This window comes from Crassostrea angulata, chromosome 3 (genome assembly GCF_025612915.1).
Source record: "Crassostrea angulata isolate pt1a10 chromosome 3, ASM2561291v2, whole genome shotgun sequence".
Lineage (NCBI taxonomy): Eukaryota > Metazoa > Mollusca > Bivalvia > Ostreida > Ostreidae > Magallana > Magallana angulata.
Window position 1 is genome coordinate 55817037 of NC_069113.1, and position 120495 is coordinate 55937531.

The 120495-nt window shown below is 34.2% G+C and overlaps 8 protein-coding genes across 14 annotated transcripts; 2 read left to right on the top strand and 6 right to left on the bottom strand.

The window, feature by feature from the left end:
• Window positions 1-2282: 2282 nt before the first annotated feature.
• Window positions 2283-23873, bottom strand: LOC128176643 (uncharacterized). Of its 2 annotated transcripts, XM_052843110.1 has the most exons (12): window positions 23734-23873; window positions 23014-23591; window positions 12527-12645; window positions 9766-10008; window positions 8750-8970; window positions 7217-7660; window positions 6421-6621; window positions 6023-6127; window positions 4897-5040; window positions 4084-4245; window positions 3660-3797; window positions 2283-3517 (listed from the first exon to the last, which is right to left on the bottom strand). In XM_052843110.1, exons 2-12 carry the CDS (start codon window positions 23322-23324, stop codon window positions 3467-3469), a joined length of 2139 nt encoding a protein of 712 aa, XP_052699070.1. In that variant the 5' UTR covers window positions 23325-23591; window positions 23734-23873; the 3' UTR covers window positions 2283-3466. The 2 variants fall into 2 exon arrangements, with proteins under 2 accessions (XP_052699070.1, XP_052699069.1); XM_052843109.1 differs by lacking the exon at window positions 23734-23873 and having other exon boundaries at window positions 23014-23624.
• A 7576-nt stretch (window positions 23874-31449) lies between these two features.
• On the bottom strand, window positions 31450-35087 carry LOC128178431 (uncharacterized). 4 transcript variants are annotated; one of them, XM_052845587.1, is made up of 5 exons: window positions 34891-35087; window positions 34683-34709; window positions 33944-34022; window positions 32225-32561; window positions 31450-31940 (listed from the first exon to the last, which is right to left on the bottom strand). In XM_052845587.1, the coding sequence occupies exons 1-5, from the start codon at window positions 34903-34905 to the stop codon at window positions 31703-31705; spliced, it is 696 nt and encodes a 231-aa protein (XP_052701547.1). In that variant the 5' UTR covers window positions 34906-35087; the 3' UTR covers window positions 31450-31702. The 4 variants fall into 4 exon arrangements, with proteins under 4 accessions (XP_052701547.1, XP_052701548.1, XP_052701544.1 ...); XM_052845588.1 differs by lacking the exon at window positions 34683-34709 and having other exon boundaries at window positions 34891-35084; XM_052845584.1 differs by lacking the exons at window positions 34683-34709; window positions 34891-35087 and adding an exon at window positions 34299-34579.
• Window positions 35088-35519: 432 nt separating this feature from the next.
• Window positions 35520-40884, bottom strand: LOC128178430 (uncharacterized). Its single transcript, XM_052845583.1, has 4 exons — window positions 40461-40884; window positions 38122-38265; window positions 37782-37913; window positions 35520-36211 (listed from the first exon to the last, which is right to left on the bottom strand). The coding sequence occupies exons 1-4, from the start codon at window positions 40624-40626 to the stop codon at window positions 35784-35786; spliced, it is 870 nt and encodes a 289-aa protein (XP_052701543.1). The 5' UTR covers window positions 40627-40884; the 3' UTR covers window positions 35520-35783.
• Window positions 40885-43562: 2678 nt separating this feature from the next.
• On the top strand, window positions 43563-47276 carry LOC128176981 (uncharacterized protein K02A2.6-like). The gene has a single exon (XM_052843488.1). It carries the CDS (start codon window positions 43563-43565, stop codon window positions 47274-47276), a length of 3714 nt encoding a protein of 1237 aa, XP_052699448.1.
• A 1261-nt stretch (window positions 47277-48537) lies between these two features.
• On the bottom strand, window positions 48538-58527 carry LOC128177800 (voltage-gated hydrogen channel 1-like). Of its 2 annotated transcripts, XM_052844668.1 has the most exons (9): window positions 58431-58527; window positions 58023-58084; window positions 55628-55752; window positions 55147-55247; window positions 54981-55034; window positions 54729-54867; window positions 52146-52249; window positions 51143-51201; window positions 50798-50878 (listed from the first exon to the last, which is right to left on the bottom strand). In XM_052844668.1, exons 2-8 carry the CDS (start codon window positions 58061-58063, stop codon window positions 51196-51198), a joined length of 570 nt encoding a protein of 189 aa, XP_052700628.1. In that variant the 5' UTR covers window positions 58064-58084; window positions 58431-58527; the 3' UTR covers window positions 50798-50878; window positions 51143-51195. The 2 variants fall into 2 exon arrangements, with proteins under 2 accessions (XP_052700627.1, XP_052700628.1); XM_052844667.1 differs by lacking the exons at window positions 52146-52249; window positions 54729-54867; window positions 54981-55034; ... (2 more) ...; window positions 58023-58084; window positions 58431-58527 and adding an exon at window positions 51604-51731 and having other exon boundaries at window positions 48538-50878.
• A 6010-nt stretch (window positions 58528-64537) lies between these two features.
• Window positions 64538-68427, bottom strand: LOC128177188 (microfibril-associated glycoprotein 4-like). 2 transcript variants are annotated; one of them, XM_052843781.1, is made up of 6 exons: window positions 68342-68427; window positions 66962-67099; window positions 66513-66667; window positions 66112-66208; window positions 65232-65396; window positions 64538-64964 (listed from the first exon to the last, which is right to left on the bottom strand). In XM_052843781.1, exons 1-6 carry the CDS (start codon window positions 68415-68417, stop codon window positions 64696-64698), a joined length of 900 nt encoding a protein of 299 aa, XP_052699741.1. In that variant the 5' UTR covers window positions 68418-68427; the 3' UTR covers window positions 64538-64695. The 2 variants fall into 2 exon arrangements, with proteins under 2 accessions (XP_052699741.1, XP_052699742.1); XM_052843782.1 differs by lacking the exon at window positions 66962-67099 and having other exon boundaries at window positions 68342-68418.
• Window positions 68428-72890: 4463 nt separating this feature from the next.
• LOC128177187 (uncharacterized) lies at window positions 72891-75187 on the top strand. The gene is made up of 2 exons (XM_052843779.1): window positions 72891-73078; window positions 73144-75187. Exons 1-2 carry the CDS (start codon window positions 73053-73055, stop codon window positions 75155-75157), a joined length of 2040 nt encoding a protein of 679 aa, XP_052699739.1. The 5' UTR covers window positions 72891-73052; the 3' UTR covers window positions 75158-75187.
• A 7008-nt stretch (window positions 75188-82195) lies between these two features.
• LOC128177189 (fibrinogen-like protein 1) lies at window positions 82196-116174 on the bottom strand. Its single transcript, XM_052843783.1, has 6 exons — window positions 116080-116174; window positions 84697-84834; window positions 84249-84403; window positions 83848-83944; window positions 82990-83154; window positions 82196-82715 (listed from the first exon to the last, which is right to left on the bottom strand). The coding sequence occupies exons 2-6, from the start codon at window positions 84728-84730 to the stop codon at window positions 82447-82449; spliced, it is 720 nt and encodes a 239-aa protein (XP_052699743.1). The 5' UTR covers window positions 84731-84834; window positions 116080-116174; the 3' UTR covers window positions 82196-82446.
• Window positions 116175-120495: the final 4321 nt, after the last annotated feature.

The following is a 120495-nucleotide window of genomic DNA, read 5'->3' on the forward strand; positions in this document are numbered from 1 at the left end:
ATTTAATTACTGCTTAGTTAATATTTTTGAAAATTTCTCTCGGTAAATCTTTTTCTACTCTAAAATGCTTTTAATTAATATCAAAGTATTAAATACATGATTAATATTCAAGGTTGGAAAAATTAGGTCATATTATGGATCGGATACCTTAAGGATAAATGTGTATCTTTAAGGAATAAAGAAGTATTGAAAAACAGAAATGAATTCGATAAAAATCAAGTATTCAATTACCTTATCCTCTTCTTATACGTTTGTAATGTATGCAATACGGACGCAAATAACATTAATAAGATTTTTTTAAAAATTGTTTCAAATGCAGCAAAGGGCAGATCACTCTAACTGTGCAAAATATAGATAACGATCTTTAGCATCCAGTGAAAAGAGTTGTTAAACAAAAGTACAGATCATGCTTGATAACTGTATTCTCAATTAAACTGTTGTAGGTGGAAACAAGATGGTTTCCATCAGATTATAAACAAGAAGAGGCCCAGGGGCCACATCGCTCACCTGAGCAACAATTGCCCTAATTCTGATCAAATTAGGATTGCAGTATCAAAATATCTTGACAACTAAATACAGGAGATCTTGCTAACAAAAATTAAAAATCTGCCAATTTTTGTAAATACCAAGCCCCTTTTGTTGTTGTACCTGTAAGAAGATTTTTCTCTATTCATATATACCACCCCCCCCCCCCCCATTTCGTGGCCCCACTTTTCTCTAGGGAATCATGGTTTCATCAAACTTAAATCTGCATAACCTGTGCTTTCACACTTAGTACTGAGTTTTGAATCAAAAACTTTCCCAGAATATTTTTAAAGATTTTCTCTATATATATTCCTATGAAAAAATTCAAACTGCCATCACGGCCCCGCCCTATCACTAGGGACTGTGATTTTGCAAACTTGAATTTACATTACCCGAGGATGCCTCTTCACAAGTTTAAGCTTTTCTGGCCAAATAGTCTTTAAAAAGAAGATTTTTTAAGATTTTCTCTATATATTCCTATGTAAAAATTCATCCCACATTGTGGCCTCACCATACCCCTGGACTATTGTTTAAACTAACTTAAATCTATACGATCTGGGGATGCTTCCACTCAAATTTGGGCTTTCCTGGCCAAATAGTTTTGAGAAGAAGATTTTTAAAGATTTTCTTTATACATGTATATAAAAATTTATCCCCCATTGTGGCCCTGCCCTACCCCCAGGGACCATGATTTGAACAAACTTGAATCTACATTTGCTGAGAATGGTTACACGCAAATTTGAGCTTTCTTGGCCAAACAGTGTTTAAAAGAATTTTTTAAAAAGATTTCTCTATAATTCCTGTATAAAAATTTATCCCCTAATTGTGGCCCAACCCTACCTCCAGGACCATGATTTGAACAAACTTGAACCTACACTATCTGAAGATGCTTCCACTCAAGTTTGAGATTTCGTGGCCTAATAGTTTTTGAGAAGAAGATTTTCAAAGATTTTCTCTATATATTCCTATGTAAAAATTGATCCCCCCATTGTGGCCCCACCCTACCCCCGGTTACCATGATTTGAACAAACTTGAATTTACACTATCTGAGGATGTTTCCACTTAAAACTGAGCTTTCCTGGCCTAATAGTTTTTGAAAAGAAGATTTTTAAAGATTTTCTCTATATATTCCTATGTAAAACTTGATCCCCCTATTGTGGCCCCACCCTACCTACAGGGACCATGATTTAAACAAACTTGAATCTACACTACCTGAGGATGCTTCCATTTAAATTGGAGCTTTTCTGGCCTGATAGCTTTTGAGAAGAAGATTTTTAAAGATTTTCTCTGTATATTCCTATGTAAAACTTGATCCCCCTCCTGTGGCCCCTCCCTACCCCTGGGGACCATGATTTGAACAAATTTGAATCTTCACTACCTGAGGATGCCTCCACACAAGTTTAAGCTTTTCAGGCCGAATAGTTTTTGAGAAGAGGATTTTTGAAAAATACCAACAAATTTTCAATAATTCTCAATTATCTCCCCTTTAAAGAGGTCGTGGCCCTTCATTTGAACAAACTTGAATCCCCTTCACCTAGTGGTGCTTTGTGCCAAATTTAGTTGAAGTTTGCCCAGGGGTTCTTGAGAAGAAGATGAAAATGTGAAAAGTTTACAACGACGACGACGACAACGTCGACTACGACGACAATGACGACTACGCCGACAACGACGACAACGACAGACAACGGACAAATTGTGATCAGAAAAGCTCACTTGAGCCTTTGGCTCAGGTGATCTAAAAATAAAGCAACTCGGCATAGTCTGCAATATTTATTACTAAACAATACAACATACCAATACGTCATTTTGACAAATGGGCAAAATTTTATCTAATGCATTATACAGCACAAATTGCAAAAAACACATCTTTTATGATTAAAATGATGATAAATACACTTAACTGTTTTTGCCTATAAACATAAATCTTTTAAAAATATCAATATACATAGAACAGCAGATAGATATACACAATACGTCTTTGGAATGTGAACAATAAGTAACGACATAATCAAAACAAAAGTAACAAATAATTAAACTTAATGTCGCGTCAAATCAAATGCTGAGGTCTACTGTACACGTAACGTCCGCCAAAATGAAAGTAGACATAAACCGAAACTAAAACTACACACACTGCCGCCACCTGTTCAACAGATCCAGCTCCACTGTTTAAAGCATTGCTTTTAACTTGTTTTACATTTAGTCAGAGAAATTACAAAACTCTTGTAAGAATTCTTTACATAGAAAAAACTTTTTTCAATCATAATTACTACAACTAGATAGTAAATCTTAGTGTTTTCATTTTTTATTACTGATGCGACACAATAAAAAATTATAATTCACAAGACGCTGTCCATAAAATAGAATCATGCAAATAAAAGTAATAATAAAACTACATCAAATTCATTGTGGACATCGCTCATTAAACAAACTTAATAAAGTACTACAGAAATAACAATTCTCGTGCATATGAACACTAGGCGACGTGACCAAGTGAAATAACATCTTTTCCATCATGTTATTTTGAAATTCCAAGTTATTTTTCTACTTATCTCCCTTTGATGCTGCATAAATGAACAAATTTTCTGGCACATATTTATCGGCATTTTATTGTTTATAAGAATAGAAACAATCACGTGTCAGACTGATCTGTGTTATGAACACGCCGTGGACTACTTTTACCCTGCAATAACATAAACTAAAGTCAAAGGCGGAAAGGGACCAGAAACGGACGTCTACAAAACAGGTGCTAGCTGGAGAACCCACGTGATCGCCGGAAATGACGAGTCGACAGATGTCGGTCGCTTTGGCAACGCTTTCTATATATGTTGTATGTTATAATGTTAGGGCGGAAAATGCTATATGGAGAATGCGGTGGATTGAATAGAATGGATATGTACAAAGGAGAGTTTGCGTATCGTACTTCGAACGGGCTGGCGAGAAGTTAGACACCATACATCGATAAACCGTTCTGTTGTGTATTCTGGACCTTAATCTGCAAAAAAGTGGGACAAAGTCACAAGTTTGTTTTACCATTAATTAAATATCTGTTTATCAATTCTGTAGTTGATCAAATCATTCATGTTTCAAGACTTTTTGTGCGGTAGGATAGAAATTGAGTTTCAGTGCGTATTTACCTTTCCAAGGGAAACTTGTTCAATCAGTTTGACAATTTCGTCACACTTCTTGTCCATTGCCCGTTCCTTCAGTGACGTCATAGAATGCCCACATTCCATCATCGCGCACATGGGGTCGCTAGGATCACATTTTTGGTACTGTAACATAAACATGCCACTCTGATTTAGAAAGTTGAAAAAAGCTAAAGGGAAAGAAATAGTATCTTGGAGCTCATTTCAATTAAATTTTCTCGGTTTCAAGACCTAATTCAGAAGATTTCTTAAGAAATCTCACTGTAACTGAATTATTTCTTTGTTAAAAGAATTTAACACAGATATAAACATGTAGTTGAGAAACCATTATTGAGATGGCCAATATTTCCCGGTTTGTAACATTGACAGTCGACGTCAGACGCTTGTAACAAGTAAAGTTTTGTAAACTAACCTGCTTATAAATGTCCGTTTTGAAGCCGTTGGTGATGAGGTACTTGGCGATCTCTGTCTGTTTGTGGTCCACACAGTCAAACAGGGTGGAGCTGTACCGAGACACGTCACCGAACGCCTGGAGCCCGGATGTAAGACTCTTGACGGTCTCCACGTCCCCGTCCTGTCAAAAGAATGCAGTGTAAAGGTGAGAGAGAGAGAGAGAGAGAGAGAGAGAGAGAGAGAGAGAGACACACACACACAGACAGACAGACAGACTGACAAACGGAAAAACAGGGAGATAAACTAGTTAAGGAAAATAGAATTGTTCTGTTTCTTTCTTTTTTTGATAAAAATAATTAATGTAACATGTGAAAGTATCCTTATTCAACTGCTGTATGAAATAACGTACAGCATCTCAACCTATATCAGAAAACAGAAGTTTTGGTAGTTAATTTGCTATTAGCTGAAACATTAAAAGCTTTATGATTCAAAAGTTTGGAAGCCAGAGCTTCTTTATAACGGGAGTATCAAGTTTTTTTCACGTCTACCCTATAGTCCTTTCTGATACAATTTAATTAAAGAAAAAACAATCATACAACGACTATTTATTTTTATACTTGTTTTGTTAAAATAAATTATATCCAAAAGGACACTACCTTTTTGTATAGTCAATATTTTGTTGTTTTCCCTTTTTACTTGAAAATATTTTCATTTAAACTGGTGCTAATTACCTTCATCCATTACCTAACACAAACTACACGAGTTTACTTGGATACCCAGTAAACAGTAAGAGGGAAAAGTCATTGGGAGCAATCTAAATGTAATCACTTACTTGTATTGCCTTTTTAAATGTTTGTTCAAAATCGCTGTCACACAGGTAAATGTTGAGATCAAAATCTTCGATTTCTTTCTGGACCTTTCTGTGTTCCTGACTGCCACACTTCTCAACGGTCAGATCCTCCGCCAGCCTCCCGAACTGTCTCAACAAAACATGACGTAAGTATTAAGATAACTGTTATAGAAATCAACATGGTGTCAACAAAACATGACGTAAGTATTAAGATAACGTCAACAAAACATCAGCTTTACTATGTAATCAACTGTGATAGAAATCAACATGACATCAACAAAACCTCAGCTTTACTATGTAATCAAATGTGATAAAAATCAACATGGCGTCAACAAAACATCAGAAATACTAAGTAATCAACTGTTATAGGTAACAATAATGCGTCAACAAAACATCAACATTACTATGTAACTGTATAACTGTGTAAAAAACTGTTACAGACAAAAATGCGCCAACAAAACAAAAAAATAACTTTGTAACCGGCTATTATAGGTTATAACATTACGTCAATAAAATGTCAACATTACTGTGTAACTACTAGTATGTAACTGTATAACCAACTGTTTCAGACAATAATGCGTCAACAAAACATCAACACTACTGTTACAATATAACTGTGTAACCAACTGTTATAGACAGCATGGCGTCAACAAGGCGTCAACATTACTGTTTACCCAATTGTTATAGCATTGTGTGAAAAAACATCAACGTTACTCTATCAATAAATGTTTAAGCTTAGCTTACTAGTTCTAACATAGGACACAACATGCCATCAACAAAACAATAAAATCACCTATAGAAGTTCAAGTCTACATTTTGCTTTTCACATATAATAAATGTTTGCAAGCATATACCGGAAATTATTTATTTTTTCAATGATGTGTACTTTTAAATATCACTGACTACAATGGATTTATATATATATATATATATATATATATATATATATATATATATATATATATATATATATATATATATATATATATATATATATATATGAAATGGTGGAATATATATATATATAGCTCTGGAACTAGGGGAAGTTCGATTTAAAATGGTACACCTTGGATTTTTGGATTTGTTAGTTTTTCCTCGTTATACTCACAGCGTCTCTTCTCTTGACTAGAGCCCCTTTGTCAATCATCTTTTTGATGATGGCTTTCTCTTCCGGAATAAACAGGTATCCGTAGTGTAGAGGTGTTCGGTCCAACTAAAAAAAAGAACGGGTCTATGGTTTAACGGAGTGGTATCGTCATTTTTATTTAATATCCCTTGTAAGGGTATTATATTGACAGTGTATTACTGTATATTTCATATTGTATATTGCATATAATTATTACCTATCATCGGTGAATTTGCAGACATTGAAAATAAAAATTAAACATTTTTTTAATCGATTCGAAGTTACAACGTACTTATTCTTAAACTATTTTTACAAGCTTTTAATAAAATTAATACAAGTAAAAAAGAGCTGCAATCTTTTGAAGATCCACATGATCTTACCGTGTCTCCCAAAGTTACGTGACCTGCGCACTCATCCAGGAGGAAGCTGATAAGTGGCTTGTGTTTTTTGAGAATGGCCCGGTGTAGCAGGCTGCGGCCGCACCTGTCCCTCACGTTTGCGTACCGCTTACAACTGAGCAGCTTCTTCAGATCCTCTAGGGACCCATCATCCACTGCCTGGAACACCCTCTTCACGTACGCCTGAGCGGGGAGAAAAGGTCACGTGATTTATTTTTTTTTTGGCAGGAAAAAACTGTCATCACTTAAGAACAATGCACGTGTGCATTCTTTATCTCAACCAATATGTGAGATGTTAAAGGTTTAAAAAAACGGAAATTCATGACATCCGACACTATTTCCTTAATCATGTAGTATTATAGGATATTCAGGTAAAATATTTAACTTTTATGCTCAAAACATTAAATATATATGGAAAATTGGCAAACCTGATTCATAAAAAAAAACCCTTAATTCATCTCATCCACTCCTTAATCATTATAATATGTTATGTCACTTTGATTCAAACTTGAAGCATCTTCAAATTTCCCTTCAACGGTGTAAATAACCATATCAAAACTTTAGTCTCATGTTCGCTGATTTACGTTCTCAATACATGTATTTGTTTACATCAGTTAGATCAATATCGCCACCATTCCTAATGAACAAGTCGGAATCTACTCGGAAATTTATCTTGTAGCAAGCAAGCTTATATATCTGTATCCATGTGTGTGTGTGGAGAGAGGGTATGGGGTGGGTGGGGAGTGATGTAGGATGTGGATGGGGACAAGGTGTTTACCTGAATGGCCGCCGTTAGTTTGACCACCTCGTGGATCTGACGGGTGCCGTATTTCTTGGCTATGTCCACTAGGGTCCGATTCCCACTATCCGTGATGTCTAACAGATGGTCGTAGTTGTGTAATATAAGCTTCTCAATGTCCTCAAATTTACGGTCCTTGACTAGTTTGATTATGTACTCATCAATGCACTTGCAATAATGTTCCTTCTGAAGTTTCTTCGCGAGGTCACGTGGTGTGCGGCCATTACAGTCACGTGCTGATAGGTCGGCACCGTAAGACATGGCGACTCGGAGCGTGTTTTCTGCAGCGTTCTCTGGCCGATCGTGCAGGACGATCTTGTGGAGGATGGTGTGGCCTTCCCGGTCCCGTGCGGTCAAGTCCGCCCCCTTCAGGACTCGGTGGACTATCTTCTCATCCCGAGGCGCCGTCACACCGCAGATAATCTGAAAAAGCGTTTATCAGAAAGCTTTCATATAGATTCATATGCGAACATAGATAAACGATAAAAAACGTATATAAAAATGTTCTATTAAACAAAACACAGTTTAATTTATGCGGTATGTGGTCTCTTTGAGCACCAGGTATTTATCAAAATGGGAACCAATTTGTGACGTTTACTTGTCAAAGGTTAATGACAGAGACAGCCAATTTTACGCTTGGATTACCGCCCTTGAAGCTTCAATAAATAACACAGAAGTCGGCGACACGACAGAGGTGGGCGTGGCAATGAATAAACACTTCACAAAGCGACAGTCGCTTATCAGTCTGAACACAATACACAGAAAATAAAGAGGAAATTTGACGAAGACTGAAGGGCAAGATGTGCACATTCATGTCTTGTTTCATTTACAATATGTCGCCGCTGACTTCATGTCCAGAACATAGCGGCCGATCTCCTTAATGGATGTTATTATTGTGCAGATAATGGAGACATTGTTGAATCACTATTTAAAATTCACGTTTTGATCTGTAGGTTAGTTATGATTTTTAACAGTGTCTAAGAATCGATCTGGTTGGTCGAAACCAATTTGTCGCTGACGTAGGATAAAATTTAATAACATGTTAAATTGCTTTCTGACAAGTTCACTTTTCGTTACCAATGAAAACGTCTGAAGAAAAATGTGCACTTTTCAGGATTCGTAAGTAAATAAATGTTTAGCCCAAATATCTTGTAATCATTTCAAATCTGGCTTCTTTCTTTAACTGGCATTTATAAGAAGCTACCAAATATAATTTAGGAAATTAGCACAATAATATTTCATATGAGTTTCTCCGAAGAAAAAAAATGGTTCCCTAAAAACATGTCTATTTAAACACATATTAGTAGATTTCTTTGATTGACCTCATTATTGAAAAAAGGAGTTTTTTAAAACTTCTTTGGTCTAACAATAATTGGATTCCGTCAATTCTCGAGGTCTGAATTAAATTGTTAAAGGGATTTTGGCAGACTCTTTTATTGGGTGTGGGTGATTTTTGAAAGTCAGACCTACATGTATCTTGAAAAACATAGGTTCATACGAGTACTGACTTACTTGGAAAAACAGTGGTTTGGGCGGGTTCTTTGACTCGGCGTCGTCCGTCCACAGGACGCGGGTGTCGGGCTCCATCTCCAGGAGGACGTCCACCGCGTCATAATTGTTGGACTCCCACGCCGCCGCCAGGATAGGGCGAGGCACTTCCGGGAATTCTGGGTATTTGTGCTGGTAAGAGTAGTCCATCGCGTTCGAATCGACATCCTTCAAGAGTTCGATTCCTAGCAAAATATGAAAATTGCAATGTTAGAAAGTCTTCACGTATATGGTATGAATTAAGTGTTCAATTTAAGCAATATTTCTATTCCTTTTTCTATCATATCGTTTAAAAATGACTACCGGTGTTGTAATTAACAGGTCCTCTACCCGGGGATCATTCGGCTTGTGCTTAGAATTTTTGCCGTCAGGAATTGTTTGATACACTTTTTTGAGTTGTGTAGAAAGGGTCTTTTCGTATCAGACAAAAGTAAATCCACCCTCCTGTGACGTCATACATTTTACATAAACCATGAATTCATTAAAATTCTTGCGAGTAGATTTGTAATTTCCAAGTTATTATAGGTGCATATCAAAAACTCAAATCATTGTTTACTTGGAGATATTTAATAAGGGTTTTTCATCCTTATATTCGACATAATTCAATAATAACAAAGGGAAATAACTCTTTTTTTATTTTTCTCTAAGTGATATATCTAAATGCTATAATTTTTATAATGTAAACAATTTTTTCTTTTTTTTTTAATTAATTTTAGTTTTCTGACATAGTTAGCAATAAAATTTAAATAGATAAACAAGTATCCATCCACTTTTATTTAATTTTTAAACAAGAAAAAGAGCGATTTTCAGATGATTATTTCAGCTTTTGGTTTTTATTACCTTACATCTTAAATAATATGGATACATATATATTTTATTTATTTTTTGACGAAATTCAAATCCAATAAGTTAAAAAAAGTTAAGTTTTTTAACTTTGAACCCATATTTTTATAGGTACGGAGTTACCATATATTTATTACCTTGCTTCACCCAACTTTTTACAATGAATCCAAATCCAGCATTTAGAGCTAGACACATCTCGTTCTGATTTTCAAATTCTTCGATCATGCGCAGTAAGTCCACTTTGTGTATATCGTCCTTTACGAGGGATTTGATGTTGACAACTTTTCCATTTTTGACGCACGTCAGGCGACACCACTGTCTGAGCAGGCGCTGTACCACCTTCCGGTCTGGATTTTCTTCACTCAGTGCAGCCCATAAACCTTCAAAATAAAAAAAATTACCCTTACTGATTGGCTGCTTCGTTAATGAATGATTGATTATCATGGTAAACATTCAGAATGGCAAAAATTAGACTTGGTTCTTAAAACATAAGTTAATGATTTCCTAGGACAAAGTATCAATAACTGCATAATACATTTAATTATTTGATAAACGAGATAACATCAAGATATATTTTCGATTTGTTCTTCAACAGTCATCGCTATTCGAACTCACTTTTTAAAACATGCTTCCAAAACTGGAAACGACTTTATGCAAGAGTTGCATGTGTTGAAATGAAGTTTAATAGACTAAACTAGCATGATATAATTTTCCTAATTTGTTTGTGTAATCCCGTGTGGACCTAGAGCAGTGAAGTTACTGAACACGTGCTAAACGTGAGATTTCCTCAAGCACCGCCGATACTTTGATTACTGATCACGTGGTCAATGTTAGATTTCCTCAAACAGTGTCGACACTTTGATTACAGTCTAAAATTGAGGCTAATTTTCGCTTCATTTGGCAAAATGAAATGTGAGAGACTCGACCTAATTATACAGCAGTGTTGAATGAACGAAGGTCGATAATTTCTGGGTAGAAAGCGGAGCAGACACACGAGACTCTGTCACGCTCCGCGATCCAAGTACAGGCAGCGCGTCCCCGAATTTAAACCGGGGGTGGTAGAGTAGAGAGAGAGAGAGAGAGAGAGAGAGAGAGAGAGAGAGAGAGAGAGAGAGAGATTGTATTGCATATATTTTGTGATCTGTTAGTTAATAATACGCGAATACAAATGAAGTGTTCAATTTTTCTTGGGGTCGAGAGGTTGTCACGGCATACACTTTGGCATTCTGACTGCGCTCCGCTGAGAGTTGAAATCTCCATTTATTGCTGACAAAAACCTCCATCAGCTATCTCACCACAATGGAGGGTGCGTCGGTTTTCCATCGCGATAAAAGAAAACAATACTGTGCAACATTCCGAAAAATTACAAATTTAGGAATAAATTAAAGTTATCTTTCAAAGCATGGTCTATAAAAACTAATTGTATAAAAATGAAGTTACAAAGCCTTGTCTGTCGCCATAGGGTGATTTTCAGATAGTATCGCATCACCCGGATTAATGTGTTCTGATGAGGAGTGTGTCCGGCTGTCGATACTTGGTGGGTAAATAGAGTACACGCAAAATTCAAAACTGTGTATCGTAAAGTGTTGTCTGCATATAATTACATCACAATGAGCATATACATCACAATGAGCACATACATGTAGCGGGTGTGACCGTTCGGCAGGGGATGCTTACCCCCCCCCCCCCCCCCCAAACCACCTGATCCCACCTCTGTCTCTTAAGAGGTCCGTATTGCTCTGCTTTGAATTTGTATTTCGCTATATGGATTTTTTAGATGATTCACTGTGTCTTATTGTCATTTTTCATCATGAGTCTGTAAAGTACTTTAAATTGTGTTGTCTATATGTTATTATAGATGGTGTATGATTAGTATGATGAAAAGTTGTCATAACAGTTTCATGAATATTGTCTGTACAGTATTTCAAATGTCATGTGTTTGTTGTATGTATAATTAGATGTTTATACAACGCTTTGCTTTATCTGTCAGTGGGCTGTACATTATAGTAAATGTTGTATGTAAAGTTTTATAATAAGTTTTTTTATGCAGTCTAACAATAACTATTATGCACAGTATCTTAAACGCTTTATAAGTTGCCTGCACATATTTGACAATGTTGTCTGAGTGTATAAATTTATGATAATTTGTCAACACAATATAATTTCATAAATGGTGTCTGATTTGTAACCTATTATTACATGTTGTTTGTATATTTTTTGTGAAGTTGCCTTTTTAGCATCATATTGCATTTGGCTAGCTGTTTAAAAATAAGTTGTCTGCGCGTTTTCATATTTATGTTTAATATAGAATAACTTAGAATTTTATGAATTACTGTCGGTACAATATTATTTAATTTTCTATGCTGTATGATATTGAGTTGCCTGCATGATATTGTCGCAAGTTGTTTGCTTTGTTTTATCAACTTTATTTTAAGAGTATGGGACCAGGCCTCTGCCTGGGTATAAGTGAGCTCGGGACACACTGTAGTGCTCTGTACAAGCCTGGGTATAAGTGAGCCCGGGACAAACTGTAGTGCTCTATACACGCCTGGGTATAAGTGAGCTCGGGACACACTGTAGTGCTCTGTACACGCCTGGGTATAAGTGAGCCCGGGACACACTGTAGTGCTCTGTACACGCCTGGGTATAAGTGAGCCCGGGACACACTGTAGTGCTCTGTACACGCCTGGGTATAAGTGAGCCCGGGACACACTTAGTGCTCTGTACACGCCTGGGTATAAGTGAGCCCGTGACACACTGTAGTGCTCTGTACACGCCTGGGTATAAGTGAGCCCGGGACACACTGTAGTGCTCTGTACACGCCTGGGTATAAGTGAGCCCGGGACACACTGTAGTGCTCTGTACACGCCTGGGTATCTATCAACACGTGGATCTCACCTGGCTTAAACTTTTTATACCAGTGGTACATCTCCTCCCAGCCCTCGGGTTTCTCCGTTATAAGGATATCTTCTGCCGTTTTGCCGTCATTGTTAACAATCCTGGTGTCGGCACCGCATCTGCAAGATAGAACACTAACCAGTCAAATTTATATCAGTAATGGAAGATAACTGTAATGACTCATAAACAGAGTGATTCTTTTGCTTCATTTCTCAAAATGAATAAAAATACGTCGTTGAATATCATAACACTTAACCTAAATCTGAGTACATGTTTTCTTTATTAAGAAAAAAAAATTTGGTTTGCACACACAACTTGATTGAAAAATAACTTACTTAATTTGTAGATATGCAAAACGGAAGGAAATAATACAGCTGAATTAAATCTTTTAACAATTTAAAACCCATGTTACCATAAACAAGGCTAAAGATAGTCAACATTGTGATAACGTTAATGTTTGGTTGGTTTTGTATGAGATATATTATTTTTTATAAACATTAAATTTGAAAGAACACGTATCATTAAAAGAGCATAAATTTTCATCGGCATTTCACATTTATTAGAACAGACAAGCAGACTGACAATCAAGCCAGGTGCGTTCAAGAAACAGAGCAACCACAGCTAAGATAAAGGCCACCTGTGTACCTAACAAATAGTACACAAGTACTCAACATGATAATAATCAATATTGGAGTTATAAATAGATGTCGACGTTTTGTATATTTGTCGTAAACAAAAAATGTCAAATCAATTTTAAAGTGAACATGTTTCAGCCAGATATATCCTCCAGAAATTGACGGGACACCAGTTAAGTCTCATACATCGGCCGGCTTTTAATTTGTAGAGACGCGATATACGATGGACTGGAAGCGAGTTCAGAGTTCTATTTTGATGCGGATAACGTTTTATTATTTTTTTTCTTTAACCAGGGAATTTGTATCGGATTTCACGATTAATGTACTTGTACTTTATCGAGGTATTGTTCGCGGGAATTAAACACATCCCGCCTCAGTAAATTATCTTACTGTTTCATTGTTAGAACCCCAGCTGGGTGTCCTGTTACCGTCCCCTTAAATGTCCTATATATAGACCTGAACAACGTCCAGCGCCATCTTTCGGACACACACGCGGTCAAATAAGAGGACATCTTGACTATGCTATACTGTGAGGAAAGCAGTCATCCGGATATTTTCGACCCGTCCGTCCAGTTTCTGGTCAATTTGTGACGCTTCATCACGGATGTTAAAAATGTACTTTGTACTGCGTGGCATTCTTTCCTTTCACCAGGAACCCAGCGGTGACATAGCAAATCTTGCTCTAATGAATCTCGTTTGGTTGTGTACCAAATGCCGTCCTTTTTCACACGATATACTTGCGATCATTTGGGGAAGACCTTGACCATTGTCCATGTTATAGAACACTGGCAGAAGAAACATTTTTTCGTTTGTAGTCTTTACAGAACCGAGTATTCAGATAATTCTGTCCACTTTATTGTTTCACATTAAATCACTTATAGGAACTTGAAGTTTAATAAAACGATACGCCACAATTTGTTGAACTAGTAACTACATTTTGTTAAATTTCACGTACAGAGCTTGGTTTTACCTTATAACCCTTAAAAAAAATTATGGTAAAAAATTACTCATCTTCTTTAAATTTTAAAATGATTTTTCTATTTTATCATGAATCATTTTAAGTAAAGAACAAATCCATAAGTTTAATATTAGTCATTTGACATTTGTGCTATATCTATATGCAATGCTCTTTGTTTAAAAGGGATTCATGTGGTATAAAAATGACCAAGACAATTCTAACAGAGCTGCGTGCTGCAGCCTGATGAAGGTAAACAGGTGTTGAGAGACTCCAAATAAGGGTGGAATTATTGTTTTTAGCCAGGTAAAGAGTTTTGCGAAAAGGTGGACTATTTTTTCTTACAGATAAACATCTACAGTTTAAACGAGGTTGTAAAATTGTTCTTAATTCACGTTTCGATTCCTTCTCTAATAGCGATTTAATGTTTTCGGGACAGTTCTAACGTTACACTGATTGAAGCAAGAGGGACGACAACACAAAGACCGACGACAGAATTCCAAAAAACACTTTGTATTGGTTCACGGAGAGTCATTGTGCATGGCACATAGTATTTGTTTAACAGCCAACTAACTGCAGGCCGTGGTCACGTGGTCCATGGTTTTCGGGTGCATTTTTATTTTGATATGCGAAGGTTGCAAAGATCCCACTCTGCTGTTAGTCATACATAAACAAAAGAGAAGGTGCACATGCAACCCCTCAATCCACGCATCCCCAGCGTACTCTATACATCAAAGGTGTGCAATAAGCCAGCCAGTGTACTGGGCTCAAGTGACCGGCAGTATCTGTCACCCGATCGCCTGGTACCACGCTCTGCCTCGCCGTGCCGCCAGAATGCGTGCCGATAGTTTTCACACCTCACAGAAAGAGGCTTTGTTTGTTTTTATGAAATCTAGGTGTGACATGATTTTAAGTCACAACAAGGTGTTTCAGGTCCTCGCCTAGGTCTACCTTATTGTGATGGTACACGTCTAAATCAGAGAAGCTGAGTGGATGTCAGTTACCTGTCAGAATTGTATAAAGCTTTGTTTTGTAGCGGTCAGCAGCCCGTTTCCACAAAACAAGAAAACGATAAGCTGTTGACTTGATAACCAATGATTGTGTAATACAACACTCAGAGTCTATGGCACAGAGGCACCAGGTACATACAGATAGGTAACAACAGTTCTCCAGTGACTAAAAGTAGACTTAAGGTAATCTGAGACCAGGTGAGGATACAGGTACATACTGAGTGCACTTCATTTACCTGAGTGTCGTACTGATGTGTAACCTTAGACTGAGGTATCACTGAGAAATAACAGCTAATCAACAACAATATAAATGAACAAAATTAACAACTGATGAAACAATATAACAACTGATGGACAAAAATAACAGTTAATAAAAACCATTTCAATCGATGAACAAAAATAACAGCTGATGAATGAAAATAACAAAACAATGAACAAAAAACAACCCAAGTTTGTGAACAGATCGACAGCTGATGAACCAAAAAAAAAAACAACAACCCAAGTTTGTGAATAGACCGACAGTTAATGAACAAAATAAAACAACAACCCAAGTTTGTGAATAGATCGACAGGTGATGAACCAAAAAACAACAACCCAAGTTTGTGAATAGATCGACAGGTGATGAACAAAAAATAACAACCCAAGTTTGTGAATAGATCGACAGTTGATGAACAAAAAACAACCCAAGTTTGTAAATAGATCGACAGTTGATAAACCCAAAAAAAATCAGATGATGAATAAATATGACAATTGACGAACTTAAAAAAGATTTATGGAGAATAAAATGTTTGCATTTCACTGTTTGTTGTGTGTAACTCTAGTTACAGCCATATTTTGTATGATCATCATTGGTTCCTACAACCTATGAGCAGCTTCATTTTCCTTTTCCTATGAGATGGTAAATCTGCCAGTGCCGGGGAGACGATGGAGTTTATATTTTACCGGGACAAAGATGATGGAGATGACTTATGATCCCGTTTCATAGATTTGTATCTAAAAATAGTATGTGTCCGAGTATAAATCCCACACCGGAAGTCGCTCCGCCATAGTCCCTGATGCACAATATACATGTACCACACTCTTATTAATGGCATTGTCTTCATAAACCAAATCAATTGCATTGTTAATCATCAGATTGATCAATTAATATACTCTGAATTATTCATAGTTGTACATTATATTGTAACAATGAACGCCGGGAGATTCCGAACGACCTAGGTGTAGGTGGCCTCGGGCCTTTTTGTCAACGTTGGAGGATTACACTGGCGTTCAGGATCTAAATCTACAGAGACTCACATTTTGATTTTAAAGAATGTAATTCTATTCTTGTTAAACTTTCAACTCAGCAATTGAAATACACACTGTACAAAAAGGCTATTAGTTCAAACATCTGTACCCATTTTTTACTGGGGCGTTTGAACGATGCCTGATTAGAAATTGTGCGAAGAAGATATTTCACATTGTTTTGTATACTTTTCCCTTTAAATAAAAAGTATTTGAACTGTGAACAAACCAGTGCTTTATATCTGTAAATTCGAGAGTAAAGATATTTCAAAGTAGAACTTTGACATAATCATTTCGCCTCGGGCTGAACAAGAAGAATTTAAAGGGACACTGGTAAGAAACAAAACATGGAATCACACGCTAGATTGGGCATTATCAAAAGGAGCGAGGCCAAAACTGGGTCACGAAAGTTTTGCAGCTTATACAGAATGTATATTATTTTATTTTACCTTGTTCCAGATTTTACCTCGATAAAAACTCTATCAAGATATACAAAAAATAACATTGGCTTGTAATAGAAAATTCATGAAAGTTATTAAAAGCATTGTACAAACGCCCTGTGCTCGCTGTGACCTTGAAATGACAGGCTGGTTACGTGCCTGATTGATCAATTTCATCTTTTATTTTAATTAGCTTGAATATTGATTCTCTGTTTTGTATAAGTGATACACGCTTGGATTTTACTCCAACTACAAAAACTAATGTCACATATCCGTGGGTTTTCTCTGAAAAGAACGACTGAGAGTCACAAAAGATACGAAACACTGTTGTTTATTAATAGACTTTGCAAAAGGTTTAGCAAAGATTTAAAAAAATGCATGTAGAAACACAAATGGATGCATATAAATCTAGAAAATATGTCCATATAAAAAGTAACTTTGTAAAAAAAGCATGGGACAATGATAGATTGTCATTCAAAGATAGCCAAACAGGTAAAGAAGGGGTCGTAGAATATCTCTCTCTCTCTCTCTCTCTCTCTCTCTCTCTCTCTCTCTCTCTCTAAGAAAACTGCCCATTATCTCATTTGAAGAAGAAATATTAGATATCACAGATTAACAACAAATTGTGTAAACAAACAAAAAACCTTCTCATTCCATTTTTTTTGGCAATAAATACGAGTAAGAAAACTGATAGTGTAGTACATCCAAAAGTTGTATTTTAAACGTTCAATAATTCTGTTTATCATTCTGACTAGTAATATTACACAAAGAGAGAATAAAAGTGGACCAAGGCATGCCTGCCAGTTATCTTTTTTGAATGACGAAATTCTCTTTAAATTGTTAATATTAAACGCGTAGGAAATTGCTCATCTCTTCAGCCATTCAAATTAATTGTACAATACTCTTCACTTCAATCAATGAAAACTCTCTCTCTCTCTCTCTCTCTCTCTCTCTCTCTCTCTCTCTCTCTCTCTCTCTCTCTCTCTCTCACGCACACATATATGCGTTAGAATAGAAAACAGAACTATGAAACTGTGTCATTTAAAAGAACTCAAAACATTTGGAAAATTATAATCATAACCAAAATTGAATAAAAAAAATTCTGATATCACCGGCTTTTCATCAGAATTTTTCTTGAAAACAAGTTGTGGTTATTTATGTATGGATAAGGTTCATCTACAGAGGTTTTCGTTTTTATATTACACACCCTTCCAGACAGCGTTCAGTGTCGAGCCTTGCTTGACAAGCCTCACAGCCCCGCTTTCCTCTGATTCATAGGTTTTTAAATTAATAAAACAGGCGTATGCTGAATAAATTATGGAATTAATTGTGATTGATTTTTCGCAGAAGACAACTGACAACTTCCTATTTTTCTGCACTGGAACACGACATAAATAGGATTTATATTTCGATAAACAAGATATGATATGTAAAAGTTATTTAGATATCATTTTCTAGTTTCGAATCCTGGCATGGTAGCCAATGTTTACCCCCCCCCCCCCCCCCCCCACTCTAGTGTTTCCCATGTAAACAAAAATATAAAATAACCAAAATTATGTTCACTAAAACAAAATGTTGCATTCCCACAGGAGTATGTGAAAATAAAATCGATTGAATTAACAGGAGATGAAAAAGTACATATCCTGCTGAGTTTGTTTACCTCGAGTAAAGGTGGAACATTTCAACGTCGAATAAAAAGTACTAAAAATTAAACAATTTACATAACCATCTAAATAAAGGCATATATATTGTCTATATAGATTGTTTCCACATTCGATGATAAAATTATTCAATGAGCAAAAAGAATAAACGTCGGTTAAAGAGGTTTTCATTTCACAATATCTTGTGAAACAAGATTGTGTGAACATCTAATTTATGCAATATTGATTTTACACAATACGTGAACAGTATTTGTTGAACTTAATGTCTGAACATTTATCGGAAGAAGTATTCATTTATAATTAAGGAATGTGTAAATATTCTGTGGAAGAGTATCCATGGAACAGAGTGTGTGAACATGTAGTGAAAAAAGTATCCATTTGACAAAACGTGTGGACATATAGTGAATGAAGTATACATTTGACAAAACACATACATGTGGAATGAAAGAAGTATCTAACGAAATGTGTGGACATCTACTGTAAAAATAACTATTCAACCGAATATATGAGCACCTAGGGAAAGACGTATCCATCATATTGGGTGTGTGTGAACACGTGTAGTGAAATATGTATCCATTTAACGGAATATGTGCAAAATGTATGAATTTAACGGAATATGTGTTCTGATGAATGAAGTATCAATCGCAATATGTGTATTTACATTTAATAAAAGAGGTATCCTCAGTAAAGATTGTTCTCAGAGAGATGAATAATTGTATTAATGTTTGATAAAAGAATATCCCACTGACCAAAATACACCAACATCACTGGTTATAGAGCTGATAATAAAAGTAATCATTTAAGTATCCAATGAATAAAATTAGTCAAGTATCCAATGAATGTATCCATTGAAGTACCATATGAGTGTAATGTAAATTAAGTATCCGATAAACGTAATCCCTTAAGTATCCAATAAATGTAAATGTAACCATTAAAGTATCCAGTGAATGCAATCATATAAGTATCCAGTGAATATATTCATTAAAGTATCCAGTGAATCTAATCATTAAAGTATCCAGGTATCCAGTGAATGTAATCATTAAAGTATCCAGTGATTGTAATCATTAAAGTATCCAGTGAATGTATATATCTAAGTATCATATGAATATAATCATTTAAGAATCAAATAAATGTACATGTTATCATTAAAGTATCCAGTGAATGTAAATCATTTAAGTATCCAATGAATGTAATCATGAAAGTATCCAGTGAATGTAATCATTAAAGTATCCAGTGATTGTAATCATGAAAGTATCCAGTGAATGTAATCATTAAAGTATCCAGTGATTGTAATCATGAAAGTATCCAGTGAATGTAATCATTAAAGTATCCAGTGATTGTAATCATGAAAGTATCCAGTGAATATATTCATTAAAGTATCCAGTGATTATAATCATTAAAGTATCAAGTGAATATAATCATGAAAGTAATCGGTGATTGTAATCATGAAAGTATCCAGTGAATGTATATATCTAAGTATCATATGAATGTATTTATCAAAATATCACATGAATATAATCATTTAAGAATCAAATAAATGTACATGTAATAACATAAGTATCCAGTGAATGTAATCATATAAGTATCCAGTGAATGTAATTATTCAACGGACAGAATATGACAGCCGCTAGATACATTAGTATGTTCTCATGGAATCATAAGAAATGATGAACGAGGTATTCAAAACATACTGTGCCAACATTTTAGGCTAACATAATCAATTAAATTGAAAGAAATACGTTCATTGAATTGAATGTAGTGAAAGAGTTCCCAATGAACGGAATGTATCAATAAAAGAACCTAACAAAATAATAAAAAACACAAATGATCTATAATAAGTGATAAAAGTATCCAATTATCTCTGTTTAGTGATACAAGTATCAACTGAACATAATTATTCACGTATGATGGTTGACGTATCCAATGACAAAGTTTATCAACATAAAATGATGGGAATATCCAAAGAAAAGAATGTATCAACATCTAGTGCTAGAAATATTCAATGACAAAGTTTATCAACATATAATGATGGGAATATCCAAAGAAAAGAATGTATCAACATCTAGTGATGGAAATATTCAATGACAAAGTTTATCAACATACAATGATGGGAATATCCAAAGAAAAGAATGTATCAACATCTAGTGCTAGAAATATTCAATGACAAAGTTTATCAACATATAATGATGGGAATATCCAAAGAAAAGAATGTATCAACATATAATGATGGGAATATCCAAAGGAGAATCTTTATCAACATCTAGTGCTGGATATATTCAATGAACAAAGGTATCAACATCTAGTGATGGAATTATTCAATAAGATAACATTTATCACTATCTAGTAATAGAATTATCCAATAAAAATGTATCAACATCTGGAATTAGGAAATGAACAGAATTCATCAATATATAGTGATGGAATAAACCAATGAAAAGAATTCATCAACATATAGTGATGGAATAAACCAATCAGAAGAATGTGTCAGCGTCTAGTGATTGAATCAACCAATCAGAAGAATGTGTAAGCGTCTAGTGATTGAATCAACCAATGAAAAGAATGTATAATTGTTTAGAAAAAAATATCCAAGAAAAAGAATGTGTTAAAATCTGGTGATGAAATTATCAAATGAATAGAATCTATCAACATCTAGTGATGGAAGTACTTAATGGAAAAATGTGTCATATCTTGTGATAGATTTATCCAATAAATATAATCTATCAACATCTAGTGATGAAAGTACTCAATGAAAAAATGTATCAACATTTTGTGAAAGAATTATCCAATGAAAAGAAATATTCATAATAAAGTGATGGAGTAAACTAATGTAAAAAAAAATGTGTCAAAATCTTGTGATAGAATTATCCTATGAATAAAATCTATCAACATCTAGCGATGGAAGTATTCAATGAAAACAATGTATCAATATCTAGTGATAGAATTATCCAATGAAACGAAATGATCATTATCTTGTGATGGAGTTAACTAATGTAAAAGAATGTGTCTAGTGATAGAATCATTCAGTGAAAAGAATGTGTGTAAACATTAAGTGCTATAAGTATCCCATGAAAAAAAGTATCACAGTAACAGAATTTTCCAATGAATAGAATCTATTATCATCTAGTGATGGAAGTATTCAATAAAAAAACGTATCAACATCTAGTGGTAGAATTATCCAATAAAACGGGTGTGTCAACATCTTGTGATGGAGTCAACCAATGGGAAGAATTTATCAACATCTAGTGATGGAAGTATTCAATGAAAAAAACGTATCAACATTTAGTGAACATCTAGTGATAGAATTATCCCATGAATAAAATGAATAACAGAGATAGAATCATCCAAGGAATGGAATCAATCAACATCTAGTGATGGACTTACAATCTAGTGATGGACTTACAATCTAGTGATGGACTTACAATCTAGTGATGGACTTACAACCAATGAGGAATTTCCGATACCAGATGTTCCTAATGAACACACTTATCAACTCTCAGAACAGAAGTTTCCAATAAAAAATATGCATCGGTATATTGCAAACGGACTGTAAAAGAAATATAAGACTCCGGGGGACGGAGGTTGGAGTGGGGGGGGGGGGGCTAGGGGGACGAAAATAATCCTCAGATTCATGGAGTACAGTTTATATCCTTTTTCAGTTTTTGTTTTTGGTTTTCTTTTTCTTACAAAAAAATGTTTACCAACACATCATTGGATATTATATCAGTTTCCTATTGACAATCCTTTTTTTGTTTTAGGCCCCAAATCCTTGGTTGGTTTTCATCACGAACAACAGTAAAGCTCTTTATGAGAGACGACTGGAAATAGACCCCGGTGTGTTTTCATCAGTTAGCCTCCAAATAAAAGCCCCGTCAATAATTGGTGTTCTCTCAACTGGAAACGATGCATTATGTAGGCCAAAAGATGGGACATCGCTTTCACCTCCCCATGATGAGTCCAATTTCACAGTAATAACGGCTTTTTAAGATCTTATTGAAGGCCGCTTATGTTATCTCTAACAAGCCTTCCCAGTGAAGCATACAAACTAAATGTCTCAATTCCCTCATGTTTAATTAATTTCACTATTGAGACATTTGCCACCATGAAAAAGGTGACGCTTAATTAGGGTGACGACCCGGGGCTTAATTTACAGTTTATTAATAATCTGATATACTTTATTTTCTTACATCGGATAGTGACTAGCCAGGGGCTAGTTTACTCCAGTAACTACTGCTGTAACAGAAACCAATGGCGAGGGGATATTGTCTTCTTTTTCCGTTTCTACACACTGCTTTGAGTCATGCAGGAGTGTCGCGGTTTTTCATGAAACAAACGTTGTTTTGATCACCGTTATTAGAACCTTTGCGGACGATGACTGTATTCTGTGTGTGACCGCACACCTGAATCTACCTGTGTCCGTTTTACACTATGTCCGTTCTACAAACCTGAATCTACATGTACCTATGTCCGTTCTACACACCTGAATCTACCTGTGTCCGTCTTACCTGATCAGGGCCATCATGATGCGGTAGGTCCCCGGTTTCCTCATCACTTTATGGAGACCCGTTTCCCCGTCCTTGTCTTGGGCGTCAATTTCGATATCCTTACACACCAGCATATAAATGGCCTGGACCGTCTCGGGGTCCGCGAAATTCTCGCCGTGGTCCACTAACAGGTGAAGAAGGTTCCCTCCAGTCTCCTCATCCCTCAGGTTCACATCTTTACCTGTCTTCAGGTATTCCCACAGAGCCCCCATCACCTGTTTGGGGTTACCTGTGTTTATTGTCTTGAATAACTTCGTTTTTCGAAGATTCATCCTGACAATATTAATACCGATCTAAATGTAGGCCAAACTTTACTGTCTATTCCTCTGAACCTGGAAAATTGATCGTCACACTTTTGTTTTCAGCCAACTAGAACAATTTCGTCATTTTGTCGCTCGGGTAGATGTGTGTACGTTGTTTACATTAGCTTGTTGGTAGATACAGCTGAGGCCGATTGTAGCCAATATCGACCAGTCTCCGATGTAACAGTACTGCCGTTGTTCCGTCGTTCTCGCTCGACTGTCAAACACTACGTCTGCCTGGCGAACGAGAAAAAAAGGGAAGTCTCGTTCACTCAGGTGGAACAACAATGCTTAAATTCTCCCAGTAAAGCGAGAGCTATTTCGTCTGATGGAAAGAGAACGAGCTTTGGTGTTACACCTGAGTGCTTCTTTTATTTACCTGTAAGTTGCGGTAATACCTGGAACGATTTCCCCGCACACTCTACTAGCGCTCGCTGCCTGATTGACTGCCTGTCTATCTGTACACAATCCATTGATTTATCTGACCTTTCATTTGATTTGCCAAGAACGAGGTGTTAATGAACAAACGCGGACTCATTTACAAATGTACAATATACAATAAGAATTCAACTTTTCATTTTACATGGCTGTTGAATTAAAAATTCGTGCAACGTCCACCCACTAGTTCAATTCATTTCATCATTTGTAATGTTAGCGGTTTTTGTTGTTGAAATTGATATACAATACAATATTATGCACGAGTGAAATGTTCAGTTTCTGACAAATTCTAGCAATTTCCAATATATTTCTGTGATTTCGAAGAGCAAGAACCTGCTCGCTGGCCTGGTCAGTACTACCTTACCGGTGGGGGTGAGCCCTCGCGTGTTGGGTCCAATATACTCCCTGTAGTATCAGTCAGAGTTTCTGTGCATGTAAACCACAGATTTTTGGATTTATCTGAATATTCCTGAGAAATTCCGAGCCGGTGTTGCGTTTCTCTCTGTATAACTGGAGCATTACTTGAACAGAATATGGACTCTTTATTTGTTAAGACACTTAACAAAGAGCTTTAAAAGTCAAACATATGAGAGGATATGTAATCAATCAGTTTGCAAAACACACAAAATTATAGTCCATATCTTATAGGACAGGAAACGTTTTCTCTTTCTAAAGTTTATGTCTCAAACGATTGAATGTCGGATCTCTATCTAATGAGATGACCAGTGAAGTCAAACCCGTCAATTTATTGACCATTTAATTTTTTCTCACTGTTTAGATGTGCTGATTTTGCACTTTTTGCTGTATTTAGTGTTTTCGTGATCTGTGACAGTAGGTGAATTGGATGGAGTGAATTATAGATGACACGAGGGTTAGAGCGATGATTTGGGTACGTTCACGAGATCATAACACGGTACCAGGTACATAGAGGAGAAATCAGACGGCCATTGGAATGAATGAAACTGTCTCAATAGAAGCACAAACAGAATATTCTTCAATGAAATTGGTTACCATTCAAGCTGTTAATTTATTTTTATGACGAGTAATCAACGATCAATATTTTTCAATCTGTGAGTACACATGTAGTTGGTGTTATATATATGTATATTTATTTTAAATAAAAAATATATATATACATTTATATCCTACCTCAAAACACATATCTACATAATAATGTAGGGCCTGTATTTTTTATTATGAGAAAAATAAATAACTTCAGATTCTTGTGTTTTAATCTTATAACGTTAGTTTCTATTTTGTTTGGAGAATATTTCACTTGTGATATGACGTCACCATCGATGACGATATCACTTGGTGTTTGATTTTTTTATTATCAATATTTTTTTTACGCTTTATACATGTAGAAGTGAAAACTGATGACGATTTAGAAGATTAAAATTACTGTGATAATTCAAAATCTCGTTTAAATGACTCGTGAGCAGGCACGTGCATCTATAACAACACGTGGTTTTAAGTCCACATTTAATTTTTTTGACGCATACATGTACAAAACACACCCTCCTCCACAAGACCAGAAAATAGAGTGCACACGTACAGAATATATTAGTATCCCACCCACTCAATAAAGCTGTGAAGGACACACACACACACACTTTGTTATTTAGAATAAAATGACGTGAAATAGGATGCTTGAGTACATTTAAATTCTCTAATCTGGAAATGTTCTGTTCTTGTTGGAAAAATGTTCTTAAATGTAAAATTTTGGTGAATAAAAAAACACTCAGGCTTATAATGCAATCACAGGATTGTCAAACGGAAAATTAAGAGAGGGGTCAGACTTGCCTAGTGTATTTCAGAATCCTGTTATTTTCTTCTTTCAGTTTCCTCCATTCTTAGTTTATGTTCTAGTATATTGTATATATATATATATATATATATGTAGAAGTAGATAAACACCACAAATAATTAATTGTTCATTCTCTTTATATTTTTCAGTCACCGGTCTACCTTTACGGTTGATTGATCGGTCTACAGTTCATGTTTCATAACACTGCATGACAATGTCATCATGTCACGCTAAAAGTTTAAAGCACGTCTAACTTCCGGTTGAGTAACAAGGACGTGATTATGAAACTCTGAAGGTCATAACTGAATGATAACGCTCCAGTATATAAAGACAATCAAACGCACCAGTATATAAAGACAATCAAACGCACCAATATGTAAACACAATCAAACGCACCAGTATATCAAGACAATCAAACGCACTAATATGTAAACACAATCAAACGCACCAATATGTAAACACAATCAAACGCACCAGTATATCAAGACAATCAAACGCACCAGTATATCAAGACAATCAAACGCACCAGTATATCAAGACAATCAAACGCACCAGTATATAAAGACAATCAAACGCACCAGTATGTAAAATCAATCAAACGCACCAATATGTAAAGACAATCAAACGCACCAGTATATAAAGGCAATCAATCGCACCAGTATATAAAGGCAATCAATCGCACCAGTATGTGAAGACAATCAAACGCACCAGTATATCAAGACAATCAAACGCACCAGTATATAAAGACAATCAAACGTACAAGTATGTAAAGACAATCAAACGCACCAATATGTAAAGACAAGCAGATGCACCAGTATATAAAGGCAATCAATCGCACCAGTATGTGAAGAAAATCAAACGCACCAGTATGTGAAGACAATCAAACGCACCAATATGTAAAGACAATCATACGCATCAGTATATAAAGGCAATCAAACGCACCAGTATATAAAGACAATCAATCGCACCAGTTTGTGAAGAAAATCAAACGCACCAGTATGTGAAGACAATCAAACGCACCAGTATGTGAAGACAATCAAACGCACCAGTATATAAAGACAATCAAACGCAGCGTAAAGAAAGAAGCAGAAAAATAAAAAAAGATAGCCGCAAGCAACGGCAGGGATGCTTATTTAGTCCTTATGATTACACAAAGTCGTGTAAGCAATGAGTGTGATACAGAAGATCTGATTGGCTGTGGATGTCCCGGATAATTTAATTGGTTGTGAAGTGTTTTTGTATTGTTGAGAAGAGAAAACTTATTTGTCTCGTGTTCTCGTGACCGGTCTTCGAACTCAAAAAAATATTATTTTCTGACTAGAAAAACATCGGATAAAATGTAATCAATATGTACTAACTCTATTATGTAAAGCATCTCTGCAGCTATATATATTACAAAAATGTATGGTATCTCGAAGTTCTTACTCAGCACAGATAAGATTGTCGTTTAAAACCTGCAAATGCTGTGGGATATTAATTACGAGCAAGCAGTGTTCAAGGTGTAGGAAATTAAGAAACTATGAATGAATTCTTGCATTTCGACACTTTCTAATTGTGACACATTCATGTTTTATCGTTTTTCTTAACATTAATTATTTCAAATCCACCAATGAAATGCTTGCTTGCGAACCCGAAAATCTTTTGTTTTCGGAGGTATGAAGATGGAAATGAAGATTAATATGTTTTTATTGCCATTAAAGTCCCCCTCTCGAACCTTTCCGACAAACGGTAAAATAACTGTATGGCTCTGCCAGGAAGATCCCGAGTAGTTCACGACAGTTTTCACGGGAGCGCTCAGTACGCATGTGTGAAATTTACCATAGATTTCCAGCAATGGCCTTCTCATCAAGTAGCATATTCATATCTTCATATACTAGAACTATAACTGTAAAAAAAACCCATACTTTATGCGATAAAATCCACAATATTATGTGCGCATTAAAAGTATAAAAATGAACTTTTTATGTTCGCGTAAAAAATATTTGTTGTGATCTGTTTTTCCAAATCGACCTTGGCATCAGTGACGTACAACAATGTATTTGTTCATTAGTACAGCAGGTTTCCTGATCTGACCTTTCAACTGTGAAATATCAAATTGAAGATTACTTAAACGTTATGAATAAGGAACCAATCATGTTTACATAGCTGACAATTATGAGTCCATGTCGAAGCTCTCATTACCACGTAAAAAAATGATTAATGTAGATTTTTTTAGATGAAAAATAAGATATGACGACATACTTTCGAGAACATGTAAACAATTAAAATCTGAACTTCATATGTAATTTATTTATAAGAAGTGCAATCTTCATTGTTGGGGGTGGGTGGGGTGAAACTGCCTGGCATTCCATATACGCCCCAAAACCAGAAATATAAGGTACCATACATAATGCTTTAAGTAGCTAGGGGTATATTGTGTGATTGTGTTAATAACACTCACCCTGCAAATTCAAAATCCACAATATGAAAAAATGTCTACACCATGAAATGACATTTACTGAGTAGAACACGGTCGTCATCCCGTAGATTTACCTGTATCAACCGCAGCACTAACTATTTGGGAGGCTGAGTGATCCCGGAGATTTACCAGTAGCAACCGCGGCACTAACTATAAAGGAAGCTGAGTGATCCAGGAGATTAACCTGTATTAACCACAGCACTAACTATCTGGGAGGCTGAGATTTACCTGTATTAACCACAGCACTAACTATTTGGGAGGCTGAGATTTACCTGTATTAACCACATCACTAACTATTTGGGAGGCTGAGATTTACCTGTATTAACCACAGCACTAACTATTTGGGAGGCGGAGTGATCCCGGAGATTTACTTGTATTAACCAGCAGGTGGCTGGATAATCAGAAATTCTTCCATCATATATATATATATATATATATATATATATATATATATATATATATATATATACCTTCAATTTTTAAAATGTTTTGTTCTTTACTTAAATTATTTTTAAGTAAAGAAAAATTCCAAATATTTTTACTTTAGAATTAAAATTTGCTATTCTCTGTGGGTTTTTTTTAACACACCAAAGACAGAAATCCATTAAATTGCATTGCATGTATACATATATATTTTCATTTGATAAAAAAGTAGCAAGGGGATATATCGAAGTTTAGGCCTGGTGTAACTGCTATCATGTATATCATGGGGATTTAAGATGTGGCAAATCTTAGTTACCCGGTCTCTAAAATCATGTACATGTTGTCAGTCAGGTTGACATACATGTAGGTCAACCATCAAAGTTAAGACTAAAAAATTAATGTGTTTTAAAACGTATATTGTTGATTTTAAAATCATTGGAAACCTTGTGTAAGTAAATAAAGAATAAGGCGTTTATAAACAACGGTAGCCGCTATATTTTCTAGAAATGTGGTACAATATATTTTTGAAACTTGAATGGGTTACCATGGAATATTCTATATCAAAGTAAAAGCCATTACATACCATACATGACAATTCATTTATGTTGCTATACATACAAAGGTTAAGTATTCTTCTTTACTGTCTTTGTCAATAAAAGATCCTTTAAAAAAGATTAATTAGACAATAGGGGCAATCACGGTTACTAAGGCAATCACGGTTACTAGGCAATCACGGTTACTAGGGCAATCACGGTTACTAGGACAATCACGGTTACTAGGACAATCACGGTTACTAGGACAATCACGGTTACTAGGACAATCATGGTTACTAGTATTTGGACTGTTCGTTCCTTGTTACTTTTTTTTGCAAAACTATCTAGACTTTTATTCCCAATGATTGGAGTCTTTATTATACGTTGTAAAATACAATGAATACAAAAAAAAAAAAATCATTGAAGTCACTTATTTTAAAAACTCTATAGCAAGGCTAGAATCATTCTGTCGATTGATGATAAATATTTCTCAAAAGTTTTTTGCTTTGTTTCCAAAATATCAGTTTCTATGTTTTTGTTGGTTTCTTTTTTGTTTGTTTGTTTTGTTTTGTTTTGTTTTTGTTTTTGTTTTTGCTGCACAGCCATTAAAATAAATGAAAATAATTTCATGATGATTCAAAAAGAAATCAAGACATTTAAGAAAAAACCCTGACATTAATGTGATTAACAAACTTAGCTGAAATGCGTACAGTTTGTCCTAAAATTATCTAGAAATTGTCATTTTTCTGTCTTAAAACTGTATTAACACGGAGAAGGGGCAAAAGCGGCAAATTGGAAGAAAATCGTTGAGAATACTTACCAACGATTTTTTTATATACAGAGAGAAATGATTAAAATGTTGAACTATTTTCTTTGTTCTTACTCTCTAGCACTGAACCGTCATTTGTATAGAGTTACAAAGACAACTTTACCGAATTGTTTACGAGTAATATATAAGAAGTGTTTCAGAAAAGTTGTAAATTAATAGTGAATTTACAAGGAAGAGACATGAGACAAATGAATAGATGTAAATAAAAAAAAAGGGGAAGGGGTGTGGCTGTTATGTTAGCTTCCTGTCCTTTACGATAGACTTTATCCTATCGAATGAAATACATATAAATATGAACATGACTGTGTACGTCATGTGTATAATACATCTGATATAAAGTACACAACCAAGGACACTTCCCCCGTGTAGTCCTAATAACATTACCACAACATGTCGGATTAATGAGGCTCGGCAATTAAACATTTTTGTTTATGAACTACAGATCTCATTTCTAATTAATTATGCAAAACCACAGCCATTAATAATCCGCTTCCGCGTTACTTACAAAGACGGGTTCGGAATTTTACAACGACATTGACGCACTTTTTGCCGGGAATTTGTTTTATGCAGATTTATAATTTGTTTGATTACGTCAAATTGTCGTTTTTAATTAATGAAATTTGCAGGACCGGAGCATATGTCATCAGCAATGTTCCCGGTTTTTCTATTTTTGGTACAATACGACAAAACATTATCACCATATCCTTGAATATGTGTTTGTTTGTGCATTGTGAATCCCTTAATTAATATTTTAAGAAAGAATGTTTTACAATCTTACGTAATTCATCGTAAAAATAATGATAACAAATAATAAAAGATATGCGAAAATTGTTACAACTAAGCTATACAATGTACTTACCATAATTATCAGAAATTAATTTCAATTTATAAGAATAGTTAGAGAGTTTTGAGATTTCAACTTATCTATTTGATAAAATTATATTAATTATGTGAAACCAGCATAAGTATTTAGGTACATGTACCAATTGATTTAATTTCTATGAGAAATCATGTTGACTTCACACGGATGAAAGAGAACTTTGCATTTAAACGACAAGATAGTTAGCAATGTTAGGGAGATACTAGAAATCAATTATCAATTCAAAAGATTACGTAATGATATTCAAATGTTGTTTTCCGTAACATTGAATAATGTGAATTCAAAGCTTAGATTTTAAAAAAAACCCAACACAAAACATAATCGCCTATAGATTTGGTTAAAAAGCTGTTGCTTTCGAATACAATGAAATTTTCATCTTTGAAGTATAAACATACATGTAATGCATGCTGTACGCTATATGATGCACAGTCCTACATTTCTGGTTAGAACTGTAAGAACTTTCTATCAAACAGAACATGTCTAGGATATTTGTTTGTAATGTTTGACCAGAGACATATTTATGTCTCTGGTCTGTCAGCTGTAAGCGTCTACACTCCGAGACTGCTGACAACATTAATTAGTATGTTTTAAAAGGTTACGTCAAATCATTGTCAAGGAATTAAAAGATATCTTCGATTTAAGAAACTTCAAATTTCAGTGGATACATCGTTGATATGAACAACTTGAAGTCGCAGATGTAGCCTAAATTCTTGTTAAAATAAGTGAATTGCAACAGTTTCTTTTTTATTTAATTTTTGTTCAAAGCTAACATTATTGTAATCATGTACATATAATGGTATCCATTCTAGAAATCCCGAACTTTAGAAGTTGACTCATTTGAGAACCTTTAGTAAGGCATAAATAAATACAATGTGAAAGCACTTAAATCGTTCCATGCCATTTTTGAATATGTCCATGCACATTATAAAACTTGATAATAAAATCAGACAAAAATACTGTTTCTGTCCCGTCGGCCATAATCACGAGCACCAGCCATATCGCAGTGCGCATGTGCGATAGACTGGGGAGAATTCAGACACGGTCATTTTTTCGGAGATCCACTCCGGGTTGACTGTGAAGTCCTTGTGGAGCACGTACTTTGTGTTTGTGTAGAACATACCCCTGGGGGAGTAGATGTAATGGTCCCTGTCATCCCAGTCGGCAGGGGGCGCCACCCAGTCCGAGGAGAGCGCGAACGCGGGTCTCTGTGGAACGACCCTGAAAAAAATAATGATGCAGTTGCAATTTTAGTCCAAGCGAGACAACTCGCTCTACAGATCATTATTGAAATGAATGAATATTTAAAATATGCATATGGGCTTAAAAAGGATTTTTCCAGCCCCCTTATATATATACACATAATGATTTTTTTGATTTAACAAATAGAGGAAGATTACCGTCCTTTCTAAAAAGAACGAACTACTATAGTATATTTGACTTAGTAGAGGCGAATTTAAACGTCGAGCCGGGGCTAAATTTTAGAAATAAAAAAAGTTAAATACTTTTTGATTTCGTTTTTCCATCCCTGTATGCTCTTGGCCCTGTACGTTTTATTGGAGGGTTCCTTTGACCGCCGGTCAATAAAGTGAGGGATAGGCTCGGAGCTCCGGAGGAGGGCGTCTATCTTGATGGGGGAGCGGTTCACCCGCTGTATGACACACGGGTACTCGGGACTTCCGGCCCTTGACTTCAGGTGTGAGGGGCTCAATCCGTCTGAATTTGCTCCTATTTTGCCAGTGACATCTTTTTTGGAGGACAGCGGGGGTAGTGTTTTTGAGCGTCTGAATGTTAAATCTGAAGATGCGTTTTCTCTGAATGTTCTCCTAATCTGTTCCGTTTCTGTAACGAGATAATACGTATAATAAAAGAAAAAGTTGTACTCCATTTATCGAATTCTCTGTTGTATTAGAAACCAAGTCCCTATGAACACTGTTTTCTTGATTTTGACAGCACCACCCAAAAGCCTGATCTCCTGGTGGGTTTGAACCTGCGACCCAGGGATCAGTCTATTCTCGCATTATCACTGGTGTGAGATCGGTTTGTCCGGTGTGAGACAGCAGTGTGAGATTTTTCTGTCTTACACTGTGTATTACTCCGCCGTTTTAAAACGTAAACAAACGTTGTCTGCTGTAGGGAAATACAAAATGGTGCGTTGAGATTATCCATTAAGTAATTGTGTTGCTTAATTAATTACAATTTATCATATTTTTAATCAAAAAACTGTCGTATGCTCTCATTTTGACTTGCACTATTTGAAGCACGCGGAGGGATAAACCAAAAGTAATCTTTTGAACGTCATAACAGAAAGTTGTCAAACATCATTTTTTTAAGGTAATATAATGCGAGAAAAATAATCATTCATTATATACTCGTGTGGGATAGTGAAATTCCACCTCGGGGCCAAGATTCACGGTCTAGGACTCGGCAAAGCCTCGTCCTAGACCGTGAATCTTGTCCCCGAGGTGGAATTTCACTATCCCACACTCGTAATAATGAATGATTCTATTATTATTTACCGTTGGACTTGTGAGGGAGATGAAATATTTTAGTGCATGATCAATGCATGTGAACAATAGTGAAAACCATTGTAATAAATATAGTGAATATGCTGTTTGGATCGACGTTTAGCTTATTTGAGTTTAAATTCTTTGTTCTAAAGTCATATCGAATTATGTACACTTTATATAAAGATTTTATGTGCTCAATATACATTCAGCTAACACATTATTTTACTAAGCATAAAAGGCTATAGATCAGACAATAACAGATTTCGAGTGGATTTTCATTTTACCTGTTTTGATACGTGCGTGTTAAAATGTTCACATTAAATTCACTGTAAAATAGAACGAAACACCTAACATATTTACCAATGATATGTATGTGAAGGTCGTCTACATTATTTATATACATTTGTATAAGATCATCAGAAATATGTATGAACCATGTTCTTTAAAAATCGTATCAATTTTATCTCTATTGTCAATCAATTGACACATGCTGTTTATTCCAGTGGGACTCCAAAGATTATCAACGTTCAAAACATGATCTACCCATTCAACAGTACACTTATAGATTAAAGACCTTGAGTAAAGTTAAAATATTTAGTCTACTGAATATGAGCTAAAATATTAACATCGGTAATCTGAATATGTTTCACGTATTAAACATGAATTTCAAATCAAAATGAAACCCAAAATGACTGAAACAATGGTCATATTTACCTCGCCGTTTCACTTCCATTTTCTGTCGTTCGTCAGCGGAGCGTGAAGATTTCGGGGGGTAATCCAACACATCATTAGCCTTAAACACAAAGAAACCCTATATACTTATTTAATCATATTTTATATATCCCAAGTGAAAAATAAAATCCTTAATGTAAACTAAAATATTAAATCCCGGTGCATTTAAAATACTTATACACCGGCACACGAGCTATTGGTAGGTTTTCTATTGACAGGTCGGTAATGAGTGTAATGTATTTAATGCTGGACTCTATACAAAAGCCGCGGGAACAGACACGGGACTGACAGTTCGTCTGGCTGCGCGTCAGCCCATGTATTCGGGGTCGATGCTTACCCGGCTAGACGCTCTAACAGACAAGTACCCAGACAGTGTTAGCCTACTCACAGAATCTAGGCCGGCCTGTTCCGGACTTTTCAATCTTATCCATGGCGTTACGCTCATCGTAATGAAAATGGCCCGCGTTATAATTGATTTTTATGGGTAATGTTTCACCGTTAATGACTTGAATTGTAAGGATTTCTCTGCTGATCTGATCTACAATTCATAACGAATGACAGCAAAACCGGATTGTGGTCTTGATCTTCAATAGAACTCTTTTTTGGACTATTTAATAGTTGGCTGCCTAAATTCATACCCAATGAATTGATTCGATTTCTACCAATCACAGAAGGAGAATTATGACTGTTGACAATTTGTCATTTTGTAACCGTGACTTACCTGTTTAAGGAAACGACTGTGCAATATCTGTAGTAACATTAAGCGTAATAATTTTATTTTATTAACAATGCAAAAAATATTTGCTATTGAAGGCGATATCCATAATAGTGACAATAATAAAAGTCAAGCATGTTTATCTACAAGTACATGTAGCTATGACAGAAATTATAATTAAGATAAGAAAGTCGAGTAAACAAACAAAACTTACCCCGGTCTCCTCCATTGTATTTTATTTTGAAACTTAAATGCTCAACATAACATGGAAATAGACTGCATTACAATCGATGCCTTTGTTGAAATCTGGATTTACTTTAATAGGCTTATTAACAGGGAAACCTATACAGATCTACGGCTCACAGTAAAACGTCGTCATGAGAGGGACATTCAACAGAGCGGAGTCGTGTGAATTAGTCTTCCTTACTCTTCATTATTCTTTTCAACCTCTCTTTCTTGTTAAATGGATTGTAACTGATATTATATCTTTATTCCATAACTATACACTTCGACATCACACCCGATTCACCAATCTATGGATTGGAAATGTAATACATTACTCGCAGATTATATTCAATGTAATGGCAATCTATAAATTTTAAACGTATACACTTACATTCCATGATTAGTAATTGAATAGAAATGCAAAGACATTTAACTGTTAAAAGATCGATATCTTTGTTTGCAACTATTCCGTAATTTTACTCTTTAGAGACCTTAAATAAAATGTAAGAAGTATATGTACAGTATGTCCGATAACAATGCAATATATTTTCTCATGAACCATCGTCCCCAATCTCACTCCAGCACCACCTATGCAAACAAACACAATTCAAGTCTCGCTCTACTCAATTTTTATATAATTTATTGATATAATCAAATAAACCTTTATTATATGATTCTTTGAATTGTTATTCTGTATGAGAAGTTTACAGATCATCACCTTTCAAACAAAGACAAACAAAGTTCTTTTCATCTTCCATATCTAACTGCACATGTACATCACTTTACTTGCGTCAGGACTCGTGTGTCTATATGCTTGTCTTTTGTGCCCATCAAGTCAAAATTCTGATATTTTTTCTGGCTTGAAGACATAAACCAAGCGGACTAGGAATAGTCCCGCATAATTTTTACACTCCAGGAATCGGTGCCATATTTATTGGTAGCACTACACGTATAGGTCCTATTGTAGGTTTTGTCATCCCCGACCTGTATCCCCATCACTAACTCACGGGTCGACAGAATATTACCTACAGTACTGCCATGAAGTTCAGTTCGATAGCTGTCTCCTGACATTAAGAACTCCTTTGTCATTTCAGCTTTAGTCTTATTTTCCTCTAAATAGCCAATCACCATATCCTCCACTCCGTGACGTAATGGTTCATACCACGTGATATTCGACGGCGAGTCAGCATCGACTGAACACACAATCTCCCATTTTTTACCGCGCCTTTTCAGGAAAATTTCCAGAAGATCATCGTGGAGCTCAGTTTTAATATTTTCCTCTTCAGGATAAATGTAAACAGCAGGTGGGCCTGAAAATAGTACATTTGTGTGTTTAAAAAATAATGCTTATTATCCTTTGCAAAAATTCAACATCAAATAAAACTTATTATATTTCTACAGGTATGATGAAGTTTACTTTTATTTTCAAATTAAGGGTATAGAAACGAAGTTTTCTTTGATTAATGCAAAAGAAGCTATTGGTGTTGAAATGCATTCGAACATAGTACAATGACTATGAGTCGCTTACATGGAACCACGTCATCAATATTCGGTTATAAAATTTAAACAAAAATATCATATTTCATATTCAAGATCCAAATGTATTAAAAGTGATCGTGCTAGTTGAATTCAATCCTATCACACTTTTGATTTTTCAGATCCCTTTGGCGTACCATTTTTGCGGTGGCATAGTTCTGCAACCACTTGTCAGATAGTTATATTGACTTAACAGATCCTTTTGTTGCCTTGTCAGATAGTTATGTCGACCTGTCAGATGTAATTTTAACAAGCAGATGGCAGTGGCAAAACACGTCTTGACGACAAAATATTGAGTTCCTGCTCATAACTTTTATTGACATATTAGATATCTAAAATGTCGACACAAAAGTCTGTTCATTCAACTTAAGGACGGCGGACCCAATTAATTTTTACATAAGATTTTTTCCCAAAGTTTTATATAATGTAAATCAATTAATGGTAAGGGAAAATTAATAAAAAAAATTACATGATCATCGACTTCCTTATTTTACTGGGGGCGTTTCAAAATTCGGGTACGAAAATCCACAGTTATAATAGAAAGTAATGGACATTTTCTGGGGTGTGGTATAAAAACTGATATTTCAAAAATTCTGAAATAGATTTTTTACTCTTATCAAATTCTATTATCAAGACGTCAATTAGCTTACCGATAAACATAAAAAATATAGGTCATCGACCTAAATTTTTTTAGGGGTTGTGTCAAAGTTCACTGCTGTTTCATTTTTCTTCAGAATATCAATGAAAAAAGGGCATAATTAATTATTGCCTGACATTACTTTAACTGCTAAATATATAAATATCGTTAGGTTAAGGTATAAATTCAATATCCTCCAGATTATAAAACTATAAACTGCCTTTGGGCGTTTTAGGATTTATAAACCGTGGAAATATAACGGACTTGTCGCAAACAGAGGAAATTCGGACTTAGTTTTTTTTCTTAATTTTCTCCACTTGAAATATTTTGGCATCACAAATTATGTTTAGTAGTATAAAAAATTTATTATTTTCTTTTATTCTGATATACGTTATTACGACAGTCATATTCATAGCATATGCGCGGATTTCTACGCAGAGGTGCGATACGTATCGGAAAATTGGCGGCATAACAATGTCACCATCAAACAGACCGGTATTAATATCGTAATCAGGATCCTAGGTGTTGCTCAATTTGGTTAAGCATACCGTGATGTTTTGTAAATTATTGTGCTGAGGTACTTCAACACACATCAAAAAAATTCTGTCATTAAATTTAACACGGAACTTTACAATCAGTTCTCAAAATGATAAAAAATAATTAATTATCGTTCATAACAAGGAATGTTCTAGTGGAGACTGTCGTACTTAGGACGGTTGTGTTGAATGTCTGGTTGCACACCGAGCTCCCGGACACGAACACCTCGCAGCGGTAGAGTGCAGCCACACACGTCTTTGATACGTTCCTTATGGTGAGGGTGTCCCCGCTCACGTGTAGGTCTAAAATACAAAGCTTAATTACCAACATACTCATGAAATAGTTCATGATTTTGTACTTCCCTCTCTTAAATTGAAACTACACGTACATTCACACTGGATCAATAACTCCATCTTCTAAACATATTAAAAACACAATATTATCATTCATTAAAGGCGTGTCTACAGCAGTAAAACATTTGGATCTACAGTGAAATTAACAAATACTCACCTATGTTAGCCTGGTCTTGGTTTTCGGCAAACCACTTGATGGTGGTGTTTTGCCCCGCTGTCCTGGTTAGATTGCACTGTAGACTTTCAGTTTCTCCTTTCTTTAGGCCCACTGTTCTGGCCTGGCTTGTCCCACCACAAATGTCTGGAAATCAGTAACAAATACGCCAGATGTATTCATGATTCAAAGCCACTGATTTTCAAAATGAAATATATATCTGGTATGTGTTAAATTTTCTTAAAATTGCGTATCTAAACGATGATAGGTACTAGAATAAGTCAAGAGTTTAGAAGTGAAACAGTAAATGTGTCCAGTTTCAAATGACCTGTCACTAACAATATGTAAACGTTATGTTCAATAGTCACTAACAATCTGTAAACGTTATGTTTAATAGTCACTAACAATCTGTTTATGTTATTGTTGAATAGTCACTAACAATCTGTACACGTTATGTTTAATAGTTACTAACAATCTGTTATCGTTACGTTCAATAGTCACTAACAATCTGTTTCTGTTATGTTCAATAGTCACTTATAATCTGTTTACGTTATGTTTAATAGTCACCAATAATCCGTAAACGTTATGTTCAATAGTCACTAACAATCTGTTTACGTTATGTTCAATAGTCACTAACAATCTGTTTACGTTATGTTCAATAGTCACTAACAATCTGTTAACGTTATGTTCAATAGTCACTAACAATCTGTTTACGTTATTGTTGAATAGTCACTAACAATCTGTTTACGTTATGTTCAATAGTCACTAATAATCTGTTTACGTTATGTTCAATAGTCACTAACAATCTGTTAACGTTATCAATAGTCACTAACAATCTGTTTACGTTATTGTTGAATAGTCACTAACAATCTGTTTACGTTATGTTCAATAGTCACTAATAATCTGTTTACGTTATGTTCAATAGTCACTAACAATCTGTTAACGTTATGTTCAATAGTCACTAATAATCTGTTTACGTTATGTTCAATAGTCACTAACAATCTGTTAACGTTATGTTCAATAGTCAATAACAATCTATAAACGTTATGTTCAATACTTACTAGCAATCTGCAAACGTTATGTTTAATAGTCACTAACAATCTGTTATAATTATGTTCAATAGTCACTAACAATCTATAAACGTTATGTTTTATACTCACTAGCAATCTGCAAACGTTATGTTTAATAATCACTTACAATCCGTTAACGTTAATATCCAATAGTCACTAATAAACCATAAACGTTAAATTCAATAGTCACTTACAATCTGTAAACATTATGTTCAAAAGTCACTAACAATCTGTTAACGTTATGTTCGATAGTCACTAACGATCTGTAAACATTATGTTTAATAGTCACTAACAATATTTTATCGTTATGTTCAATACTCACTAACGATCTGTAAACGTTATGTTTAAAATTCACTAGCAATCTGCAAACGTTATGTTTAATAGTCACTTACAATCCGTTAACGTTATATCCAATAGTCACTAATAAATCATAAACGTTTAATTCAATAGTCACTTACAATCTGTAAACATTATGTTCAAAAGTCACTTACAATCTGTTATCGTTAGGTTGAATATTCACTAACAATCGGTAAACGTTATGTTCAAAAGTCACCGACAATCTGTTTACGTAATGTTCAATAGTAACTAACAATCTGTTTATGTTATGTTCAATAGTCACCAACAAACCGTAATCGTTATGTTCAATAGTCACTAACAATCTGTTTACGTTATGTTCAATAGTCACAAATAATCTGTTTACGTTATGTTCAATAGTCACTAACAATCTGTTAACGTTATGTTCAATAGTCACTAACAATCTGTTTACATTATGTTCAATAGTCAATAATAATCTGTTTACGTTATGTTCAATAGTCACTAACAATCTGTTAACGTTATGTTCAATAGTTACTAACAATCCGTAAACGTTATGTTCAATAGTCACTAACAATCTGTTAACGTGATGTTCAATAGTCACTAACAATCTGTTAACGTGATGTTCAATAGTCACTAACAATCTGTTTACTTTACGTTTGATAGTCCCTTATAATTACAATTTTAATTTACAGGCCATTTGTTTACGACCAGTAAAATTTCATTAGTTTTCACAATCCGTAAAGGACCTAACTAATTATCTCTACGATAAAAAAAAATCTGTGAAGATGAGAGTTAACGTTGTGCGGAGATTTTACAGTCCGCATTTGTTACAATAATTGTAAGTCACCATTTACACTTTTTGTCAACAGAATAGTTACTCTTATATTGAAAGCTCTAACAACAAACAACTAAACGGGTTTATTTTATACTCTAACAACAAACAACGAAAGTAGATACCTTGTCCACTCTCATCTTGACTCTTCGTCGTCGTTTGGTTCAGGCTGACTCGAACAAGGTAACAAACACACACAATAGAAAATGTCCGCCACATTGTTGTGCATTCTATCTTTTTATCTCTCGTAAATAGATGCACCGGAGTTCTCGTATGGAAAGGCCGATTCATGCATCCCCTGACACGGTACTTGAGAACTACTCGAGAAAGAGTGGCTGCTTCCTTACTACATATAGGCTTGGTGGTGATGTTCGAACATTGAGATTTAACACACCAGGAAAATGAATACACGCTATCGGATCATTTTTCACGATTGTTCCAACGCCTGGGACGTCCTTACTATGGTAGAAAAACTCCAAGGATGAGAACAACTCGTAGTGTGTGTATTAAGTTTGTGTGGTTTACTTGTTGTACAATGGAGGGTGTGACAATATATAGGACATGCGTGTGAATTAAAAACACCAGGAAGGGATCACAATCTGGGGACAAGGACAAAAAACAAGAGGCCCATGGTGCCACATCGCTCACCTGAGCAACAATGGGCGTTCAAAAGATATTGTGCCATATGGTCCCTCGGTAGAATAACAAAAAATAAATATTGTCAAGTATTTGAATTTTACACTTATTTTTGCATACACGTAATCTTTGACATTGTACCTTCATGAAATACTATTTTTTTTTTTTACCAGAATAAGAAAATCCTACGCAAGATATAAAACTAAACATTTGGTAGGGGTACACTGTTAAGTTGTTAACTTCCAATTCCCTATATTTTCGTTCTGCCCCCCCCCCCCCCAACTTTGTAAAGCGATCAAAATATATGAGCATATAGGTACATTTTTTTCATCAATAACTTACTAATTATTGTATTTTAAAAAAAAAAATATAATATTTATTGTTTTTTATTTAAAAAATCCTACTTGTATAGATGTGAAGAAGAAAATCGTACCTCAATGTGCTCAATTCCTCAAATTAAAAACATTCAAAAATTTTATTTGTCTTCCCCATTATAACTAAATGACTGTTATTTACTTCGCGTACAAACCAGGATAAATTTCCGCTGTGATATTTTCTTAGGAATAGCGATAATTACTTTATTCCCGCAACAGAAATGTGTCATAACTATGGAAACTGTTTTAAAGATGTCGTTTTTATTTACTCGTGTCTGAAAAATTATCAAAATTGATGTAGATTTCACATTATTTATTGTATAAAGAGGTGGCCCCAGAGAGTAGGTATATACAGAATATCATTCTTTTATTTTGTTTGTACAAGTATTTAACATACTCTAATTCATATAGAATTTCTAATGTTCAACCAAAATTTCAGCATCAATCGTAGAATTATAAGCAAGGTACAGAGCTCACAGTTCGCCTAAGTTTGAGTCATATTTTGTTCACATGAGTTTATTACATTCAGCTTAAGATTTTTAACTTGGTATTTCCTATTCAGCATTTAAAATGGAAAAAAGAATGGCCTAATATTTTCAATTATTTTATTCACTCAAGAGGTTCAAAAACAGAGGTTCAAAATCAGTTTATACAAATGTACACAAACACAGTCAAGGATCACATGTACAGTAGGAGTAATAATGACGAAAAAAGGTTAAGTTTACAATACAATAAGTACAATGGTTTCTGGAAGAACAGACTTTGAAAATTTTATTAATAAATATTGACATTTTTTTTTACTTTTTTAATCTTTAGTTTTTAAGATCTGTGTACAAACATAGAATTGTGAGCAAATCTCTGTATCTTGCTTATAATTCGAAGCTTAACACTTAAATATGGTTAGAAATTGTAAACAATTAAACAAAAGAAACATGCACTATAACAAATAAAGAACACAATTTATTTTTTCGAAATGAATCATATATATATATATATATATATATATATATATATATATATATATATATTTCCGTCAGCGATATCAAACTCTATTTAAACTGAATAAACTCGAGAAAATGCCGAGCATTTCAACAAAACCTATTGCATTAATCTACCATTACGCAAAAGATAATGCCGAATTACCGATAGAATGAATTGTATTTCAGTACTTTTTTAATACATCAGATTTTGCTTAATTTGCGCAGGTAAACAGTTAACTGTTTGATTTACCGAAGTCTCTGTTTGATTTGATACGTAAAAATCACGAAATACAGACGATAGTTCCCAGATTACAAAGCATAAATAATGAAAACGAAACGAAAATCAGAACAAGCTAACACCAACGTTGTTAGATAATGTATTTAGTGCCACCCTGTATATTGTGCACAAGTAGTGCTTACGTCATTAGTTGTTGAGTTTTGAATAAACACATAAAACCTAACATGGTGTCAGAAGCTGGCGTATTCGAAGCCACAATTTCCACAAACAGAAGCAAGACAACACCAATCGAGTGATTATTTCGTCGAAAGAGCTTCATATCTACCCCAGGCTCAAGTGGTAACGTTGCATATTTACCCAACGACACTGAAATTTCGCTTTAAAGTTTGTCACGCTGGTGAGCACGTTTTCTACGGCGGCCATTTGCAATCAGATTTGAACTTATTTATTTATCAGAGAAGTCTGAGAGTTTGACAACATTTTATGTTAGTGTGCATCAGAAATACAATATCAACTGCATAATAGTGTATTGATAGCAGTATTTGCATTTTTATACCGAACGATCGATTCTGGGAAAAAACTACGGTGTGCAGTTGGTGAATTTCAACATGTCTGTAGTGCGAAGTGAATTACCGATTCCTTTACCTATGAATGTGAAGGGAGACCTCAAAGGGAACTGGAAATTCTTTAAATCACAATGGATGAATTATGAAATAGCCACAGGCCTGGACAAGAAACATGATGCAATCAGGATAGCAACATTATTAACGGTCATTGGCAAAGATTGTTATCATATTTATGAGAACTTAAACCTCACGGAAGAAGAGAGATAGGATATAGCAGCAGTTATAGAAGCACTTCAAAAACACTTTACACCAAAGACAAATGTTATCTATGAAAGATATATCTTCAATACAAGTGATCAACTGCCTAATGAAACACTAAATGACTACATCTGCAGGCTGAGAGAACTCGCGGAAGTCGTGCGAATTTCGAAACATGACTGATGATATGATACGTGATCGTCTAGTGTTAGGGACCAAAGACACAGCATCAAGAGGCAGAATGTTAAGAGAAGCCGACTTAACACTGGACAAAGCTATAACAATGTGTTTGACAAGCGAAAGAACTTCATCACAGCTGCAGAAGTTAGAACACAACACCAGTCATACAGCCAATTCAGAACAAGCAGAAGTGAAATACGTCAGTTCAAAAGGAGACAAAGCCTATAAACCCAGAGGAAAACATCCATTCAAAGGTCAAGGGAAGAAACAGCAGAAGACTGTACAGCCAAAGAACAGTGCAATGGTTATTAAGTGCAAGTACTGTGGAGGCACACATCCACGAGACAGAGACAAATGCCCAGCTTTCGGACATACATGCTGGAAATGTAAGAAGAAGAATCACTTTCCAAAAGTTTGTAAACAGACTACTGTGAACAGTATCCAAGATGAAGACACAAGTGACTCAGACTCTGATTCTCTATATGCTGTGAATTCTTCGTCTGGAAAACAGTGGTTCGTAAAAATCCACATGAGTGCTAGTGGAAACAGTTCTAATGTTACCTGTCAATTGGATAGTGGGTCTACCTGCAACGTAATAAACTTTAGGCAGTACGCTCAAATCATGCAAACAGGCGACCCCCCACTGAAACCTACCGAGAAGACACTAAAGCTCTACGGAGGGAAATCGAAACTCATTCCACTTGGCATTGCAACCTTGAAATGCCGGGTGATCCAGTCTGGAAAAACAGAAAATCTTGACTTTTATGTAGTCGAGATGGACCAGACACCTATCCTCTCAGCAGAAGCTTGTGAAAAACTTGGATTACTGACTGTCAATGTAGTTCACAAGCTGACAGCTACGTCATCACAATTTAAGCCAATGTCCAAGGAACAAATCCTTGATGAGTTCAAGGATGTATTTGAAGGACTTGGTGAGTTTGAAGGCGAGTACCACATTGAACTTGACCCAACAGTGAAGCCAGTACAGAGACAGCCAAGAAGGGTACCACAAGCTCTTAAGGGAGAAATTAAGGCAAAAATTGAATCTCTAGTCAAAAGAGGTGTTCTCAAGAAAGTGTCATCACCCACAGATTGGATTAGTAACATGGTTGCTGTCAAAAAGCCTGGTAAACTGAGACTGTGCATCGACCCCAAAGACTTAAACTCTGCTATTAAAAGACCACATTACCAAATGCCAACTGTAGATGATATTCTACCTAAGATATCAAAGGCCAAAGTGTTCACTGTGATGGATGCAAAAGAAGGTTTCTGGCACGTGAAGCTGGACAAGGAATCCAGTCTACTCACCACATTCTGGACTCCATTTGGAAGATACCGCTGGACACGTTTACCATTTGGACTCTCATCAGCACCAGAGGAGTTCCAACGAAAGCAGCATGAAGTATTAGAGGGCCTTCAACATACAGAGGTCATTATGGATGATATCTTGGTCTATGGATCTGGTGAGACTATGGAAGATGCAATTAGGGATCATGGTTTTCACCTACAAGCGCTTCTTCAAAGAGCACGTGAAGTAGGTCTGAAACTCAACAAGGAGAAGTTAAAGCTGCGACTCACTTCTGTCAAGTATATGGGTCAGATACTTACCTCTGAAGGAATGTGCCCTGATCCAGATAAGGTGAAAGCTGTTGTCGAGATGCCACGACCCAAGAATGTTAAAGATGTTCAGAGACTTATTGGACTTGTGACTTACCTATCCAAATACTTACCACACTTATCTGAAACTTGTGAACCTCTACGCAGACTTACCGTTAAAGATACCTTATGGCACTGGGAGTCACAACAAGAAAATGCATTTAAAGCAATAAAGCAACTAGTCAGCACTGAACCAGTGTTAAAGTACTATGACGTGAATGAGGAAGTGACTATTCAATGTGATGCATCTGAAGTTGGTTTAGGTGCAACTCTAATGCAGCAAGGGCAACCAGTTGCGTATGCGTCCAAAGCGTTATCTCAGACAGAACAACGCTATGCCCAAATTGAGAAAGAATGTTTGGCAATAGTGTTTGCATGTGAGCATTTCGATCAGTACATCTATGGCAGAGACCTTGTGACAGTCCAGTCTGATCACAAGCCCTTGGAGACAATTTTCAAGAAATCCTTATTAGCAGCTCCAAAACGTCTTCAAAGGATGCTACTTCGTCTCCAGAAGTACAATCTACGAGTAACATACACCAAGGGAAGCGAACTTTACATAGCAGACACTCTGTCAAGAGCCTTTGTGACGGATACCGAATACATTTTCAACGCATTTTCGCAAGAAATCTCACAGATTAATCAAAGTGAATGGATTCCAAAGATCAGCCATTCAAGATTTCAGCAGATCAGAGAGATGACTAACAGTGATCCAGTACTACAAACACTCAAGACTGTCATACTTACCGGCTGGAATGACCGTCAAGAAGATGTCCCAGTAGCAGTCAGAGACTATTGGAACATACGTGACGAGTTAACGGCTCAGGATGGATTGATCTATAAGAGCAACAGAGTCGTGATACCAAAAGTTCTTCGCCCTGAGATGCTCAGTAGAATTCATTCAAGTCACCTTGGAACTGAATCATGTTTAAGGAAGGCAAGAGATGCAGTTTTTTGGCCTAATATGTCAGCTGAACTACGCGACTTCATATCAAAGTGCAGCACTTGCAACAAAATGCAGGACAAACAATCAAAGCAGCCTCTTATCACACATGATGTACCAAAAATACCATGGACAAAGTTAGGAGTTGATATCTTCACTTACCAAAACCAAGACTATCTAGTTACTGTGGACTATTTTAGTGATTTCTTTGAGCTAGATATCCTAACAGACACATCAGCAATGACCGTAATAGATTGTCTCAAGCAACAGTTTGCTCGCCATGGGATTCCGGATACCGTTATTTCTGATAATGGACCTCAGTTTAAATCTGCAGACTTTCACACCTTTGCTTGTGATTGGGAATTTGAACATTCTACTTCATCACCATATCACAGCCAATCTAATGGTAAGGCAGAATCAGCTGTGAAAATTGCAAAGAAATTAGTGAAGAAGTGTATTTCTAGCAAGACTGATATCTGGAAAGCAATTCTAGATTGGCGAAACACTCCTACAAAGGATATGAATTGTAGTCCCGCCCAAAGACTGATGTCTAGGAGGACAAGACATTCCTTACCAACAGCCGCTGCTCTTCTTGAACCAACTATCAGCACAAATACCCATGAAAAGATCATGCGTAAGAGACAACTTTCAAAACAGCAGTATGACAAACATACTAAGGACCTTCCAGAACTACAGATTGGACAAAACGTTCGAATGAAGAAACACCCGAATGATAAATACTGGCAGTTTGGAACATGTACCCAGTCTCTCGGGAACAGGTCATACCTCATCGACTTAGATGGAAAGTCATACCGCAGAAACAGAAGAGAGATGCGCCCAACCAAGGAGGCTCATGATGCAGAAAGAACAGATCCTTTACCCTACAAGCCGGAGGATGATCCACTCATGATTACAAATGAACGTCCCCAGTACGAGAGTGTGAAGCAGCCTATTGCTCCAGAACCACAAACCGCATTTGGATCTTCAAGAGAGACTATCACATCTCCCGCAAGTGACAATAATTGTGCAGTGAATGCTTCAACTAAATTGCGTGGCAGCTCAAGAATTGCCAGATTACCATCAAAGTTCAAGGACTTCATTATGAATTAAGATACATACAAACAGTATGAACTTTTAATTGAAATGTGCATTTTTTTTTCTTTCGTTTTAAAGAAAGGGGGATGTTAGATAATGTATTTAGTGCCACCCTGTATATTGTGCACAAGTAGTGCTTACGTCATTAGTTGTTGAGTTTTGAATAAACACATAAAACCTAACAAACGTCATGTGTGAAAACTGTCAACGCATTGAAATATTTAGCCTCAATTTACTTCACAAAATCGGCACCAATATATTTTGCATGTTTCAAAAATTTCCCTTCATACGCGAACTGTTGCACAACAAGCAAATTCATCATAGTCAGATCGACCCTATTTCGTATAATGTCATGGCTGCTTTAAGCAAAGAACCTCGTTTTAGAAGTATGAAATACGAGTCTTGGTAAAATGGGTATGCAAACCCGGGCCGTGGCAAAATAAAAGCCGGGGCAGATCGGCAATCGTCAATTCCAAATACGCATTATTTTGCAGCAATATTTACAGCGAATACAAATATACTGGTCCATCAAATATCCTGAAATTTTTATGAGATTGGCAGATTAATAACTGCCAATCTTTTGTTTTGCCCAGGTCAAGTCTTGCCTACCCATTTTACCGGATGCCGAACCCGAAGCTATTAAACTGATTCAAACACGCCTTTCCTTTATTATTATTTCCGTAATAACTCAGATTTGAAGAATAAGCTCTTAATTTTTGCAATTTATATTTTCTTTCCCATAAGGATAATTTATGTTAAACTACGTTGAATTGGACTCTTCTTGAGAAGAAGATGTTTAAAAATGCACCCCCCTTTTTCTACAGTTTCAAGGGTTTCTCCGCTTTGAATACAGATCGAACTTTTAGTTCTGCAATTTATATTCGCCCTCCCATAAGGATGCTATGTGCCAAATTTGGTTGAAATTGGATAAGCAGTTTTAGAGAAGAAGTTCAAAATGTAATAAGTTTACAGACGGACAGACGGACGACGGACGGACGACGGACAAAATGTGATTAGAATAGCTCACTTGAGCTTTCAGCTCAGGTGAGCTAAAAAGTAACGATATTATCTCAAAGCTGTACAGACTGCAGGAAATAACCCCCGCTGACTGGCACAGCGTTCAAGGAAAAATTCCAGCAACCATGGTACAGTGTATTATCTCCGGAACCTATGGTATAATTTATTTTGAATAATTAAAAAAAGTAGGATGTATTCCTGAAAAGTTTGAGTGAACCATAGTTGAGCAGGAAACAATGAAATAATTACTTTACAACACTGAAGATGAAATCATTTATTTTAGTATGATGTAATGAACATTGCATGAAATGCTTTCCGGACCAGCCGTTTTAGCCTTTGGATATAAGAGTTCAACTCCTTAAAATTCATACAAAGCAAATCTATTAAACTGTATATTGCCAGTGTGCATTCTGAATTTTCAACGTTATCATCATTAATTAATAATTCAGAATATTACTATAATTACTAATCAAAACAAATAAGAATAAATATTTCATTGAATTTTTTTTTCGACATTAATTTTCTAATCACCAATATTTATCTTAGTACAAGACGTTAAAAGAACGTCTTACTTATGTACGTACACTAATCAGTGAATGTATACAAGGATACAGTGTAAGAAATAGAACATTCTAAAACACCAATGACCGGGGAATTAGATCGGTTGTTAGTCAAGTGTTATTTCGCCGTGCGATCATTACTAGGTATTATATATGGTTGACGGGTCTAAAAGTTTCTCCCCCTGACTTCTTATCCCTTTGATCAAAGTCTTGTAAGACGATGTCCATCTTGGCACTCATGTCAGTGGTTTCAATGCGGGAATGCTCATCCACGACTTCCCAGGATTTCCCTCCCTTTCTATACCGCCTATTGACGTAGAAGTAAACGACAGCGATAATGGCCACGCATGCAACGATCGAACACGCGGCGGCAATGGCGCCAATGGAACGTTTACTTAGGGACGAGCTTTGCTGTGATTGGTTAGTAAGCGTACTTTGGGTTGTCGGCAGGCTGTGTGTGTCTGGTACAGTAACGGTATGTTCCTGGCTTGTCAAATCGTGTGAAGACGATTGCATGTGATTTACCGTGGAACTACCAGTTTGTTGTGATGTTTCTTTGCTAGTGGTACTGGTTATCAATGGCTCTTTGGATCCATTGGAGAAGGTTTGTGGCCCCAGTTTTGACGTAACAGTCGAGGAAGACGTTTGGGTGCTTGCTGATGTAGATGATCTACCTGTAGAAACGGTTGTCGACTCGGTTAAAAGAGTTAACCTTGTTGTTGCAGATTCAGATGTTGAAGACAAACCCGTGGTCAATGACGGAGGCAATGTAGTTCGTGTTGTCAAAACTGTGGGTTCCATTGTTGAAGTAGATTGAGTGGTTGATGATTTTTCAGTCTGCTTTGCTGGCATTGATTCCATCTTGGTAGTTCGAATATTTAACGTTGAGGATGTCTGTTTAGCTGATGCTGTTGTAGATAGTAACGTAAACAATGTACGGCTAGATTTCACTGGCGGAGTATGTTTTGTTGTCGATGTTTTGGACTCCTGGTTTGGCGTTACCGTAGGTTTTGTTGTAGTTTTCGTTGTCACCACTTGTTTCTGAGTCGTAAATTTTGTGGGCTGTGTGTGTTTGGTTGTTGTTGTTTTAGGCGGCTGCTGCGTTGAAGTTGTAATTTGTACAGTTGCTGATGTTGAATATGCCTGTTTGCTTGTTAGTCTAGGTTTTAGAGACGTAGTTTCAGGGTTCTCAGTTTTAGATGTTGTTGTCTTCGTGGTCGGTGTCATTGTTGTTATCACTGTCGATGATGTCTGAATTGGTTTATCAGTAGTGGGTTTTACATAAACGGATGTTACACTTGACAGTGGGATTTTTGTCTGCTTTGAAGATGCCGTCTGCTTCTGTAGTGGCGTCTGCTTTGATGTTGTCGTCTGCTTCGGTAATGGCGTCTGCTTTGGTGTTGTAATCTTGTTTGGTGCTGTAGTTTGCCTTGACGGTGGAACTGAACTTGTAAGAATACTAGGGTTTGTTTTACCGTTCGGCGTCGTTTTTCCAATGGCAGTTGTCAAAGGCGTAAGTGCAGAATGTGTATTCCCGGGGCTTGTCATTTCGGTTTGTGGATGAGACATGGTTATCGCAGTGTTTGACTTTAACAACATCGTGCTTGTCTTTGTGACAGAATCAGTTTTACTGCTAGCTGTGGAAAAGAGAGGCGACGACGTTTTTGACGAAATAGAGCTGCCCGGAGTTGACATTAAAGGTGTTGATTTAGTTGACATGGCTGTCGTTGATATGGTAGTCGATGATGTCAAGGAAGAAAGGGGTGAGGACGATGATGTCATAGAGGCTGGTAACGAAGAGACTAATGTTGTTGATGATGTATGAACTGACGAGGAAGACTTTAGTAATAAAAACGATGACGATCTGGTGATAGGTGCTTTGGATGTTGATAGCGACGAATGATTCGATGATTGGATGGGCGAGGTCGGGGTCCCGTGCGATAAACTTTTGTCGGATGGCGGTGATGAAGTGGATGACAACTTTTTATCGGTGTTCCCTCTCAAGTGATTATCAAAGTTTGAACGACTTTTAAATCTTATCTGTAACATAACGAAGATACGTATACAGTACGTATACAGTAATGATTTATTAAAGGATATGCATAAGTATAAGTATAAGATATCACTGCTGTATCTTTTATATGTGATATATATAACTTAACAGTCGTTTGAAATCTTTAAAAAATGATTACGTTTGATAAACCCCTGGAGAGAGGCATTTCTGTTGATGTAAATAAAATGCGATCGATTACTTTTATTCATGAATGTTTTAACGTAAAGGTCTTCGATTTGGAATAATCGTACCTGCGTATTTTGTAAGTGAAGTTGTCCAGTAAGCTGCTCCGCTCCACCGAATGTCACACCTGTAATAAATGTGAATTACAAATCAATTATCATTATTTTGTTTCTATGTTTACTTAAAATTGTTAGCTACAATATAATTAGACTCACGGAGTAAATTGATCAAAATCACATGTAATATTTCCGAATGTTAGATATTCTGTTTTAAAAATTACATCACTTTTATAACAAAAATGCTTAAGTAAAACGATGTGGAATTGCATTCTAACTTTATATATTTTGTAATTTATTTTGAATAGAATAATTTTTTATACGCTGATATATTTTTGTATTTTTAAGAAACAAAGTACCGCCAGGTAAGATCTTTATCCCCATTGTTCAAGATTTATGTAACAGTGTAATTATTACTGGTTAATATTCCTCACGTGCATATTTAATCGGCTGAAAAAAATAAAAATATTTACCCAAAAGAGCAATCCAAATCCCCAGAAATATCATTGTGAGTTGTGAAGAGTGAACAGATTCAGAATGAAATGAGAATCTGTGGTGTGTGTTACGATTTTCTATAGTAGTGTAAGTACGTAATATAATATTGTTATCGGTCATATCACAGCTGGCATTCCACAGGGAGGATCCCTGTATCCTATCTTATTTACATTAAACTACCCCGGTATTGTCTTTATTTATATGTCATTACTCAATGTGACCTATTGACACGTTAATCTTTTGTTTGATTCTATCAGATCATTCATACATCTAGATTCACCCTAGTTTACTACCAAATAAGATCATTCATATAAACAGTATTCATGAGTTATATATGAGTGTTATATATGCTGCTTTATGCTTAATATGTAACACAAAAGAAATGTTCATTTGTGTTTGTAAACAATGAATGAAAGTGGTTCCAGTAAAAAGTAAGCATTTTTTTAGGGGACGGTAAATATAATTCAATATGCTCACAGGACACTTGATTTAGTGTTCATAAAAGAACGGAAGCACGCACTTTTGTATGTCCCTGTCTCCTCGCCAACCAATCAGCTTTCTCTTGCGCCAGTTTCTCTTTGTCTATGGCTTCCGGGACTTCTCTTCGGACGCAGTATTGGATTTCTGTGGGCAAAAAGAGACGAATAGAATAAAATGATTGTTTTTTTTTTCTAATTATACATTAACCAATAAAACTCAACCGCCGGAAAACGCAAAGCATAAAAATCTGCAACATGGATAATCATATGTTTGCAAACCCTCAAACTAACTGCATGGAACATAATGCCGGGTCTTTTTTTTTCGAATAAAGAAAACCACATTTTCAGTAATCAAGAAATAATTTGACAACTTCATTTTTAAAAATAAAACTTTTCTATTTACTGACTTAAAAAGACAAAGAACAAACATTGTAATAATAGCAGCACTTTAGTTTCATACTTAAATGATTATTTAAGAAATGAACAGCAAGTTATAAAGTTCAACGGGATATATGAACTGGATCAAATCCTGTGAAGCTCGAAGGGTTTAAAGGTGAATACTATAATAGTACTTCAAGGTATCTAAATCATCGTATTGATAAAAAAAGCTGCTGCAATTATTGTTTAATTAAATGATAAGGACGAATTGATACACCTACATGTAGATAATCTATAAGCGAGTTACAGAGCTTACAATTCCTTGCGATGTTAACAAAGCTTTTGTTTACATTTTGAATGTTGAAGTGAAAATTCCAATTTTAGACTTAAAATAAATGTTAAATGTTAGAAACTGTCTATATGTGCTTAAAAAGAATAGGAAAATCGACAAATCGGTTTGAAAAAGATTTTTTTACTAGTACATGTATATTGAAACTATGTAAACAAAAAACAGGGTACAATCCTTGTTTACATGACAAAGAATTATCAGCCCTTCTTGCTTATAACTCTACGACTCTACGAATGACTCTCAAATTCATTAAATCACTAGAAATGCATTTCTAAAGCAATGTAAATTATAAAAACAGAACAAAAAATTAATATCGTTTTCGAATTAAGAGGTTGGAACATGTATTTAGAATGTTTAAATTCCAAATGTTTGTGAAACATAGTAAGTAAATTTCAGATAACTAGAAATAATTTTAGGTCCTACATGTACACTTAATACAAAGTTAACTTTTATTTCGAACACCTTTACAGAAAGAATGGCAGTAAATGCTGTAAATCCCTAATTAAACGCGAGGAATACATATAACTTTAACATCTCGCATTTACTCTTTGGATATATGTAAACTATAATGAAATAATCAGTATTTGCGATTTTATGCTTTTGCAATTTGATGGAAAACGTTTCAATCGCAGAATCATTGGAATTAAGAACAAACTCGGGTATAATACCGAGCGCAGCGAGAGGCGGGCGAAGCCCGCCTCGCGAAGCGAGGATTAATGGTAACACGTATATATAAGAAAATCAGTGAAAAATGAATGTTGAATCAGGGGTACTAAGGCCAAAAAAAATTTCTTCCAGCCCTGGGCGCCGCCATATTGGCAGCCATTTTGTTTTTAAAAAGTTAGTTCGATCATTGATTAACTGGTACTTATCGATGTTTATTGCCCCTAAACTCGATTGAATAAGTTCCTGTGTTTCAATGGAAGTTAATTTGAATTAAAAGAAATTAAAAAGGAAACCAGATAAGTTTTAGTAGTGCTTCAATCAAGAAACACGACTTGTTCTATGTATGTTTTATCAAATTATCAGATGGAAAATAAAAACATTAACGTCAAGGAACTGTTCTTTTAGATACTGAACAAAGTATGCAATTTTATTACAGCGGCATTTATATGAATTAAATTGATGAACAATAAAAGAAGAAATAAAAAAATTCGGAATCACGTAACTCTTTTCGGCTATTTCCGAAGACAAAACTTGAACGTTTTACGTCTGAAATATGACGTCATAATGTAGACTTAGCACGCGACGTTAAGTTTAACTTTGACGAATGGTATGAGTAGGCAGGCGGATCATACTGTGTGCGTTTTATCATACAAAAATCAAACTACATTATGTTAAATCTGCGCTCGGTCCGACGGTCACACCGTTTACATATTAAGGAATCTAAAGTATCTTTGCGTCATGCATTGGTCATCGTGGCAGTGAATTAACCCCACAACCCCACCGTTGCAATCTGTATATTGCAATCTTAGATTGGTGGTGGTTTAGTAATAAATGTATAATCCGGAAGTTAAACATAACCACATCCACGGTGAACGTATGCATAATGTATGGGACTTAGATTTTTTCTTACTGTTGATGATATCCGCTCACAAACTAAGCAGCACAATGTATCTTATTTTAATAGACATCTAATTTTTTTTCCAAAAGCGTAAAACCTGTTTTTAAACACAAAGCTGTATCTTGAAGAAACAACGAAAACAGCGAAGAAAAAAGTTATTATTTTATCTAAGTTGGCCATTTAATTTTTCGTATTTCACTTTTATTCATCATTTATTTATCATTAAAGCCTGGTACTGTGTATTAGTAGCTTTGTCTATTTTTCTTTAAACTTCAGTGACCAACTAATTATATTACATGTATTTCTTTTTAAGTCGTTTCTTGTACCTCTCACCTGTCATAATTTTGACGACCCGCCACAATCTGAGGAATACCAGCAGTGCCACACTGTCCCGGACGGCACTGCTGACGGGACTAAAGGCTAAGGCCAGGTCAAGGCCAAAGGTCACAAAAATAACGATAGCGTCAAACACCTTGATGAAAAAATATCACAACAATGATTTTATTTTTAGGTGTAATAAAAGAAACTAATGATTACAGGAAAGTGCTATACAGATAAAACGTATATATCTGAAAAACGTATTACCTCCCATTTATCCGAGAAAAAATGTTTTCCTTCTATATAAATCTTTATAACCACCTGAAAAATACAACGAGTTAGAGGTACTGATGTATATTTTGTTGAACGTTAAAAGGCGATCAGAGTTTATGAACGGTTTAATCATTGTGTGACAGGAAGAGTAAACGTATACCTCGACGACAAAGAGTGAAATGATGGTGAGGGCGGCGTAGTGAAGTCCGTCCTCCAACTCCTCCCTCAGGTGCTCCTCATCTTCCTCCGTCTCAGCCCGGACTGTAACACAGAAGTAGTATGATATTCCCAAAAAAAAGTCTTCCCAAAAATGTCGGTAAGTTTAAGTAACATTGGATTTAGTTTTTCAATAAATATTTGTGGAAAAACAAAATGGCTGTCATAGACTAGATTTGTGTTTCGATTGGCTGTCTGAGTATTTGTAGTGTTGTGAATGGCTGTATTGTTTTTATACAGTTTTTGAATGACTGTCAATGACGGGATATGTGTTTTGATTGGCTGTCAAAAACTAGATCTGTGATTTGATTGGCTGTCAACGACTAGCTCTTTGTTTTGATTGGGTGTCAACGACTAGCTCTGTGTTTCCATTGGCTATCAGTGACTTGCTCTGTTGTTTTATTGGCTGCACATACAAGGCTTACCCTGAATCACGTTGATGTCAACCAGAAGAACCACGAGGAGAATAGCGATATCAAGGACGATGAAAGCGATGATGATGAGGTGGGTTATGGGATTGTGGAACACCTTTCTCATCTTGGCTTTACAACTGGAGAATACCGTCAGATCATTAAAAAGCCAGTCAATGGTAATTGAAAAGTTAACTCCATATTATAAAGCCAGTCATTAGGACGACTTAAGCAGGTACTATACGTCAGCCCTTGCGATAGTTTAGTTCCCTTGACTATGTATTATAATTAAGTTTATTTCAAAAGGATAATGATATATTCTGACTCAATTCACTCAACTTTACAAGTGTAGTATTCATAATTCATATCACTTGTTAACAAAGTATTATACAGAAAATTGTTGTTGATATAGGCAATGTAGGGCACATGTAACAAGGTGTAAAAATTAGATTTTCACTAGTTATCTTTATGAACCGGACACATCGCATCGGAGGGGAGTGGGGGTGGGGGCTGGGGGCTGCCCATCCCTTTTTTTGCAGCATACATTTTTTTGTAAATTAGCAGACAAAAAGTGAATTATCATAGAGCCCCCCCCCCCCCCCCCCGCCTGCCACCACACTGTTAGGGTAGTGTGTAAAAAAAATGAAGTGAAATAAGGAAATTACACAGTTAAATTGAAGTGATATGTAACTACGCTACTTCTACCTCCGTTTCCCTTGCATTTTTGTCAATAATGATTTGGAAGAGTCCTCCCACCACCGCTTTTAAAAACGATGCTACGTGCCTGTGAATTAGAACCATTTTAACGAGACCTTAATTAAGGTGATATGGGACATCTGTCGAAGTTAATGTGGATTAAAGTACATTATGATTGAAATACTTTCACCGGTTTAGAATTTTTAGATTTTACAATATAAACCAAAAAATAGCTTTTAAATACTTGGAGAAATAAAATTGAAAAACTCCATGCGGGATTCAAACTCATCACTTACAGTTTTGCAGTAAACCCTTTAATCCACTGCGCTAGACTGATAGGTGAAAAAATTGGGAAAGAAATTAGTTATATAATTACACTCAATTTTATTGTTTATTTCGATAAACAATACGTCACAACAAGTTGCTGTCCTTTAAAAAAGGACTACAATACGTGGACCATTCGCATGTGTTTCCAACGAAAACGTGAAAGCCTTAAAATCATCACAGATTCCACCGACTCTAGCCCCCTGCTTTTAACCAGTCCACTAAATTTGTACTTTGTATTATGTACACTGTATATGTATAGTTGACTTTTAATCTCAGAATTTTTAAAAGGGTTCATACTTCTAAAATAATAAATATTATGATCTATATTAATGAAGATTGCATGTATAGTATCAGGCATTCGGCGAATTCTACTATTTGCGCACACATTACGCTTCGCACTACTTTGTTAATTATGCAGTGACAGCTTTGTGATTTTGATGAATTTTTCTGGAGATTTAAACTTTTATACAACCATTATATTATATACAGTCACATAATTATTCAATCATACTTAAATACTTATATAAATTTTTATCGGGAAGTACTCGATCTAGCCTCGCCTTCTATAAAAGTAAAATTCAGCTACAAATTATGCTATTTGATGCATGCTGTAGTTTCGGCATAACATGACCTTATTTCATAATACTGACAGTTTATATCACATGTCGATCATTTCTTTAAAAGGAATACTTTGTTTCTGTAATGTTTACCGACAACTTTACAATTACAGCGCCTTTGAACTTACATGTGCATATGGCATGGAATCCCGATCCCGATTCAGATAAACCCGTGCTAGCCTGGTTCCCTGAGCTACTCATTACGCACAGGAACCAGGCTAGCTCATGCGCAGACTGAATTTTCCCCATAGCATCCAGTTTAACCTCGCTTATATTTTTTGTCCCACAACACCTTAAACTTTCGGTAGGACGTAACTATTTTTTTCTTGCATCAACACAAGTTAAAAAGGACTCTGGTTTCAAGTGAAATTTACATAGCTGCGTAGTCTTAGCTTCAAAAACCAGACAAATGCTGTTAATTTCAAAGAGCCATACTGAAAGAAAAAATTAAATAGACGGGCCTTTGTCACAATGCTGTTTGACCCAACTAAGCTCCTATAAAAATGGTTCTATGTTTTACCGAGATCAATATGTTTCAAATAATTGATTTTTAGATACTTTATGAAATAATTCTCCGAGCCAACTCTGAGCCTTCACTGAATTACTCCTGACTCTGGACATCTTTTCAATAGTACATATCTAATGTATCTGGTAAAAATGATAACGTTAGTTTTAGTATCATGCCATATATTCGGACATAAATATTAATAACAAAATAATGGTTGAAAATTCCACTACAATAATCCGGTGAATGTAACAACTAATCATACCCATTTTCTGTTCCCTCCCGGAACTCCTCGTTGTTTTCCATGTCTGTCAATGTACCAGTTTTCTGTCATAAAATTATTAGCATTGAGTATTTAACACCTCGTGCTGTAGTAAAAGTGACTTACTTGCTCAAAAATCAATTTTGCAAGAGAGAAAAATAAATTATAAAGAATCTGACGAAGACGTTAGAATTTGATTAGATTCCCAATGGCCAGTTTTCAAAACAATCCAATCCTATTGATCAGAATGATTTGCATATTAATATAAATTTCTGCGACCAATAGGGTATTTGTCATTTTTTCAAACTTTTCCCGTGCATGCACACTTCAAGAAAAGAGTAAAGAGACAATATCCCCCCCCCCCCCCCCCCACCAAGGCAGAATTCACCCAGGGTACGGACAGAAACTTACATGTTAAACTCAAACGTTCTTCTCAGCCGGTATCCTCTAGATATCCTATCATCTTTTACAAAACCGATGACAGTTAGTTCCGGTAAATCCGCGTAGTCATTTCCTGTCGCCCTTAATTACTTACCTCCGCTGCATGAATCCTCTTAGGATAATTCGGAACATGCTAGTGAAATACTCATGTTTATCCTTGTAATTTTTTTTTTATACTTTGACTAATCTTAAACAGAAATTTCCTTTTGTAATCATGAGCGATCTCCATCTAATTTTGTAAATGACGAATGAATTAGTCTATATATGAATATATGTTTAACTTGTATGCGAAAAAATCAACAAGGCCTAAAATTGTTCGCAAGTTTAAAACTCGACATGGACCTTTTTCTGACTTACTTTAACGGTTCTCTGATTAAATGGGACTATTTATCAACATCTAGCGATACATTTGTAACTCATTTAGAATGATTCAAAATTCAATATGTCTCTTTATACATTGGATACCTTAAATCCCGAAAAACTATTTTATTTTCATTTGTGGGGTTTTTTTTTCACCATCGAAGGAGAAATGCTCTTATTACCGCATATCAATTAAAACCCACCTTGTCCGCTTGTTTTTGTGTGTAAAAATATTGGTTAAACTTGTAATCTACACCTATTTACTGGCTATGAGGACGATAGCAAGTGTATTGTCCCCCCAAGAAAGCAACTAATGTACGAGGCGAAGCCGAGGATATACATGTGACGTGGCTGTCGAAAGGACAATAAACTTCCTATCGTCGGAATAGTCTGTATATAGGTATTTTATTATACCGAAGAAAACTCTATTTTGCGACGATGCAGAATTTCTTGATGATAAAATGTTATCGGACTTTGAATTTAATGTAGTGATCGGATAACGTCATATTCAATGACTATTCACCATGAGCAGATAGCACGGAACCAGGCTGAAGCTAGCAGCCACTAACAGCAGCCACTAAGCCCGTAGAAGCTAGCAGCCAATAAGGAAATTCATCAAAATACTGAGAGTACTCGAACAGAAAAATTATATTTCACTTAATTATCGACATATTTTAATTAATATCAAAATGATTAATGCTCAATAATTTTTACGAGCATTGACGACTTCCAAAGCAGTAAAGCTCGCCTGGATAAGAGTTATAAATGCTTCTATGTTGGATAGAAATGAAATACGTCAATACGGGTCATAAGTTATGAAAATAATGTTATCCTAAGTGTAGACTTATTGATACAAATAAAAAAAACTATATGCATCGTATAAAGTGATATGCAAGCGTATTATGATATAAAAAAAAAGATAAATTAAAGTAAATTAAAAGCATAAAACGATACAAATACAATAAAAACCCAAAGCCAACTCAGTGTGGCAAGATGACTTGTGTACATCGAAGTAGAACATGTGCGTGTTTAAAAATTTATCCTCCGGCCTTTTTACTCCCCCGGAAACATTATCCGAAAATTAAAAGACATCGTATTATTACGAATATGAGACAGTAGAACACCCAGCATTGTGATTTTATTCTCATAAGAAAATTGTTATATTTCGCAGTCAAAAACAGCGAAAATCATCAGGTAAAATTGGGATTATTTTGTCTCGGCCATGTTTTGACGTGAACCTTCGAATACAACAATGACAATGAAAAGGGTCGGGTTAGCTCACCCGAACTTTGTCATATTTTAGCATTTCACATTGATATGGGGGTTAAAAGTGGTCCATTATCTTCCTTATCTTTGAAGTGTGCATCCAACGGATAACAGGGTAGTGTATGGGGCATATGGGGCTATTATTTCCCGGTCTCAGATTTGGGCTGTAGGGGTACCACCAAGTGGCTCCCAGGGGTTCTGGCTCATTTCAGGGATTTATATCTCACTTGAGATTGACCGCAAGAACTTGCAAACACTTGTATGAAGTAGAGGACCTCAAGAGGTATTCATAATAAGTGTTAGAGGGCACCTATGACCCCTACAAGGGTTCGGTTAGCTCACCCGAACTTTGTCATATTTTAGCATTTCACATTGATATGGGGGTTAAAAGTGGTCCATTATCTTCCTCATCTTTGAAGTGTGCATCAAACGAATAACAGGGTAGTGTAGGGGGCATATGGGGCTATTATTTCCCGGTCTCAGATTTGGGCTGTAGGGGTACCACCAAGTGGCTCCCAGGGGAGGATAAGGAAGATAATGGACCACTTTTAACCCCCATATCAATGTGAAATGCTAAAATATGACGTGCATGCACACTTCAAGAAAAGAGTAAAGAGACAATATCCCCCCCCCCCCACCAAGGCAGAATTCACCCAGGGTACGGACAGAAACTTACATGTTAAACTCAAACGTTCTTCTCAGCCGGTATCCTCTAGATATCCTATCATCTTTTACAAAACCGATGACAGTTAGTTCCGGTAAATCCGCGTAGTCATTTCCTGTCGCCCTTAATTACTTACCTCCGCTGCATGAATCCTCTTAGGATAATTCGGAACATGCTAGTGAAATACTCATGTTTATCCTTGTAATTTTAAGATTTCAATGACTATTCACCATGAGCAGATAGCACGGAACCAGGCTGAAGCTAGCAGCCACTAACAGCAGCCACTAAGCCCGTAGAAGCTAGCAGCCAATAAGGAAATTCATCAAAATACTGAGAGTACTCGAACAGAAAAATTATATTTCACTTAATTATCGACATATTTTAATTAATATCAAAATTAAGATTTGGGCTGTAGGGGTACCACCAAGTGGCTCCCAGGGGAGGATAAGGAAGATAATGGACCACTTTTAACCCCCATATCAATGTGAAATGCTAAAATATGACAAAGTTCGAGTGAGCTAACCGAACCCTTGTAGGGGTCATAGGTGCCCTCTAACACTTATTATGAATACCTCCTGAGGTCCTCTACCTCAGCCAAGTGTTTGCAAGTTCTTGTGGTTAATCTCAAGTGAGATATAAACCCCTGAAATGAGCCAGAACCCCTGGGAGCCACTTGGTGGTACCCCTACAGCCCAAAATTGAGACCGGAAAATAATAGCCCCATAGGTCCCCTACACTACCCTGTTATCCGTTTGATGCACACTTCAAAGATAAAAGAGATAATGGCCCGCCTTTCACCCCTATATCATTGTGAAATGCTAAAATATAACAAAGTTCGGGTGAGCTAACTGAACCCTTGTAGGGGTCATAGGTGCCCTCTAACACTTATTATGAATACCTCCTGAGGTCCTCTACCTCAGCCAAGTGTTTGCAAGTTCTTGTGGTTAATCTCAAGTGAGATATAACCCCCTGAAATGAGCCAGAACCCCTGGGAGCCACTTGGTGGTACCCCTACAGCCCAAAATTGAGACCGGAAAATAATAGCCCTATATGCCCCCTACACTATCCTGTTGTTCGTTTGATGCACACTTCAAAGATAAGGAAAATAATGGACCACTTTTAACCCCTATATCATTGTGAAATGCTAAAATAAGACAAAGTTCGGGTGAGCTAACTGAACCCTTGTAGGGGTCATAGGTGCCCTCTAACACTTATTATGAATACCTCCTGAGGTCCCTTACCTTAGCCAAGTGTTTGCAAGTTCTTGTGGTTAATCTCAAGTGAGATATAAACCCCTGAAATGAGCCAGAACCCCTGGGAGCCACTTGGTGGTACCCCTACAGCCCAAAATTGAGACCGGAAAATAATAGCCCTATAGGTCCCCTACACTACCCTGTTATCCGTTGGATGCACACTTCAAAGATAAAAGAGATAATGGCCCACCTTTCACCCCTATATCATTGTGAAATGCTAAAATATGACAAAGTTCGGGTGAGCTAAACCGACCCTTTTCATTGTTATTGTTGTATTTTTCGAAGGTTCACGTCAAAACATGGCTGAGACAAATTAATCCCAATTAAACCTGATGATTTTTGCTTTTTTTGACTGCGACATATGATAGTTTTTGTATGATAATAATATCACTATGCTGGGTGTTCTATTGTCTCATATTCGGAATAATACGATGCCTTTTTTAATTTTCGATTGATGTTGTTTCGGGAGGAGTGAAAAGGCCAGAAGATAAATTTTTTAAACACGCACATGTTCAGCTTCGATGTAAAGAAATTATCTTGCCACACTGGATTGACTTGGGGTTTTATTGTATTTGTATCGTTTTATGCCTTTTAATTTACTTTAATTTATCATGTCTTTTATTACATAATACGTTTGCATATCACTTTATACAATGCATATAATTTTTCTATTTGTATCAATAAGACTACACTTAGGATAACATTATTTTCTTAACTTATGACCCGTATAGACGTATTTCATTTCTATCCAACAAAGACGCTTTTATAACTCTTATCCAGGCGAGCTTTACTGCTTCGGAAGTCGTCAATGCTCGTACAAATTATTGAGTATTAATCATTTTGATATTAATTAAAATATGTCGATAATTAAGTAAAATATAATTTTCTGTTCGAGTACTCGCAGTACTTTGATGAATTTCCTTATTGGCTGCTAGCTTCTACGGGCTTAGTGGCTGCTGTTAGTGGCTGCTAGCTTCAGCCTGGTTAGCACGGAAACTATTTCACGGTTAGATAAAATAGCTTGTCTATTCGTTGTAAAACATAGAAAATATTAACAGAGGTATAATAAAAGTTCTTATTCATGACTGGTCGAAAGTAGAACTCTCTAAATCAATAACAAAATGTTCTTGCATTCCATCATTGACAAGAGATCAGACCTTTAATATGCATTTAAGTACTGAATTTCTTCCTTTAACCGTTTGAACTATCGGTAACATATTGCAATAGAATGGAAGCCACGTAATTAACAGTTGGTTGGAAAATGCCAAATTGGAACTGTTTATATGAAGCTGTATTACAGTGTGAAGATTGTAGAACGTCAGTGTGAGTCTGCATCAACAAATAGAGATAACTGTTTTCGAATCAAATAGAGACTACAGAAGTGCAGTTCTGAATCTATTCTATCTTCTTGGTTATGAAATCCGATATTCATAGAAGAAAAGATGTCTTAATGAAAAACATGCAATTCATGAATTACTTATACATATTAAAAGACATATACAAAATCTAAACTTTATTCATGTAGCTATCCAAAATTGCAGACGATGATTTCTATATGATCGAGACGGGAAACTTGGATTTTTCTTCTTAATAGACTTGACGGAACAATGGCAGACTCTGATTATTAAAAAGAGTATATTAAGCTTTGAATACCATTTTCCAACCGTTGACGCTTCATGTTCAACACAATTACCCCCCCCCCCCTCTCTCTCTCAATGAATGATTTTGTTTTTAAGTAAGTATGAATAAAGCTGTTGTAATTACTTTATTGTATTATTGTATAAAAATGCATTTGATTGTTCGATTCTACAATTAAAAAAAAAGAATATTTTAATTTCTGAATGTTAAGATTTACAGAAAAATCCCTAAGACTCAACCCGGGTCCCTAAAATCACGCCCAAACAACCAATTATTGCCTCTAAAATTATCAGTAAAGTAATGCACGTTCAGTACCATTTATAATCGAGTAGTGATTATGTAATGTACATGTATATTATGTAATTTATATCCTGATGAGTTGTACAACTCAATATAATAAATTGAATCAAAGTTTAAATGGATGGATTTTATAAGCAAAATACGTTTTATAAGATATACATTTGACTGTCAAGTGAAAAAATATTCAATACATTTATCGGCCTCTCAAATGTTGGAGCGCCATCTACGGGCTGATAGGGAGATCTTACCGGTGACGCTTTTTCTGTTGGTTTTTTTTTTTTTTTACATCACAACTGATTCGTTTCTTCGTTAAAGTCAGCTTCAAAAAAGTTTCATTCTGGGAAATCCTCTCAATATCTGCACTTGATATTGATATCAATGTAGATGATACGTCACCATTTTTTTTTGCAATTTGCAAGTAGTTTTCAATTACTAGTACATGATACATTTGACAGCTGCAGGAAATGACGATTAAGATACATCTGTGACTTACACATTATACATCATTATTTGTACAAAAAATGCACTTGTTTCTGCAATAAAGTGCACCATATAAGGAAAACAAAATCCTTTTAGATAAATTTTTTACAGCTGTTATACTGGTCGTTATAGCTGTTCAACAGCTGTGTAAATTTCAATTCAATCAATTACAAATGACATTTCGAGCATTGTTTGCACATGCTCGTAAAAAATTTATTTCAGATTTCAGTAAATTTACTTCAAAGAAAACGAAAACATAAAGATAAAACTCTATTTAGTTGCTCCTTTTCATTTGATGTTTTCTTAGCATCATTGTAGCAGATTTGAGTGAGTAGTATATTCCTTTCCACGAGAACCACGTGACGCCTTTAAACTTGGGTACATTTGACGTGTTTTTGTAGTAAACGCCCGTTAGGAGAGCATTGAAACAAGCGTTATGCCACCAACCGCCTTTACCACTCATGGCACAGTTGGCAGACGAAGAATCCTGATCTTTGTCATATGTGGAAAATTTCTGGCCTCTAGCAGTATCTAGCGAATCACCTGCACATATAAGCATGGCATGAGTAAAGTGTACATATCAATATACATATGAAAGATCTTTTACTATGTGTTTAACCGGCATTTCATTTCAAACTATTTAATCGGCATTTCATTTCATAGTGAGTCTGCATGTGAATATATGTATACCAACCTTTGATATATATTTAATATCATATTGTTCATTTAATAACACTATCTTGATTGCAAAAATATACATTAAAGTTATTAAATAATATCGCTGTAAAGGTGGAGTAAATTTTGATTTACCTGCGTTCCCTGTGTAACCAGACAAAGTCAGACGATATCCGTCAGCCTCGTTTCCAATTCGGAAGTGGCTGTACTTAGCAAATCTCTTGTTGCCGGCGAAATCTTCCAGGTTGACTCTTAATTCGTACAGCCTGTGGACGGTTATTTCGTGTAATATCTGGTTCCCTTGAACCGAATACGTAGAAATTAATATCATCATGTTATCAAAATTAGCTCGCAGAAATTATCATTTAAGATGACAATTTCGGTCCCTCTTAGGTCTTGTTAACGTTAAACTTTAATTTTCATAGCTGTAAAATATCAATTTTCTATAAATGTAGCATAAATATGAAATTGCCAGATTATTTTCATCATCATAAACAATTGCCATTGATCATTGGACACATGTATATGTGCGTATTTATAAAGATGAATTTAAGGTTAAACATAGTTTCAGCACCGACGAATTATTTCATGATTGCCTAAAACATGAGTATTAAAAAAATAAATTAAAAGAAAAAAATCCATTAAAAACAAACAAACAAACAAAACAAAACAACAAATACAAAACAAACAAATAAAACAAACTCAAAGCATGTATATAACTTAGTGTATGGAAAAATTAAGTTAATAGGAACTAAGAACTTAATAATAAATCCACACCATACCTAATTAAAGCTGACAATTTTCTATTTACTATTGTACATGTCTTGGTTTTCATATAACAATATAAACACAATTCGAAATAATTATTCAATTATGAATATAAGGTAATTTCACTATCGAAAGTTATACTTTATTTTACCGCGTTACATTTTTTGTTCCAAAGCAGAATGATAGATATAAACATGCTTTAACATGAAGTATATCATATGTCAAAAATCCATGAACTGATACAGACCTAGCCAATGTTCGGCTGAGACATTCCCAAATCCTCTTTGATACTCCTCCCACTTTCTATTAAACTTTTCAGAACCGTCCATTCTTCTTAGAAATACCTTAAAATGTAGACAATAATATGTACTGCAGAGTTTTTAACAAATGCATGAGACATTATAAGTGTATTGCTAAAGAAACTATCCTTTTTTTATTGTATTGAAGGACACGATTAAACCCAAAATATGGCGTATGGTTCTTTTTATGTTTTGATTTTAAAGCTAAAATTGTTTTATTTTTTAAAATGCTCAATAATAGAATACGGCCAAAAGCCTCATATTAAAAATGTAACGTAAATCTAATAGGTAATTAATCGGTTGATTTTTCACTCTCCTTTAATTAAAAGAAATTAGTTTGCTTGTATACCGTCCATCCTCCCCCGTCCAAGGTCATGTCACAATATACACTGTGACCTTGACCTCCTCCCGGATATATACGGTATACGCCACTGGGAGCCCTCGGCCAGACCCTGTGAACATCACTACAGTCCACGGGAACCAGGCCAGACTGAACCAGTTTATCTGTTGAAAAATAAACCCAGCTTCTTATTGATGTTTTTTTTTACAAGACTGACCAATGAATGTATTTTTGATTTATGCTTGAGTCTAATGAAAACGAAATGTATGCCAAATCTTAGATTTAAAAATTAATTAAAAATGACGAAAATGCATGTATTATCAATTATCGAAATTAATAGAAGAGACAATATTACCAGCTTTTATTATGACTGCGTAAACTATCTTGTTTAAGGTTATACTTTAAAATAAAAGTAAACCAAAACCTGGTTTGCATTTGTAAACATTTAATAAACTTACAGTTATCTGGTGTTGGTTGCTTATCAAGTGTCATACTGCTAGGAAACCGATAAGATGTTGTCAAAATGGTGGATCCATCGGCAGCCTTAGAGAGCTTCTGGGACCAATACTTACTGGACAAAGCTAAGTGGCTTAATACTACAAACATACAAGTTATTCATCAAGTACATGATTGTATGTAATATCCAACGTTGATATATCGTCTTCCATTCCAGAATTTTATTCTATCTTCCTTTATTAAGGCCAGATGCGACTTATCTTCCATTTGTTATATTTTTCCTATCTCCACAATGTGAAAATTTCCACTTGTAATAGTAATTTTATAATTCTATTTTTGTGTTATATGATTCTTTTTTATTTAGATATTAATTGTTTAATTGAAAATGTATAGTATGGCTTTATTTATAAGGATTTAAATGCATTTTGCATGCTATCTTAAGGAAAATTCAAAATATTCTAGCTTCAAAAAAGCTTTGTAAAATACCCTTAATTTTTGGGAATTAACTTGTTTAAGTGTTTATGAATAAGGAACAAAATGATGATCATGAAAAACCATCTATTGTGCGTGATAGACCTTCCATGGTTGTGTTATTTTTTACTTTCAAAAAATGAGTCAATGATCTACTTTTTGAGTTAGTTTTGCGCCATTGAATATTTTTTTGAAAATTGAAGAAAAATCCCTTAAACGTTTACATTATGATTGAAATTTTCTTAACTTGGATGATACAAATTGCTAAACTCTTTTAAAAATGAAATACAGTTTATAAATGGCATTGACACTAAATAGATACAACGCGTTAAGTTTCCATTCACAGTTTTTATAAATATAATATTCCAGTCCGAATTTCCTCTATCAGTTTTCAAATCCCGACCAATGTTTGATTAAATATAACAAAAAATGAATGAAGATTACACTAAAACATTTATATTATTAAACATAGTGTATTGACCTTACTCTGTTGGCGTAAAATTTATATGAGGGCAATGATCAACATTTTGAGATATGGTGTCTTTTATCGTTTGTACTCATTTTTCAATATTTTTGTATAGTGTATATTATCGAAATGCAAAGGTGTAATAAAACAAACAGAAATATGCAAAACAATGTTAGATAATAAATAAAATCTTAACTATACATATTATAGCAATACCAAACATATTTCAGTAAATACAAAATCTAAAAATTTAGTCCAAATTTCATCTGTTTTAATTTGCTAAAAGTCTAACTTTGTTTGAGCCAAATTCCATAATATAGTAAAAATATCAAATGTTATATCAATAATAATTCATTTTATAAATACATTTTAAGTTTAGAACAAATTTTACTTTGAGAACTCAAACCTTGAGTAAACAACTTCCTGAAATATTAGATTCTATTACCTGGATTTATTTCTTTCCCAGCAAACCCCTGGGAAAATATAGTTAGGAGAAAACAGACTTGCATATACAGATCCATTATATCTATAAGAGATACAAGAACTATAATTAATTCCATACTATATACAAAAGCTAAACACTTAATACAAAGATAAAAAACCAAACACTGTGAATTTGGGTCTGAATATTAAAAATGATATTTTTACTTGAAAAACAAAGACATAAAATATATTTATCGCTTGAAATTAAATTCAATCTGAAAGAATGGCAATGATGTCTGACCGCAAGGCTTACCTTTCGCTCGGGGACTGAAACTTGTCGAGGTTTATTATATCATAAATTTTTTATCAGACATATGTTACTAAAACCAATCGAATAAACACTATTGACAATCAAGTGTTTGATATATTGTGGCAACCGAAGATTAAGCATATTTTCACCACATCAAAATCAAAATCCACACTATTTTCAGCTGTTGCAGTAGTGAGTACATTTGAAATAAAATTCATACTAGATTGCGTAACAAATCAAAGTACTGAAGTACTGACGGGAGTTGATTTTATCGATTATCATTTATTTTAAAATCAACTTATCTTGCATGGCAATTAGTTTCTAGTCTGTATTTGAATTACGCACCTTTTTATTATATGAATTTTAGACTTTTCCGATAAGAATTTCGAGAAACGCCATATGAATCATGTTGTGTAATATTTAAAGATATATTTCAAACTATGTATAAGTAATCGAAGCAATTCTAAAAAATTTATGGATCCAAGCACTATTGATATCGAATCTAGTCTCGTTCAACCAGACGCTCGGCTGTCTCCGTTAATATCCGAAGCAAGAGAGCCTTTCTGCTTGTCGGAGATTAACGGAGACAGCCTAGCGTTTGGTTGAACGAGGCTTTATAAAACTCTAGCGTAAAGATACATGAGACTATAAAAATATCTAAGTTGTTCGTATTATATAAAATCTGACTATTTTCAAAGTGTTTATTGATAAGTTTCCTTGAAAAAGAATGCTTCAGCATTCATTACTTTGAATTTTTCTATTATTTTCAAGAACTAAGTCTTGTCAGCGGTGATGATTTGTGATTAGATCCAAACACTGTTTCACTTTCGGTTTGCCAGAGTAACTGCATAAGAGAGTTGATTAAAATCAATTCACAACAATCACAATTATGAATCTAAAAGACATAATCCTCGAAAACCGACGCTTCACAATGGTTTTCTCCGTGGTGTCAATTTTAAACTGTTAGCCTCCCAAACAGGCACCATTTATATATTGTAAAGGTTTTTAAATGTGAGATGGTATTAACATTTTATATCCTAGTTTGTAAAAAAAAATATCAATAAAGTCATATCGGACACTGACTTGAGCAGAGAGAAACAGGCCATATGATAAATAGATACAACTTAACTTAGGAAACATTACTACGTTTTATGGATCGACTGACTCTGAAAATATGTAGGCAGCAACAATATAGAAAAGCAATCTTAAATTCAAATTCAAACTTTATTAGCATATGATTGGTAATATACAGCTGCGTTTTTACCTGTTTACTTTTTGCACCCTGACGGATGTATGTTTATATTATAAATTTTAACTTGAGTAAATGATTTTCAGATTTGTTTAAGTCTAATTACAAATGTCTGTTATTAGTATATATTTATATTCATCGAGTATTTCCAACTCTATTTCAAAAGAAAAAAAACCCGATTGTAATTTATACATCTATAAAGACCGACACGGCTGAAACCTACAGAAGCCAGTTGTGACCAGTATATCGATTGGTCGAAACCATTACCAACCTAAGAAATTTCACGGACTGCATGAAATAATCTTGATGACTTCAGACTCAAATTCCCATAGAATACGATTATTCTATTTCTTATATCTTACTGATGTACTGTTAACAATAATTTCCTTAATTTGTTAAAAGTAAGGAGACCGATGTAAAAACACATGTATAAACTATAAATGACATAACCTGCGTAATTTTTTTTCTGGCAATGCGGTTTTCTTCATAACCGCATGAATCACACAAAGAAAGCATTTTATTGTTTAATTATTTCACTTTACTGGTATACAAGGGTTGTTAGAAAAGTTCGCGGACAAGTTCGATCGTGAGCGGACTATTCAAATGATCTCAGCAAATCTTTTCAGATTTAATTTTGACGTATTTTCTAAGATATGTCTTAAGATTTGTTTGTCTTAAATGCACCATAAAAATATACAGTTTAATTATTTTAATAAGATATGATTCACGGAACATGTCAGGTTTTTATTTTTTTTTATTTTGTCACCATTTTTCTTTCTTAAGAAAGCGTACCGTTTAAGTGAATAAAAATAATTATGTTTCATATGACATCAAATTGAAGAATTTCTGACCGTTTTATCGCCGAAATCAAATTAGTCTAAAACCTTGACGTTTTTGGACATCTTGGAGCACCGGGCCTTCATTTATTTTGTGTGCACACAGGACAATCTCCGATCAAGACCAAAAGGTTCTTAGATGCTGCTATTTTTATAGGACAAAGGTTCAATCAGAATTACAGAGGTTTAAAGATTGAAGAACTGATTTTTCTTAGCACTTGTAGCACCCCCCCCCCCCCCACTACAGCCCGGATCTTGCATCTATGGATTTCGCTTTTTTTCCTTGTCTAAAGTCGAAACTGCGTGGACAGAGGTTTTTGGACCGAAATAATTTACGATATGCCAAAAAAGACATCTTACAAAAACTTGACAAATAGTGGTATATATAAACGTGCATTTTATAAATCGGTTAAATGACGAGAAAAGTGTGCGGAACTGAAAGGTGTGTACTTTGGAAAAAAATAACATGTTTGACTTTCATTTGTTTGACGTCACCTCATCTCGTGGAAACATGGAATGGTGCTCCGTAAATCTGACTCAAGCAAAGTAAAAATCGCTGTATCTTTTGACAAAAATTTCTAATTCATATGATTTTTTGCATACTTATTTTCAATTGGTAGTCATTTAGTACGCCGCAGTCATGTATTAACTTAATGATGTATTAAGCCCTTGCTTTTCAATTAACATACTTGAAGCGCTCTGTAAAATGATATTAGTATGAAAAAAAACTTGAATTAAGGAGCTACGATTTATAAATTTTTTAATAGATTAAAGCATTTAGCTTTATAAATACAATCTTAATACATGTATAAAAGATAGACCAGGTGAGTAATTTGTTTACCATCTAGTCTCCATTTTTAATACATATCATGATTAATACATATTACAACTGTACATATATTACAGTTTCCTGATACGGAGATATCCTAAATGAGACATCAATGGCATTAACATGCATTTATGATTTTTCAATAATTATCTAATCAAATATTTTATGACATGTATGGAATTTGGAAAGAAACAAAGGAATGTGCATTGAGCTTTTTACTAGCACAATGTTTACAAATCCAAAATCCTTGAAGGGGCATGGTCACGATTTTGGTCAAAAATTATTTATTCGATTTATATATATACAATGCTTCAATAAGGCATTCTTAATAAGCAACCAAAATTTCAGTGTCATTTGTTGAGTTATAAGCGAGTTACAGAGCTTACAATTCTTCGCTATATAAACAAAGTGTTTGTTTACATTTTGAATGTTGAAGTGAAAATTCCAGTTTTAGACCTCAAATGAATGTGTTAATCGTTAAGAACTGTTTATTTATGCCTAAAATGAAAAAAAGGTAGACAAATCAGCTTGAAAAAGATTTTTTAATGGTATATTGAACCTATGTAAACAAAAACGGGGCACGAGCCTTGTTTACATAACGAAGAATTGTGAGCCCTGTATCTTGCTTAAACCTCATCAACTGGCACCCAAATTTCATTTGATCATTAGAAATGCATTCCTAAAGCATTGTAAATAATAAAAACAGAAAAATAAAATTTGACCAAAATCGTGACCATGCCCCTTTAAAAGAGAGGACTGTTCGGAGGATACCTGTAACAATCTTTAAATATTTTGAAATATCAAGCTATAAGATTTTATTACGAAAACTTATTTTTTAAAAATAAAACTTGGTGATATAAGTAAAAGTTAAATATGATAGATAAATGTTCAGACTTGTTTCAACTGTATTGTATCAGTGTACATTCTTATATTATACATGTCTCGTTATCGTACTATTATACATTTATACGTTTTTCAATGGTGATGTGATCTATAACATCGTATTCGATTTATTCGAAATCAAATCGAAGCCTTTAAAGATTAATTAGATTAATTTTGAATTAATCGAAAGTCAGATTGTTTCCAATTAATTTTGCCTGTTTATCCATGTAACATATTGCATTCCTAAATTCATTTTGTTAAAACAAACTTAATTAGATATAAAATTTGTATCCCTCTCTCAAATACAAGCACAATTATAATGATTACGTGCGTGATGACACTTGATGAAATCATAATTATTTCGTGATTGAGGAAAAAAAATCAATTACAATTGTAATCAATTACAAAAATATTATTTTATGAACATATAATATTGTGCATTTAAACAAGTGTTGCCTACAAATATTACCGTGTTCAGTCGATTGCTTGATAATATAATTCATGAATTTACTCGTTAGATCTTCATTTCTAAGCGCTTACTTCAAAGCCATTTTAAGCAGGTAAATTGAAATTAGAACGGCTGGGAATTCCAAAGTCTATTTAAATCTCCGTACTACGTCGTGAAAAATGGACACCAATAGAACACCAAAAGCGTAAGTGCATTTGTATTTCTTTTCTATGGTTAAAACGTTCATTTTATTCAACAGTTTTTTTGCAGTGAAGAAGCCATGAAGAATATGTCCAGGGCATTGTATGCGGGAATGTGTCTCAAAATAGGTACAGCTCAACAGATTGGATTTAGAAGAGAAATAGCAGACACTGACGAGTTGTTGACAAACCAAGCAGATAGGAGTACTGCAATGAAAAAGGTGGAGAGTGGAAGTCACAAAGAAGGCTTCAGACTAGATGAATCAGACATAGACTTTATGATCTTGCTAACTGAACACAGGGTGGTATGGCACTCGTCTCAGTTTCACTTTTCCGACACGCTCGATCTGGCACTCATTCTCTGTGACAGTTCTGGGAGTCCGCCGGGATATACTCTACTTCGGTTACCATTTGAAGTAGCAAGCGATGTTGTGTTGTCGGCATGTATAAGGGTAAATGGACACCTTTACATATCAAGTTCCAAATGCAGAGAGGCAATGCGACCTTTATCCTTACTAGGTTCAACAATTCATGGGCCTTGTAGCAATGGAATATTGGCTGGTTTAGAGTACGATCAAGCCTTTTGTTTTGTCAGTGATTTTTGGCCTCCTTTCGCTTCTTCATGGAAAGACAGGTGTCATTCATGGCCATGTCCTAATGTTGTCAATGACATCATTAGAAATGGATGCCACTTTGCAGCAATTGGACACAAACTAGGAAATCTTGCAGACCATGAATGGAGAATTTCTTTCTCTCAAGCGGAACACAAACTTGTATATTCAATGAATCATGCTCAATTCATAACTTATGGAATGTTGAAACTGCTTCTTAACGAAATCATAAACAATGAACTAGATGAAGAAGATCAACAATTGTGTTCTTACCATATGAAAACAGCCGTTTTCTGGGCCATTCAACAAAACACACTTCTTCATTGGTGTCCAGAAAATCTCCTTGCTGGTTTTTGGGTTTGTTTTAAACTCCTCCTCAAGTGGGTATATGAAGGGGTCTGTCCTAACTTTTTTATTCCACAGAACAACTTGTTTTTTGGCAAAGTATGTGGACAGCCACAGAAGAATTTATTTGTTTTCTTATACAAAATGTATGAACATGGCATTGATTTTCTGATACAAAGTCCCTCCATCGGTTCTTACATTATTGACGTCCTTTGTAATCCCAGACTGTGCATTACTACAGACGAACACAGTCTGATGTCTGAGGCTAAAGTTGATGATGATTTTTTTAGTGAAATGTTTAAGAATGATACACTTTATATGTCAAACTTACACGATTGTATCAAATTTTTGGTCATGGTAGAAAAGTTGGTAGAATTTCCACTGACAGACTGCCAAGTTGTCATGTTACAGAAACATACAGCCTCTGTTCTACAGAAAACTGCTTCCATATTACCAACCTATTCCGATAGTATACTTTCCAACAAAGAAATGTATGTTGCTGAGAAGTTATCGGGCCGTCTGTTGAAATTAGCCGCCCAGTTTGGTTTTGTTTCTGACATACTGTACATTGCCTTGTTTTATTACAAATCACGTAGATATAGGAACGCTTCACATGTGTTAGAATTGGCAAAGGTCAAGTTAGTACAACCATATCTGATGTATAATGAACAAGTAGACGGGGAGATGTATACCGAGGCTGTAGGGGGACAACCCTGGTCTATTAAGATGAGGAAAGCTGTAGCACGGGATATAATTCTCTACAATGATATATGTTATGTTAAGGAATTAGAACCAGAACACCAGTTTTTAAGCCACAGCCTTAGAGATGCAATGTTTGTCCCGCCCTTTATAGTATTTCATATGTTAGAGTTTTTATGCTGTCGACAAACTGACACAATGAAGGCACAAACTGCACTAGAAGACCTACAATTCCTAGTCCACCATGATGAGAATGAGTTCATACCTATCCCTCTTAGAGACATCTCCTGGGAGATCCTGGGGATCTGTCAACAGATGGCAGGGAACCTCCAGGCAGCTCGATACTCATACCAAGAGTCACTCGGACAAGATCCACTCCATGAAATACAGACTGTTACTCGACAGAGAATCCAAGAATTACACATGTAAAGATCATATGGTTGGTAAATCTCGCGAATAATATCAAACATTTGTGACAATTTTTGTTTCTGTAAATATTAATCCGTCAACGATTTTTTCTGCTTTGATTTTTAGACTATCAAACATATCGTCCAGTGGAACTTTTTCTGCTCTTTTAAACTCTTATCATGTTTCCTTTTGATCTATGAAACCATGTTGTAACAAGTTAAGTGTCTTTGCATCAAAAAAATATTCTGGTTTGATGTGAAATTATCGATATCTTTTCTTCATTTTTGATCATTGCATATGCGAGAAAGAACGACAAATCTTCATTGATATCATAGATTAATGAGTGAGGAGGGTGGGGTTTTTTTTTGCGTATTATTAAAGTATTTTGTGTCGAAATATTGCATATTTTAATACCAAAATGAATGTCTGCAAAATAATGAATTAATTATAGTTTATTTAGCTCATATATACATTTTTTTTCAAATGATAATATCAATGAATTAAAATCCAAACGAATTGTTTTTTGTTAAATTATTTGTTGTGGACAAATAAAGAAAAAAAACTGTTGCTTATTTTCTCAAATTATGAAAACATTTATCCTTGTTTACACATGAAGTTCTAAAGAGGAATGTATTTGTAATGAACACACATCTGCTTTTTACAGGAAAGTGTACCGTGCTTAATGGGATATATCACAGGTTCTTTTTTACTATATTTCATATCCGTGAATTGGGGAAAAAATTCAAACAAGTGTTTCATCCAGGAAGTTATTTTTATAACACTGTTTACTTTTGAAATGTGTGAAGTTATTTGAACCACAATGTGTAAAATCCCTTTGAGGATAAAGTAATTTGCATGTTAAACATTATTTTTATATTGTAATTTGTGTATGCAATTTATATCTAAAAATCTATAGTCTCTTGTATGGGGACTCCAAAATCAAAATAGACAAGATATATTCCTCTCAAAGGAGAAATAACAGTATAAAATCACAAAAAGGTAAAACAGTATTGGGATGTCTTTAAATATTTAATGAATTTAATGCCATTATGCTACAATTATTTTTTTTAATGACTTACATTGTAAGAACACATATTTAGTAAATTCCTTTTATTTAAACTCGTTAATTGAATAGCTAAAAAGTGATATGAAACGTTTGACAAAACTAATTGACTAATTCGTCGATCATTTGATGGATTCAAAATGATGACGGTTCTTACCAAATATATTTTTTCGAACATTCCACATAACATGTCTGGAATTCGGGTGATAGATTGATGATGGGCCTTAGCAAAAGTAATCACAACAAAGTAAAAGAACCCCCAGTCTAAACAAAAACTGCTTCAATGTATGATCAAGGAACAACATTTTAAGTAATAAAATGTATTGAAATTCCAGAAATAAAACTTTCTACATGAAATTTCTATTTGGGTCAATGGGTTTCATAATGTGATTAACACTAGTGATTATGGTTTCATAACTACTATTAACTTATGATATTTGGCTTTGCATTCTTTTTAAGCGTTTTTTTTTTTTTTTTTTTTTTTGCAAAGAGCTGCTTCTGTTAAAACAAATTCATTGGTAAATGTCATTCATATCTGTATTAGAATAGGCACATTCAGAAAACTTCTAATTCAAATCCACTCTAACTTGTTGCAAAAATTATTTTACGCCAAATATCATGGACGGTAAATTAAGACACGTTTTCAATATTATCTCTGCAGTTATCTCAGTTTTGTAGCACTATATGAGAAACATATGTTATTTTGCAGAATTATTGTTATATATATATAAGGCGAAACACAAACTTTTATGAAACGGAATGGTCATAGATGGACATTATAAATTATCTTAATCACCAACATTGAAAAGAAAATTTTGACTTTGGACATACAGCGCTACCAAACATCCATTGCTTTTTGTTGATACAACACAGTATTTATACTAACAGTTTTGTGATGGTAAATTTCACCAATATTTGAAAACAGACAAAACGATCTGTAGTTTCAAAGTTTCCGATCATTACAATAAATCTAAAAAAAATTGAAATTACTGTTTTCTGGACACAAACTCACATGGACGGAAAAACGCGGACTGTTTGGAAGAAAATGACGGTTACAACTTACAATTTAAGTGCGACAAAATATATATATATATATATATATATATATATATATATATATATATATATATATATATATATATATATATATATATATATATATATATATATATATATATGTGTGTGTGTGTGTGTGTGTGTGTGTGTGTGTGTGTGTGTGTGTGTGTGTGTGTTTGAATCAGTGTTCTTTTAAATATGACATAGGTAATAGTCAGAAGTAGTATTCATTCAATCATCTGTTTGTTTTTACATGGTATGTACATCCATTTCTGTATCTTACACGTAGCATAAGAATTCATATGCAAAAATCCGATGATTAACATAAATAGAACAAAACATATAAACATGTATATGTTTTGTTTAGTGATACACACATGCGAGAGTAGAAACGTCCCACTCTTTTGGAGACCAAAGAAAACTAGAGAAATAACTGAGCGTCCCTCTCTTTTTTGCTTTACGGTATTTTTCAATATGTAGCAAACCGTAGCATGTACTAAGTCTCACAAGAGGTCATTCAAATTTTCAGATCAATATACAGTAAAACACGCTTATAACGAAGTCCCAGGTACGGCAATTTAACTTCGTTATAAGCGAAATTCGTCATATCCGTCAAGTTTACAACATGAAATAGAGACTTGGGGAATGAAATTCACTTCGCTGTAAGCGTCAATTCATTATAAGCGTGTTCGCTATAACCGTGTTTTACTGCAGGTAAACTAAAAAGACATTCTGGGATCATTTACTAGATCTTGACCTTAACAGGAGTATATTATTCTAGTTTAGTTTCCATAAACTGTATAATAGTCGTTTTTGCATGGCTTAGTATTATGTTTTACAATTTTTGAGAAAAGCGTTGGTAATTCATTTTCTTTGCTAAGTCTTGTTCACTTATAAATACTCTATACCACTTTTAAAAAGTAAACGATCAAGTCTTTATTTCAATCAAAGAAGTAGCATTTACTAGGTAAAATATTTATTCAAAAGTGATTTCGTGGTGTCAGTGAATGTGTTTTTCGTTATTTTGTAATTATTCTATTCGGGATCGAATGAAATTGAATTGAAATTACTTTATATTTGAAAATTTTAAATACATGTGTTTCGTTCATGTCTTATTTTGCAACCTCATTGCCAAAAGCACCTTATCACCTTGATACTTTAAAAAAATAATAATTGTAACTTTTTAAAATAGTGTAAAAGCGCTATCAATGCGATTAAAGTTTTTATTTCAAATTTATTTCAATTTGTACTTTTGGCTTGAAATATTTTTATTTCAAAATAATGGCTCTTATTGGGATGGCCTCAACGTAGCAATAGTTGTGCAACGTTATACAACTTATACCGGCTAACAATCCCATAAATAGATTCGAGAAAAAAATTTAAATCATGTATTTAAATCATGAAACTAATTGATAAGGCTACATTATCAAATTCTTTTTCCATTTTGTTAGAAATTGTTTTTGTTTTATGTTTTCTTTGAAATTTTTCAATTAAAAAAACTCATTTTATTCAAAATAAAGATTGAAATTATTAAATAAAATCTTCAATAATGCCATTCAATTTCCATTTGTTTCCATTTTGGTCCATTTGGGTTCATTTGGTCCATTAGGGTCATTTTACGTTCCATTTGGGTCCATTTTGGTAAATCGACGCACCGTAGTTTTCGTAAATGTTGAAGAATAACCTTTCAGGTCGATAAATGTTGTTTTAAAATATAAAAGCCGAAGCGTTAGTCGAGGCTTTTATATTTCAAACAACATTTCGAGACCGAGGAGGTTATCCTGCAACATTCACGATAACAAGAACTTTATTTCTATTCTACTAATATCCCAGTATTTCTACAGATCGTTTCTCCTATAGAATGACGATCTATGTCATTTTGATGGCTGTTCCGTGTAACCCCAACGGTTTTGTAAGTAATGTTTACATGTGTATCGATCAAAGGAATCGCATGCAGACGACATAATTTTTTTTTTTGATTTTTAATACTCATCACTTATTTATAAAATATCTTTGAATCATATTCCTAATATTTTAAGGGCAATTTAATACGATTATACCACTACATTATATATATTTTATGTAAAATCACGAAGTGAAAATGTGCTAGTGAGGTCCTAGGAACAGCTGCATAGATCTTTTAAAAAAATAAACACTTGAGGCAATACACGTCGTTTTGACTGGAACTGACACGTGAAATTTTCATTGGCAGTATTTATCAACGAAATTAAGGTATTCATAAAAATATAGTTGATACGTAATACATTTTAGAGATTACGATATGACAAAATTAAATCTCAACGAAATTAATTTGGTTCAAAAACAACAAAATTTTAACCAAACGAATACTTGTATATGTGCTTCTTCAGAATTACACGTGCGTATATAATGCGCGTATGGATTGGATGGCCGTAGAATTAAGACATTCAGTATTATAAAATAAATAGTACCTGTTTGGGAGGGTAACAGTTAAACAAAGATAGGCACAGTCAATGAGCTATGCCATTGCCGACGCAAAGCTCACTCTAAATTCACAATTCTAAATTGAGACCATGCTCCAGCACAATTCCAGTTTTCCTATTGATTATTATAATTGATTAAGAAAATTAAATCAATGTTTAGAAATCTGCTTTTAAAAGATAAGCTGGTCTACAGTAGTACAGTATTCCCAGAATCCAACGGCTCATTTTGGGGTCCTTATATTACACACGCGCAGTGTAGTGTAACGCCCATTCTCAGCTTCAACCTGGAAAATATTCAATCCCTACCCCTCCCACCCTATCTTGAAAGGTTTTTATATTCCATATTCATCGTGTTTCTGTCTCCTTTTTGTGTATTTTAAATTCGTAATTCCTAGTAGTACACTGTACTTTCATCACATCCATAGATTAGCGTCATGGCTTTACAACGACACAAGTGGCGTGCAGCTGTCATCAATCTAACGGATTTTGCTTAAGCCTGCCCGGACTCTGTTTACTTCCAGGTTCTTGGTCAACTTTTAATTGACACTTTGTTTTATTTAGACATTGATTGACATGAGTCATTGAATACACCGAGTAATTGAACAATTCTATTGATACATTGCAGTTGGTTAATCGTCATAACTGAATACATTGAGTAATCAATGATATTGATACATGTACATTGATTGTTATACTGACACATTCACTAAAGCAAAACATTGATTATATTTTATTGATTTGTATATTATTTGATTGAATTATTGACTGAGTGATTGAATTGATTGATTGATTTATCTTGGTTGAATGATTCTTTTTTCATTGAAGATCTAACATCGTAACTACCCAAAAGTCGATGTTGATCATTTAACGTACTTTATTGCTATATTTCCATACAGTCGAATAGTTTATGAATGTACTGATGGATTAAAATAAAGCCTAGACAGAGACTACCAACACGCTGTTGTTGAACTATTATATTTAAATAACAGGCAATCGCAACTTCTCAGGCCTTTCCGGCAGTCTCGGAAAAATACCTCGAATGTATTAACATTACCGGATGTTAGAATTTTATACAAAATGGAGTCGCTTTCCAAAAAGTAAGTAACGGCTAGACGGTCTTGAATGTCGCTTCTGGGGTATATTTTAGTGAATATCATTGACTTTAATGAAGTCTGACATCTTTACAGATCGTAAAATGTGTAGTATTTATATCAAGTTTTATAAAATGGGGGTGTCATGGACGCCTATATACTGTAGAAGCAGAAATATTCGTTGAGGATTTAATTTTGTTATTTTCGTTGGCAATATAAATCAACGAAATTAAATCCATGACGAATTTTTAACCCTGGTATTAATGAATACAAAAATATTACGATATGACGAAATTAAATGCCAACGAAATCTTGTTTGGTTAAAAAACAACGAAATTTTGACCCAACGAAAATATATGTAGGTATTACATTTGAGGTGTTTCTCCGAGCTTGCCGGAAAGCCCCGAGAAGTTGCGGTTGGGATACAATGATATCCGAAAATCTAGCAAACAAATCATATTGCAACATGAGTTATTTGCTGAAAATCATATAACTTTCAGTAAATTGATTAAAAAATGTTTGTTAAAATGAATTTCTGGTCATTAATGCGTAACGATCACGTTAAGTACACAATAAATACATACTCTGATATTCTTTATCATTGTGTTATTTCTGAGGGTGTACCAAAATGAAAATAATCTACCAAATTTAAGGAAATTTCAAATTTTTTATCATTTAAAATAGTTTTCATTTTTGTCTAAATAATTTTAGAATAATAAATAATTTTAGGTTGAAGTGTATGGTCAATGCAATTTTTATTAAGAAACTTCAAACAAATCTCCTGGTGAATATATACACTAACTCTCTTCATAAAAATATGAAATACAACGAATCATTTACTTCAGATACCTTTTTTTTAATTTCTTTTTTCCGTCAATTTAGGGTGCAAAACGAATGGTATCATATTTTATGATATATATATATATATATATATATATATATATATATATATATATATATATATATATATATATATATATATATATATATATATATATATATATATATATAATATGTATTATGTATGTAATCAACTATTTGACTGACTATTTGCTTGATTTCAGTTTTATTATTTTTAACTGATTTAGAATGATTCAAAGTTGTTCAATATCTTTATTTACCCATTAAAAACCTTAAAAAAGAGAAGCATACATCCCGGAACTCTATTTAAATATGAAAAAGGTGTTGTCCCTGACCATGTTGGAACGCCATCTACTTATCCGTGAAACTATTTCTTATATTAAAAAAATTCAACTGATTTGTTTATTGGTTAGAGCCAGTTTCATGAACATTTTATTTTTGAAATCCTCTGTGATTAACATGTACATGATACGCTAACATTTTTATACAATTGCAAGTAGATTTCAATTATATGAAATGACTTATAGCTGCAGGAAATATCAATAAGGATACATCTGTGACTTTAATATGCATCCAATATCCTTTTTAGATAGATTTATTACTGTTGTTATACTGGTCGTCATATTTAGCTGTTAAACAGCTGTGAAAATTTCAATTCAATAAATTCCAAATCTGATAACATTTCAAGCATTGTTTATACAATGCTCGTTTTAAAGTTTTTTTTTCAGTACAAATTTTCTTCGAAGTAAGAGAACACATAAAAATAAATCTCTCTGTTTAGTTATTTCTTTTCATTTGATGCTTTCTCAGCATCATTGTAGCAGATTTGAGTGAGTAGTATATTCCTTTCCACGTGGGCCACAAAATTCCCTTCCACCTGGGTACATTTGACGTGTTTTTGTAGTAAACGCCCGTTAGGAGAGCATTGTAACAAGCCTTATACCACCAACCGCCTCTACCAGTCACAGCACAGTTTCCAGATGCAGAATCCAGATCTCTGTCATAAGTGGAAAATTTCTGGCCTCTAGCAGTATCTAGCGAATCACCTGCACATATAAGCATGGCATGAGTAAAGTGTACATATCAATGTACATATCAAAGATCTTTTACAATGTATTGAACCGGCATTTCACATTTCATTTAAAACTATTTAATCCGCATTTCATTTCATAGTAAGTCTGCATGTTAATATATACCAACCTTTGATATCTATTCAATATCATATAGTTCATTCAATAACAATATCTATCTTGATTGCGAAAATATACATTAAAATTGTTAAATGAAATTGTTGTAAAGGTGGAGTAAATTTTGATTTACCTGCGTTCCCTATATAGCCAGACAAAGTTAGACGATATCCGTCAGCCTCGTTTCCAATCCGGAAGTGGCTATACTTAGCAAATCTCTTGTTGCCGGCGAAATCCTCCAAGTTGACTCTTAATTCATACAGCCCGTGGACGATTATTTCATGTAATATCTGGTTTCCTTGAACCGAAAACGTAGAAATTAAAATCATCATATTATCAAAATTAGCTCGCAGAAATTATCATTTAAGATGACAATTTCGGTCCCTCTTAGGTCTTGTTAACGTTAAACTTTAATTTTCATAGCTGTAAAATATCAATATTCTATAAATGTAGCATTAATATGAAATGGCCAGATTATTTTCATCATCATTACCAACTGCCATTTATAAAGATGAATTTAAGGTTAAACACAGTTTCAACACCGACGAATTATTTCATGATTGCCTAAAACATGAGTATTAAAAAAATAAATTGAAAGAAAAAAATCCATTAAAAACAAACAAACAAACAAAACAAAACAACAAATACAAAACAAACAAATAAAACAAACTCAAAGCACGTATATAACTTAGTCAGTTAGTGTATGGAAAAATTAAGTTAATAGGAACTAAGAACTTAATAATAAATCCACACCATACCTAATTAAAGCTGACAATTTTCTATTTACTATTGTACATGTCTTGGTTTTCATATAACAATATAAACACAATTCGAAATAATTATTCAATTATGAATATAAGGTAATTTCACTATCGAAAGTTATACTTTATTTTACCGCGTTACATTTTTTGTTCCAAAGCAGAATGATAGATATAAACATGCTTTAACATGAAGTATATCATATGTCAAAAATCCATGAACTGATACAGACCTAGCCAATGTTCGGCTGAGACATTCCCAAATCCTCTTTGATACTCCTCCCACTTTCTATTAAACTTTTCAGAACCGTCCATTCTTCTTAGAAATACCTTAAAATGTAGACAATAATATGTACTGCAGAGTTTTTAACAAATGCATGAGACATTATAAGTGTATTGCTAAAGAAACTATCCTTTTTTTATTGTATTGAAGGACACGATTAAACCCAAAATATGGCGTATGGTTCTTTTTATATTTTGATTTTAAAGCTAAAGTTGTTTTATTTTTTAAAATGCTCAATAATAGAATACGGCCAAAAGCCTCATATTAAAAATGTAACGTAAATCTAATAGGTAATTAATCGGTTGATTTTTCACTCTCCTTTAATTAAAAGAAATTAGTTTGCTTGTATACCGTCCATCCTCCCCCGTCCAAGGTCATGTCACAATATACACTGTGACCTTGACCTCCTCCCGGATATATACGGTATACGCCACTGGGAGCCCTCGGCCAGACCCTGTGAACATCACTACAGTCCACGGGAACCAGGCCAGACTGAACCAGTTTATCTGTTGAAAAATAAACCCAGCTTCTTATTGATGTTTTTTTTTACAAGACTGACCAATGAATGTATTTTTGATTTATGCTTGAGTTTAATGAAAACGAAATCGATGCCAAATCTTAGATTTAAAAATTAATTAAAATGACGAAAATGCATGTATTATCAATTATCGAAATTAATAGACGAGACAATATTACCAGCTTTTATTATGACTGCGTAAACTATCTTGTTTAAGGTTATACTTTAAAATAAAAGTAAACCAAAACCTGGTTTGCATTTGTAAACATTTAATAAACCTACAGTTATCTGGTGTTGGTTGCTTATCAAGTGTCATACTGCTAGGAAACCGATAAGATGTTGTCAAAATGGTGGATCCATCGGCAGCCTTAGAGAGCTTCTGAGACCAATACTTACTGGACAAAGCTAAGTGGCTTTATACTACAAACATACAAGTTATTCATCAAGTACATGATTGTATGTAATATCTAACGTTGATATATCGTCTTTCATTCCAGAATTTTATTCTATCTTCCTTTATTAAGGTCAGATGCGACCTATCTTCCATTTGTTATATTTTTCCTATCTCCACAATGTGAAAATTTCCACTTCTAATAGTAATTTTATAATTCTATTTTTGTGTTATATTCTTTTTTATTTAGATATCAATTGTTCAATTGAAAATGTATAGTATGGCTTTATTTATAAGGATTCAAATGCATTTTGCATTCTATCTTAAGGAAAATTCGAAATATTCTAGCTCCAAAAAAGCTTTGTAAAATACGCTTAATTTTTGGGAATTAACGTGTTTAAGTGTTTATAAATAAGGAACAAAATGATGATCATGAAAAACCATTTATTGTGCGTGATAGACCTTCCATGGTTGTGTTATTTTTCACTTTCAAAAAATGAATCAATGATCTACTTTTTGAGTTAGTTTTGCGCCATTGAATAATTTTTGAAAATTGAAGAAAAATTCCTAAAAAGTTTACATTATGATTGAAATTTTCTTAACTTGGATGATACAAATTGCTAAACTCTTTTAAAAAGGAAATACAGTTTATGAATGGCATTGAAACGCATTAAGTTTCCATTCACAGTTTTTATAAATATAATATTCCAGTCCGAATTTCCTCTATCACTTTTCAAATCCCGACCAATGTTTGATTAAATATAACAAAAAACTAGAGCAAAGCTCGTTGCAAAGCAACGAGTGGGTCTTCCTTTAATGTCGGAAGTAAAGCTGGAAGTTCCTGTAAGAAGCAGAGCTCTTAAACCAATAACAAGAGAAACTTTAAAAAAGTTTTAAAAAATCGAATTGTTCCTGGTACGACTTAACAAAATACAAATGATTTTAAGTACAACTTAACAAAAACCTTACCGATTTCAATAACGACTTAACATAAAAAAATCCGAATGTGTTATAGTATGACTTAACAATTATTTTTGGTACGAGTATATGTTACTTTGAACATTACGCTATTTTTTAAACCAAGGACGCGGAATTAAAATTTCCGGAAATATCAATTTTTAAACCCAAATAACTCTGTAATGCATCCTCCGATTTTCAAACGGATTTCAGTGTTAGTATCAGATTGTTAAGCTCTACAAAATACGAATACATTTTTTATTTCATCAAATAATTAATTTTTCGAAAAATTTGAATTACTTCCGGTTTCGACCGGAAGTGACGGATTTTCATTTCCGGCCTTATTACAGAGGTAAAATGACAAATGTATAATCGTTAAAATTTCAAGCCCGTATCTTAAAGCAATTTTGAGAGAAGTCCCGGACAAAATGACTGTATTAAAATTTTAAAATGACGTAACGTCTAAACAGAGGTGACCTTGTCTCGAAAACTTTAACATCTTTGAGGGCCGCTAACGTGCCAAAATCTCTGAAAGTTTCATAAAAATCGGTTAATAACCTTTTCAGTTATGAAGCAAAATAGGAGTCAGAAGAAAAGATAAATAAACGTCCCTTGATGCATTTTAGAAATTTGATTCAGAGATTAAAATTATGTATTTCAAACCGTGGTTAATACTTTTAAGCAATGTTACGGTATTTTCACTATTTGAGTAGAAAGCTTTTGAGCTGTTGATCAATACACATTACGTATCGAACTATTTTGGCAGAAGACTGTCGAGACATTTGGATTTTGATTTGATGGTCCATGCATGGACCATAGTTTATAAAAGAGACTGAAGGGAACATCTTTAAAACCGACTTGGAAAAAAATTGATCGGGTTCGATATTTTGCACGACCGAGCATAAACTTTCGGAAAATTGCAAATTTCTTCATTAAATCTATTTACTTCATTTAAATTAAAAATTATTTATGATCCATAAATATATACATTGCAACGTGTTGCAATATTTCACTTTCTTCACTACAACTGTCTCTGTATTTACTATGAACAAAACACATGTAGGGCTCGCGAAGTTTCTCCTGGACATGTTTGTTTATTAAAATTGAGTTTTTCTACTTTTTCTTGGGGATAATTGTTCAAAGTTTTTGAAATAACCAGAATTTTTATTTTGTAAATACGTATATTGCGTGTTCATATGTAGATTTTATCACAAATCCGGTTTCTTCGATTTTCCGATTTCCGAAGGGCCATAATCATATTATTTAGGCATATGGAAGGCATTTTTACGTTCTACATCTGTCATAATCAACGTCACTTTTAATTTCTATTGATACATTCTTATTAGTAAAACTGTAGAAAATACACGTACTGTCGTCTCTTCATAGTATTCAATGGGATATTGAACAATTTAGAATCATTTTAAACTAGATAAATTTGTATTGCTAGATAACTATGAAATGAACCAAATTCACATGACAGACAACATATAAGGAGCTGGTCATTTTGCACCTGAAGATTTTTCAATGAATTATATCCGCTTGATGAAAAAAATTTTTAATTTCGTCAAAATATCTGCGGTAATTGATTAATTTTATTTCATATTTTAATATGAAAGATTATATTAAAGAGACAGTTTATGAATGTATTAACCTAAAGAGTTTTTTCAAATGATGTTACCTTTACAATATCTTTATATAACATATGTTGCCCATAAACTTCAATGCAATATTCAAGCTGTAATTAGTTGGACCATAATCAACATTTTGAAAATTCCTTCAGTGGATTATCTTATTTTGATAACACCTTCAAAATGATATCATGATTCAGAATATCGGACTGTTCATTTATTAGGCACAAAATGTAGTCATTATACATCGAATACCTTAATTATCAAAATGTTGTAAATCAGTATATATTGTGTTTATCAAGTGTTTAGAAATTTAAAACCCTTTGTCTATGAGATGTGGACGATATCAATGTTAGGAACCGATCCTTTATCTCTTTACAGGGAAGATAAGCATAAAATACCTTCTAGAAGGCGTATTTGAAACATTATTATAATAAGATAATGATCTCGTCTTCATGGCTTTGCTATATGAATTAAATATGCTGCAGCTTTAGTAAATAACTGCATTTTGCTTGTGACGGTTTCCTAATCGCAGAGAATAAAGCAACGTAAATTTATTTGAATTTTTTTATGATAGAGTTCTATCTTTTCTTATAAAATTGCAGATGTGTATAAATTACGGTGAAATGATTTCAGTTACTTTAGTTAGAGGGTAGAAATTGCGGGATCGCTAGGCAAGTGCCAGATAACACGAATGAAAGCCTCATTGTTATTTGCGTAAATCGATGTCTAATCATACCTGGGCTACTGGTATTTGTAATGATATATGATATTTTTGATCTTTGTTTATACTCTGAAAGTTATTTTGCAATTGTTCCCAATTCTAAAATTAAATGGTGTCTTTGTCCAAATTATTCACTGTTAAGGGTTACAACGTGTATACCTTTCGCCTTTTTACTTCACAAGATTGAACAGTTGTTAATTGTTTTTTTTACTATGACTTTAAAACTGTAAAATTTGAATCGCCTTACTTTTATATATTTTCCTAGGTTCTGATTAGCAGAAAAAATTACGCTGAAAAAGCCTGATATATGACATTATCCAAATACCTTGGAGGCTATTTAGTCCCAATTGGAAGGGCTAACCAATTCTTCTTTAAACAACATTTCTAATGAGAGTATTTGTGAGATATAAAGTAAAGTTGGTGGATTTTGAAGTTCATGCAACAGACCGTGAAATCACAAAGAGTCACAGTGATTCAAGCACACGAGACAGCGTGCATACATCTTTAAATGTTCTGAAGAGATAAAAAATAATAGAAATAAGTTATTTGATAATTGATATTTCATTTCAGCTTTGAAATATGTCTATGGGTGACATTCTATTATATATTGCTGGTTTTATATAAACTAAAACAACTTGAAACGACATTTTTGATCATTGACAAAAGTTTTCAAGGTGTACCGATTTTATCGGGATGTAATATATTATTGAAGAGAGGAGAAATTATCGTAAATATACATTAACTCTCTCTGGAAGTTTTTTTACATTCAGATCTTGAAAATGATTTTGTAACACGAAACAATGACTATTTCTTGAAAATGATTTTGTATCGCGAAACAATTTTCTTTATTGGATTTAAAATTCACCTATTTCATAGGCTTTAAAATAAAAATATTCTACGTTTCTTCCGAAGTCTTCAATGCAGTTTTACTGCACTTGAATATAAGAAAGGTATAACACGTGCGATTTTCATATTAAGCTAGACATAAAATGATAACATTTTTATGTATTTGGGGAAACTTTCGAATTCATGATTTATTAAATCTAATATTGAAATTAAAGTCACTTTTTACAGCATTAATGATATATATAATATACAGTATACCTTCAGTTCAACAAAGTAACTTCATCATGACATTGATTGGATATATTTTAAGTGTTTGTTTGAATTTTCATTTTAAATTACTGACTAATTTTTTTTTCCAGCAATGTATCCACCTGTAATCATGACACCCCCTTTGTTTTAAGCATCAGAACACCTTTATGTTCTCAAAAAAAGAGAACTACAGCTTCATGATAACTGTAAAAAGTGGACATTCTTCTAGTATGTGCTTGAATTGAGTTTGATATATAAACATGATCTAAAGTGGTTCCACCTTCTGTAGTGAAAAAATTTACTATTTGGTTAAACCCGTTGTTTTCCATAAAAGCTTGTATTGGTCCTTTAGTTTTGGTATCTTCGTTGAAATCTCCTAAGAAGATGCAGTTATCGCCCTGTAATTTTAATGTGTCTACGAGCGATTTCAGAGATTGCAAAAAAGTGGTTACGTTTAAAGTAGGCGGTCGATACACATTGACCAGTACTATGTTTTTTTTCAAAAACTTGACAGCAATGCTTTCTATGTTTTGGATTGAATGATGAATAATTTGTTTTTCATCATCGTTTTCTTTGAGATAAAAAGCGACGCCGCCTCCTTTTGAATTGCGCAACGATCTCATGTGTTCATCGTTGTTGCTATACGCCTGTATCCTTGCAAGATGGTGAAACTTAAAGCCATTTAGGTTAAGCCGAGTAATTTCTTGATCAAGTTTCAACCATGTCTCTGTTAGGCAAATAACGTCAGCCTTTGTAAATCGTCTGTCGTCCTTCATGTGGTTCAAGTGTTTGTTCAGACTTTGAATGTTATGAAGTACAACTATTGTTTTGTTGGAGTGGATTTCAAAGGGTCTGTCAAGTTCAAGCTTTTGCATGTCTTCCATTGCTGATTTGACATCTGGATCGGCATACAACTTGTTCATTAACTTTGTTTTGTCGTTTGTTTCGATGAATAAACCATTTTTTGATGTCACTCTTGTTAACGCCACATAAGCTTGACCGGGAGCAAATGTTTTGTCAAGGTTTACAACAACTTCTTCCACAGTCATACCTTGTACTTTGTGAGCAGTACAGGCCCATGAGAGCTTTAATGGAAATTGTTGTCTTACTATTGCGACCGATTTCCTAATAACTATATCTTCTTGGATTCTTTCAATTAAAACCATGTTTCCATTTTTGGTTCGTTTTCCAGTTTGTTTTCCAACATTTTTACTGTCAAAGATAACAGCTATACCTCTAACATTTGATTTTTCTGCATCTCCGTGTTCAAAGTGTGAAATGTATCCCATAACACCATTTACTAAAGCCATCTTTGACATCGCAATTTCTTGTTAGCATGACGCGAGCATTAACTGCAAACAGTAGAGAGCTTGATAAACTGTCATTTTTCGTTTGGCATGGTTTATCTCGAAGACAAAGTTTCCCTGAGGTTTTATCTTTTTGATAATCTTTTGCATCGATCTGTTTGAAATCTTTGCATTTCTTTTTCAACATATTCAAATTGTGCGTGTTCACCTCATCATTGGTAGAGAATACATGGAGGACATCTTCGGGACCATCTCTGAGACATTCATTCACTGTGTTCAATGTTTCAATTGCTTGAGGTTCTTCTAAAGTTCTTGTTCGCAGTAGATTTAAAGCTATTGCGAAAGGGACATCATCGCGTTGACGCATAATTTCAGTCAATTCAACTTCGTGGAACAAATCTCGCCATAAGTCAACGGGATATGATGCATTATCTTTGTATAGTCTCTCGTCTTTTCTTTGTTTTACAGGTGGGAGTTGGAAAAAGTCACCAACGGCAAGCACACTAACTCCTCCAAATGGATCTTTGCATTTCTTGATTTGCACCAGTCTCTCATGAATGTAGAATAAAAGCCTTTTGTATACCATCGATACCTCATCGATAACAAGAATTTGCAAGTCTGCGAGTTTCATTCTGATTTCACTTAAAGTTTGCTCTTTTAATGGTTCGTATGGCAGTGGCAAAAACTTTGTCAAAGAGAAAACGCTATGAATGGTACTGCCACCAATGTTGAATGCAGCTGTGCCGGTAAACGCTGTCAGCAAAACTGATAAAGCTTCTGGTGATGACAAACTTCTAGAGAAAAGGCGTGATGCTTCAAAATTGATAGCTTTTACAATTTGGCTTTTTCCTGTACCTGCCCCACCAGTCAAAAATATATGAAATGGAGCTGGATTTTCATTTACAAGTTTTCTTATACACCAGTCTCGCACATAGTAAAACACTCTCTGTTGGGTTTCATTCAAGCTTTGCACTATGTTCAACATTTCTTCATTTGAGACACTGAATTGCTGTACGTGATATAATTCATTAGGTTTGTTCACGTCATTTTGTATATCTGGAATTGTTTCGACATCATCATTGGAATTGTTCAGTAGAGACTTAATTGTAACACATTCATCTCTATCACGCTCTGTTTCGGGACAAAGATTTGCCCATGCGTTTTCCGGTTCTCCGATGTTTTCATACTTTTCCTGTGCTTCATCTATAACATTTTCATTTTCAGCATATCGAGCATGATTTGATTCCACGATAAGTTTGACCGATTTTACACATTTTGTGCCATGCAATTTCACAAATCCCTTTTCATAAAATGTCTCGTACAAATCGAACGATTCTGGTTTTAACTGTGATTCATTCCGATATGGAAGGAAAAGCTGTAGACGAGATTGATAAAATTTCTCTGGTGTTTTTTCTGCACTAAATCTAGGATATCTCACAACTGCCTGTTTTGTTCGCGTTCTTTTCTGAACAAATCCCTTAGAATTTTGAAGTTCGAAGACGTTTTCGTTAGCTCCTTTAGGAACTTGGGATTTGGCAAGTACGCGAAATTCAGAACAGAATTCAGCCAGACACATGTTATGAAACGTCCTGCTGTTTGGTCGGTTTTCATACCTTTCAACAATGTTTGTCATGAAAATTTCGTAATCGTCATGTTCATCTTCCTGGTCACTTTCTGGTACTTGGCGTTTTGGTTTCATTTGAGAAAGAGGTTTTGTCATCCGTGTAGGGTTTTCTCCAACTGGTATAAAGATGACTTTTCTTGACGCTTCTTTCATTCTCAAATTGCAAACTCTGTACACAGCTTCTTGTGCAGAAACTTCTCTGTGTGTCATGTATGCGGATCCTATCTTCTTCAATGTTTGTTTGGCATCAAGATTTCCTTCTTGGGCTTCAAGTTTTGTTTGTTTCAATAGCATCCCCATTTCTCTTTCAGACTTCGATATGTAGGAGACAATATAAACAATGCAACTAAAGGGGTCCAAAACGTATTGTATGTCCATATTTGCATCCCAGCATTTAAGAAGACATGGATTGTATTGATTGGTCCACAATTCATTTGGATGCCTTTTGAGAACAACTGTTAATTTCCTTGACAAAACATTTAGCGCTTTTTCGTACATATCTTGCGTCAGACAAAGGTCATCAAACACATCATCTGTTGTTTCAAATTCATTGGAATCACTTTGGATCTTATTCCACACACTCAATAAAATTTCTTTTGCTTGAGACTTGTTGAGATGTTGATTACAATCATTTTGGTGCACATCTGGAGTTTCCACAGTTTCATCAGTATCATCTTCGTCATCATGCATTTCTGTAATAAATGTACGCTGTGATGGTGGCCTAGGAAAGTTAAATCTACATTCTGTTCCATTTTTCTTGCAGGACTTCGAGTGAGTCTTACTGTGTTGTTGTACATCCAGTACAATTTTTCTCAGTTCGGAATCTTCATTTTCATCTGGTACTGCGCATGTCACATATTTGTCGATAAAGTCAGCCACAGCTTGTTTGCCATTTACATCTATTTTTGGAGCATTTTCAACCCAAAACAAACAGTGCATGTGTGGTGAACCTCTTTGTTGAAATTCAACCCTTTGAAAGAAATCTACTATCTTCCCAATAGGTTCTGATGGTGAATGAATTACGTCTCGCTGAAATATACGAAATCTGTGTTCGAACATTCTAGCCACAGTAACTGGATTACTACGTAATATCTCATTTTTTTCTGTCCAGTCTAGCAAATCGGGATTTCTTTCATCACATTGTTGTTTTAGCAAAGAACTGATGGCATCATTCCATCTATATTCTGCAGATGAAAACGAGCAAAACCATGTTTGAATTCCAAGCTGTCTTAGCATTGCAAATAGATCTTTCTGTATCGCTGACCAGTATGCTGGAGTACCTCTAATCGGTTGCATAAATCGTATTGCTTCATCGTTCCTCAACAATTTTGAGAGAATTTCTGGATCTCGTAGCATGTCAGAATTGAATGCTTTCCCTTTTTCATTTTTTGTGAGAGTCTTTCGAATCGAAATTTGAGTTTTCTCAATAACTTGATTTAGTTCAGACAAATACTGGCTGAAAAAAATGTAGTTTGTATCCTTTGCAAATCTATTATCTGCATTCATAAGTCTATTATTGAAGTATCGAGCAAGTGTCAGTCTTTTGTCTCTTTGCTGATCAAATGAGAATTTCCCTGACGGAAAATGATATGGAAAAGTTTTTGCTTCATTTCCAAAATTTTGAAGCATCCGTACCGGATTATTTCCTTCTGCCGGAGCAATATTGAAGACATCATCAAAATAATGATCTAGAACTTCTTGCGCAATATCAACTGGTTGAAGACAGGTATCAACTGCTATCTGAACTTGTTCATTCTCTTCCGCTGATGTTTGAACTTCAGCTTGATCAACACCTTCATTTGTTGCTTGAACTTCAGCTTGATCAACATCTTCGTTAGCTTTTGAACTGTCGATTTCTCTGTTGATGGATATTCTTGAATACCATTCGTTGTTTTCTTTCAAGTAATCTAGCGCAGTGACAACATGTGTTGGGTTTATGAACTGATATTCATAATAACCTTTGTAGCTCAATTTCCTCTTTAGTTTAACTCGAAGCAAAAGGTTTTCGTCATTGTTCAAAGGTAAAGAAGTTGTTTTTTTCAAATTAGATGGTACACAGACAACTGGTCCATGAATATTTCTCTGTCCCCCTTTTGGAAGAGCCATGACCTTCATGAAAGGAATATGTAGGGAAATCAAATGCTGTTCCAAACTGTTTAAGCGGGAAAGTTCTTCAGGGACAGGCTCAAGATACAGGTTGTTTGCTGCTGCTTCAGGTGGAATTTCACCACTGATGATTTTTCGGTGACACGTATAGCAAATCCATAGTGAAGACTTAGTACAATCTTTGGAACACGATGATTTACATTGATGCCAGTAAGTATCTTTAATGCATGCACCAGCTACTTCTGCCGATTTTTCAGTTTTCGTATACACGTCTCTGTTACACATTTGTACTTGATTTTGAAACATTAATCTATGACAGCTGCAGCACGCAAAATCGGGCCCTCTAGCAGTGTTTCTTTTGAATAGGTGAATTACTTCCTCCACATCTTCAAGTTTCATTTTCTTATTCAACCTATTTCGCTGAGACTTTTCCATTTTCTTTTTCTGAACAAGGGGACTGGAGTAGTAATAATGCTTACTGTTCTCTTTAGACTTTGATCTGAAATTTTCATCGGTTTTGTATTTCAATGAACTAGTACGAAGGACTTTTTCTCTGAAATTCTCATTACTGTTATATTTCTGAACACTTGCTCTTTTTACCTTTTCTCTATGGATATCATCAGTGCGATATTTTGTTATGCTTCTTTCTTTCACATTTTCTCTGTGCTTTTCATTCAGTTCGTACTTTTTTGAGCTTCTCATTTTCACGTCTTGTCTATGTACATCATCGGTTTTGTACTTCTGTGTACTTCTTAATTTGATATTTTGTCTATGGACGTTATCCATTTTGTACTTTTTGGTGCTTTTTTCCCGACAATTTGTTCGATGTACACTGTCTGTTTTGTACTTTATGATACTCTTCTGCTTGATATTCTCTCTGTGTTTAGCATCAGTTTGATACAGAAAATTTGCTTTTCTCAACACGTTTTCTCTGTAATCTTTTTGAGCGTACTGTGCTTGACTTCTAATCACACTTTTGAATCTGGTCTTGTCCTGAAATGCTTGATCATTTTGATATCTTTTTTTATTATTTTCTTTCAAAGATATTCTGAATTCGTCATCGTCTTTGTACCTCTGTGAAGCATTTCTTAGCTTTTGCTTTTTGAAGTCCAAATTTTCGTTGTATTTCTTCCTATACTTTTCTCTTTTGTATTGACGTTTCTTTTCGTCTTTATCAATACCTGATTCTACATTCATTAAGTCCATTTGTTTGCCATTTTCATCATTAACAAATAATTGACCAACATCGAGGACAACGCGTCATAATGATTTTCATTTTTGTGATTTAAATATAACCCATCGTGTTCTGATTGGAGAGATGTAGAGATATTTTGTCCCGAGAACTTCTGCCAAATACCGTTTGAAAATGTGAAAATATTGACAGACAGCATGTGAGCTAATGCTAAAATTTCTAACTCTGTTGCCCAATGCCCTTCTTTTCCCATTAATGACACATGTTTTTCGACAGAATCTTCGTTAGATCTCAAAAACGACTGAAAAATATCTCCATTTTTCAAAATATGATGGCATATTGAACGTCGAACAGCAGAATGGTGTTCTTCTGAATGTGTGAGACAATATGAAATTGCTCTGAAAAAACAGTTTCCATCTCCCGTGATCTCCTTGCTTAAAGAAGGTATTCCCAATTCTTGAGTTCGTCTTTCGAAGGTCCTATTTTCTAACTGAGCATAAGGTATTCCAAATGCAATGCACGACTCTTGTTTTGAAGCTTGTGACATAGGACAAAATCGATACCTATTTTGCTCACTATGAACAAAGACTATTTCATCATTTTCAATATCATTAGCAATAATGTTGTCATTTAGGTTTTCACAAGGAGTCTCTCTAGTCTGTTCCGCAGCTGTATGCATCATACATGCATTAACTTCACTTTCCATTTTCTTTGCATGGCATTTCGTCCCCGTTATATTACACTCAACAACGTTTGAAAACCCCATGGAAATAGCAAGTTTCTGAATGTGCTCTAGTAATCCCTCTACATTTTTAAATAGAAGCCTAGTACTTTTCCCACTGCAACAGAATAGGCCTTGGGCTGATCTTGCATGCGAATCAAATGTGAAATACTGTCCATTTGTTTTTCCAATGAGAAATGTATTTCCTCCAAAGCATACAAAGCATCCATTTGATTCCATCAAAGCAATTTGTAATGCCTCATTAAGGGGGTACGCATTGAAGTCTGCATAACATGGTTCATTACCCGACAAACTAATGATACTTGATAATGTTGAATTTATTGTAAATTCAAATGTTCTATTGAAACACTCAAAGAACTGTGGTAACTCATCTACCAGCAAGTATCTACTGTGCATTGAAGAACTTCTTTGCAAAAATGTATACAATTCATCACCTGTTGCTAGTATTTTGTTCAAATCTTGTGTTGTCCAGTGTATACTGCTTTTAAATTGTTCAAATGCTAGCCCAGCTAAACTATTGGCAACACATTGAGTACCTGCATTATCACCGAACATGGGGTGTGCCTGATGAAATGAACCTTGAACAGATGTCTGAAAAGTTGTGTTGTTTACATTACTGTCAATGCCGTGTTTACATTCACTATTCTGGACAAAGAACTTTTCAATATTTTCAAACGAAGTTTCATGTTCATGATTCATCTTGCTATCATTCAAGTACGTATTGTCATTCTCATTTTCTACTTTTTGTTTCTTTATGTATTTCTGGTGAATATCATCGACCAACATTTCATGTTCAATTTCTTCAACATTTTTTTTCATGTAACTATGTTTCCTTTGCTCACAAGACACTAAGTTTTCTGTGACCAAGTCAGTACTGTTTTTACGCTCAGAAACCGTTTTGGATACTGTCTTTATTTCCTCATCTTTTGATATACTGCTGGACCCTCTTAGCACAGAGGAGTCCAGCTGCGCCTGACCTGCTGGGCTAGGCTCAGAGCCTTCATCATGCCCAGGTACCCTCACAGGAGTACAAACCCACGCTGGGGAGTCAGTGGACAGTGCCTTTGTCACGTTTTTGACAAACAGACGACTTCCCTGAGGAGATGGCAACCTCGGGGCAGGTGGATGCATTTTCACACAAGGCGAGGCCTGCATCCTGGCCAGGGGTTTTTCCTCTTTAGGTGGAAACCCCATCGAACCAAACCCTGGAAGATTACCAGGAGGAGCTAGGTAAGCCCCGTCCATTGACCCGCTAGGGACAATAGACTCTGTGGTCTCATCTTGTGATGCATTAGAAGAACAAGCCTGCTGTCGTTTAAGTCTCTTTCTGATCTTGTCATTATGGCGTTTACTCCTACTATCGACCTTAGACCTCTTCGGCATCTACAAATAAAAATAAATTTAAGAAATTGTAAAAATTATCATGATATGGTTTGAATTTTTGTCATATCATACCTGATTGGTTTCATTATAATATTTAAAGGGGGGAGAGCACAAAGAACCATCCCTAGGACTCACGACCAACATACCATTAAATGGTCCTTGACACAAGGAACAAGAAATGCAAAACGACAAAAAAGGAGCACTACAAATTTTACCGCCTTTGGCGTTACATCCCGTGAGGGCAAAAATTAAGAGTGCACCAACAATAACCCATATATACATTGATTTTCACATATTTCAAAACTTCAGTCCGTTTAATTACGCTTTAACATATATCAGACGGTTGATTCTGTGTGTATTCTCACTCACACAGTTAACAGTGTAACTGGATAATTGAGTAAGTGTTGTTCAGTCAAAACCATGTATTAATTTTTGCTTAGTAGTAACTATCATAATGACGTTTAAAACTGGTTTTAAATTTTGCACTTACGTAATAGCACTTGCATTTGCCATAAACTTCATTTGCGTCTATTTTCTTAGATTTAAAGTTTACGGTTTTGAGTGTTGGCTTAAGATTTTTTAAAGAAAATTGGTCAATGCCTATTTTAGGAATACAGGGGAGTCGGGACTATCTCTGGTGGTCATAAACTCCAAAGCATTCCATGCACATTCAGACTCCACATGCCTTTGAGCCCCCCCCCCCCAAATGTGGTGTGCTAATCTCAAATGAAAATTAAGTCAATTTGAACAATTAGTTATACAGGCCTATCATATCATAGAGTTTAATATAATTCAAGTTGATTGTCCTCGAGAAATGTTATTTACAATTTCACGCTTAACAAAGAAAGAGGACTTAAAGAACTGGAAAAACAATATATCTTCAAACTCGATGATGTTCGATCAAATCTCATTATTCTTTATATCAAATCTTTTGTTGCAAATTCTATATTGTGTTGGTTAAAAAATTGCACTTTAATAGGTATTATTAATAATAAAAATGTCTCTGCTTAAAAATCATTCGATCCTTAACAAGAGGCCCATTGGGCACATCGTTCACCTGAGGAACAATAGGTATGATAAAATCAGCTTAATGGAGTCATAATACAAACAATCTGGACAAAGTACAATAATACATGCAGATCCTGTGTAAATAAAATCCATTTTGCCCCCTGGATATTCTTATGTTTATAATCATTAGTCCCTTTTCTAACAGGATGGTTTTATAGTCATATCACATGTTGAGTATTGCAGTTCTCAAAAAGATCCTTAACAATTGTTTTTATATAGGATATAAAGCTACATCAAACTCTGAACCTTTTTGTGAGGCCGAAGAATTGTCCTGGAGCCAAAGTCTTAACAATTATAAAGAGTCATCTGGCTGATTAGTTTCTGAGAAGAAGATTTTTAAAGATTTACTCTATATATTCCTATGTAAAACTTTAACACCCTCCCCCCCCCCCCAATGTGGCCTCACCCTACCCCAAGGGATCATGATTTTCACAACTTTGAATCTACACTATCTGGGGATACTTCCACACACGTTTCAGCTTTCCTGGCTGATTAGTTTCTGAGAAGAAGATTTTTTAAAGATTTACTCTACATATTCCTATGTAAACTTCGACCCTCCATTGTGCCCCACCCTACCCCCACAGATCAGAATTTTCTCAACTTTGAATCTACACTACCTGAGGATGCTTCCACACAAGTTTCAGCTTTCCTGGCTGATTAGTTTCTGAGAAGAAGATTTTTAAAGATTTACTCTATGTATTCCTATGTAAAACTTCGACCCTCCATTGTGGTCCCACCCTACCCTCGGGAGTCATGGTTTTTGCAACTTTGAATCTACACTACCTGAGGATGCTTCCACACAAGTTTCAGCTTTCCTGGCTAATTATTTTCTGGGAAGAAGATTTTTAAAGATTTACTCTATACATGTATATTCCTATGTAAAACTTTAACACCCCCCCCCCCAATGTGGCCTTACCCTACCCCCAGGGATCATGATTTTCACAACTTGGAATCTACACTACCTGAGGATACTTCCACACAAGTTTCAGCTTTACTGGCTGATTAGTTTCTGAGAGGAGGATTTTTAAAGATTTACTCAATATTCCTATGTAAAACTTCGACCCCCCCCCCCATTGTGGCCCCATCCTACCCTCGGGAGTCATGGTTTTTACAACTTTGAATCTACACTACCTGAGGATGCTTCCACACAAGTTTCAGCTTTCCTGGCTGATTAGTTTCTGAGAAGAAGATTTTTAAAGATTTACTCTATATATTCCTATGTAAAACTTCGACCCCACATTGTGGCCCCACTCTACCCCCGGGGTCATGAATTTCACAACTTTGAATCTACACTACCTGAGGATGCTTCCACACAAGTTTCAGCTTGTTTCTGGAAAAAAAATTTTAAAGATTTATTCTATATATTCCTATGTAAAACTTCGACCCCCAATTGTGGCCCCACCCTACATCCAGGGGTAATAATTTTCACAACTTTGAATCTACACTACCTGAGGATGCTTCCACACAAATTTCAGCTTTCCTGGCTGATTAGTTTCTGAGAAGAAGATTTTTAAAGATTTACTCTATATATTCCTATGTAAAATTGCGACCCCCCATTGTGGCCCCACTCTACCCCCGGGGGTCATGAATTTCACAACTTTGAATCTACACTACCTGAGGATGCTTCCACACAAGTTTCAGCTTTCCTGGCTGATTAGTTTCTGGAAAAAGATTTTTAAAGATTTACTCTATATATTGCTATGTAAAATTGCGACCCACCATTGTGGACCCACCCTACCCCCCGGGGGTCATGCATTTCACAACTTTGAATCTACACTACCTGAGGATGCTTCCACACAAGTTTCAGCTTTCCTGGCTTTCTGGTTCTTTAGAAGAAGATTTTTGAAATTTTCGAGAAATTTTTCATTAATTTCTTATTATCTCCCCTTGAATACGGTTGTCGCCCTTAATTTTCACAACTTTGAATCCCCTTTGCCTAAGGATGATTTGTGCCAAGTTTGGTTAAAAATGGCCAAGTAGTTCTTAAGAAGATGTTGAAAATGTGAAAAGTTTACGGACAGACGGACGACAGACAAAATGTGATCAGAATAGCTCACTTGAGCTTTCAGCTCAGGTGAGCTAAAACCCATACTAAGCATATCTTTTGATAAAAATTATTTTATGTATAATAATGTTTGAAAGTTGTAAACATATAACTGTCAAAATGAACATTAATAACCAAATACATGTATTCTGATAAATCAGTTCTCCTAATGCATATGTGGTTATGTATGTTTCTAATAAGCTAGCAGAAAAAGCCACACTCTAATTCTACATTAGAGGTTTCTCCAATTTAATGAAAATTTTCACCTAACATTTTACATATTGTTGAAACTCATCTAAAATTACACATGTAAAAGAAAAATACACAAATAACAACTGTGAGAGATGCTTTGAAATAGAATTGGAATTTGATGTTGACATCTGTATTCTGAAATATGCACTAATACACACAAACACAAACGACTTATTAACAAATTTGCAAATAATATTAGTTCCTGAAGACACCAAGTATTGCTGAAAGGCCACTTGCATTATTTACATTCACCAGTGCTTGTGAAAGGAAATCTCAATATGTATACATATGCACTGGCTGAATGGATAATTCTATTTGTTTTTTCTTTCTACAAATAAATTTATTTACTCTTTAACAAGGTGATTTTTATAAGGTCATCTATCCATATGACAAATATAAAATATGTGAAAGACATGTAAAAATTTGATATTTAGTATATCATGGGTTTGTGCTTCATTCTCTATAACCCAAGGGTCATGAACATTACAGTTAAGAAGACTGCCTCCACCACTTTATTCACTGTTAACTTGTACTCAGCCTGCTATTTAAATGCCCAATATCAAAATCAGTGCATAGTTACTCCATTAGAGCTACTCTTGCTTACATCCCGCAACGCCTTGGCAACAAGAGATGTTTGTGAAAAACTTATGTCCCCCTTCCTTGGAAACATTGATGAAGAAAGTAAACGGAAAATGCAAATAACCAGAATTATTTTAATTCCTGGGGGCAAAACTCTGTAAAAAATTACTCGCTTGTAATCAATATCAAACTTGACCAAAACATAATTATGATAAATCAGTACATCAAAATTCATTTCAATACATGCAACCGCTGCAAAGAAAATGAACGGAAACAGCAAAAAAATGGAATTTTTCCAAGTCCATTATTTGTATACAGATCATGGTTTAAAAATGTAGAATTAATTCTAAATTAAGATGCCTTCATCATAATATTAGAAACTATAGCATTTATATAAAATAGTTGAGAAATTTTCATATCTTTCTGTAGGTAGGGAAAACATTTAATTCATTTTAACATTTCATTGTTTTAAATTCAACTTCAGCCAAAATCAGCATTCAGGAAAAAATAGGGTACTTTCTTTTGTACAAGTATTGATAGAAACTGCAGATCTGATGCTCTACAGAAAATTTGTGTTATAATGCAGAAAAGCTACACTTCCCCCGAAACCAGCAAACTTGCAATTAAAAAGAATGGTTTTCACATTATCATGCAATATTTCATACAAGATATCTGTAGACATTTTATAGAGCTCAACAAGGCTTCATCCTAACACACAAATTAGAAATAAGGGAAAATCTAGGGTAGTATCAACTTATATTTTCAAGATGCTCATACAGTCGGTTCAAGCATATCTTTTACAACAAACACCATAGCATAGCATAGCATGGAAATCTCATAGCATAGGATTGTGATCTCATAGCATAGCATTGGAATCTCATACCATAGCATATAATCTCATAGAATCGCATTCGTCATATCATACCATAGCATAGCATACAACATTCTTTTAACTCGGTTTTAAATGTTAATTTTTATTTGAAAAAATAAATGTTGACATAATAGATTTGTGGTAAACTATTCTGTGTATGGAGGCGTTTTTGTTCAAATCTCATAGCATAGCATACCATATCATTAAGCCCTTCATTTCAATTTCTCATAGCATAGCATACAAATCTCATAGCATATTATTAAATTCGCATAGCATATCATTAAAATCGCATACCATAGCATAGTATAAATTATATACAACATTCTTTTAACTCGGTTTTAAATGTTAATTTTTATTTGAAAAAATAAATGTTGACATAATAGATTTGTGGTAAACTATTCTGTGTATGGAGGCGTTTTTGTTCAAATCTCATAGCATAGCATACCATATCATTAAGCCCTTCATTTCAATTTCTCATAGCATAGCATACAAATCTCATAGCATATTATTAAATTCGCATAGCATATCATTAAAATCGCATACCATAGCATAGTATAAATTTGTAAAAGATATGCATGAAATGAATGTAGACATCACCATTTGTGTTTCTCTGCCCCTGTCTTTGATAAATTACTTTTAAATGATTCATCTAAAAATGTTTTATTTACAAAGAAAATAATTGTTACTGACTTTAACAAACCAGACATCACAGCAAGACTTGACTTGTTTAATGTACGGATGTCTTAAAAATCTTTTACTATTCAATGAATTTTTAATATGTAAACAGATCACAAGAATATTAACGTTAAGGGGCTGGTAGAGATACTGAAAATTTAAAGACAAGAAAATTGACCAAACATTCTATACAAAAAACTCCCTGAGTTATAAAATGAGGAGCTTAGCCTTAGCAATCCCCACACCATTTAAACATTTACTCTGGGAAAATTACAGTCGAAACAATTATTATCTAAGTGTTTCTCAAAAATGGAAATTATTCGGAATCCGTATTTTGCCGAATAAAATACACAAGTGTATTATCTGCACACCCCCTCCCCAACTTAATTAAGGCCTTAAAAAAGGGGAAAACATAATTTGGATGGATAATACGCACAAAAATTTATAAGCAAGCAAATATCTTGAGTTTCAAGACCATTGCCATTTGCAAGGAATAAGTTCCTTGAACTTGAATGAAATGCATGACAATTTGCATAAACAATAAATTTTCTGATGCTGAATTTATTCAACTTGTAACTTTATGCTTTATGATATCCATGCCCCATGGGAATGTCTGAGATAACAGGTGACAAGTGCGCATTCACATCAATGGCTTCAACCATGTTGACATGGCCCAGGTGTGAAAAATAAAAGTGAAATGTTTCCTTATGTTCAATGACATTTTTTGTATTCAATCAAAAAATTTATCATATCAAAATTACATTTTTATTTATTTTAAAGTATTTGTATTATGATAAGTAACTTGTGAGTGGCAACTAAAAATCTATTAATAGCGTCAGTAATGGCAACGTACCTGGAGACAAAGAATAGACATGCAGCTGAATGAGGACTTATCAAAAACCAAGATTATAGCAAAACTATTTCTGCAATTAACGCTCTGACAAAGATTACATTAGTTTTGAAAAAAATGATACACAAACAGAATTAGCATATGTTTTATTTCATAACGGAAACTCGCTTCACCTACACGAAAAATGAGTCAAAAAACATTTGGTGTGTAATCTCATGCCTTCTAGAAGTAATGCTTTCTATATCTGGCAAAATACAGTTTTATCCAAAATTTGTTAAAATCTGGAAAATATATGACTGTACTTAAATTATATTTATATAGGGTCGCTCATAAATTTAAGGATCATCTGGGAACTGGAAACACACTATTATTTCATCTTGGCCCTAGTTAGCAACTGAAATGTGTTTATTGTGTGTTGAAATTCAGAACAAATTGATCGATAGAAGAAAATTGTAATACCACTATGTGTGCAACCTTCTGAGAATTTTGAGAACAGTCAACTGTCTGCAGAGTTTTTGAAATCTGTCAGTCCCACTGGCAAAACCAGTAAATATTTCAAATGTCTGGTATAATTATTTTCATTCAATCGGTCTTAATGACCGGTAATATAAAACCGACCGATTTAAAACTTTAACCGCTTTCCAAGCAGAATTAAAATGTCTGCAAACACCTTCAATTTGATTTAACAAAGCAAATCATACTCTATCAACAAGATAGACTTTTATGCGCATTGTAAGGGAAGGCTAATTAACAAAAAAAATATTAGATGAAATACATGTGTTCTTATGCTGAGTTCTCTAATTGCTATTAACCGGCAGCTAGCTATGGTATCCAATCTTTATTAATTGACTAACTATGTTTTAATTTCATTACTAAAATTTAAAAACAAAAAACAAATTAAAAACCGAAGTATTTGGTGTTGTGAATTTCTATCCTTTTCTCAGTTTCAGCATTTAATACGACATACTCCGTAACAAAATTGCTCCTGCCAAACATGGGAAACAGTTTAGTTTGATTTCATTTTACAAGAAAATTTGACGGAGTTTGAAATATTTGTAACAGTTTAGAAGATCTAGTACGGTATCTTGATCAAACGTCCTGGGCATCAAGCACATTATCATTATATCTATAGTACTAATGAGGTTATTATATAACATGATTAAATTTTTAATGTAAAGAAATTAAAAGTAAAGAGGGGAGATTCAGAGAAATTGGCCATACCAACATGATTTATGAATATAAACTTGTTAGTTTTATAAAAAATTGTTAGTTTTATTTATAATGTTTTGTTTCTATTATTTGAAAGTCAAATATTGACTTGTGAATATTTGTTCAGATGGCTAAATTTCATAAAATCATTGGTCCACTTGACCAAAGAATTTTTTTTTTATTTCAAAAACTGTGATGAAACTGACAAAAGCCTTTTGTTCTGTTAACGACTTTAAAGTTTTAGCAACTTGTTATCAAAACTAGAACTATTTCAGTAAGCTCTAATTAATATATGATTTGATTGTAGGCTAGCAAATGTTTATTGTAAGTACATGAGTAATTTAATCTGTATTTTTTCCCTAATAACATTTCTTCCATGAACTTAAAGCCTGTGAATTTTTAAAGAGCAAGAGTAAATTAACCATGATAAAAAAAATTGGTAAATTCAATACATGCACAAGCTGTCCGATTAATTTGCTAATCTATTAGTGTAAAAATTTATTGTCGTTTTGGAATAATGCTTGAAATTCTTAAACATTTCAAAATTTTTTAAATAATAGACAATTTAGGCTGTCTTTAAGTTAATATGTTATGCTGGTCTTGTACAATCACCAGGTTTAGCTACGTAGCTTGATTTACCGACATTCCTTTATTTACTTACCTGAATTATGTTTTTTTAGCGACTCAATCATACCTTTTTCTCAAGTGGACAATTGACAATTGTACTGAAAAATCGCACTCAAGTGCAGCATCAATTATCAACTTTGAACTGATCTAAAAATATTCACAGAAAAAATCACTCTTATTCTTCAAAATGGTGCTCTTTATATGCACAAATACAGTCGATGTTCTAAATGTTTTGCGACTATACATACAACTGTCTTAAATGGAATAACAAAGAAAAACAATTCTGGTTAACATGATAATAGGCAATAATTGAGCACAATGTAAAGTAATCACTTGTATCCATGCCTCACCACACAGAAGGTGCCATACAGTTACTCAAACAACAGAAATCCATGTTCTGCTCAAAAACTGCTCAAAAGCAGCAATGTTTTAACCTACTTTGTTCTGGGCTGCTTTTATAAAACTACACAGTATAATATAAATTGCAGTTCTTTGCCACTTTTAGTCTGTTTACATAAAAATATTATTAAGGTTATATAGCTAACTTCTGGTTGGAAAATAAAGCAATGCAAGTAGATCGAGCGTGACAGTTCTCTTTTTAGCCTGTTTTACATAAAAACCAAAATAACATCAAGGTTAGGTAGAGAACTTCAGATAGCAAAATAGAGCAATGCAGGTAGATCAAGCTAATTAGCTAAGAACAATCATTTGTTAAGGTCAAAACCTTCAATCACAGTTCACTCGTACCAAACTGTGTGCGGAGAAATCACTTTTTGCCATAACTCCGGGTAAAAACTTATCATATATAACCGCGTTACTAAACCCCGTTTACGAAAAACGTGTAGCAGAGCAACGAAACAGTAAATAGAAAGCAAGACCCTGTGTTGTAGCCATTGTGATTTAAGAAATCTAACGCTTTACTAGAACCGAGGACGGTGTGCACAACCGCACACGTGACCTATTACAAAACAAAAACAAAACTTACGACTCATATCTTGCGTTGGTAAACAACAAGGAGAATACCAAACGGTGTGGTTTGCCGATCGTTACATTAAATCTTCTCTTTCACTAACAATCTAAATGTCGTGAATACCCGTTCAGCAGAGGTAACAATTAGTTTAATTTCTCTTTTCAAGGACTGCAGGACGCACTGTGATTTTCCAATCGACCTTCACCTTCGTTTCAGCAAGTTGATCACTCGTACGATACTTATGTCGATTTTGAAATTACGAAGAAAACATTAATACGTTTATTGCCACGAACACAACTTCATATGAAATAGATCTAATTCCTTGACGAACCATGTAAACTGTACGTTTATCTTTACTACGAAGTAAATGATACGATAACATGTTACGAGACCATCAATGCCGGCATGACAATTTCAATCAATTCGATAATTCGCAGCAAAAGTAGATGCATTTATACATAAATTCATTTGTAACTTTTATTTCTAGTTTTAATTTTTGAATTGTTTCGGGTACGAGTTAACCCAAGACAAATCAGGAATACGGAAACAAATATTCCGGAATAACCTAGTTTAATGTTAAACTAGTTTCTTAACCAAGAACACGGAATCAAAATTTCCGGAAAAATCATTTTTAAAACCCAAATATCTCTGCAATGAATCGTCTGATTTTAAAACAAATTTCAGTGTTAGATTCAGCATAAACATTTTTACAAAAATAATATACGTTTTTGATTTGATCAAAAAATTCATTTTTTCGAAAAATTTGTTTCACTTCCGGTTTCGACCGGAAGTGACAGATTTTTATTTCCAGCCTTATTACAGAGGTAAATCGAACAAATCATAACCATTGAAAATTTCAAGCCTCTATCTTAAAGCGTTTTTGAGAAACGCCGCGGACAAAATGACTTTTTGAAAATTTTAAAAATGACGTAACGTTAAAACGAAAGTGACGTTTTCAAAGAAACTTCTTAAACTTCGAGGTATTATAATTGCACATAATCTCTGAAAGTATCATTAAAATCAGTTGTAAACTTTTTGAGTTATTAAGCCGAAAAGGAGTCAGAAAAAAAAATAAAAAGAATAATAATAATAACTAGAGCAAAGCTCGTTGCAAAGCAACGAGTGGGTCTTCCGTTAATGTCGGAAGTAAAGCTGGAAGTTCCTGTAAGAAGCACAGCTCTTAAACTAATAACAAAAGTAACTAAAATGAAAAGATGAAAAAATCGAATATTCTTGGTACGACTTAACAAAATACGAATGATTTTAAGTACGACTTAACAAAAACCTTTGCGATTTTAAGAACGACTTAACAAAAAAAATTCGAATGTGTTCAAGTACGACTTAACAATTATTTTTGGTACGAGTTAATTTTACATTGAACATTACGCTATTTTTTAAACCAAGGACGCGGAATTAAAATTTCCGGAAAAATCAATTTTTAAACCCCGATATCTCAGTAATGCATCAACCGATTTTCAAACGGATTTCAGTTTCGTATTTAGCGTAACCAACTTTACAAATCTCGTGAACATTTGAAATTAAAACGAAAAATTCGAAAATTCGAAAATTTTAAAGCACTTCCGGTTTGGACCAGAAGTGACGGAAACTAAATTCCAGCCTTATGTCCAAATAAAACGATCAATGCTTCAACACAGAAAATTCCAAGTCTCTATCTTGAAGCATTTTTGAAAAACGCCCTGGACAAAATCACTTTTTTAAAATTTAAAAATTGACGTAACGTAAAAACGGAAGTGACGTTGTAGTGTAAAATTTAACACCTTTAAGGGACAGTGATACTTCATAATCCCTGAAAATTTCATGTGAATCCGTTGAAAACTTTTTGAGATATTAAGCTTTAAAAAAGTCAGAAAAATAAAGAAAAAGAATAATAATAATAATAATAAAAAGAAACAATAGAATAACAAGAGGGTCTTCCGTTGGAAACGGAAGACCCTAATAATAGAAAGAAACTAGAGCAAAGCTCGTTGCAAAGCAACGAGTGGGTCTTCCGTTTATGTCGGAAGTAAAGCTGGAAGTTCCTGTAAAAAGCAGAGCTCTTAAATCAATAACAAGAGTACCTTAAATAAAAAGATGAAAAAATCGAATTATTCCTGGTACGACTTAACAAAATCCGAATGATTTTACGTACGACTTAACAAAAACCTTTCTGATTTCAAGAACGACTTAACAAAAAAAATCCGAATGTGTTACAGTACGACTTAACAATTAATTTTTAGGTACAAGTTAATTTAACAAAGATCTTGATACTAATTTCTTAACCAAAAACGCAGAATCAAAATTTCCGGAAAAATCATTTTTTGAACTCGTTTATCTCTGTAATGCATCGTCCGATTTTAAAATGGCTTTCAGTGTTAGATTCAGCTTAATAAGCTCTATAAAACACATATTCATTTTTGATTTGATCAGAAAATTTATTTTTTCGAAAAATTTGATTCCCTTCCGGTTTCGACTGGAAGTGACAGATTTTCATTTCCAGCCTTATTACAGAGGTAAATCGATTAAATCATAACCATTGAAAATTTCAAGCCTCTATCTCAAAGCGTTTTTGAGAAACGCCGCGGACAAAATGACTTTTTGAAAATTTTAAAAATGACGTAACGTAAAAACGGAAGTGACGTTTTCAAAGAAACTTCACGAACTTTGAGGTATTCAAGTTGCACACAACCTCTGAAAATTTCATTAAAATCAGTTGTAAACTTTTTGAGTTATAAAGCCGAAAAGGAGTCAGAAAAAAAAATAAAAAGAACTAGAGCAAAGCTCGTTGCAAAGCAACGAGTGGGTCTTCCGTTAATGTTGGAAGTAAAGCTGGAAGTTCCTGCAAGAAGCAAAGCTCTTAAACCAATAACAAAAGTAACTAAAATAAAAAGATGAAAAAAATCGAATATTCCTGGTACGACTTAACAAAATACGAATGATTTTAAGTACGACTTATCAAAAACCTTTCCGATTTTAAGAACGACTTAACCAAAAAAAATCCGAATGTGTTACAGTACGACTTAAGAATTATTTATAGTACGAGTTAATTTTACTTTTAACATTACGCTATTTTTTAAACCAAGGACGCGGAATCAAAATTTCCGGAAAAATCAATTTTTAAACCCCAATATCTCTGTAATGCATCGTCCGATTTTAAAACGGCTTTCAGTGTTAGATTCAGCTAAGTAAGCTCTACAAAACACATATTCATTTTTGATTTGATCTGAAAATTCATTTTTTCGAAAAATTTGTTTCACTTCCGGTTTCGACCGGAAGTGACCGATTTTCATTTCGAGCCTTATTACAGAGGTAAATCGATCAAATCATAACCATTCAAAATTTCAAGCCTCTATCTTAAAGCGTTTTTGAGAAAAGTCCGGGACAAAATGACTTTTTGAAATTTTTAAAAATGACGTCACGTCAAAACGGAAGTAACGTTCTCTTCAAAACTTTTACATTTTTGAGGGACGCTAACTTGCAAAAATCTCTGAAAATTTCATTAAAATCGGTTTTAAACCTTTTGAGTTATGAGGCAAAAAAGGAGTCAGAAGAAAAGAAAAAGAATAATAACTAGAGCAAAGCTCGTTGCAAAGCAACGAGTGGGTCTTCCGTTAATGTCGGAAGTAAAGCTGGAAGCTCCTGTAAGAAGCAGAGGTCTTAAACCAACAACAAGAGTAACTAAAATAAAAAGATGAAAAAAATCGAATTATTCCTGGTACGACTTAACAAAATACGAATGATTTTAAGTACGAATTAACAAAAACCTTTCCGATTTGAAGTACGACTTAACAAAAAAAATTCCAATGTGTTCAAGTACGACTTAACAATAATTTTTGGTACGAATTGATTTTACTTTAAACATTACGCTATTTTTTAAACCAAGGACGCGGAATCAAAATTTCCGGAAAAATCAATTTTTAAACCCCGATATCTCTGTAATGGATCGTCCGATTTTAAAACGGCTTAGGTGTTAGATTCAGCTTAATACACTCTACAAAACACATATACGGTTTTGATTTGATCAGAAAATTCATTTTTTTCGAAAAATTTGTTTCACTTCCGGTTTCGACCGGAAGTGACAGATTTTCATTTCGAGCCTTATTACAGAGGTAAATCGACCAAATCATAACCATTAAAAATTTCAAGCCTCTATCTTAAAGCGTTTTTGAGAAAAGTCCGGGACAAAATGACTTTTTGAAATTTTTAAAAATGACGTCACGTCAAAACGGAGGTGACGTTCTCTTCAAAATTTTAACATTCTTAAGGAACGCCAACTTGCAAAAATCTCTGAAAATTTCATAAAAATCGGTTCAAAACCTTTTGAGTTATGAAGCAAAAGAGGAGTCAGAAGAAAAGAAAAAGAATAATAACTAGAGCAAAGCTCGTTGCAAAGCAACGAGTGGGTCTTCCGTTAATGTCGGAAGTAAAGCTAGAAGTTCCTGTAAGAAGCAGAGCTCTAAAACCGATAACAAGAGTAACTAAAATAAAAAGATGAAAAAATCGAATTATTCCTGGTACGACTTAACAAAATACGAATGATTTTAAGTACGACTTAACAAAAACCTTTCCGATTTCAAGAACGACTTAACAAAAAAAATCCGAATGTGTTACTGTACAACTTAACAATTATTTTTGGTACGAGTTAATTTTACTTTGTACATTACGCTATTTTTTAAACCAAGGACGCGGAATCAAAATTTCCGGAAAAATCAATTTTTAAACCCCGATATCTCTGTAATGCATCGTCCGATTTTAATACGGCTTTCAGGTTTAGATTCAGATTAATAAGCTCTACAAAACACATATTCATTTTTAATTTGATCAGAAAATTCATTTTTTCGAAAATTTTGTTTCATTTCCGGTTTCGACCGAAAGTGACAGATTTTTATTTCCGGCCTTATTACAGAGGTAAATTGACCAAATCATAACCATTGAAAATTTCAAGCCTCTATCTTAAAGCGTTTTTGAGAAAAGTCCGGGACAAAATGACTTTTTGAAATTTTTAAAAATGACGTTACGTCAAAACGGAGGTGACGTTCTCTTTAAAACTTCAACATTTTTGAGGGACGCCAGCTCGCAAAAATCTCTGAAAATTTCATGAAAATCGGTTTAAAACCTTTTGAGTTATGAAGCAAAAAAGGAGTCAGAAGAAAAGAAAAAGAATAATAATAATAATAATAAAAAGAAACAATAGAATAACAAGAGGGTCTTCCGTTGGAAACGGAAGACCCTAATAATAATAAAAAGAAACAATAGAATAACAAGAGGGTCTTCCGTTGGAAACGGAAGACCCTAACTAGAGCAAAGCTCGTTGCATAGCAACGAGTGGGTCTTCCGTTAATGTCGAAAGTAAAGCTAGAAGTTCCTGTAAGAAGCAGAGCTCTTAAACCAATAACAAAAGTAGTTAAAATAAAAAGATGAAAAAAAATTATTCCTGGTACGACTTAACAAAACCCGAATGATTTTAAGTACGACTTAACAAAAGCCTTTTTGATTTTAAGAACGACTTAACAAAAAAAATCCGAATGTGTTTAAGTACGACTTAACAATTATTTTTGGTACGAGTTAACTTTACCATAAACATTATGCTATTTTTTAAACCAAGGACGCGGAATCAAAATTTCCGGAAAAATCAATTTTTAAACCCAGATAGCTCTGTAATGCATCGTCCGATTTTAAAACGGTTTTCAGTGTTAGATTCAGCTTCATAAGCTCTACAAAACACATATTCATTTTTGATTTGATCAGAAAATTCATTTTTTCGAAAAATTTGTTTCACTTCCGGTTTCGAGCGGACGTGACCGATTTTCATTTCGAGCCTTATTACAGAGGTAAATCGACCAAATCATAACCATTGAAAATTTCAAGCCTCTATCTTAAAGCGTTTTTGAGAAAAGTCCGGGACAAAATGACTTTTTGAAATTTTTAAAAATGACGTCACTTCAAAACGGAGGTGACGTTTTCTATTAAACTTTTACATTTTTGAGGGACGCTAACTTGCAATAATCTCTGAAAATTTCATTAAAATCGGTTAAAAACCTTTTGAGTTATGAGGCAAAAAAGGAGTCAGAAGAAAAGAAAAAGAATAATAATAATAACTAGAGCAAAGCTCGTTGCAAAGCAACGAGTGGGTCTTCCGTTAATGTCGGAAGTAAAGCCGGAAGTTCCTGTAAGGAGCAGAGCTCTTAAACCAACAACAAGAGTAACTAAAATAAAAATATGAAAAAATCGAATTATTCCTGGTACGACTTAACAAAATCCGAATGATTTTAAGTACGAATTAACAAGAACCTTTCTGATTTCAAGAACGACTTGACCAAAAAAAAATCCGAATGTGTTCAAGTACGACTTAACAATTATTTTTGGTACGAATTAATTTTACTTTAAACATTATGCTATTTTTTAAACCAAGGACGCGGAATCAAAATTTCCGGAAAAATCAATTTTTAAACCCCGACATCTCTGTAATGCATCGTCCGATTTTCAAACGGATTTCAGATTTGAATTCACCATGGCAAGTTCTATAAGACTGGTGTATTGTCTTATTTTGTTCAAAAAAATGAAAATTTCCAAAAATTGGAACTGCTTCCGGTTTTGAGCAAAATTGATGAACAAAATTTTAAACCCCCCAGTACATTATAGAATTGATACATCTATCATCAGTTAAAAATTTCAAAGCGATATCTTTAAAGTTTACAGAGATTTCTTCCGGACAAAATCACTTTTTTTAAATTTAAAAATGGCCGCCAAATTTGAACGGAAGTGAAGTAAATGCTGAAACTTTAACATCTTTTAGGCACGGTAACTTTACAAAAGCTCTGAAAATTTCATTGAAATCGGATGAAAACTTTTTGAGATATAAAGCCGAGAAGGAGTCAGAAAAAAAATAAAAAATAAAATAATAATAAAAAGAAACCGAAGAAAAACAAGAGGGTCTTCCGTTGGAAACGGAAGACCCTAATAACTAGAGCAAAGCTCGTTGCAAAGCAACGAGTGGGTCTTCCGTTGATGTAGGAAGCAAAGCTGGAAGTTCCTGTAAGAAGCAGAGCTCTTAAACCAATAACAAGAGTAATTAAAATAAAAAGATAAAAAAAATCGAATTATTCCTGGTACGACTTAACAAAATCCGAATTATTTTGAGTACGAATTAACAAAAATCTTTTTTGATTTCAAGAACGACTTAACAAAAAAATCCGAATGTTTTCGAGTACGACTTAACAATTTTTTTTGGTACGATTTATTTTAGTTTGAACATTATGCTATTTTTTAAACCAAGAACACGGAATCAAAATTTCCGGAAAAATCAATTTTTAAACCCGGATATCTCTGTAATGAATCGTCCGATCTAAAAACGGTTTTCAGTTTCGTAATCAGCATGAAAATTACCGTCAGATACGTTTGTTTAATTTTAAAAATTCAAAAACATGAAATTTCAAAAAAATTGGTTTTGCTTCCGGTTTCGACCGGAAGTGTCCAAATTTAGTTTCCAGCCTTATGTCATAAGTAAATAGGTAGTTCTATATTCTCTGTAAATCTCAAAGCTTTTTCTCAAGTCGAAAATGAGAAAAGTTCCGGACAAAATCACTTTTTAAAACGTGAAAAACGTCAATATCTGACGAAATTGATGACGTCATCAAATAATTTTTTCATATCATAGAGATCTTTCAGATACACATTAAACCTGCAAATTTCAAAACAATCGATGAAAGCGTTTTTGAAATATTTGAGTTGGAAAAAAAATAAAAAGAATAATAATAATAAGAATAAGAAACTAGAGCAAAGCTCGTTGCAAAGCAACGAGTGGGTCTCCCGTTAATGTCGGAAGTAAAGCTGGAAATTCCTGTAAGAAGCAAAGCTCTTAAACCAATAACAAGAGAAACAAAAATAAAAAGATGAAAAAATCGAATTATTCCTGGTACGACTTAACAAAATCCGAATGATTTTAAGTACGACTTAACAAAAACCTTTCCGATTTCAAGAACGACTTAACAAAAAAAAAATCCGAATGTGTTTAAGTACGACTTAGCAATTATTTTTGGTACGAGTTAATTTTACTTTGAACATTACGCTATTTTTTAAACCAAGGACGCGGAAAGAAAATTTCCGGAAAAATCAATTTTTAAACCCCGATATCTCTATAATGCATCTTCCGATTTTCAAACGGATTTCAGTTTCGTATTCAGTATGACCAACTCTACAAACCTCATAAACATTTGAAATTAAAAAAAAAAAATCGAAAATTCGAAAATTTTAAAACACTTCCGGTTTGGACCGGAAGTGTCGGAAACTAAATTCCAGCCTTATGTCCAAATAAAAACGATCAATGCTTCAACACAGAAAATTCCAAGTCTTTATCTTTAAGCGTTTTTGAAAAACGCCCTGGACAAAATCACTTTTTTAAAATTTAAAAATTGACGTAACGTAAAAACGAAAGTGACGTTGTACTTAAAAAAATAACATCTTTTAGGGACAGTGATGTGTCATAATCCCTGAAAGTTTCATGTAAATCCGTTGAAAACTTTTTGAGATATTAAGCTTTAAAAAAGTCAGAAAAATAAAGAAAAAGAATAATAATAATAATAATAATAAAAAGAAACAATAGAATAACAAGAGGGTCTTCCGTTGGAAACGGAAGACCCTAAAAAAAGAAACCGTAGAAAAACAAAAGGGTCTTCCGTTGGAAACGGAAGACCCTAAAAAGAAACAATAGAATAACAAGAGGGTCTTCCGTTGGAAACGGAAGACCCTAATAATAATAATAGAAAGAAACAATAGAATAACAAGAGGGTCTTCCGTAGGAAACGGAAGACCCTAACAATAGAATAACAAGAGGGTCTTCCGTTGGAAAACGGAAGACCCTAATTAATGAAGATTACACTATAACATTTATATTATTAAACGTAGTATATTGACCTTACTCTGTTGGCATAAAATTTATATGAGGGCAATGATCAAATTTTTTAGATATGGTGTCTTTTACCGTTCATACTCATTTTTCAATATTTTTGTATAGTGTATATTATCGAAATGAAAAGGTGTAATAAAACAAACAGAAATATGCAAAACAATGTTAGATAATAAATAAAATCTTAACTATACATATTATAGCAATACCAAACATATTTCAGTAAATACAAAAGCTGAAAAATTTAGTCCAAATTTCATCTGTTTTAATTTGCTAAAAGTCTAACTTTGTTTGAGCCAAATTCCATAATATAGTAACAATATCAAATGTTATACCAATAATAATTCATTTTATAAATACATTTTAAGTTTAGAACAAATTTTACTCAAAACATTGAACTTTATAACATATCGAATTTGAGAACTCAAACCTTGAGTAAACAACGTCCTGAAATATTAGATTCTATTACCTGGATTTATTTCTTTCCCAGCAAACCCCTGGGAAAATATAGTTAGGAGAAAACAGACTTGCACATACAGATCCATTATATCTATAAGAGATACACTGGGGGACTGAAACTTGTCTAGGTTTATTACATCATAATTTTTTTTATCAGACATATGTTACTAAAACCAATCGAATAAACACTATTGACAATCAGGTGTTTGATTTATTGTGGCAACTGAAGATTAAGCATATTTTCACCACATCAAAATCAAAATCCACACTATTGTTACAGTTTTCAGCTGTTGCAGTAGTGAGTACATTTGAAATAAAATTCATACTAGATTGCGTAACAAATCAAAGTACTGAAGTACTGACGGGAGTCAGAGGCGGATCCAGCTGTTTGGAAAGGGGGGGGGGGGTTCAACTGATGAAAATCAATACGTGCAAAATTCATTATTTGTCAATAAACAAGCGGGTCATGTAATTTTCTTTCAAATTGTATTTTTCGTACGAAATGAAGTAAAACTTATCTATTAAAATACTTAAGTTAATAAACTAACAATACATTTGAAAGCGGCTTAAAAAAGTAAAACGAATGCGTGTACTCGTACTTGAACGTCGTTTTACTCGATGGCTTGTCGGTTCAAAACTGTTATAAATGAACTATTATAAGAAATAAAATAGAAAATACATTAGAGATGTTATTGTAAATCTGTGTTTGTAGCAATACTGCTTAAGTTATTGTTTTGTATTTCTTTAATTTTCCACATGTTTACTCAGTGTAGTAAACACCGGATGCTGAAGGGGAGTACAATGTACATTATTTCGATAAAAATTCGATAGGGTTTTTTCATATAAGAACAAAATTACGATACGTTGTATTAAATTCTTTAAATAAGCAATTTAAAAAGCATTTATTTGAGGTAACTACAGTATTTATATTATAAATGGGGAAAATTGCCTTTAAATAGGCATTAAAAGTTTTCAAAGAAATTCACATGTCCCAGAGAAAGGAGGGTTCCGACCCCCGGAACCCAACCCCCCCCCCTTTGGATCCGCCAATGGGAGTTGATTTTATCGATTATCATTTATTTTAAAATCAACTTATCTTGCATGGTAATTAGTTTCTAGTCTGTATTTGAATTACGCACTTTTTTATTATATGAATTTTAGACTTTTCCGACAAGAATTTCGAGAAACGCCATATGAATCATGTTGTGTAATATTTAAAGATATATTTCAAACTATGTATAAGTAATCGAAGCGATTCTAAAATTTTTATGGATCCAAGCACTATTGATATCGAATCTAGTCTCGTTCAACCAGACGTTCGGCTGTCTCCGTTAATCTCCGACAAGCAGGAGAGCCTTTCTGCTTGTCGGAGATATACGGAGACAGCCTAGCGTTTGGTTGAACGAGGCTATATTAAAAACTAGCGTAAAAATACATGAGCCTATAAAAATATCTAAGTTGTTCGTATTATATAAAATCTGACTATTTTCAAAGTGTTTATTGATAAGTTTCCTTGAAAAAGAATGCTTCAGCATTCATTACTTTGAATTTTTCTATTATTTTCAAGAACTAAGTCTTGTCAGCGGTGATGATTTGTGCTTAGGTCCAAACACTGTTTCACTTTCGGTTTGCCAGAGTAACTGCACAAGAGAGTTGATTTAAATCAATTCACAAAAATCACGATTATGAATCTAAAAGACATAATCCTCGAAAACCGACGCTTCACAATGGTTTTCTTCGTGGTGTCAATTGTAAACTGTTAGCCTCCCAAACAGGCACCATTTATATATTGTAAAGGTTTTTAAATGTGAGATGGTATTAACATTTTACATCCTAGTTTGTAAAAAAAATATCAATAAAGTCATATCGGACACTGACTTGAGCAGAGAGAAACAGGCCATAAGATAAATAGATACAACCTAACTAAGGAAACATTACTACGTTTTATTGATCGACTGACTCTGAAAATATGTAGGCAGAAACAATATAGAAAAGCAATCTGAAATTCAAATTCAAACTTTATTAGCATATGATTGGTAATATACAGGTGCGTTTTTACCTGTGTACTTTTTGCACCCTGACGGATGTATGTTTATATTATAAATTTTAACTTGAGTAAACGATTTTCAGATTTGTTTAAGTCTAATTACAAATGTCTGGTATTAGTATATATTTATATTCATCGAGTATTTCCAACTCTATTACAAAAGAAAAAACGATAATAATTTATACATCTATAAAGACCGACAGGGCTGAAACCTACATGGAAGCCAGTTGTGACCAGTATATCGATTGGTCGAAACCATTATCAACCTAAGAAACATCACGGACTGCACGAAATAATCTTGATGACTTCAGACTCAAATTCCCACAGAATACGATTATTCTATTTCTTATATCTAACTGATGTACTGTTAACAATAATTTCCTTAATCGATGTAAAAACACATGTATAAACTATAAATGACATAACCTGCGTAATGTTTTTTTTTTTCTGGCAATGCGGTTTTCTTCATAACCGCATGAATCACACAAAGAAAGCATTTTATTGTTTAATTATTTCACTTTACTGGTATACAAGGGTTGTTAGAAAAGTTCGCGGACAAGTTCGATCGTGAGCGGACTATTCAAATGATCTCAGCAAATCTTTTCAGATTTAATTTTGACGTATTTTCTTAAGATTTTCTCAAGATATGTCTTAAGATTTGTTTGTTTTAAATGCACCATAAAAATATACAGTTTAATTATTTTAATAAGATATGATTCACGGAGCATGTCAGGTTTTTATATATTTTTTAATTTTGTCAGCATTTTACTTTCTTAAGAAAGCGTACCGTTTAAGTGAATAAAAATAATTATGTTTCATATGACATCACAATAACTTATGAAGGTCATTTTGTAAAACTTTCAATTAAATTGAAAAATTTCTGACCGTTTTATCACCGAAATCAAATTAGTCTAAAACGTTGACGTTTTTGGACATCTTGGAGCACCGGGCCTTCATTTATTTTGTGTGCACGCAGGAAAATCTCCGATCGATACCAAAAGGTTCTTAGATGCTGCTATTTTTATAGGACAAAGGTTCAATCAGAATTACAGAGGTTTAAAGATTGAAGAACTGATTTTTCTTAGCACTTGTAGCACACCCCCCCCCAGCCCGGATCTTGCATCTATGGATTTCTTTTTTTTTCCTTGTCTAAAGTCGAAACTGCGTGGACAGAGGTTTTTGGACCGAAATAATTTACGATATGCCACAAAAGACATTCTACAAAAACTTGACAAATAGTGGTATATATAAACGTGCATTTTATAAATCGGTTAAATGACGTGAAAAGTGTGCGGAACTGAAAGGTGTTTACTTTGGGAAAAGGTAACATGTTTGACTTTAATTTGTTTGACGTCACCTGACCTCGTGGAAACATGGAATGGTGCTCCGTAAATTTGACTCAAGCAAAGTAAAAATCGCTGTATCTTTTGACAAAAATTTCTAATTCATATGATTTTTTGCAAACTTATTTTCAATTGGTAGTCATTTAGTACGCCACAGTCATGCATTCACTTAATTATGTATTAAGCCCTTGCTTTTCAATTAACATACAAAATGTGAGTGTCATTTGTTGAGTTATAAGCGAGTTACAGAGCTTACAATTCTTCGCTATATAAACAAAGCGTTTGTTTACATTTTGAATGTTGAAGTGAAAATTCCAGTTTTAGACCTCAAATGAATGTGTTAATCGTTAAGAACTGTTTATTTATGCATAAAATGAATAAAAAGACAGACAAATCAGCCTGAAAAAGATTTTTTAATGGTATATTGAACCTATGTAAACAAAAACAGGGCACGAGCCTTGTTTACATGACGAAGAATTGTGAGTCCTGTATCTTGCTTAAACCTCATCGACTGGCACCCAAATTTCATTTGATCAGTAGAATTGCATTCCTAAAGCATTGTAAATAATAAAAACAGAAAAATAAAATTTGACCAAAATCGTGACCATGCCCCTTTAAAAGAGAGGATTGTTCGGAGGATATCTGTATCAATCTTTAAATATTTTGAAATATCAAGCTATAAGATTTTATTACGAAAACTTATCTAAAAATAATAAAACTTGGTGATATAAGTAAAAGTTAAACATGATGGATAAATGTTCAGACTTGTTTCAACTGTATTGTTTCTGTGTACATTCTTATATCATACATGTCTCGTTATCGTACTATTATACATATACGTTTTTCAATGGTGATGTGATCTATAACATCGTATTCGATTTATTCGAAATTAAATCGAAGTCTTTAAAGACTAATTTGATTAATTTTGAATTAATCGAAAGTCAGATTGTTACCAATTAATTTTGCCTGTTTATCCATGTAACATATTGCATTCCTAAATTCATTTTGTTAAAACAAACTTAATTAGATATAAACT

Bases quoted from the DNA above. Each gene is read 5' to 3' on its own strand.
- LOC128177187 (XM_052843779.1), top strand. From the start codon at position 73,053: ATGGACACCAATAGAACACCAAAAGC. The intron at 73,079-73,143 runs GTAAGTGCATTT...GTTTTTTTGCAG, and splicing joins ACCAATAGAACACCAAAAGC to TGAAGAAGCCATGAAGAATA.
- LOC128178431 (XM_052845584.1), bottom strand. From the start codon at position 34,406: ATGAGCGTAACGCCATGGATAAGATTGAAAAGTCCGGAACAGGCCGGC. The intron at 34,023-34,298 runs GTAAGCATCGAC...TTTGTGTTTAAG, and splicing joins CTGTTAGAGCGTCTAGCCGG to GCTAATGATGTGTTGGATTA. The intron at 31,941-32,224 runs GTATTTAACTTT...TATTTTTTTCAG, and splicing joins TGGAAAAACGAAATCAAAAA to GGTCGTTCCACAGAGACCCG.
- LOC128178430 (XM_052845583.1), bottom strand. From the start codon at position 40,626: ATGAATCGGCCTTTCCATACGAGAACTCCGGTGCATCTATTTACGAGA. The intron at 38,266-40,460 runs GTATCTACTTTC...ACTGATTTCCAG, and splicing joins TCAAGATGAGAGTGGACAAG to ACATTTGTGGTGGGACAAGC. The intron at 37,914-38,121 runs GTGAGTATTTGT...TTTGTATTTTAG, and splicing joins CCAAGACCAGGCTAACATAG to ACCTACACGTGAGCGGGGAC.
- LOC128177188 (XM_052843781.1), bottom strand. From the start codon at position 68,417: ATGGATCTGTATATGCAAGTCTGTTTTCTCCTAACTATATTTTCCCAG. The intron at 67,100-68,341 runs GTAATAGAATCT...GTATGTTTGTAG, and splicing joins TGGGAAAGAAATAAATCCAG to TATTAAGCCACTTAGCTTTG. The intron at 64,965-65,231 runs GTAAATCAAAAT...TTATATGTGCAG, and splicing joins TGGTTACACAGGGAACGCAG to GTGATTCGCTAGATACTGCT.
- LOC128176981 (XM_052843488.1), top strand. From the start codon at position 43,563: ATGACTGATGATATGATACGTGATCGTCTAGTGTTAGGGACCAAAGAC.
- LOC128177800 (XM_052844667.1), bottom strand. From the start codon at position 51,637: ATGATATTTCTGGGGATTTGGATTGCTCTTTTGG. The intron at 51,202-51,603 runs GTAAATATTTTT...CATTTATTACAG, and splicing joins GATTTGGATTGCTCTTTTGG to GTGTGACATTCGGTGGAGCG. The intron at 50,879-51,142 runs GTACGATTATTC...GTTATGTTACAG, and splicing joins TTCACTTACAAAATACGCAG to ATAAGATTTAAAAGTCGTTC.
- LOC128177189 (XM_052843783.1), bottom strand. From the start codon at position 84,730: ATGACACTTGATAAGCAACCAACACCAGATAACT. The intron at 84,404-84,696 runs GTAGGTTTATTA...ATTTTTCAACAG, and splicing joins GCAACCAACACCAGATAACT to ATAAACTGGTTCAGTCTGGC. The intron at 83,155-83,847 runs GTCTGTATCAGT...TTTCGGTTCAAG, and splicing joins CTCAGCCGAACATTGGCTAG to GAAACCAGATATTACATGAA.
- LOC128176643 (XM_052843110.1), bottom strand. From the start codon at position 23,324: ATGAATCTTCGAAAAACGAAGTTATTCAAGACAATAAACACAGGTAAC. The intron at 8,971-9,765 runs GTAATAAATATA...ATATTTTGCTAG, and splicing joins AAAAAGTTGGGTGAAGCAAG to GAATCGAACTCTTGAAGGAT. The intron at 6,622-7,216 runs GTAAACACCTTG...CTCCCCGCTCAG, and splicing joins AACTAACGGCGGCCATTCAG to GCGTACGTGAAGAGGGTGTT.